The sequence below is a fragment of the Quercus lobata genome, chromosome 9 (assembly GCF_001633185.2).
Source record: "Quercus lobata isolate SW786 chromosome 9, ValleyOak3.0 Primary Assembly, whole genome shotgun sequence".
Lineage (NCBI taxonomy): Eukaryota > Viridiplantae > Streptophyta > Magnoliopsida > Fagales > Fagaceae > Quercus > Quercus lobata.
Window position 1 is genome coordinate 35,113,007 of NC_044912.1, and position 144,179 is coordinate 35,257,185.

The 144,179-nt window shown below is 36.0% G+C and overlaps 5 protein-coding genes and 3 pseudogenes across 9 annotated transcripts in view; 2 read left to right on the plus strand and 6 right to left on the minus strand.

The window, feature by feature from the left end:
- Positions 1-11,471: 11,471 nt before the first annotated feature.
- LOC115961649 lies at positions 11,472-11,972 on the minus strand. Its single transcript, XM_031080591.1, has one exon. It carries the CDS (start codon positions 11,970-11,972, stop codon positions 11,472-11,474), a length of 501 nt encoding a protein of 166 aa, XP_030936451.1.
- Positions 11,973-17,343: 5,371 nt separating this feature from the next.
- Positions 17,344-23,093, minus strand: LOC115961650 (annotated as a pseudogene).
- Positions 23,094-33,275: 10,182 nt separating this feature from the next.
- Positions 33,276-39,884, plus strand: LOC115961651 (annotated as a pseudogene).
- Positions 39,885-45,292: 5,408 nt separating this feature from the next.
- LOC115960465 (rab escort protein 1-like) lies at positions 45,293-50,955 on the minus strand. Of its 4 annotated transcripts, none has more exons than XM_031079391.1 (9): positions 50,150-50,952; positions 49,493-49,615; positions 49,061-49,160; positions 48,071-48,109; positions 47,721-47,973; positions 47,542-47,617; positions 46,671-46,866; positions 46,099-46,179; positions 45,293-45,790 (listed from the first exon to the last, which is right to left on the minus strand). In XM_031079391.1, the coding sequence occupies exons 1-9, from the start codon at positions 50,836-50,838 to the stop codon at positions 45,761-45,763; spliced, it is 1,587 nt and encodes a 528-aa protein (XP_030935251.1). In that variant the 5' UTR covers positions 50,839-50,952; the 3' UTR covers positions 45,293-45,760. The 4 variants fall into 4 exon arrangements, with proteins under 4 accessions (XP_030935251.1, XP_030935249.1, XP_030935250.1 ...); XM_031079389.1 differs by having other exon boundaries at positions 45,293-45,760; positions 50,150-50,949; XM_031079390.1 differs by having other exon boundaries at positions 45,293-45,760; positions 47,721-47,967; positions 50,150-50,948.
- Positions 50,956-56,122: 5,167 nt separating this feature from the next.
- LOC115961652 lies at positions 56,123-57,520 on the minus strand (annotated as a pseudogene).
- Positions 57,521-108,596: 51,076 nt separating this feature from the next.
- On the plus strand, positions 108,597-117,057 carry LOC115959774 (UDP-galactose transporter 1). The gene is made up of 5 exons (XM_031078338.1): positions 108,597-109,022; positions 112,135-112,384; positions 112,491-112,698; positions 115,890-116,121; positions 116,560-117,057. Exons 1-5 carry the CDS (start codon positions 108,909-108,911, stop codon positions 116,794-116,796), a joined length of 1,041 nt encoding a protein of 346 aa, XP_030934198.1. The 5' UTR covers positions 108,597-108,908; the 3' UTR covers positions 116,797-117,057.
- Positions 117,058-117,725: 668 nt separating this feature from the next.
- On the minus strand, positions 117,726-119,503 carry LOC115959775. Its single transcript, XM_031078339.1, has 3 exons — positions 118,934-119,503; positions 118,225-118,346; positions 117,726-118,071 (listed from the first exon to the last, which is right to left on the minus strand). Exons 1-3 carry the CDS (start codon positions 119,315-119,317, stop codon positions 117,921-117,923), a joined length of 657 nt encoding a protein of 218 aa, XP_030934199.1. The 5' UTR covers positions 119,318-119,503; the 3' UTR covers positions 117,726-117,920.
- An 18,891-nt stretch (positions 119,504-138,394) lies between these two features.
- LOC115959785 overlaps positions 138,395-144,179 on the minus strand; it is a 12,534-nt gene continuing 6,749 nt past the window's right edge. For both annotated transcript variants that reach the window (XM_031078364.1, XM_031078363.1), the window contains exons 10-16: positions 142,899-143,224; positions 142,709-142,800; positions 142,488-142,617; positions 140,241-141,418; positions 139,851-140,155; positions 139,132-139,299; positions 138,395-139,039 (exon numbers count right to left, since the gene is read on the minus strand). In XM_031078364.1, the coding sequence (XP_030934224.1) occupies positions 138,910-139,039; positions 139,132-139,299; positions 139,851-140,155; positions 140,241-141,418; positions 142,488-142,617; positions 142,709-142,800; positions 142,899-143,224 (2,329 nt within the window). In that variant the 3' untranslated portion in view covers positions 138,395-138,909. The remainder of the gene's footprint in view (positions 139,040-139,131; positions 139,300-139,850; positions 140,156-140,240; positions 141,419-142,487; positions 142,618-142,708; positions 142,801-142,898; positions 143,225-144,179) is intronic.

A 144,179-nucleotide genomic window follows, 5' to 3' on the forward strand; every position in this document is an offset into this window, starting at 1 on the left:
TTTTTTCTTTTTAAATTTACATATTCAGGTTATGATTTCTTAAATCTAATTATATATATATAGGGAGGGCTAGGTCCAGTCCATGTGTTAGAGTTTTTAGCTATCTCATCAAGATAATCCATTGCATCTTCGGGTTCTTTTTGTAAAAAGTCCCCTCCGCATGAGAGTTAAACAAATTGTCAGTCCCTAGGTGTAAGTCCTTCATAAAAATAGCTAACCAACCTTCAATCTTTATACCCATGAGTTGGACAGAAATTGAAAAGATCTTTGTACCATTCTCAAGCTTGGTATAAGATCTCATTTTATCCTTAAACAAAACTAGCTATCCTTCTTTTTACTTGTTGGAATTTGTGGGTGTGGACGCAAGGGGGAGTCATTTAAAAAGGAGTTGCCACCTAGTTTTTGCAATGGTCTAGGAACCATATATGTAGCGTCCTTTCGAGGAATGACCTTTTAATCTTACTACTAGAGATATGGGTTCGGAGTTAAGGTACGGTCTTGAGAAGGTGTTAGGCACCCAAAGCTACCAAACCATAAAGTTGGCTTCCCATCATTGTGACTTGTGTCTTAATTCTATTAAAGGCATACTCAACATTGTCATCTAACTCACACACACACTAATCATGCATCTAACAACCAACATGGCATCAAACATCCCTAATCATACATCTATCATGCTCACAAACAAAGGCCACCATACATCTAATCATGCATATCACTTCATCAAAGACCCTAACATTCATCTAGCGTGGCATCTCAACCAACCTAGCATTCATCTAATCATGACATCAAAGCATATCAAACATGGCAACAACATATGAATCATTAAAAGTAATGCATGTACACTTTGGAAATACTCAACCAAACAAGCATACTCATCTCTATTACCAAGATAAGATCATATCACAAATGCATGAACAATTCCAATGCATGACTTACCTTTTACTTACCTTGCAACAACTCAACACCTATGGAATCATGCATTAGCATGTGAATGCATGTACATGGCATTGAAACAAGGACAACATTAAATAAACCCTAATCCCAACATTTGATAGCAAACCAAGCAATTAAACATGTAAAACATAGGCATTGAAAGCATAAAAGCTTGGAAAAAGAGGCTAAACAAACAAACATGTGAAAGCATAAGCAAAACAAAAGAAATAAAAAATTTTAGGTTTTCTGGGCAGCGGCTTACGCATGCAGGAACAAGCCTGCGCGTGCATAATCAAGCCTGAGTACGCAGGCAAGATTACGCGTACATAGGTTCTTGCCTAGAAACCCTAAGAACACAAAAACAGGGCAAAACCTCAAAACGAGAATTCTAACAACCTAACATGCATTTAAAACACACGGACTTATAAACCTAAGCTAGATAAACATGTTAAAGCATATTATAACAAGAAAATAAAACAACAGAAGAATTAAAAGGCAGAAAAGAAAAGAAAAGGAAAAAAGAAAAGTTTAGACTAATACCTCAAGTAAAAAGCTCTTCAAGCTTGATTTTTGACCATTCCCCTTAGTCAAATCTATTCACAAACCAATAAGAAAGTGATTAGTAATATTAGACTCAAAGATCAAGACCAGAAAATGCCTTCATAAAAAAAAAAAAAATCAACTTGAGGGTATTTTGTGAAAAACTCTTTTTTGATTCACTATTTCTAGTGAATTTTAGTGTTTTCCCAATGGGATTTTTGTGTTTTTGAAAATATACCATGTAAGGCTTTTTATCGTATGAAAAATGGGGTTTGAAGCGATCCTCAAACAATGTGGGATTCGTTCCAAACCTCAACATAAATGTAGAAACTTGCTATGTATAACTTTCTGGAAGTTGCTATGCGTGCACAAGATCAAGCCTGTGTGCACATGTAGAAAGCTATGTACGCAAGCTGATTCATGCATATGCATAGCGAGGGTTTCCTTTGGCTTTATTTTTCAAAAATTGATTTATTTGCTCATTAAAAGTTATATTTCATTTTAACACTTCTCAAGTCAATTTAACTTCTGATTGGGCTCTAAACCAACCATGGGTCTTAAAATTCAGCATTATTGGAGAACAGGGATCCGAGTCGTAAGGGGTACAAAATGCAGTGTCTACAATAGGGAGGAAAATGTTTCTTAAAAAACTCTTGGGTCATCTCCCCGCAATTACCTATAGACCTAGGTTTCAAGGTGTAAAGCCATCTTCTTGCCTTATCCTTAAGAGAACAAGGAAAGAAACGTAACTTAGCAGTCTCAATAACATTTGTGCATAGAGACTACTTATTACCTCTTCAAAAGCTCTAACATGGATATAAGGATTTTCATTTTCTTGTCCCCTAAAGTTAGGAAGTATTGCTAATAAACCTTGTTTCAGTTCTAATTGTGGTGCATTAGGTGGAAACATGATGCATGAAGGAACATAATTTTGTGTGGGATGCAACAATTTATACATAGTTCTTTTGTTCTCATCCTTATTATTATGTGTTTTGTCAGCCATGATTGATGAAGAAGGTGAAGGCAAAGGTGTGTCAAAAAGATTACCAAAGTAAGTTTCAAAATTTTCTAATCTACCTCTCTTGTTTCTAACCTTAATGCTCATGCAACAATGAATGCACAAGAATATAAAATAAAATAAAAACAAATAGAAAAAAAAAATAAATAAATAAGGGAAAAAAATGGAATGAATTTACCAATAGAAGAATTTCCACCGGTTGTGCTTTGCTCCCAAAAATTGCCTCTAAACACACAGTAGCTCCTCGGCAATGACGCCAAAATTGCTTGCTCACTCCCAAGTGTAATAGATCATAGCAATATAATTCTCGGAGTATCGAGGTCGAACCACAAGGATTGGAATAAGACAATGTAATTAAAAAAAAAAAAAAAAACTTTTGGTGAAAGACGAAGAATAATTTTTGCCTGGTAGTTATAAACAAGAATAACAATGATAACTGATTTAAGTCAATAATGTAAATACTAGGTGTAGGGTTGCAATTTGGGGCCCAAGCCCAAATTGTATGGAGTCTTGGTCCAATGAGCCCAATATAATGAATTTGTAGAGAATGGGTCAAAGAACTAGGTCATAGTGAGTTGGACAACGGCCAGTATTGGACTAAATGACAATCAAGCACAAGTAAGAGATGTTGATGTCAGTGGACTTTCAGTTCGAGGAGGCTACAATTATTGTATATTGATCATAGTTGGATACTAAGACAGTTTAGATTGCTATAGTGTTCTCTCTCTATTTTTCCGATCCCATTTTCATGAAGAGTCTTCCACTTTATATATCTTCTTTTGAGTCATCTTCACCCTCCACTTGTTGATTATTCGAACCCCTACTTGAGTACTTGTCCCATCAGCCACCTTTCCTAGCTTTCTGTGAGTTGCAGTAGCCAAGGTAGCACTATTCACAGGTCTTCTCCACATAAATGCGGCCAGTAAAGTAGCTATTGTGCATTTAATGCAATGATGTCAACCTTCTCTTAGATATTTTTAGGTTCTCTTCCTTCTCACATGTCCATGAAGCACATCCCTATCATTGAACCTTCTCGGTAGGTCACTTTAATTGTTGGGTTATATATTTTGAACCATATTCATTAAGTCCGAGGAGTATGTACTCCTCGGACAGCCATTCATTTGCTCTCCACTTATGAAACTTGGTCTGAGAATATCTTATAATTATTTACTTCTCCTCGGACCTATTTATCCCATCGGATAAATCCCAAGGCCCAATATACGATCTTGGGCCCTTGCCCCTACAATAGCCCCTCAAAACCTTGGGTTTCTTTTTATCTGAGAAGAAGAGTGAGGTTTTGATTTTTTAAGAACTAATACCATTTGATTTTGTTGCTCACACGTGTGGAAATTCAGTTTTCTGTGCGTTATGGTTATCTTTGACGTTTCATTGCCCACGAAGCATCATTAATTGCTCCAGGTCACGTGTTGTCCCCCAGATCCAATGGCGAAGCTCAAATCCAACAGCTGGGACTCTTCCTAGAAATTTGAGCGGGCTAACTCCCTCTCATTTCCATCTCCTATATAAAGCCTTGAGGGTATGCATTCTCTTTTTACTTTACCAATCTTCAAGCTCCCTAGTGATCTCCAGCACTCTAACTCACATAACTCTCTAAACTACAAAGCCTTTGAAACCTTTTCTTCGAGATCTCTTCGTAAGTCTTTTAAAAACAACAGAGATAAACATACTTATTCCCGTAAGTTCTTGTTCTTTTATATTCTCCCTTTTAATCTCGGCCATCCTCCTCGGCTTCTTTTCTTTCGTTTTAGAAACTTCTTTCTGAGGTATTTCTGTTCGTTCAAATGGGTATATTAAAGTATTTGGTAGATTCTCCGGCTAACATGGAGAGCTTTAGGGCCAGGTACCACATCCCCCCAGGAGTAGGTCTATAGTACTATCCCCTAGAAGGTGTACTTTTGGATAGAAAAAGGGGTGAAGTTGTCATTCCGATGATCGCCTTTATAGAGGGAGGAATGACACTTCCTATGGGTAGAATAACTAGGGACTATCTACTCAATCATAGATTATGTCCACATCAATGTGCTCCCAATATGTTTAAGGTCTTAAGCTGTGTAGATGCACTAAACGACCAAATGAACCTTGGTCTCACGTGGCACGATGTTGCCCATCTGTACGAGTGTCACTCCCTTTCAGGAGGATATTACATCAAATCTCGGTCCAATGAGGTGAGACTAATATCCTGCCTCCTAAAGTCCAACAAAGGCATGAAGGACGATTACCTAGTTGTCTCTGGGGGATGGCACGACGGTCTTCATGGCCCAGTTAGGGTAGGAACACTAGGTGGGGTACCCTAGGACCAGGTTTCTTGGCCGAGACCTTAGTTTTCTGAGCTCTCTCTGTTCATTTTTGATAGTCTGCCTCCTCGGATAATGTTCATTGTTGGTTTAACAATGTTTGCCTTCTCAGATGTTTTACAGATAAAGAGCACGTCTCTCCAAAGCTCAGCTTTGTCAACATCCCCGGGCTCAACTTTTTGTTAAGGTCAGAGATATACGTGAGCGAGGACAGACAGCTGCGGGCCGCTTACCTTATCTTAGGTTACGAGCCTTTGTCGCGCATCTACTAGGATGCAGGCCAAGCGCTGAGAGCAGGTAATCCCCGTCTTGCTCAGATAGATGTTTCCAAGCCAGGGTTCGTCGCAAGGAGGGATCTACCTCCCGTGGTATTGCCTGCTCAACTGAACCCTCTGCAATTTGCAATACCACTTCAACAAGTTCCACTTGCAACCGTAATAGCAACGGAAGGGATAGCCTCCTCCTCATACTTGTCACTTGAGGAAGAGATAAACAAATTTCAATTTGCTGAGGAGGAGAGAACTCCCGAGAGGCCTGTGAAGACTTTGGACTCCGAGACAAAGTCTGACAAGCTTTTTATAGCTCATCAGCCAGGGCAGACTACTACTTTCGCTGAAACAAGCTCCAAGGAAGCAGAGGTTATGGACCTTAAGAAGAGGCCGAGCTTAAGGGGTCTGATGTCTAACAGAGGTAAGGGGGCAACTCCACCTGAAGCTCCTAAGACCCAGATCTCTACCAACCTTCCTCCTCCCCCTCCTCTTCCTCCTGTTGACCAAGGTCCGCGCGTCAATCCCGACCCGTAGAAGAAAAGACCTCTTTAGGAGTTGGAAAAGGAGGAGATGCCTTCATAGAAGGGCGTGAAACAAAAAAAAACAAAAGACCCTTGAGACAAGAGGTCGAAGTCTATGGAGAGCCGAGACAATGTTGAGACACATCGTCAGCAGTGCACGTGGGCTCCCATGATAGAGATGGACGGGGCCCCTATTCGCTATGAGTCCATGATAAGGGAATCCAGTAGGGGGCACTCCATGTACCTAGCCCAAGCTTTAGAGCGGCCCCTCCTCCTCCCAAAGGATATGGATGCCCTTAGGCGGATGAGGTAGCCTGACCTGTTTATGTCTCTAAAAAGAGACCTCGCGATGGTGAATATAGTTTCATCTGCATCTCAACTCATTTCCCTTTTCCATTCATATATACTCTTTATGTATAATCCTCTTATTGTTTTATGCATTTTGTGCAGGTCACTCAACAAGTCTTCATGGCCGAAGAATGCGTCAGAAGCGCCCACAATAAATTCAAGGCTGAGTCTAACTTCCAGCGCGAGGTGGAGAAGGCGGTGGGTCTGTCAAGGAGGAGAAGACTCAGCTAGCCGAGAAGCTCAAAACCTCCGAGCATGAACGTCAAAGCGCCTTGGCAAGGCTTAAGACCGCCGAGTCTCAGGCTGAGGACCAGCGCAAGCTTCTTTTCACCATGGAGCTGAATCTAGCTACGGAGAAGGCTACGGTTCTGAGCTTGAAGGCCAAGCTAGAAAAGGCTAAGGTAGAGGCCCAGGCAGTCAAGGACGCTGCTCAGGCCACAGAGATAGCAGCCTATAAGCGGGGGATGCTCGAGACAGAGCAGAGGTTGGCTGAAGAGGTAGCCGAAGTGTGCAGGGACTACTGCACTGTGACCTGGAATGAAGCTCTTAACAATGCAGGGGTCCCGACAGACTCTGAGCTGAGGGGGGCGGAGAGAGTGTATTTTCCAAAGCCCATCAAAGAGATCCCAATCGACCCTTCCTCAGTTGCTTTGCCCACCTTCTCTTGAGCAGGTTCCCAGAGCCCAAAATCTTACCGTTGATGTTGGGACCTCTACTGGAGTAGGTATGGGTAAAGAGGGCCTTCCTCCAGCTAGTGACGCTCCATCCGAGGATACCTTCACCATTAGGGATGTGGTCCTTCAGGCTAAGGTAGCCAAGAAGCCTAAAGATGGGGATGCCCGGTCCAAGACTGCCACTACCAAGGAGGATCCCCATCCGAAGAAAAAGTAGTTGTAGGGTTTTACTTTTCTTGTTTTCTCTTCCCGAGATTTTGTAGCTTTTGATATATTTTGAAGTTAATGAATGAACCTTTCCTTTTATTCTCAGAATCTTTATTTTTGCGCTCTTAGAATTTATCATTATTATCACAGATAAGTAATATACCTCGTATCTCGAGTTCTCTTTAACGTTTATAAGAGTGCTCTCGTGTGTCAAAAGTAGTTAATTTCCCCTAAGCCTATGGTCCGAGGATCCATTTAAGACTTAGGTTCTGTTTAAATACTTGAAAAGATGTCCGAAGTAGTTAATTTCCCCTAAACTTGTGGTCCGAGGAGCCCTTTAGGACTTAGGTTTTGTTTAAATACTTGAAAAGATATCCAAAGTAGTTAATTTCCGCTAAGCCTGTGGTCCGAGGAGCCAACCAGGACTTAGGTTTTGTTTAAATACTTGAAAGGATGATAAAGTAATTAATTTCCGCTAAGCCTGTGGTCTGAGGAGCCATCCAGGACTTAGGTTCTGTTTAAATACTTGAAATGATGATAAAGTAATTAATTTACCCTAAGCCTGTGGTTCGAAGAGCCATCCAGGATTTAGGTTCTATTTAAATACTTGAAAGGATGTCTAAGTAATTAATTCCCCCTAAGCCTGTGGTCCGAGGAGCCATTTAGGACTTAGGTTCTGTTTAAATACTTGAAAAGATGATAAAGTAATTAATTTCTGCTAAGCCTGTGGTTCGAGAAGCCATCTAGGACTTAGGTTATGTTTAAATACTTGAAAGGATGATAAAGTAATTAATTTTCGCTAAGTCTGTGGTCCGAGGAGCCATTCAGGACTTAGGTTCTATTTAAATAGTTGAAAGGATGTCTAAGTAATTAATTTCCCCTAAGCTTGTGGTCCGAGGAGCCATCCAGGACTTAGGTTCTATTTAAATACTTGAAAGGATGATAAAGTAATTAATTTCCGCTAAGCCTATGGTCCGAGGAGCAATCCAGGACTTAGATTCTGTTTAAATACTTGAAAGGATGATAAAGTAATTAATTTCCGCTAAGCCTGTGGTCCGAGGAGCCATCTAGGACTTAGGTTCTGTTTAAATACTTGAAAGGATGTCTAAGTAATTAATTTCCCTTAAGCCTGTGGTCCGAGGAGCCATCTAGGACTTGGGTTCTATTTAAATACTGGTCTAGATTGAGAGACGAGAAACATGAGGCCTTCATACAACAAAAGAACTTATTGAGAAAGGAAATTTTCATTAATAATAGTACCTTTTCAGGTTGTTTACATTCCAAGGGTGTGGTATAACATGCTCATCTAAATCTTCTAGAAAATATGCCCAAATTCCAACCACTGAGGTGATGCGATATGACCCTTCTCAATTGGGTCCCAGCTTCCCCCATGCTGGGTTTTTAGCATGGCCCAGAACTTTCCTCAACACTAAGTACCCAGGCACTAATGGCCTCAGCTTTACTTTGGCATCATAACCTCGCTTAAGTTTGTGTTGGTAGTATGCCAGTTGGACCATTGCTTTTTCCCTTCTTTTTTCAATAAGGTTTAAGCTTTTTTCTAGCAACCCATCATTGCTGCTCGGACAAAATGAGCTGGTTTTTAGTGTTGGAAAACCCGTTTCTAGAGGAATAACAGCCTCGGCTCTGTAAGTCATCAAGAAGGGGGTCTCTCTAGTTGACCTGTAGGGTATGGTTCGATACGTCCACAGGACATGTGGCAATTCTTCCACCCATCTTCCCTTCGCGTCATCTAACCTCTTCTTAAGTCCATTCACTATGACCTTGTTAACAGCCTCGGCTTGCCCATTCCCCTAGGGGTAGGTTTAGGTAGAATATCTATTTGTAATCCCCAATTCGCAACAGTACCTTCTAAAGGCCTTACTATCAAACTGGAGACCATTGTCCGAGATGAGGGAGTGGGGGACCCCGAACCGGGTAACAATGTTTTTCCAGACATACTTTTTAACGTCCACATCTCTGATATTCGCTAGAGGTTCAGCTTCAACCCATTTAGTAAAGTAGTCAATGCCGACAAGCAGATACCTCTTGTTCCCTACAGCCTTGGGAAATAGCCCAACGATATCCAAGCCTCATTGAGCGAACGGCCAAGGGCTGGACAATGGATTGAGGATCCCTCCTGGTTGGTGTATGTTTGGTGCAAACCTCTGACATTGGTCTCACTTCTTCACGTATTTGTGTGCTTCTTTCTGCATATTTGGCCACTAGGCCTTGGGTGATGGCTCTATGGGATAAGGACCTGCCTCCTGTATGGCTTCCACAAATTCCTTTGTGTAATTCCTCCAGGATTAGTTTTGAGGCCTCAAGGTGTACGCAGAGCAAATATGGCCCAGAAAAGGAGCGTTTATAGAGTTTCTGATCCTCGGATAGCCAGAACCGAGAAGCGCTTCTTCATATCTTGTCAGCTTCGTTCTTCTCTTCGGGTAAGATGTCTTCTTTCAGAAACAGTATCAAAGGGTCCATCCAGCTAGGTCCCACTCTAATGTGGTGGATATGGATCACTTTTCTTTTCGTCATCGAGGGTTTGTATAAATCTTCCACAAGGATGACCCGAGATAAACATTAAGCCAAGGAGGTGGCAAGTGTGGCCAAAGAGTCGGCATGTGTGTTTCCATTTCTAAGGATTTGTAGTAAGCTAAAGGAATCGAATCGTGATCATAGGCATTTAGCTTGGTCTAAGTATTCTTGCATTCTTTCATCTCTTACTTCTAACTCCCCATTTACTTGGCCAACAACAATTCTTGAGTCCGAGAACATGTTTATAGTTTTTCCGCCCAGTTTCTAAACCATGGACATTCCTTCCAGCAGGGCTTCATATTCAGTCTCATTATTCGTAGCCGAGAAGCCCAATCTTAGTGATTTTTCGATGTAATCCTTTCAGGGGAAACTAGGACTAGCCCCTACTCCAAAGCCCTTTTAGTTTGCTGCGCCATCAACATATACCTTCTAGCAAGTGGGCCCTTGTAAAGAGATTGCGCCAACTGATTTTTCATCCATGCCTTGCGCCCCTACTTCTTCTTCTAGCGAGGGTTCAGCAAATTCAACCACCAAATTCGTGAGGACTTAGCCCTTCATGAAGGTACGAGGCATGTACTTAATGTTAAAAGCCCCTAGAATCGTGCCCCACTTAGCAACTCTCCCGTATAATCAGCACTCCAAAGTATAGACCTGAGCGGGAGTTGGGTTAGAACAATAACTGTGTGTGCCTGAAAGTAATGGGGAAGCTTTCGTGTAGCTTAAACCATCGCCAGGATGGCCTTTTCTAGTGGTAGGTAGCAAGTCTCAGCCTCATGTAATGATTTGCTCACGTAATAGACCGGTCGTTGTATACCGTTGTCCGTTCGTATTAGCACTAGGCTTACTGCATGAGGGGCCACAGCAATGTAGGCGAACAAGATTTCATCGGCCACAGGACTAGACATGATTGATGGCTGAGACAGATACTCTTTAAGTTATTAGAAGGCCAAAGCACATTCTTCGGTCCATTCAAATCCCTTCCATTTATTCAACAAGAGGAAGAAAGGTCTACACCTATCCGCTGACCGAGAAATAAAACGGTTTAAAGCAGCAATCATGCCAGTAAGCTTTTGGACCTCCTTGGGATTCTGAGGTGGCTGCATGCTGTGGACAGCCCTGATTTGATCGGGACTGACCTCGATCCCTCTGTGGGTCACCATATGGCCCAAGAATTTTCCTGATCCTACCCCAAATGAACATTTGGACGTGTTGAGACGCAGTTTGTGTCTTCTCAGAATTTCAAAGATGTCGTCGAGGTCTCTCAAGTCTTTGGACACCATTTTACTCTTCACCACCATGTCATCTATATAGACTTCAATGTTCTTACCTAGTTGCAGCTCAAACATTCTGGTCATCATTCTCTAGTAGGTGGACCCTGCGTTTTTCAAACCAAAAGACATCACCTTGTAATGGTAGTTTCCAAAGAGATTGACAAAAGCTGTCTTTTCTTGGTCGTCTATGGCCAGGGGTATCTGATGGTATCCTTGAAAGGCATCTAAGAAGCTCATCCGAGGATGCCTAGCAGTCGCGTCTACCAACTGATCTATCCAGGGCATAAGGAATGGATCTTTTGGGCAATCTTTATTCAGATCTGTGAAGTCTACACAAACTCGCCATTTTCCGCTCTTCTTCTTCACCACTATAGTATTGGCCAACCACTCAGGGTAAAAAACTTCTTTGATAGCCTCTGCTTTCTTAAACTTTATCACCTCATCCCTAACAGTGTTAGCATGCTCCTTCAACGGACACCGGGGGGGTTGCTTCTTCGGGGTAACGAATTGATTAATGTTTAGGTGGTGGTAGATGAAGCCCGGATCAACCCTTAGGGCCTCATAAGCATCCTACGCAAACACGTCCACGTTTTCTCTGAGAAAATCAATTAATTCTTCTTTCTCTTGGGGAGGTAGTTCCAAGCCGATCTGAAAGAAATTTTTCGGATCAATGCAGACAAAAACCTTTTCTAGATCCTCGCATTTTGCCTCCTCGGTTGATTCACCTCCGGGCAATGCCAGGGTGGTTGATTGCTATAAGCCACTTTTAGTAGAGGCCGAGGGCTCAACATTGTGTTGGCGTGAGACGGCGGCCGCCATGCGCTGTCTGGCCATGGTCTAGTCCCCCATAATCTCTTTGACCTGGCCCTCCAATGGGTACTTCACCTTTTGGTGTAGGGTAGAAGAGACAGCTCCTAGGGCATGAAGCCAAGGCCTAACTACAATGGCCGTGTAGGGTGAATAAGCTTCAACTACGATGAAATCCACCTCCACCATGTCCGAACCTGTTTGTATGAGCAGTCTGATCTGGCCCTTTGGAGTAACGGTCTTCCCTTCGAAACTTACTAGAGGGGAATCGTATGCCGTTAAGTCCTCAGGTTTTAAATTCAGCCCCTTGTATAGGTTGGGGTACATTACTTCCACAGCACTGCCCTGATCTACTAGCACTCTCCTCACATCATATCCTCCAATCCTGAGCGTGACAACCAGAGCATCATCGTAGGGTTGGATGGTTCTGACCTTATCTTCATCCGAGAAGCCTAGCATGGGTGAGGCTATCTTCTTGGCCTTTTTGGACTCTCGATCGTCATGTTCGGCGGGAAGCCGAGCTACAGACATTACTCTAGAAGGACAAGAGCCGGTCCTTCCCAGGGTGGCAAGAATGATATTTATCGTGCCTATAGGAGGTCTTAATGAGGTGTCCCTCCATGTCTCAATATTCGCCTGTCCTTGTCAACCACTCGAATGATGTAGGAGGTGACTTAATTTTCCCTCTCGGACCAGCTGGTCTAAGTGGTTCTTCAAATTTCTGCAGTCCTCGGTGGTATGCCCTAGTTCTTGGTGGTATTGGCAATACAGGTTTTGGTTGCGCTTCATGGGGTCTCTTGCCATCTTATTTGGCCATTTGAAGAATAGCTTATTCTTGATTTTCTCCATAACCTGATGTATCAAATCTCGGAACACAACATGATTGCTTGCATGTTGGCAGATCCGAATTACTCTGCATAGTCTCTCCTCGGTCGGTTGTTGTTGTTAAATCGGTCCGACCTGAAGTCCCTCCTCTCCTGAGGGATAACCTTCGCTTTACCCTTACCCAACTGCTAGTCCTCTTCAACCCTTTTATACTTTTCGATTCGGTCCATGAGTTGGCGTAGGCTGGTGACAGGCTTCCCTGTTAGGGATTTTCTTAGACCATGCTTAATTGGGAAGGTGCTCAATTGGGAGGCTGCTCTTGAAAGTGCTGATGGCGACGTCATCGTAGTTGCCTTCTATCTCATTGTACATCTCCCAATACCTATCCGAGTAGGCCTTTAGGGTCTCCCTTTCTCGCATGGACAAAGACAGAAGGGAATCCAAGGGTCGAGGAACCCTGCTACTCATGATGAAGCGAGAGCCAAAGGCCTGGGTTAGCTGCTTAAAGGAATCTATGGAGTTTGTCTTGAGGCCATCAAACCATCTCATCGCCATCGGTCCCAGGCTGGATGGGAACACTTTGCACATCAAAGCCTCATCTTTGGAGTGGACGGCCATCCTCTGGTTAAACTGGCTTACGTGTTCTACGGGGTCCGTTCGATCGTTGTACATAGTGAAAGTGGGTTGATGGAATCGCAGATTAAGCTCAGCCCCTTCTATCTTGTGTGTGAAAGGTGACTTGGAGATTCAATTCAGGGCTTTGCTCATGGCGTCGTTCACTAGGCCTTTATGGGACGGACTTTTGTGACTGTGTTTATGATGGTGGTCTTCCTCATAGGAAAAGGTCTCACTTGGTAGAGTTCTTGACCTTTGCCTATAATTGTCGTCCCCTTCATCACCAGTGTCTGAGCTAGAAGGGGGATGCTTCCGTTGCGCATGATATAGTTTCCTTTTCAAGTCGTCGTTCCCCTATTGTAGGGCTTTGTTATCGTCCTGCTTTTGGGATACATGACTTCTCACCTTAGAATGGCTTTTGCTTGTATGGGTAGTACGTACACTACCCTCTCGACGTTTATCCTGATCTCTTTCCCGTTCAAGGTTAAGAAAGTTGTCCTACCGTTGAGAACCTGCAAGCTCTATTCGGTGTGGACCTGATCCCACCATGTTTAACCATTGCTCTCACTGAGGCACAAGTTCTTCCCACAGACAGCACCAATTATAGGGTCACAATTTAGGGCCCAAGCCCAAATTGTATGGAGTCTTAATCCAATGAGCCCAATACAATGAATTTGTAGAGAATGGGTCAAAGAACTAGATCCTAGTGAGTTGGACAACGGCCAGTATTGGACTAAATGACAATCAAGCACAAGTAAGAGATGTTGATGTCAATGGACTTTCAGTCCGAGGAGGCCATAATTATTGTATATTGATCACAGTTAGATACTAAGACAGTTTAGATTGCTACAGTGTTCTCTCTCTATTTTTCCGATCCCATTTTCATGAAGAATCTTCCACCTTATATCTTCTTTTGAGTCATCTTCACCATCCACTTGTTGATTATCCGAACTCCTACTTGAGTACTTGTCCCATTAGCCACCTTCCCTGACTTTTTGTGAGTTGCGGTAGCCAAGGTAGCACTGTTCAGAGGTCTTCTTCATATAAATACAGCTAGTAAAGTAGCTGTTGTGCATTTAATGCAATGGTGTCAGCCTTCTCTTAGATATTTTTAGGTTCTCTTCCTTCTCACATGTCCATGAAGCACATCCCTATCATTGAACCTTCTCGATAGGTCACTTTAATTGCCGGGTTATATATTTTGAACCATATTCATTATGTCTGAGGATTATGTACTCCTCGGACAGCCATTCATTTGCTCTCCACTTATGGAACTTGGTCTGAGAATATCTCATAATTATTTACTTCTCCTCGGACCTATTTATCCCCTCGGATAAATCTCAAGGCCCAATATACGATCTTGGGCCCTTGCCCCTACACTAGGGTATCGGGGTGTTTCCCTATATCGACATGAAATTCTTTATGGTCTAAGAAAATATATATTTCATAATTAATTGTTCTTATACAATTAAATACTTTTGATTTAGTTGAACTAAGACAATTCAAGAATGCATGATAAATTAGATTAATAACGCGATTAGAGTAGTTTTCAGAAAAACCCATTCACTTTAAAACTTGATTTCTATTTGAAACTATTAGAAATTCATCTAAACAATAAGAAAAACATGATTGAACTTATTGAAAGTATGGAAGAACTAATACATCAAAAGAAATCTAATTGAACAATCAAATATGTTGTTGTCTAAAATTTAGAAAGAATCACATTGAATATTCATACCGTATAGAAGAAACATAACCCCTAGTCCTAGCAAAGACTTTAGGCTGCCATTAGAGAAAGGAAAATACTAGATTTTCTCTCCCAAATTCATTCTACACAGCCTCCTCACGAGTGTAGATGCCGCATTTTGTACCCTTTACGACTCGGGCCTCTATTCTCCAATGATGCTCAAACTCTAAGGCCCAAGGTCAGTTTAGAACCCAATCAGATATCAAATTGACTTGAGAAGTGTTAAAATGGAAAATATAACCTTTTAAATGAGTAAAAATTTATTTTTGGAAATAAAATAACCAAAGTGGCCCTTGGCCTACATATGTGGGCAGTAGCCTATGTATGTGAGCCAAAGTATGCGTATGTAGTCACACTCCTGCGTATGCAGTTAGGGTTTTAGAAACATAAAAAAGACAAGTTTTCTGCAATAATGGCTTAAGTTTGGAATGAATACCACATTGCCTGGGAGCCATTCCAAACCCCATTTTTTTCACTATATAAAATTTTACATGGTACATTTTCAAAACACACAGAAATTTCACGGGAAAAATACAAGATTCACTAGAAAATAGTGAATCAAAAGGAAGTTTTTCACAAAACACTCCTCAAGTCAATTTTATTTGATTGTGACCTTTTCTGGCCCTAATCCTTTGAGTTTAAAGTTTCTAATCACTGTTTTATTGAATTGTGATAAATTTGACTGAGGGGAACGGTAAAAAATCAAGCATGAAGAGCTTTTTGTTTAAGGTATCCCTTAAACCCTTTCTTTTTCTCTTTTGCCTTTAATCTTTGTTTTAGCCTATTTTATTGCCTAGTTTATGCTTATGTATGTCTATTTAGGTTAGTCTTACAATTCTTTTTATGTTTTATGTATGTTAGGTTGTTAGAATTCCCGTTTTGAGGTTTTGCTCTGTTTTTGTGTTTTCAGGTTTTTTGGGCAAGAGGCTGCATATGCATAATCTTGCCTGCGCAAGTAGGCTTGATTATGCGCAGGCAGGCTTGTTCTTACGTACGCAAGCTGCTGCCCAGAAATTCTAATTTTTATTTGTTTGTTTTGCTTCTGCTTTCACATGTTTATTTTGTTTAGCTTCTTTTCTATGTTTTTATGCTTCCAAAGTCTTTGTTTCACATGTTTGTTTGTTTATTTGCTATCATATGCTAGATTAGGGTTTTCTTTGCTTTGTTTTAGATGCATGATATGATAGGGTTTCACATGCTAGGGTTTTCTTTTATGTGCATATGAGTTTGGCTCTCTTTTGTTTAAGGGCAGGTATGTTCGTGTTTAGGGATAATGATGCCATGTTGTATGCTAGTGCGTGTGTGAGTATAGATACAAGTGTTGAACATATTTTTTAATGAGGTTAAGACGGAAAACACAATGATACAAGGCCAACGTTAGGGTTGGGCAGTCTTGGGTGCCTAACATCTTCCCAAGTACATACCTAAACTCCGAACTCATATCTCTAGTAGTAAGATCAAAAGGACATTTCCCGAGAGGACGCTATATATATGGTTCCTAGACCATTGCAAAAACTAGGTGGTGACTCCATCCCTTGTGTCCACAACGAGCACTAAAACACTAATAGTAAGGAACAACGAATCTTGGCTTAGCATGTAATGTCGTTTTGTTCTTAGGGCCCTCTAAATGAAATCTAAGCATGTCACAAATTCCTAGTGGTGGGATATTAATACCAGTTTATAAGATAGAGCTTGGAACTACTGAAAAGATTAATTAATCTGTCTTCAGTCCATATGTCAATAAAAAAATTCCAAATCATCAAGGGACAACCTTGGGGGAAGAAGAGTTCGACAATGTTGACCTTTATATAAAGGGTTTGATATAAATCGAAGGCTATTAAGATTGATGAAAACTCGAAACTTTAACAATGGAGCTTGGGAATGGAGAGAGAGAAAACTATATTGTGGAATGTTGTATGTATATTGAATAATGGTAAAGTACTATGTTTGTGTGTTTATATAGTAATTAGTAAGAGCAGAGCTCAGGAAGACAAACTAACTAACTAACCGATTAACAAATAATAAGCAACCAATACAAAAGAGACATGTTAACTAATCTACTATGACAAAAACTGGTTGGTGTCTTGGTTTTATAATAAAGAGTTATCATCAGGAGCGAACGTCGTAGTTTAAAACTCTATAAAAAATACTCTTAACATTTAAGTGAACGACTTATAGTTTATAATTACAATACAATGACTGTAACTTTACTAGAACTTTACTAGACTTGTTCTTCTTCTGCTTTAATCTTCACTCATTCTAACAAAGGCCATCTCTCCACTGCTTGCTCACTGCCATTCAAGAAGCAAGGTCCATACTCTCCAATAAAGGAAAAAGAAGCTTCAAAACTTCTTCATAAATCCTTTTCCACACACAAAAGAAATAGAAGAAGAATAAAAATATTCCTCTGCAACCCTTCACATCATCGAAGGGCCTAATTCTAAAACTTGTTAAAAAGAGTAGGAAAATTTGAAAAGCCTCACGAAGAGGCACTTCACACCAAGGATCATGCCAAAATAAGTGGACACACTAACCATCACCAAACTCAAATTTAATAAAAGAAAGAGAAATGTTACTAACCATTACAAATATGTATCCAAAGGCTAATATTATGCCGCATGTAATTTTTCACAATGAAGACAAAAACATGCATGACTAGAATTTAACTCAAATAGCGCATAGGTGATCGGAGTGTGTAATCGTCCCAAACTTTAATTAGATTTGATCTGAAGTCGTCCATTCTTTGACCACACAAAAAAGTGACCCATATGATGATCCACCAAAGTTCAACCCTTGAGATGCACTATGTTCTAGCTCTTTAGCCCTACCCCTTATTGCCTTCCCTTCTTCACCTTCCATCACCATCCTTACCATCCTCTCTATTTCCTCCCTTTCCACCACACCTTTTCCCTCTCCCACCATCGGCTTAATAGCCACACCGACCTCTTCCACCAGCATCGCCGCATTCATTTTCTGCTCTGCATAAAGCGGCCACGCTATCATTGGCACACCATAAGTGATGCTCTCTAGAGTAGAGTTCCACCCACAGTGAGACAAAAACACACCCGTTGATGGGTGGCGGAGCACTGCTACTTGTTGAGCCCAAGATGGCATCACCAGCCCCACCCCTTTGGTCCTCTCTATAAACCCTTTAGGCAAATATGCCTTTGGATCATTAACATCACCATCCACGTTGAAAAATGAACCTGAGGCACTACCATCGGTTGGCTTACGAGCCACCAATATGAACCTTTGTTGGCTCAGTTCCAAACCCCATGCCAACTCAGTGAGCTGCGCATTTGTTAGAGTCCCTCCACTACCCAATGAAACGAGGAGAATCGAATCCAATGGTTGTTTGTCTAGCCAAGCCACACACTTGGCACCTAATTCAGTCAATGGCTCGTCCTCTTTGATAAGCGGCCCAACTGGATGAACTGGTGGTGTGGCTATTTGCTTATAGAAAGGGAGCTCTCTTATTGCTTTAAGCAAAGCTGTTTCAAAATCCTCCCATGAGTTCAAGAAAATCCCTGTTGCCAATGGGGTTCAATTAAAGTGGAACAAGACCCACTTGTATTCAGGAAGGTCAACGTACTCGCACTCCACCTCACGGTCCAGTGTAGGAAGGTACAAAGTGAAAGTAAGGAAAGCAGTTGAGCATGTGAACAACATGTAGGTAGGAATAGAAAGCTCATTGCAGATTTCAAAAGCTTGTGTCCAAAACAACTCAATGATTAGAGCTTGTGGCTTGCCCAACTCGATGAGGACCGACTTCAGTGGCTTGAGGCTCTCCTGTACGTTGATACAAAGCCGAGTGACAATCCCAGCGTCTTCTGTGACCAGTGCTGAAATATCAACAGGTCGGAGGTCGATAACTTTGAGGTTTGGAGGGAGAGTTGGTGAGTGGAGTAGTTGGTTTTGAGCTGCAGAAGCCTCGGTGGTGATGTTGAAGAGACTAACATGGATGCCATGGCAGACGACAAGTTGTTTAGCTAGCTCGAGTAAAGGGATGATGGGGCCCATGCCTGGACTTGGAAGGACTGCAACATGGACTTTCATGGTTTCAGATTGTGAGATGTAGTTGGAGACTGGTGTGGATAAGTGGGTCTATATATGTATATATGTATAGTATAGGACAGTTGGCTCAGGTTTGCAATTTGCAACAACTAAGAACAATTTTGGTGTCTCTGTGTAGGTAGCAGAACATGGGTTTGTGGTGCTATTGGACGAATCTATATACCTCTGCTGAAAATAAAAAATCTCTCAATTTATAGAGCAAAATGGTAACCTTTTTCTAATATAAGTTTACATTGTACTGTCATTATAAATCTAAACTTAAAATTTTCCTTAATTAATAATATAGAATTGTGTAGCGCATGTATTTTTTCTAAGAGTTTTGATTCTCTCACATTCAATATTTTTCATTTATTTTTTTACATCTACTTTTATGTATTAAAATGTGAATATTTTTAAAATATAGTATTTTCACATCAATTATGAATGTGTAAAAAAATGGATGTGATTGAGTGTGAAAGAATATTTTTCCTTTTTCTTTCTTTGGCACTTTTGCTTTAGCTTAGCTAAGGGAAATTTTATTTATTTATTTTTTTGATCAATAGCGAAAGATTTTATTGAAGAAGAAAAACATTAGGAACTGCCTACACCAGAAACAAGTCAAGTTCCTACAAAAGAGTAACAAAAATCTTGGACCCAAGAACAGAATCAAAAGACGACCATGCAAGCTGCGTTTATAATAGGACAGTAGTAGCTAGCCGCATAAATATATGAAAATGCAGCTATCATATAATTGCACCAAATGCCTCGAAAGCTGTGTTTTTAATATAGGACACTGTGTTAGGGTCTGTTTGGATACCACTTATTTTGCTAAAACTGAAAACTTATTGCTGAAATTACTGTAGATAAAGGTAAAAGTTAATTGAAATAGTACAGCGAGACTCATGAATAGTATCAAAAAATGTAGTAGGACCTATCAATAGTAGTAAAAATAAGCTGAATAGTAAAATAATTTTAATAAGCTGAATAGTGCATATATAGACATGCACCTCCTTTATTTATATTAAAGAAAAGGTTATATTTCCTTATTAGCTCGCTGTGTGATCATATGAGCATTGTCTGATGTGAATACACAAAACTTTAACGTTTTTAATATGATATTGATTCGATTTTGCTTAGGTCTTAGGAAGACTTTTCGTAAAATCTTTTCTAAAAGGTCAAGGTGGGACTGTCAAAAGACTCAAAACTGATATTATTTTTTAAAAACACAAAACTTAGGGCCGTTTAGTAGTAGTGTTTAAGTATTGTTGTTCAGTTTTCAGTATTGTGAAAATACGTATTTAAGTGTTATAAAATTACGTATCAAAAGTGTTATTGTTATTTAAATACTTAAAACTATTGTTTAAACAACAGTGTCAAACAACCCCTTAATTTTTCATCCAGTGTTCAGTATTTTACATTTCGTTGTGTTTTTTCAAAGTGGAAATTTCATTTTTAGGCTTATACCTCCTAATAAATATCAAATTGTATTTTCATACTTACTAGTAGTATGAATATTGTTCGGAGGCCTTTTTTCGGTTTCTCGGCCATGTGTTTTCCGCTGGAGGGGTGACCTTGCTAGGCTCAAGTTGTGTTTGGGGAGTTGCATCCGGAACTCAACATTGAGCCACGTGGTCCAATGGCTACCGGCATACTTTTAAGCCTACAAAACCATTAAAGCCAAAGTCTAAGAATCACGGTAATGGTTGAATAAATGTGTAATATGTGTTTGATATAATAACTTTGATTAATAGTTGTAATAGTAATTGAAATAAAGTAATATGTATTCAAGGGTGAAGTAATCATGTACTCAATGATGTAAATTTAAAGATATGGAAGCAGAGTCACTTATCTTTAATGGTTTATAGCTCCAGCTGTATAGCATTAGTGAGTTGACAGTATTCTCGTAGAATAACGCTAGCGGTAGAGAGGCAGTTTGCCATGATAACTTCAATATTGAAGGGGAAAAATGGGTGCAATTAGAGGGAGAGAAAGTATGTCTAGCTGTGTGTAGAGGCTGGTTAAGCTTGCCCCTCTTATCATGCATTTAAATGAGTTTAAGTTTTGATTAATAGTTGTAATAGTAGTTGGAATAAAGTAATATGTATTTAAATGTGAAGTAATCATGTACTCAATGATGTAAATTTAAAGATATGGAAGCAAAGTCACTTATCTTTGTATGGTTTGTAACTCCAGTTGTGTAGTATTTGCGAGTTGATAGGATTCCAGCAAAATGACTCCAGCGTTGGAGAGGCAGTTTGTCATGATAACTTCAAGATTGAAGATGAAAAATGGGTGCAACTAGAGGGAGAGAGAGCATATTCAACTATGTGTAGAGCTGGTTAAGCTTGTCCCTTTTATCATACACTTAAATGAGTTTCCCCTTGACAATGCTCTTTTAGGTGTTGTGAACTTATGAATAGTATTGGCTTCCATAAGAAGGGCTTTTGTATGAAGTATTTATGCCTTCCTAGATAAGGGCTTTATGTAAGATAAATTTGTACCTTCCATGAGAAGGGCTTTGATATGAAATCTTGGTGCCTTCTAGAAGAAGGGCTTTAATATTAGAAGTTTATGCCTTCCATGAGAAGGACTTTTATAAGAGAGGTGGAGAAGAGTATTGAGATGTGTTTATGGGCAACAAAATCGTAGAACTTCAAAGTGAGAGAGTATGAGAGTGGAGCTTAGAAGAGTTGCGGTGTGTCATATGTAATGGTGTAGTAAGTGTATATAGGATTGTGTGAGAGAAATGGAGAAAGAGATGTTTAAAGATATGGGCAGCAAGATAGATGTATTTTCTGAATATAGAGAGTGAGAGAATGATTATAAGAGAGTAATGGTGTTATAGTGTGTTTAGCAAAGCTGTTAGGATTTTTTGCTGGAGAATGTATGAGGGCTTATAAAGGGCATTTATGAGCTAAGGGCTGATGAGTTTAGTTCCTAATTTGGAAACTAAAAACCCAGAAGCTCAGAACTTCATTAAGAGCTTAAGAAGATAATTAGAGGGAGAAAGAATAAAAAAGTTTATGAGAGAGTTGTTCTTCTCTATTGGTGTGTCTTTGAGGTGTTGATGAAGGATTCTATTTATAGCTAAGTTTAAGGGGGAGTTTTAGCAAATAATCTTAGCCAAAATCTGTCCCAATCAACAATGAATCTTCAAAAAATCCATCTTAAGATTTGGCTCAAAAAGGTATGTTTAGCTTTAAGGTATTCTTGCTATTTTGGGTAACAGCTGCTGGAGGAAAGAGTAGCAGAAAAGGAAAGTATTTTAGCAAGAAAAATATAGTTTCTTTAGTTGGTTTTGGTTTTCAGCCAAATGTGGAAAAACAGTAAAGTTAAGGCTGCTAGATTAGCTGTTACATTTATTCTGAAAAAGCTGTCCTAGCTGTCAGGAAAAGCTGTAACAGCTATCATGAGACAGCTGTCAGAAGACAGCTGTTGCTTGGGGTAGAAGCGGATGAGGTCAGATGTCAGGCTGATGGGATTTGAGCATTAAAAGGCTGATGATGTCACTTCCAGCTAGGTGTCAAGTGCTAAACACATTGCTGGAGTTCTATTGGAAATGTTTCCTTTTTTGGGTGTTTGTAATTTTGGTCCAAGATTCTATTACAACATATTTTTAGTAAATAATAGAATGATTGGTTGATAGTTAATGAAGATTTAGAGACCTAGTTAAGGTCTCATTGTGTTGTGACTTAATCTAGGTGAGCAAGAAGAGCATTTAATGCTCTACTCTAATAGTTGGTAGAGAAAAATTTGGTTTGATTGTGGCAGACAGCAGCTAATATTAAAGATATCATGAATGTTTTATATATATGGAGATTAAAGATAGCCAATCAGATTAGGCCATGTGTTTGAGTTGGATTTTAGTTGAAAGTAATAATAAGATTTATGTACAATAATATAATGAAGTTTCTAAATTTGTATAGGAATAGCTGGAGGTTGAATGAATATTTGTTCAACATTTAGATGGTTGGAGATATTGAGTGTTTGTCATATGATGAATATTAAGTTTTAAGAAAAGATCAATGGGGAGTTTTATCATCTTAAGTGCTATGTGATAAGAAATGCTTAATATATGTTCCCCGCTACACACGGACTCGTCAGAGTTCAGAGAGTTGGAAAAGACACGCCAAGTAACATGTTTCTTTTATCAACTTTAAACTGCTGGAGCTTTATTGAATATACCTCTTGGCCCTCCAAACCACGATTCCTAAAGTTTCCCCAAAAAAACTCATGAGCTTGGATCATAAGCCGAAGATGAGATAACGTACCTTGGGTTTTGTTGTCATTTTGCGTAAATATGGGCTTTTGTTGAAGAAGTCACTTGCCATGAGTGTAAGAGAGGTAATATAGGCCATGAGCTTTGATTCATTGCTTGAGTCCGACCCATATGTTGATGTTGCTGATGTCATGGGGCTATGATCCCAATTGATGAAGAGGAAATGTGGACTATGAATCCGCCTTTTGAAGTAAGAATCTTGTGGGCCATGTGAGCCCAATCCATGAGATATAAGCTTTTTTTGGGTTTTAAAGATATTTACCCAAAAAATCAATAATATGTTGATGTGGCGTGGGTTGCCAATGAAGTAGTGCCATGTGGGGCGAAAAAAGAGTCCTCAACAAATATTAATTAAAAATAGATAAAAAAAAATATTTATTATTATAATTGAAACTAGCATGGATGGAGCCTACAGGACTTGTTAGGAGGGTGGTTTTACTGCTAGTTTTGTGTGACAACTCTAACCTCCGACTTTGTTGTTTAGCTGAGGGTTTTTTATTTTATTATTTTTTTATGTCTTTGATTAGTGTGTTTGTTGGCATTGTTGCTAGGTAATGATAAAATTTTTTTGTTTAAAATTTTTTAAATGGCCAATTTGTTTGTTTTGGGTAAACTTGGTTGGTTGGGCTTTTTTTTTTTTTGCTATTGATAATTTTTGTTGTTGGGCTAAGTTTTTTTGAGTTTGTCTATTTTGTTTTAAATTTTAGATCTATAAATTTTTTATGACTTTTAAAAGGAGGAATGTTAGAGATACAAACATTTTCATAAATTGCTGATGTGGTGAGTAATCATTGGTAAGTAAAAAAGTAATGTAAGTGGTGTGCCTAGATGCGGACCAATAAAAATTTGCTATCTTAACCGTTTGTAAAAATATTATAAAAAAATCAATGATATTGTTAAGGGTGTCAAAGTGTAATTTTATAAAATAAAATTGCTAAAATTAATACCTATATATATATATATTTTTTATATACTAATATTTAAAAAATTGGGGGTAGATTCCCCCCCCCCCCCCGATGCTCCCCAAAGTCAAAGCTTAGAACTCAAATTAGAGTTCCAAATTAGAATTTTCAATTTTATGCCATGATGTGTCTAGATTTATGTGGGAAACCACATTATAATTAATTATCCATTTAAGTTTGTGTCATATGTCTACTAAAGTTTTTAATATTTGTGATAAGTAAGTTAATGAGTGCAAAATACTAAGAAGCTAATATTAGTGAACTATAAATTTTTTAAATAAAAAAAAAGCTAATCACATATACTCAATTAAAATCACTACAGATTCTATCTTATTAAAAATTAGAAAAAAAAAATCATAAGTAGTATCAAATTATAATATGTGATTAATTATTTACTTTAAAAATATATATATATATATAATTTGACTAATTATTTATATTTTTATGATAAAAATTGTGTTTAATTTAAATGTATCCATACATATGCATATGTTATGTACTATTTTAAAAAAATAATTTGACTAATTATTTATATTTTATAATAAAAATTGTGTCTAAATTTATGCAAGAACTACACTATAATTATTCACTTAAGTTTGTGTCATGTGTCCACCTAAGTTTTTAAATCTTTGTATCATGTGATTTAATGAGTATAAAATATTAAAAATTTAATATTAATGAGTTATGAAATAATAAATAAATAAAAAAGAAAAAAAATCACATATACTCAATAAAAATCACCACACAACAAAAATTACCACACGTTCTATCTTAATAGGCCAAGAATGTATTGACCCCTTTAGTAACTTAATCAATTAACTTAACCAAGTAAAATTAATGAGATTCAAATTACATGCAATAAGCGTGATAACATAAACAAATCACCAACTAAGTTAAATGCAACGGAAAATAAATTTGACACAGGTGATTTGTTTACGAATGGGGAAAACTACCAAGGTAAAACCCCACTAGGTAAATTTAAGATCACCACTCTCAAGAATCCACTATTATAAAAAAAAAAAAAAAAAAAAGGTTACAAGTAAAAGGAATCTCAGTACCTAATACCAACCTACAGTTGAACATTTATCCCAATACCTAATTGGACTTGTAATGTAGTGACAATCTCTCCTTTCAATGCATGACTCCAAGTACATGACTATTTAATCGATACACGGATCCAACTACGTGACTAACACACCAACTTGAGGAAGATGTTGGTTGCAAAGTTCTTCAGTTCATCCAAATGATGGAAATCAAGAAACTCCTTCGTTACAAAACCCTTGGCGCAAAAATGTAGCAACTTCTACAAAGAATATGATGAACTAAGACAATTGTCTCCGTTCACAATTTGCATGCACAATCAATTTGCATTGAGTTGCATAACCTTGCATCACCTTTAACGGTCCTTAAAATAATCTTTATATATGTCTAGGGTTGTGAGAAAAGAAACCCTACACAAATACACATGGATATGCGTGAAAACATATCTGGAAATCTGAATTTTGTAATTCTCAAAAGATATTGTTTCTGTCAAGCAGCTGTCAAGCACAAGAATTAAACCTCAATAGATATTATCTATCGAGATATCTATTGAGTTTTAATGAACAACACTTTTTCACTTATTTCTTGGATAGACTTGCATGGCTTCAATACTAGACTTGAACTCTTGTTCCTTGAAGTACTAAACCCATCCTAGATCTTCCCAATTATAAGTAAAGTACGTTTTGTTAAAAGATTAACCAATTTTACATACCATTTGTTCTAACAAGTTCCACATATGTCCTAACATATCTTATTAAAAATTAGAAAAAAAAAATGATCATAAGTATTATTAAATTTAGGTAAGAATTTTAATATGTGACTAATTATGTATGTTTACTTTTTTTTTTTAAATAATTTGACTAATTATCTATATTTTTATGATAAAAATTATGTTTAATCTTAAATGTAACTATATGTATGCATTAATGGATGTGTTACATGCTATTTTTTTAATAATAATTTGACTAATTATTTATATTTTTATAAGAGAAAAAAACAAAAAATACACATTGGTATGTTAAATAATCACATATATTATACATTCGTTGATATAATTACCATACATCACTACATCCATTTGTAAACATCATTTAAAGAGGCCAAAAACCTCAAAACATGACACTTTATTGGGATTTTTTTTTTTTTATTTGGGTCCAACTGACACTCTCTCTATATTAGAGTGAAAAAACTTGGTCTATTGGGATTTCATTTTTCATTTAGGTCCAACTAAGTCTTCTACCAAGTTAAAGAAGGTTACAAGAAACCAATGTCATTTGAAATCGTCAAAATCGTACAATCCTACCGATCCTGAACGATCGTAAAGACCCTCGAAATATCCAGATCGTTTTGGGCAGGTGGGATCGTAAAATCGTAGGATCATAGGATCTAGATCGGGATTTTGACAACCATGCTTGTAATTTAATTGCCATCTTCCTATATACTAACTTTGTCGCACCTTTATAGATTAACATCTTCCTGTATACTAACTTTTCCTATGGTAATAATCTATCCTTATGATGAAAAACTCTTCTTCCCACTTGCTTGTCATAAAAGGACTTTGCAAGTCATGCCAGTTAAGAGGTTGAGGAAGCTGCAACCATAAGACATGGAATGTGTCGTCTAATTATAGATCGCCATGATTCACATGCTCCACTGACAAAAATAATCCTCATACAAAGTTATACATTTAGCAATAAATCATGGAATATGTTGATCTCCATGTTGGATATATTTCAACAATTTACTTTTGTAACTAAACAAAAAGGAACAACATACAGATCTAAATATAAGCAATAACTCAGATAGATTGTGATAGGTAAAAGCAATAAAAAGATACTATATATATACGAAAAAATATGCAAATAATTAAAAACTCATAGACCAAATGCGTGAAGGATGAATGATTCAGATCAAATCTTGTGTTTGACACAATCTCCTTAAAGTAGATTTCACCCCTCACACAATCTACAGTGCTTTGAGATTCACGGACGTCTACTTCCTAAGATAAAATGATCTACAGCACGGAGAAAAAGCACAAGGTCCGTGCTTTGCGAACTACTCTATGTCTCTTTCTCTCTATTTTACTCAAATGAATGCACAAAAAATTCTCTCTAAAAGTTTTTTTTCATGAATGAGGGACTATGAAAACATACGTTACTGAACAAACACACTGTTTCAGAAACTGTTGTATATAGACTTACTGACTTATAAAATAAAAAAATAAAAAATTATTATTAATTGGATAAGTGGGCCCAGTCCACACATGCCTAAAACCCAACCCAATATCCAACCCAAAACTCATATTCTTTATTATTTCTTATGTGGGACTCAAGAATTCTCACCACTTTAATATCATGTTTGAATGGACACATGAGGAGTCAATTTCTTATTTACTCCATAATATTTATCTAACAATCCCCCACATGAATGGAAATTGATAAAACACAATGCAAATGAGAATGCAGACACACAGAGAGTAGAAGAAAAGTTACTGTATTGGGAGAGGTGGCTTTTGGCTTTGAACCTTCCTTTATGAAAGACTATCGGATATACTGGCTAATTAGTGAACAAGATGTTTTTGAATTGTTAGCCTTTTATGTATACCAAGACAATAGAATTCACACAAATCCTTTTCGAACATATTTCATTCTTATAGTTTTGTTCATTTCGGCCCTGAACATATCCTAGTAAATTTATGAAGTGCTTTAGAGAGTTCAGCCTTAAAATTCTCATGGAAGCGGCCTACTTCACACTCATATAGGTGACTCTTATTAAGAATATCCTATTATACCCTACTTGGTTTTCCAAGATATAAAAATTATAAAAAGCAAAACTTACCCTAAACATCACTTACAGGCATCACTATTTCATCATAAGAATGGGTGGGAGATTTTATCTCCATAGTGATAAAAACTAGTCTTCACGATTCGATTGTCCCTTTGAACCTAGATCTTGGGATCTTCAATAAGCTAGGTTGGGTTGCCATCCCGACACTTTTATTTCATATGCTTTAACCACATTCACCTCAATGAGCAGTTTACTTGCTCTCTACTCAAAAAATTGATTACGGATCTATTTTATAATCTGGAACTACTTCCATTTTAGAGCAATTACATCATGGTTTTATGCCTCTGATGAATATGTCAAGACCCTCCATAACTTTATGCCCTACCAATATATACAAATAGGAGGCACAAGTATCCAACATTGCATGTTTGTTTAGATTTATTGACTTCCCAATAAATACATATGCTCTTTGCATAAGGTGTTCTCACTAGAATGTCGTCACATTTCTCATGTGATTGAGGCAAGACAAGTCCATTAGATGTATTAGAAATTTTCATTTCTTGTACCACATCTACAACACTTACATGAGCATATCCCATAACAACATAGCCTCTTATGATATATTTCACATCACACTAGTTGCATTAAATCTAAACTCATTTGACATCATCTCATTGTCAAATTTCCCATGTCATTGGATTGAAACTTCCTTCAGTCTATACAAAGATTTAACAAGTTTAAATACTTTGTTTCCTTGTACAAGAACCATAAACCCCTTTGGTTTATTGTGTATCAAGAAAACTCACATCTTCTTTTTATTTGTAGCCTTCTAAAACAAGTCTTGCATTGTAATAGTAAATAATTCCATCAACTCTCAAATTCCCAAGTGGTAGATCTACCAACTACTATGCATAGATTTCTAAGATGGATTTATTACACTATTGACAATTTCTTTCCAAGAAGGCACCTCAAGATATTACTTCTTTGAAAATTTAAGTTCATCTTCTAACATATGAATTAGAAAATCTGGACAAAACTAATATGGCATTTGTCCTTTTACTACGCTTAGGCTCAACCTCTCTTCCATCAACTCTTGATTATGAGAGATACTAAACGTAGACTCAAACTTTCTTTCAAGAAAATTTAACACTTGAAAAATGTTCTAATTAATTTTCATGCATATAAGAATAATAGATTCATAAATTAGAAAGCACATAGCACTATTATGACCATAACCAATGAAAACATAACCGATGGTTTTTTATCCTCTAGGCATAGGAACCACCACCTTCATCAAACACCCCCACATTTAAATAATTTATAGAAAGGTGATCACTCTTTCCATATTTCACAAGGTGTCTTAGTGGTTTTCTTTTAAAGCGTCTCAATGAAAAAATAAATAGTGGAAATAATAGCTTCCCCCCACAAGTACTATCGTAATCAAGAACTTATTGCATTCATTGAGTTATTTATCAACTTCATTCTTATAATGAATGAACATATCTAATGCATCATCCTTGCTTACTTAATAAGCACTCATATCAAACTCTTGTACATTCCAAAACATTAGACAATTTAAGCATGTCAACTAAGGCGTGTAACATATATTTCATCCAAAGAAATATTGCAAAACATATATTGGGATTAAACAAATTAATATCCAATCAAGTTCACACACGCCCTACACACACACACACGCGCGCGCGCACACACACACACACACACGTTGGAAATTAAATAAGGCTATATGTGCTCAAATACAACAATCACGTATCCTCAATATCAATACAAACAATTGTTTCTTAAACTTTATAAACAAATAACACATCTGACCTAGGGGTGAACTAAACACTCTCTAATTGAGATTGAAACCCCATAACAACAGCCCCATTAATGTGCAATTTGTCTCATTCTTTTTTCAAAATTTAACGCAATCAAATATTCGGCTTATATCCCCACTCTTGAAATTATTAATAATAGCTCTCGTAATGCTATTTAATTATCAATTAGAGGATCACTTGATGAATTAAAGAAGGCTAACCAAAAACTAAAAGATGGCAACCATGCTCAAAATTGAGTGCGTTTAAAAGGATTCAAAAATTTTGTCTCCAAAGAAATTTTCAATTTCCTTTATTCATCAAGCCCATGCACTATTGCACATAAAAGGCCAAGGACATGTTATTAGCATTAAAGACTTGTTTAACAGTCATTTACAATCTTGCACAGCAATCAATGGTCAAACGTTAACTTGGTTACCATGACTATCAAAGTTGATACACCAGCACACAAGAAGATTACACAGAACAGAATCACAAAAGTATATAAGTGAACAAACACTTGACATAGAGAGACTAATAGAGGCATAGAGACAGTGAGAAACTTACCAAACGTCCACAATGAAGATAGATCGAGGCAGCACCACCGCGGCAGAGGCGAAAGTAGCTTGACTGCTTATGGCTAGGGAAGTTTAGATCTTTACTTTACTGGATTGGGAAGTTTGGGTTGTGTTTGTGAAGGTTTTTTTTTTTTTTTTTTTTTTTAACTATGTTTATGGAGTTTAATGTTGTGTTTTGTATCTATTTATTTGGATTATAGTCCTGATTTAATTAGAATTTGGATTCTTAACCTAATTAGGAATAGGAATTTGACTAACAAGTGATTTGGTTTTTTTTTTTTTTTTAAGCAAAATTGTTTATGGGCCAAAAGAATGGGCTGGGTTTTAAGATTGAATTGCTATGTATTTTTTTTATCAAAAATCTGGAAGGGGCCGATTCTTGCTTCTTCTTTTTTTAGTACTATAATTCTAGGAATTCTTCAAAACATAGGGGGGGCCATGGCCCCCTCTATGAGTAGCTACGAGAATATGCTTTACTCTTTCACTCTTCTTCACATACTTCACTTGAACGGCCTGAACAACAAAGTGAACAAATACTTGACATAGAGAGAATAATAGAGGCATAGAGAGAGTGAGAAACTTACCAAACTTCCACAGTGAAGATAGATCGATGCAGCACCGCAGCAGAGGCGAAGGTAGCTTAACTGCTTGTGGCTGGAGAAGTTTAGATCTTTAGGTTACTTGGTTGGGAAGTTTAGGTTGTGTTTGTGATTTTTTTTTTTTTTTTAACTATGTTTGTGAAGTTTAATGTTGTGATTTGTATCTATTTATTTGGATTTTATAATCCCGATTTAATTAGAATTTGGATTCCTAATTTAATTTGGAATAGTAATCTGACTAACTAGTCGCTAACCCGTGCAATGCACGGGAAAACTATTAGAAAATAATAAAGCATGCATATATTAAAAGACAATTTAAGTTCGTGTGTACTTGTAAGGGATACATACCTAAATAGTTCTTGCGGTAGAAATAAAAGCCTTATCTACTGATGTAAATAAACTAACCTTACATAAAACAAATTAAAAAAAAAAAAAAAAACATAAAACTGATGTCACGGGAAATTCAGCCACATAGTAGTAATATATAAATCTCTTAAAACCTAAACCTAAACCTAAACGTAAGGACTAAATATTTATGCGCCTTCTCTTACTTTCGTGATGTATTTGGTTAAAAATATAAAACTGATGTCACGGGAAATTCAGCCACGTAGTAGTAATATATAAATCTCTTAAAACCTAAACCTAAACCTAAACGTAAGGACTAAATATATAAACAAACTAACCTTACAAAAGCTGAACTTTATAAGCAAAAATCTATATCGTGAGTTGTAGATCTTGAATGCTATACCGTGCGTTTAGGGCTTCCTACATCTGGAGAGAGAGAGTTTGCAGAAACCAAAGAAAATCTCTCTATAGCTTAAGAAACACAATATACTAAAATCAAAGAGATAAAATTTTTAGAGGACAAAATATTATAGATAATTTAAAAGAATTTTGGTTTAATTCTTGAACACCGTAACTCCATAAAATTCATACTAATAATAATATTTTATGATAGCGCAGTTAGAATTTTGGTTTAATTCTTGAACATTGAATTGGAAATTGATTATATGAGTATTCAATGGTAAACAAAGTACTATGTATTAATTAATATATAAACAAAACTAACCTTACAAAAGCTGAACTTTATAAGCTAAAATCTATACCGTGCGTTGTAGATCTTGAATGCTTTAGGGCTTCCTACGTCTAGAGAGAGAGAGTTTGCAGAAACCGTGGCTTTATATTTCTTAACTTGAGAGAGGGGTAAGGTTGCTAGGGTTTTGTAGATCTTGAATGCTTTAGGGCTTCCTACGTCTGGAGAAAGAGAGAGTTTGCAGAAACCGTGGTTTTATATTTCTTAACTTAAGAGAGGGGTAAGGTTGCTAGAGTTTTGAGGAGTTATAATTTTTACTTATTTTTTATTTTTTAAATATTGTGCTTTTTTAAATATTATGCTGACGTGGAAAATTGTGGTGCTAGCAAAGGTTTCGGTTTTATATATATATATAGATAAGTGATTTTTTTTTTTTTTAACCAAAAATGATTATGGGCCAAAGAATAGGTTGGGTTTTAAGATTGAATTGTTATGTATTTTTTGTCAAAAATCTGGGGGGGGGGAGGAGGAGGGGGGGGGGGGGGGGGGGGGGCGGTTCTTGCTTTTTTTTTTTTTTTTTTAGTACTATAATTCTAGGAATTCTTCAAAACTTAAGGGGGCCATGGCCCCCCTGGCTTCGCCTGTGATGGTAACTATGACTTATTCACAGTTGGTCACACCAGATTTCATGAATATGGTTTGATTAGTTATTCCAAATCTTAAACTAAATATGAAACATCCACTTATATATACCCCATCAAGATTCCAATATAGGCAGAATGGCAAGTATTTATAAAATAATAAGTAATGTAATGTTGTATTACAAGAAGATTGAATTCGTGTTGTATTATGGAAAACATTTTGCACAACAATGGACCATATGTTTGGTGCATGGAATATTTTTGTCCTCATTTGAATTGATTTAGGAGTAGTCATTGATTATTAAAATATCGCCTAGTCAATTGTGAATATTTGAATCATTTTTGGTCCCATATGTACTGATTACCATTAGATTTTGTTTCCTTATATATATATATACAAGATTTTCATTAGATGGTTTTCACTGTTATTTTCTTTAATTGGTCCCATAATGCTTTTTTATTTGATATGACATAAAATCTTTTTGCATCATGATGATAGATCCTAGACCCATTGATGGTAGCGTTTTGACGGAACAAGCAAATCATCAATCTGAGTTACTTTAGAACCCTAGAGGCCAGGTAAAAATTTTCGCATCATGCTTCTAGTTAATAAGTAATGGCAAAGATGTGACATTTTGAGGACTAATATGTACACAAGCAATATTTTTATAACTTTAAAGCATTAATCAAAACTTATAGATTATACTACTTCTTTTGGATGTTGAGTTGTTCTTTAATGGCATATTACGTACTTGACCGTAGTATAAGATATTTATCTATTGTTAAAACATTTGCAAGATCCTCTTGGCACACTGAATTGTTGAAGTTTCCATGAAAAGTTGATACGTCGAGATCCAATGGTAGATGATCGTGTCATTGCCATTATGAGGTTACTTGGTCTAGAGGGTCTGCACATGGTCTCTTCCATAAAGCTTGATAATGCATTAATCATTGCATTTGTAGAACGATGGCACCCAGAGAACCATACATTTCACCTACCACATGATAAGATGATGATCACATTGCAAGATGTGGAAGTTATCATGGAGATGCCCATCGAGGGTGAGGCAATGGTTGGATCCACTAAAAGAACTTGGACAACTGTGTGTGTTGAAATGCTTGGAATTCAAATTCCAAATGATCCTCAAACTGTGCTAGATAGTTAGAGGATTCAAATAAAAGGCTCATCGACTGTATTGGACAACCGCTGCCTCTAGATGCCAATGAGTTGCAAGTTCATCAATATGCTCACTGTTATGTACTAGCCCTACTAGGGGATATGATCAATTCTGCAGATAGGGTCCATCTCATGTGGTTGGAATTCATGCAAAACCTTTGTAATCTACCCAAGAAGGCAAAGCAAATTGGTGGAACATTGATTTTGATTCAATTGTGGATATATCCTAGGTTCCCACATATGTCCCCACAGAAGGTGCCCCCATCAAAGGGTGTTTGTGGTCCACCACCACCACCAATTCCTCTTGCCATGAAGTAATTATATATTGCATAATTAGTGTGCTATCATTAGATGTATTATGCCACAATCATTTTATCATTCGAGTTTTACATAATGGCCATGCTATCTTACATGCTTGTAGGTGGGCAGGGGCTAAACCCAATTGGTTCCTAAAGTTTTAAAGCGCATTTGGTTCTTAAAGTTTCAAGTGGGCATTATTGGAAAAAAAAATCTCTCTCTCTCTCTCAAGTTGAAAACTCTAGCCACCCCTAGGCTCAATAGGTGTTTCTAACTCATATTAATGTCAAAGAGAAGACTACCTAAGGATTTCAATGAGAACATGCTTGAAAATTCTAAAGATTTTTTTCAATATGCATTGAAAGATGTGTCACTAGCCTTTCTCATTACTTATGTGGGCAAGTAGTGGATATGACTCCTAAACTTTATATGAATCATCAAGAAAGCTCTATAAATTCACATGACATGATAATTTCAACTTATGTGCATGGCAAGAGAGCAAAAAGAACCCCAACACATTGACATGAAAAATTCAGCTTTCTTTTTTTTCTTTTTCATTTTTTGGTAAAAGAGGGTTGCATTAAGAAAACTAAGGAACAAACGTAGTCTTAGGACACTTCCCATTTAAATACAGACCATTAAACTCAACTAAGAAAACATCAACAACATCCACAGGCAGACAACTAAAAAGATTAAACTGATTTTCTTGGGCAACTTCTATCCTGGCCAGCTTGTCAACAATCCTGTTCACTTCTCAAAAGCAATGTGTTAAACTGAATCTAGTGAATTTGGGTAGCTAGTAACCTGCAATCATCCACCATAGGAGAAGCCAAACTATTAGAGCAATTTGAAGTAGACAAAACATCAATAATCGATTTAGCATCTAACTCAACTTCAATAGCATTAAAATTTCTATTTATGCAGAGTAAAAGCCCATTACGTAGAGCCCATAATTCAGCTATATACCTAGAAGTAATGCCTATATTCCTCACAAACCCCATGATCCAAGCACCTTCGATATCAGGAATAACTCCTCCTCCTCCCGCTGGCCCCGGGTGATTATCCGTTTGTATTCAACTTAACCCACCCACGGGCCAGTTTTTCCCATCGAATTTGCTTCACAGCTAGGTGGGTAGGGGTTTTTGGGGAGTAAGCATAGAAGAAAAATTTCATTGCTCTCTGCACTGCCTCTTTAGCTAGCATGGGGTTGGTTCTTTTACACTTTAATACCATATAAGAGTTTTAATGAGTGAATAAAATGCATTAATTTCATTGTACAAAACTAATCCATATATATACAAGGAAAAGAGCTACTAACTAAGCCTAACTAACTTCCCAATCTATCCAGATCTTCCCTCCAAAATTGGTTATGCAAATACACCAATCACCAAACAACACATGTCTATAATTAATAAAAACTAACTACACCACATCCTAAACTACAAGTAGCATAACAAACAGAAAGACTAAACTACAGTCATTTATGCAGAAGCTAACAGCTTGTCCTTCCAATACTTTGCTTCCATCAACCTGAACCTACTGATATACCACCCGATTCCTATTGTTCCAGATGGTCCAAAGTCCAAACAGTAAACGAAAACATTATTTTCCAAGGAATAGTGCACCGAGACCTTGCCTTAATAGTAACACAATTGGTTGACAACTATTCGTTAAAGTCTTGAGTGACGAAGGAACAACTAATTGTGGAGATTCCCAGCTGGATCCATATGTGTTTTTTGATTAGGCAATCTCAAAGGGCATGAGAAATTGATTAAACATTAGCTTGGCAAAGAGGACAGGTAACATCAATATACATGCCTTTTGATGCTAGACATTCTCTAACCCCAACGCTGTTATGACAACACTTCCAAAGGAAAGTTTGAATTCTTGGAAGGATTTTTAGGTCCCAACCCCATTTTCCGTGGAAAAGATCAAGAGAACCCAACCCTGTTGCAATCCTATTCGAACTTGTTAGATCAAAGTCCCCATGTTTTACCCCCATCCAAGTCAACCTGTCTTGGTTCCTTGAAGCTATAGCAAACGGGGTTGCTATAGTTAATTGCTATAGCAATTGGTTGAAAATTTTAGCTTTCACAAAACCAAATTTGTTGCCAAAGTTAATTTCAACTCTTTGTCCTAAATTTTTAATGGAACAGTTCCAAATTTACATCAATTGCATTTAGTATCTTAAAATAAACAAACAAATAAATAAGTAATAAAAAATTGAAAGATGTTATATTCAAAATCTGTGATAATAATGAAAAAGTGTAATTAAATAAGTTGATGAAAGTGATGAGTCAAATTAAGTGTTCAACCAATTCGTTGCAATGCTTACTTGGTAGCATGATGTCAAGATTTCCAATATATAAGTTTGATAATTTTAATTTTTGATTAAATGTTGAAATCACAGTATAAAGTATAGAGTAATATTGAATGTGGCCCTCCAATTCTTTAATGATTATAAAAGACAATGTGTAACAATAGATTACAATATAATATTGCCAAGAGTCTTGTAACTCAACTGGAATCTCTTGCCATTTCTAACAGAAAGATTTAGAGTTCAAATCCCCTTTCCTCCATTGTGTATTGAATTATCCACAAAAAAAAGAAAAAAAGAAAAAAGAAAAAAAAGGCAATGCAATACCAAAAAACAAAGTGATTTTCCTATCAAAAAAAACAAAGTGATCTTATCTAAGGTGTCTCTAGCATGTCACACAAGAAGACAATATGATCTTATCTAATGTGAACTTTTAGGATAGATAATAGGAATAATTACAGTAAACCCACCTGTGGTATGGCCCGTTTTCACTTTGCCTACCCGTGGTTTAAAACTTTACATTTTGCCCACCTGAACTTCAATCTGTTACCCATCCGTTACCCACCTCTGTTAAAATCAAGGGTAAAAATGTATTTTATCTTCAATTTTATGTCTCTCTCCGCTAAAAACAAAAAATAACAGAAAAAACTCAAACAAACAAGATCAAAAATGGGGGTCTTGTAGCTTGGGTTCAAGAACACACTTTGTCTTGGTATGAATAGACTTGAGCTAATCAATCCAAATAAAATTTTCATATCCGCACAAATCCTAAAAAACGTTTACAAAAATCCTACACTTGAAAGTGCTCTACTTTAATTTCACAAAAATCCTTTCAGACACTTTCAGTCATTCACAAAAATCATACACGGCTTCACCTTAGGTCTCTCTCAAATCTCAAACCAAAACCAAAGCAAATCCCTCTTCAAAACCCAGACCCACCACACCTAGCAACACAAACACAGACCCATAAGAACTGACACTCAAAACCAAAACCAAAACCAACGGTGTCCTAATCCGAATCCCAACTCCAACTCTAACCCCTACCCCAATAGCAAGAGCAAGAAGAAGAAAGGTGGACTCATTTCCATGGATCACGTGCTTCTGGCATTGCAAGAGACCAAGGATGAGAGGGATCTCAGAATCCAAGCTCTGTTCGATTTCTTCAATGCTGCCAACCTAGGATACTTGGACAGATTGAGACATATTGCTCGCTACTACTAATAAATTTGTTTTTATTCTCTCCTCCTTTTCCTCTCCCCGCTGAATCACTCTGTATTCTCACTTGACTCTGTCTCTCTCTCTCTCTCTCTCTCTCTCCCATATGCACTAATCAACATCAATAGGTGGTGGTGGTACTAAGTTTTGGTCGCGATCTGGTGGTAGTGGATGTTTGAATTGGTAGTGGCAAATCTGGGTGCCTGAAGGTTGATTTTTGTGGGTTTGTGTTGATATTTGTTTGCTTTGTTGGTGGGTGATGGGTTTAGTTTGATTTGTGAGATGGTTACTGGGTTTGTGATTATTTTTGGGTTGATTTTTGCAGTGGGTGTGGTGGTTGCTGGTGCACGATGGGTGGAAGTGCTTCGACATGTTCGCAAATCGGAATTTATGGGTCGATTCTTTGTTCGATTTTTGTGGTCATTCTCGCATATCCAAATTTGTGGGTTGATTACTTGGTTTGGGTTAATTATTTGGTTGATTTTTATGGGTTGATATGTTTGGTTTGGATTGATTTTTGTGTAGTTGGGGTTGGGGAATGTTTAAGGGAATTTCAATTAATCTGGGTTTAAATTTATTTTTTTTCTTTGGGACTGAATCTGGGTTTGTTGTTTGTTCCTCCAATTTGTTCTCATTAAATTTCATGAGAAATGAAAAACCCTAACTTTTTTATTCTTGTTATATTTGTTTTTGCCTAAAAATGTGTTTTTCTAATAGTAAACGGAGAGGTGGGTTACGGAAGGCTAATAGAAGTAACCTCAGGTGGGCAAATTGTAAAGTTTTAAACCAAGGGTAGGCCAAGTAAAAACGGGTCAAACCCCAAGTGGGTTTGCTATAATTATCCCTAGATAATATGACCATCTTCAACAACAATGTTTCAAATTTTTTTAAGGAATCAAAACATCCAATGTTTCAAAAAAAAAAAATTTCTTTGTAATCATTTGTATAATATTTTCTTATAGAATTTTATAAATCATGTGAAGAAACCAAAGTTTTCTCTTCCACCCATTGTTCACACTGGTTGATCCGGTTCTCCAACACATGTACAAAAGGATTGAGCAACTACTAATAATAATAACCGTTACATTCAGTTCCAGATTATGATAACGGCAATTCTCTTCTTCCTCTTCCTCTAATAAGGCCACTAAACTATCTATTTCATTTCACAAACTTACCATTCACTCCCTAAAACATGCACACTATGGCACATTATGCAACTTCTCTCCAACCCTTACTACTACTACCATTTCTAATACTAATTCTCCCATTGCTAACTTTCTCATCAAGGCTAGCTTTTGATGATAACCCATTAAAAACCGGCTTCCGGGTTAGCCTAACACACATTGATGCTGGCCTAAAAAACCTCACAAAACTGCAACTCATCCAACGAGCCATAATCAACCGGGTGAAACCCCGGCTTGAGAAGCTTAGTGCAATCACAAAAAATGGTTGAATTGATGATATTATAGCACCAGTTTATGCTGGGGACGGAGAGTTCCTCATGAACTTATCGATTGGGACTCCCATGGTACCTTTGGTTACGATCATGGACACAGGTAGTGACTTGATATGGACACAATGCAAGCCATGTACATACTGTTTCGAACAAGCAACCCCAATTTTCAACTCGAAACTATCTTCTTCTTTTTCGGATGTTACATGCTTTAGTAAGTTGTGTAAGGCTTTGAGAAATTCAAGGTGTGGTAATGGGTGTTGCGAATATTTGAATGTTTATGGGGACGGGTCGTCATCACAAGGGTTTTTATTAAGGGAAACTCTCACTTTTGAAGAACAGGTTTCTCTGCCAAGGATAGGTTTTAGGTGTGGGGTGAACAACGAAGTCATAGGAATGAACAATGTTGCGGGGATAGTGGGACTTGGGCGTGGAACTTTGTCCTTAGTTTCACAACTTGGTTCAAGGAAATTCTCATAATGTTTCACTTCAATTGGTGACAACAAAATTAATAGCCTTTTGTTTGGTTCTCTAGCGGATTTGAATGCCTTAAATGGGGCAGTCAAAAGCACCCCATTGATAAGAAATCCAATTCTACCATCTTTTTATTACTTATCTCTTGAAGGTATCACAGTTGGGCAAACTCTCTTGCCTATACCAAAATCGTTGTTCCAAATTGGCAGCGATGGAGGTGGGGGCTTGATGATAGATTCTGAAACCACAGTCACTAGTTTACAAGAGGATGCTTTCGACATGCTAAAGCAGGCGTTCGTGGCACAAACAAAGCTTCAGGTGTCATATTCATACACAGCAGAGCTCGATCTTTGCTTTGACTTGCCCTTCAAAAATGTAAGGAAATTAAGTTCCCCAGATTGGTTTTTCATTTCAAGGGATTAGATTTGGAGTTGCCAGCAAAGAACTATATGATACTAGATACCAAGTTAGGACTGGTGTGCTTGGCAATGAGGCCAACGGGTAGGTTGTCAGTTTTCGAGAACTTTCAGTAGTGGAACATGTTGGTGGTAAAATATAAGTAGACATACATTTAAGTTTATGTATGGTGGTAAAATGTAAGGTCACATGTTGCAATTCAAGAAACTTAATGCACTTCCTACCATTCTTCTAAGTAGACATACCCTGAACCCAAGACTTCACCCTAAACCTAGCACTTGCAAAAAGGGTGCCAGTTGAGATAGAGTTCATTGGCAACAGTTCAAATTATGAAATGTTCATTCAAAACTACAAAGCTAGATATTTTCATTGGCAACACTTTTCAAAAATATATAACATTATGAAATTTTCACCTTGATTGGCTATTCATATTAGTACTCCTGGTGGCACGAGAGTGGGAACCGCGAGATAGATATTTTGCCATCTCTTCTTTTGTCCTAAATTCTGCCTTGGTGACTCCAGCAAGTGTTCTTACTCCATCCATTTCTCTAATTTGTAAGGAATCCCTTGGATGCAAATTTGGAACTAGCAAATCATACACTTCATCCTTGAGTACCTGTCATCACATCATACCACATCAAGCAAATAAACTCAAGTAGTGAGGTGAAGGAAAACAAAACGAAACAAGCTAACTAGAAGTATTTCTTTTACCTCAATAAATGAGACTTTAATAAAAAATTCTCTTGAATCTTTCCTCACTTCAACTCTCTGGAATATGTCTTCCATTACTTTAGGTATGACTCCTACATTACTTCCCTCCCCTGAACAGTTAATCCCCATAGTGTACGTCTTCCCCAACCCCGCCTTAAAAATTACAAACAGAGTAAACTCAACAATGTATCAAAACATATTTTCGAGTGTTCTAACTCTATAAGATAAAATAAAAAGTTATACCTAGCCATATGCAAGAACAGTGGCATTATAACCACGGAATAGTGCATCCACAAGAGGAGAAACACAATCATTGTATAATGCAGAAGCAGGCGAGCCAATACTACCACCATAAACATAATCGAAGGTGAAGGACTCCAAACAATTTGCACCTGATTTTGAACACCAAATTTCTAGCCTGATACTCACCGCGACTCGGACACGTTGTGAACTCCTCGCTTCTGAATTCTTCATCTCCAAAACCAGAGAGATTGCGAGAGATCGATGGGCTTTTGGTTTTTTTTTTTTTTTTTTTTCCAAAATGAAACACACACACAGAGAGAAATACAAACGATGTCAATGTTACTGTTGCTATTAGTTTGAGAGTGAGTTTGAGGGAGTTCGAGAGTTTGAGAGAGTCTGAGTTTGAGAGACTTAAGAGCTAATCTGAGGAGATAGCGAGAGAAGGAGAAGGAGGGCAACGGGCAGAAAGAGAAGAAAAAGAATACAAAAATAGAAAGAAGTATTATTTTAATTTTAAACTTTTAGCGAAACTGAAGCCAAAAGGAGCTTCGTACGAAAGCGCTAAAATTTTTTGGCTTTACATAGATTAATGTTGAGATTTTTTGTGTTTTGGTGGAGTTAAAGTACATCGTGTACGTTTGGATACCGCTTATTTTGCTAAAAATTGAAAATTTATTACTGAAAATATTGTAGCAAAATATTTTTATTACTACAAATTACTGTTCACCCATTTTTAGCACTTGAATAAATTTTTTTTTTTTTTTGAGAAATAAAAACAAATAAATAATAACAAGTATTACATTATGTCATTTTTTATTTTTTATAATACTTATTCATATTCTTATATAATTACCGTTACAGTATATCAAACGTGTCTTTATAGGTGAAAATTTGTAATTATAAGACAAATATTATTAATCTATCACTTTTTTTTTTTTTTGAGAATTTATTAATCTATTACCTTGGTAAAATGAGACAAAGGAAAAAAGAAAAAAAAAATCGTACCAAACACCTCTCATATAAATTTTCTTTTTTTCTTTTACCTTAATATAAATTTCGAGAAGTATTATGTCTACAACATTTTTACAATACTTTCACAACAAATTATAAGTGATAAGTTGTTATTGGTTCTAATTTAAATTCACAACTTTAAATTATTTTTTTACTCACCTGTAACAACAAACAATAACCTGTTATTTAAAATTTGTTATGAAAATGTTGTAAAATGTACATTTCTCATAAATTTCAATCACCTAAGGTTATGCCGAAATTAAATGGGTAACAAATGTTAATATAATGATGATTATCACCGTTTCAGTCAATATAACCTTTAATGAGTCTTTCCTTAAGATTAATAAACCTCCACTATGCATAAATAAACCATAACCGCGGAAATACAACCAATCAGAATCAACAAAGAGAAACATTGTAGTGTCCCCCACACGATGATGGATGAATTACAAAAAAAATTTTAAAAAATTGAGAAATTTTCCCATATTCTTTGGAGAGGAGCCATAAAAAATGTTGAAAATTAAAGTCAAATCTCAACCTTCCTCAATCTTCCACTACCAACCCCTTTCCTTTTCCCACTCGGGATGTTTCCGACAACTTAGGAGGTGTTTGGTAAGGTATTTTAAACAACGGTTTTCAATATTTAAACAATATTACACGTATTTCTACTGACTTTTTCACGCACACATATTTTTAAAAAATACAAACAACGTTACTAGAGCAACATCACCAAACACCCCCTTATTTTCACTTATTAAGGCTTTATTGGAAGATGATGGAGAGTAACCTAAGATAATTCGATAAGAATCACAATTGCCTCACGTTTGAGGTAACAAAATTAATATTAATATAAATAATTAAAAAAAATGACATATCAATTAAATAAATAACGGTATAATATCTAGACCTTTAAAAAAAATTCTTGTATAAAAGAGTGGTTTGCCACGACACAGCCTAACTAGGTACAATACTTATTTTTATACAACTTTTATAACAATTTATGACCTTGAAATTACACCCATCATAATCATAATCATAAAAAAGTATTTCATTGCCACTATTGTACTACTTGTTATGCAAATTATGGGAAAATTGTTTAACATGGTTGCTTTTATTAGTGGCTACTGTAGGTTAAGTGGGAGCCATATGTGTATGAATTGAGCTTCCTTCCTCCTAGTTTTCACATCGATGGAAGTAATATGTGGAGGTCGAAAATTCCACTTATATGTTTTTGGCTTGTAGAATTCCACCTACCTGTTCGTGTCCTCCAAAAATTTGGGCTAAAGTAGGAACAACCCGAACAAGTTAATACCAATCGCAAATTGTATAAAATAGATGCGAGGGGCAAGTTAGAAAAAAAAATTGGAGGGTGGAACATGCAGTCCATATTCAAAAATGGAATGATCGTTCCTAGTACGTCTGTCACGCAAACAGGATAGAGGAGTTAATGTCACATCATCATCCATATATGGTGTGGTATCATGGAAGTCATCTCTCCCAATCATCTCTTCATACTCATCTTTACCATGATCAACATCGGCTTTGTCTTCCCCCCCCCCCCCCCCTCCCCCAAGAGATTGAATACAATCCTGTTGATAATTAGATCTGCAAACCTCCATTGGAGTTGGTGTCTCATGACATGATAGTGTATAATCCCCAATTGTGGTGCATGGATTAAGAGTTGGATGACCATCAGCATGAAATGATTGTAATTCTTCCCATCCACCACCCTCCAAAGTTGTTTGTTGTACATCTTCACCTCCGACTTCTGTACAAGGCTTCACACGTATATACAACTCAGCAACTTTTAATTGGGGCATAGAGTTTATCCTGTCAAACATAATCTTAACATGCTTCTCACCTTTTAAGCATGAAGACAATACGATCACTAAAAATTGCATGCGGAGTGTGATATATAATTGTTATGTCATGGAACCGACAGTCCAAATCCAGTTCTTTCATAATTTTCTTTTTCAACTTCTTCAAATTGATCTCTTGCCATTTTTTTAGCTAAATAATCTCTAACCTTTTACCAAACCCTTCATACGTCACTCCATGAATCACATCACTATGGGGCTCCCCACCATAATATAGATATAAATCAATTGAACTCATTACAAGCCTATTCAAAGTCAAATGAGTTTACTAAAAAAGTTAGTGACAAGTATAACACTTTTATCCGATATGAACTATAAAATATCGTCTCCAAGCAAATATAAACATTAAAGATAACATTGTATGGTCCACCAAGCACTTATAAACAATTTAATTTTTATTATCTCCAAGAAAATATAAAATATAAAATATAACATTTATTATCTCCAAGCAAAATATTTTATTAACCAAGCAAATATAAAATATTGTCTCCAAGCAAATATAAACATTTGAATTTTTATATGGTCACTAACTTTTAAAAATTAAAATTGGTTACACCTTACAAATAACAACCCTATAAATAACAACACACTACAAAAAATAACTACATATTACCCATACACATTACAAATAACAAACCATCACAAAGAAAAACCCATTATACATTGCAAAGAACAAATAACAACCCATTATAAATACAAAAACCAAAACATTACAAATAACAAATAACACATTACCCATAAACACTATAAAAGTGGAATGTGTATATATATCTACCAAATGAAAGCATATATTAATGAGGTTTAACCAAAAAAAAAAAAAATTAAGGTTTAGATATTTAACTACAAATTGAAGAAGGAAGCTTTTAATTTTGTAAAATGATCAATGCAGGTTGCGGGATGTGAAGACAGAGAGTTTGGGCGATGTCCGTGAGTTATATATAACATTGAGTGAGTTATATGGTTGAGAGTGTTGGTGGGGCAGGTGTTGTAATTAATTGGAACTCAAGTTCCATTTAAAAAGAATTTACCCAATTGGAACTCGAGTGTCGTTTGGGTAAATTTTTTAACAGCCTAGAACTCAAGTTTAGCAAACTTGAGTTCTATGTGTTTTTTTTTTTTTTTTTTTTTTTTAATCCATGTCAAACGACTAAACCAATTGGAACTCGAGTTTAGCAAACTCAAGTTTCGGAAACAGTTTACTTAACTAATTAACTTCAGTCACATGCTATTCATCTAAAAATTCTCTAAAAATGTACTATTCAGCAAATTTTTGCCTCAAATAGGCCCTTAACTTGCTAAATTATGGATGTCAACTGTCAACCCTCTCTACTTTGCATGTCAACATCAGCTCTATTTTCGCAATAAAATGGCAAAGCTTTTGGGTATTCGATCAAAGCTTAAGAAAATGGCTAACCCTCTCCACTTTCAAGTTAACTTGCCAACCCTCCAGCATCACCATAACATTGGGGTCCTATTCAGTTTGGTTTGCATAAGCTCTACTATTAAAATATAAAAGTGACTTGCATATATGAAATCCAATCAAATCACACTAGCAGATCCATCATGGGTCCTCAGTATTTATAAAATAAAATAAAAATCACAACTTAATGAGATTGCAAGATTTCCCCGCGCGCGCGCGGGGTGGGGGGGGGGGTTTGTGGCCCTTGTGGGGGGAAGAGAGAGATTGCAAGATAGATGAAATATTTTTACCAAACGTGTAAGAACCATGACATCCTACTAGAATTTGTATGTGCAACAGTGCCACTGACATCCTACTAGAATTTGTATGTACAACAGTGCCATGGCGGCCACTGTTGCACGGTTAAGGTAGAGTTGAATAATGGTACAACAACTTCTGAAAATGAAAGGGCAGTATCTGCCTTTTTTAATATAATGCTACAAAAATTTGTGAAAACATACGAGGCAGTAGATTGCTTAAACGTGAAGTTCTCTTTCTCAAGGCAATACACAGCACTTCAAGCCATCCACAATTCATAACTTTCCGAGCAGAGCACTGCTAAGATGGATAACACCATCTAGTCCAGTAAAGCACGTTAACTCTCTAAACTAAACTCATTATCATCCTCAGGATTCTCAGGTGAGACTGTTTCTGGAAAGAATTCTTCATCAGGATACATCTTCTGAAATAGCTACCGAAGTACCAGAACCACCACCAAATTCTAGTCAGTAACTCAACACGTGAAAATAAGCATAACCAATGCCTCAATAGATTAGACCTATGACTTGACAACTGACAGAGAAAAATAGAGATCAATCATTAAAAAATAATCTATGAAAGAAATAGTGATCTGGTTATTCAATCATTCTGTTTCATATTTCCTCCCGAACAATTGTTGCATGGGAGATGACCCAAAACAGAGTAGTTTATGCCATGAAGTAAGATGTAGTGATGTGGAGAAGTACCACAATTCATACACAGTGAAACAAAACATTGAACTTTATGAAGGTCCAACAAAAGATGAAATACCTTCAAAGCTGCATCCAAAATATTATTGTAATTGAACTTTCCATCTGGCATCGCAGTGGAGTTGATAGATTCAAATTGATCCTGGAATCAACATAAAATTCTTATCAGATACCAACGCGTGTCACCATAATGCTACACATAAACAAATCACATCCACTTGCTGGGTATCACGAAGAATCTCCACATATAAGAACTCTGAAGGGTACTCAGACCAACAAGGGTTATGTCTTATCCAATAGGTTACCTATCCACATGTTTAATTTTATGCTATATTGGGAAAATTACACAAGCACTGATTCTTACACCCTCAATCTCACACTCCATCTCATACTTGTGAGGGGAATAAGTGCCATACAAGCTAGGGCTCATTGGCTATCCTATTCCTATCCACATGTTTATGCCATGTCCTCCCAAAGGGTAATCAAAAAGAGAGTTTCAAACTAATTTAGGGTTTGGGATTTTTTTTGGGTTGTGGAGGGTGGCAAAAGAAGAGCACTTTCAGTGTACAACTATAACATCATAATAGTACAAAATAGAGTCTAAAAATGGAAAAGTTCTGATGAGAAGATCACCATGGTAAGCTCCTGAATATACAATGCTTTCCAGAGTACAGTGGGCTTTACTTCTGCTGAATTTTCACTGTGAACAGTTGTACTACTTTCAGAATGTGAGGACTTGGGTAGTGTGAGAAGAGAATCCATGGCAGCATTCAGTGACTTTATCCCTTGGTTGGCATCATGACACAAAGTACAAAAGTATAATACAAACCTGAAAGAGAGAAGGGAATAATGCCAAACGCATTTCAGGAAGGTAATGGGGACTAAGGGAATCCACATAAAATGCTAGTCACATGACATGGTAAAAAAGAGTCAATAACCACCATCAATAATATAGCCACTTTATAGCACACAGGTCTCTACAATTAGCACCAGGTATCTAACATCACACCAAATACCAACCTTTTTAAAATTAAAACAATGTAAAAATTGACATTCTTTCTAACTACATATCAATTTCACACAACCATCAACATCTTGAGAAAGAAGAACATGTTGTTCTTTTCTTTTCTTTTGCCTTTTTTTCTGTGGTGGTGGGGGGGGAGGGGGCAGGAAGCAGGATGTTGGCTGTGTAGATATTTCTGACTTTATTCAGCCCTTCATAGAATCAATTCATGTGTAGATATTTCTCCCATTGTAATTTTTTAGGCTGCTTCGTGCTTATTTTCATAAAGTAGTCTCATTTCAATATTATTATTTTTACCTATCAAAAAATAAAATAAACCTTCATTCAATGCTCACTTGCAAAATCAGGATCCCATCAACAATTAATTTAACTAGCAAACTAATTGTCTATCTTAAATATGTGCAACAGAATCAAATTCTTTTAAGCAACAAATGACAACATTAAGAACTAGTAGTTATCTTCGAATACTCATAAACTTACATGCCTGATGGACAAACAGCTAAATCGCTACCTATTTGGAGAGCTCGGATTGATGTAACCTGTTCAGGGTACAAAGCTAGAGGGAGGGGGGAAAAAGTCAGTCTCTCTTTCCCTCTTGATTTCTTATCCCCTCATTCATTCAACAAAAAACAGTAATAGCACTAGAAACTTGATCTTACATCTTGGAGGATATACCACCAGAAAATTTGATGTATCTGGCCTTAAGGAACTCCTTGTAATGCATATTCCCCGAGCAACTTTCCTTTTTTCATCTCCCAGACCTAAAATTTGACGATTTTCTCTTGGAGAATCTGTTGGAGATGAAATTAATGGCAACGGAACTACAGAGGATGGATCCAGGATTAACTGGTGGCTGAATAAATCTTGACCCGAAGATAATCTAACTCCTTTATAATGCCCAGTACACTTAAAATTTCCAGGGAAAAGATGAATTTAAAAAAGATAGACATACTAAGGTCAAATAATTTTTTTATAATGGACACAAAAAGGAAAAAAAAAAATTATGCACCTTGTCCATAAGTAGGGCAATCATTGGCATTCGCAGAACCTGCATATTAGAAGTTCATATGCAGATAAGTATCACAGCATGATAAAGTAAAAACAGAAATGCACGCGCGCGTGTGTGTGTGTGGGAAACATAAGCAACCCTCTAGATGTTGGACTAAAGTCCAATATTAACAAGAACAAAAAGGTGCAAGTCCAATAATCAGAAAGTAATCCAAAATGCTTGGAGCCAATAGCTTTTGTATTGTGGAAGAAGTAGGTTTTTCAAATTTGATTAACAGGATAACTTACAATTTGTATTTTACTCCTCAAAGTATTCCAAAATGCTAGGCACCAATTTTGGTATAGAGCATATTTTTTGTGCCTGTAATTCCAGATATAGTATTCCAATTTTTTGATAAATTTATTTAAAGGTAATTTTGGAAACTTATACCTTTCTAACCAAAAGACAAGACAATAAATGGTGTTCCCTTGAGAAGTTGGGTTTTTGAAACAAGACCAATAATTTGGGACTGAGGGAGTATTACTTATCCGAAAAATTATATATCAAATAAAAATATTTTTCAAAGTTTAACAAATACAAAACCAAAGTTTGCCTTTCTAACTATCCTCAGGTTTCATCCCTTCCCATGATATCTACTTCCAGGTTTTTCAACTACTTGCCTCACAACTTCAATTCAGAGCAAAGCAAATAGTTGACAACTCGTTTCCAAAGGCAGCAAGCAAATAGATCAAGTTCTTTCTTATAAAACGCATAATACAAACACTTCAAACCAAATAAATAAATAAAAACATTAAAATAAAAAGTACACTTGAAATAAGGTTAGACAAATATGAACATGCATGTGCCTATTTACAAGACAATGTTCTCATAATCAAAGTTCACAAGGCATTAACAAGTGTTCAGCACTCAGCAGGATGTAAAAATGGTAAGGAAGTAACAAATGATGTTGCTCCAAGAAGCTAAACCATGTATTTCTTGACTAGAACTTACATGAATGCAACCTTTGACAGCAGCACGGCGGCAAAAAGCTTGCGGTAGTTCCCCATGACCATAAATTGGATAAAGAAAAGCCCCAAATGCATTTGGAAACCTGAGGGACAAGAACTGTAAAAGCACATACTTGTGGCACCTTGCTTCTCAAAATAAAAACCAACTGAACATTCTTGGTTCAAGGATGCAAGAAAGAAAACACAATGTTCTAGTAATACATGCAAGATGAAAAGAATCCCCAAAACCATCCATTATCCAGACAAACATTACATTCTCCCTATGAACCTAGCCATAATCCAGACAAGAAACAGAGTTACCGGTCGTGGTATCAATATTACACCCATAGCAGCAAGCACCAAGAAAAATGCACTACATAAATAAAACAAACACTTAAAAACAGATTAAGTACGAAACAGAGAATATAAAAATTACCTGCCAACTGATGAGTTGTAGAGAGCCAAACGATCTATACCATCTTTTGTCTTAAGTACATCTTCACATAGCTCCACATTGTCCTGATCATAATCGGCCATGGCTATAGCATACAGAATAATCCTGAAAGGAAAGCAAAGATAGACATTCTCAGTACTTAACCACAAACTATTACCATTACTCACAGCAACAGAAATATATAAATAAATAAATAAGGTGGGGGGTTTTAAGAAAACAACTATAAATGTGACCAATCACCCTAAAAGACATCAAGTCCAAACACCACATTGCACCATTTTAGACAATCACACAGATCGGAAACAAACTACCATATCAGATAAAAACACATTTTGAGTTTCATGATGTATAATTTTTTTTACCAGCAACAATAGGTTATTTTTCTCATACTTATTTCTACACCACCAGGTTCATTTTAAACTCTTGTTCAGTAAGTTGTTGTATCATCTCAATCAAATTATCAAATGCATCAATAGAATTAGCAAAAATAATACGGCATTTCGACCATATGCATAATTTTTTAACTGAAAAGCCGAAGAGCCTTAGAGCTCAACTGGCACCTTGTGCTGTTTCCGTTCAAATCTCCTAATAAGTTAACCGAATATTAAATTTCATCCAACTTTTCAAATGATAGTGTACGATTTAATCTTTGGAGGCAACCGCATTTTCTTCAGGAACTCGACGAACGGGCTCTCCAAATCCTGCCCCGAAATCCTCTCATTCTCATTCTCACCACCACCCAAGTGTTGCTGAACAAGCTTGAACAACCTCATCAACTGGTTCTTCTCCGTCAACCCCAAGCTCTTATCCTTGAATATCGCGGCCCGAGAGTCCGGCACGTTCGTCAATCTCCCACTCGCATCGCACACGAAGCTCGATTCGATGCTCTTGAAGTCAATGTACTGGTTCGCCCCAGATTTCAGGATCAGATCGATGGACTTATCGGCGCAGAACAAAACCCTAGGTCCACACAAGTCGATGTTGAATTTTCTGGAATGTTCGTCGTCGAGGATCTCAGGGACAAAAGAGGAAATTTCGACGTGGGAGTAGAGGGGGCGAGGGGCGAGAGGTACGGGGGTGAAATCGTGGCCGTTGGATGAGGTGGAGGGAGGAGGGGCAGGATGGGAATTGAGGAAATTTGAGAGGTCGTGGAGAGAGAGAGACGCGTAGTGCGACCCGTAGGAGGAGTTCGGGTCAAGGTGGAGGACGGTTTTGCCGTTTGCGGAGGCTGCGGCGGCGATTACGGATTCCGGTAGACCTGTGCCGACGACGATCAGGTCGAATTTGGTTGGTTCGATCGGAGGGTAAGATGAAGCGTCTTCGCTCATGGTGGCGCGTGTACTTGACTCGCTCACTCGGTTGGGTTGGAAAATGCGGAGAAGATGGAGGGAAGACTTCAAATTATGGAGTAAACAACTTTTGAGTTTTCACTCAAAAAGTCAATGGACCCACAATTACAAAAAATAGCCCATTGGGTTAGAGATTGGGCTGACCCATTTAGATCCCTGGCCGGGAACGAAAGAGAAGGAAAGGATAAAAAACTTTAGTGTTGATGTAGTTCTGTACAATGCGATAAAGAAGGCCTTGTACCAACCAAATATTGGGCTTACTGACCCTTTTGTTAGGCCTAACTTTCTGGGCCAAGAGAGAACAAGCAAAAAACCCAAAATAGGTTAAGTCTTGTGGTTCTATGATACTATCATCATGGTTTAATTTGGTTTACAATTTCCTCCCTCACTAATTTTAAGAAACCTCCTACTTAAAAAACTCTCCTAAAGTCATCTCATATCACGTTGTTTCACATGATAAAAGTTTACACTCATGTAATTTGATTGAGATCAGCCTCCTAATCTTGAACACATCATATTTTCTTTTATATAGTACCCGTTTGGATTGCACTGAATTCAGCATTTACGTTTCCAGTCCTTTTTTTTTTTTTTTATCTGTGCGTGAACTATAAAATCATGTGATTTTACTGTGCAGGGGACAAAAAACACTGTTCACGCACTATTCATGCACTGTTTATGGTCCCACGACATTATTCACACATTTAAAATTATTTTGCTATAGTGTTTTTAGTTTTCAGTTTCAGCAAAAATAAATTCAATCCAAACAGACCCATAATATACTAGATTTAGTTCCATAAACAAACACAATCATTATAGATGTTTATTAATAATTATCAAATTCCATATTTAGATTTTTTTTTTTTTAAAATAGAGAAAATCATATTTTGTTACTTAAAAAAAAAAAAAAAAAAAAAAAAAAAAGAGAAGAAGAAGAAGGATGTTTTGTTACTTTTGTATACATTGTTGTGCGAGCCCGGCCCAAATGACTTTAGGAGAGTTGGACTCCCAATTAATTTGTTTTGAGTGGGCAATGAATTTCCTACTATAGTTAAATCTCTTTGAGGCCAACCCAATGTGGACACAACGAGGGAGTCACCACCTAGATTTTGCAATGGTCTAGGAACCATATATATATAGCGTCCTCTCGAGAAATGACATTTTTTTATCTTCCTACTAGAGATATGGGTTCGGAGTTTAGGTACGGCTTTAAAAAGGTGCAAGGCACTTAAAACCGCCCAACCTAGGGTTGGATTCCTCTCATTGTGTTGTATGTCTTAACCATATTAAAGGCACACTCAATATTGCATTCTGACTCACACACACACTAGCATACATCTAAGCATACAACATGGCATTAATCATCCCAAAAAGACATAATCATTCATCTATCTATCATGGTATAACATAAACCCTAGCATGTTACTATCATACATGTCATCCACCTAACATTCATCTAATACCATGTTATCATATCATATCCAAGGCATAAACAGTAAATCAAGAAAAAAACATAAACATGGGAAGATCTAAATAACATGTGATTAAGAATAATTCATCCAAACAAACATGTTTAAGTTTAAAATTAAACAAGATCATACATGTTTATGTGAATGCATAACTTATCTCACTTACCTTGCAACAACTCAACACCTATGGCATCAATGGATGAACATATGAATGCATGTTCGTGGCATTAAAGCGAGAAAATGAAAAACAAATCCTAATTTAAACATGTGAAAGGCAAATAAACAACAAACATGTGAAACAGTGAGTCAAAATCACAAATATATAAAAATAAATAAATAAATAAAGGATCTAAAACAAAAGCATCTTTATGCAAGAAAACAAGAGACAAAATCAAATAAACTAGGGTTAGGGTTTCTGGGCAGGATCATGCGCATGCATGAACAAGCCTGCATGTGCAGGTAGGATTATGCGCACGTGGAATCCTCCCCAAAAACCCTAGCAACACAGCAAATAAAGCGAGGCTTCAAAACAATAAATCTAACGTTCTAACATGCTTTTAAAACATAAAACTACATAAACCTAAATTGCATAGATATATTAAAACATATAATAACAAAAAATTAAAGCAAACAGAAAGATTAAAGCATAAAAAAAAAGAGAAAGGAAAAAGAAAGTTTAGACTAATACCTCAAACACAAAGCTTTCCAAGCTTAATTTTTTACCGTTCCCTCCAGTCAAATCTATCCACAATCAATAAGAAATGTGATTAGTAATCTTAAACTCAAATATCAAAACCAGAAAAGACCCTAATCAAAAGAAAATTGACTTAAAGATGTTTTGAGAAAAATTCCCTCTTTGATTCACTATTTGTAGTGAATCTTAGTGTTTTCTCTTAGGATTTCTGTGTGTTTTGAAAATGTACCATGTATGACTATTTATATTGTGAAAATGGGGGTTTGGAACGGCTCCTAAAAGATATGGGATTTGTTTCAAACCTCAACATTAATGCAGAAAACTTGTCTTTTTTATGTTTCTAGAACCCTACATGCACATGCAAGATCGAGTCTACGTGCGCATGCATTATGGCTGCGCGCGTAGGCTGATTCCTACGTGCATATGCCGAGGGTTTCCTTGGCTTTACTTTTCCAAAAATAGATTTATTTGCTCATTAAAAATTATATTTTTCATTTTAATATTTCTCAAGTCAATTTAACATCTAATTGGGCCCTAAACCAATCTTGGGTCTTAGAATTTCAGCATCATTAAGGAACAGGAACCTGAGTCATAAAGGGTACAAAATGTGGTATCTACAAATGCCCCTCTTTTAATTTGTGAGCTTCACTAATGGAATCAAAAGAATAAGAGACAAAACATTTTGTTTCAACATACAACTCGAGCCTAACCCACGCACACAACACACATCACGCATACATGGGGCGAGGTGCAACTCTGAAGAATTGTGTGGGATTCATATGTCTGAATTCCCACCTTTGTTACTCGGGAAATGAGCAATGACAGGTTCACTATTCCAGAATCTGTTTTGCCAAACCCACGCACACGACACACCTCATGCATACATAGGGCAGGGTGCAACTCTGAAGAGTTGCGTGGGATTAGTATTTCCCAATTCTCGCCATTGTTGCTCAAGAAATAAGCAATGACAAGTTCACTATTCCAGAACCTGTTTTGCCAATTGCAAGCAAAAGGCGAGTGACTCATTATCCTAAAGTCACTAAAAAGAAAAACAAACAAGGTCAACAACCGCAACCATCAACCAAACATACAAATGTGCTCTTACAAGCTTAAAAGGATATATATCTATGGTGTCCATCTAGGGCTCTTGCCTCAAACTTCTTTGGGTGGCTTACGCCTCTAGGTAGTACTTGTCTTCTCCATCTCTATCTCTACATGTTCTGGTGAGACTCTTGCCTCGAAGTGACCTTGGTCTCGATCTCTATCTCTACCTCTTCCATTGTGCCTACATATTCAATTCCCTTGGGATATGTGCACAATTTCTGTATTCTAATTTTGCTTGATTGGTGCGTGGCCTATGCCTGTATATTCAATTCCCGCAGGATATGTGCACAAGTTCTGTATTGTATAGGATTTGTGCCTGTATATTCAATTCCTATGGGATATGTGCAAAATTTATGTATTGTATAGGATCTATGCTTGTATATTCAATTCTCGTAGGATATGTGCATGAATTTTGTGTTCTTCCTTTCTAACTTGCTTGAGGTTTCTTGCCTGTATGTTCTATTCTCGTAGGATATGTGCACGAATTCTGTCTTGCTTGACTATTTTTTGGATGAAAGATTCATTGAGAATATTAGAGGACTCACTACTGAGAAGTGTTTTGGTGATGATTCCAACCTACCATGAAGTCTTGATGGTGTACGGTCCACTGGGGAGGGGGTAACTTTTTTCGAGATTTTTTGGTGGTGTGTTGCTCATTGGGGAAAACTTTCCTCCACTGGGGAAAAACTGAATTCTTCTTTCTTATGGCTCCTAGGGATTGATGTTGACTCCACCCTCAAGGGGGTTTTATCAACTCCATTGGGGAAATCTCATTTTGCAACTCTCGAGGGGGCTGTTTCTGTGTCTCAGACCCACAAAGGAGTCCTACTGAATTTTACTTGGGATTTGTTTGATAATATTGACTCACAAAGAAGTTTTCATAATGATTTTTGATCCACTGAGGGATGTTTTTTATGCTTTCAACCCACTGGGGATGCTTTTGACACTCTCAATCCATTGGGAATGCATTTGGTGCTTTCAATCCATTGGGGATGCTTTTTTAGGGTCTTTGTGTTCTTTGCCTATTGAGGGCATTTCCGTCATTTTTGGGGGTTTTTTTTTATTTTTTATTTTCCTTTGCACTTTTAGTCTCCTAGGAAATTCATAAGGATATTTGAATTTTTTTTTTTTTTTTTGGCTAAACTATGCGTAGTTTAGCGGGGAGGCATAAACTACATGTAGTTTAGCCATCAAGTATGTTCCCGCCTCTTCATCTTTTTTTCTCCAACGATTACCAACCGTTTCTTTTTTCATTCTGTTCATCTCCCTCACCTCTTCATATTCTCTCTAACTCCCTCTACAAAAACCTTCTGCCTCTCTTTCATTCCCTCACAATCTAACTCTCATCTTTTTCTTCAATATCACCTTCTCTCTCAAACTCTCTCATCTCACCCACTGGAATGGGGCGGTAAGGTTGGCTAAGGCTCCTCCCTTAACCTACAGATCACAGCAACATCTTTTTGAGGGCGCGAGGGCTGGATCGGTGAGTTTTTTTTCATTTTTTTTCCATTTTCAAGCTTTTCCTTTGATTTTTCGTTTTGATCTATTTTTAGGCTTGTCAATGCTTGGGTTTTGCTATGGGATGGGTTTAAATGAAAACCTGACACTTTATGAGGGGCAGGAACATGATTAGATTGAGTTTTGATTGAGGAAATCTTGAAAAAGTTGAACACCCTTCTGTGTTCGTTCTTACGTGTGCAGTGTTAAGGACATATTTTATGTAATTGACTAATTTTTTAACAAAATGCACTTTACTTATAATTTGGTAAATCTAGGATGGGTTTAAGATTTCAAGTAAAGTGCATTTGTCAAGGCCTCTCCTATTCGGTTGGCTTTACATAATCCATCTATTAACCCCTTCATATGATTCCTCTCGAAGTCAAGGAGGTCATGTCTGTCACATGGTTAAAACATCTATCTTCATTAGTACTATTAGGATCCTCAGTTAAAAAATGTCTCCTTCTTATGGCTACTTAAATTCAAGTAAGATTTTCCACATCAAGTTTTCTTTAGAATTATATCCTGTGGTTCACCTCTTGATTGCAAAGCCGCATCCTCAATAGAGAATTGCTCTCTCACATATCACGTAATTTGTCAAGAATCCTCCAGGTTACAGCTTCTGGGGCCAGCCCATTCCTTCTCATCTCTCCCACAACTTGATAAGCTTCTTTCATTAATCCCAACTTGCATGCACTGTCAATCAAAATATTATAATCAAAAATGTTTGGAGAGACCCCAATATCAAACAATTCATATAAGAAATGACAAGCTTCCTTAAATTTGCACGATCAGCAAAGCCCTTTGAGAAGGGCTGCATAAACATAATTATCATGATACTTTGATGGCCATATGACATCATCCCAAAACTTCAAGGCCTCTTCTATTCAGTTGGCTTTACATAATCCATCAATTATTATAGTACAAGTGATACTATCCGCCAAGATACCATCACTTGCCAATCTAATAAGAAACCCCATTGCTTCATTTGTTTGCTGAAGTTTAAACAAGCCATGAAGAACTGCATTATATGTCACAACTCCAGGCCTAACACCTCGTTCTGGCATTACGTGATACAAAAATTCAAAAGCTTCCTGGATTATTCCATCTTTTAATAAACCCGGTATGATAGTAGTGAAGGTCACAACATTTAGGGTACAAAATTTGCCTATTATCATATCATTTAATACCTTCAAAGCTTCTCCAATCCTCCCTATCTTGCAAAACCCATTTATAACTGTGTTCAAGGTAATGACTTTAGGCTGACACTGGTTTTGAAGCATAAAAACAAGTGTATTCAAAAGCTCAGTTAGGCTATTGATAAGACAAGGAGTTCTTAAATATATATTGAACATTCTAGTTTTGTCCACACCCTTCTTATTCAGCATATATTGGAGAAGATTCCTTGCCTTTTAGAGGTCCGATTCTTTGCAAAGACCTTCTACTAGAACCTTATATGTATACTCAGATGGTAGGTACCCAAACTCACTTCCTTCCTCCAACAACTGTTATGCCCTCATATGTATTGTACGACGCTAAACTAGGAAGAAACACCCTTTTCCTCATTATGTAAACAACCCTTGAGGCCCCATGATGAATGAGATGATGAATAAAATGTAATGTGCTATATGGGGTTTGAGAAACTAGTTAACCTGGCAATAAGAACATTGCAGGCACTCTCGCTGGGGATGCAATGAGAAGATATAAAGAGTAGAAGTGGTTAGATGGCAGCCTGCGTGAATGATGGTGTTAATGTTGAGGCAGTCTACAAGGCGAAGCGCCTTGTCAACATTGCGGTCTTTGGCACAAAGTCTATGAATCTTTTTGGTGCAGTATGACCTGTTGATGATGCTAATGTTGATGTTGATGCTGATGTTATCTTCTGGTTCTCGTGGTTCATGTTCTGGTGGTTGGTCGATATTATGAGTGAAGAGGAAAGCAAGAGGTAAGTTTATGGTCTAGGGGATCATTGGTGATGGGGCGATGAAGCGGAACATTTCTCATATGCAAACATTCCTGAACTCTAACACCACCTCAAACCCATAAACACTTTGATTCAAGGACATTGATGATCAAACACGATTAGATCAAACTACTTCACAAGGACAACCCAAATATGCTCAAAAACAAAAACCATCCATATCGAAATTGTTTCTTTTTCGGCATGGAGTTAGTTTCCAGGACGAACTCGTTGTAGTTGCCCTTGCTATTCAATTGAATGCGAAGCCAGGGGAAGCTCTTGCGGTGGCTGTGGAGGTTGGTTGAGAGTGGATGGTAGTGGTGAGTCTTTGAAGGGTGTCACTGTGAACGAGGGTTTGCTTAGACGAAGAAAGAAGAGATGGGGCGAGCAAGAGAGAGGAGAGAAGAGAGGAGAGAGAAGAAAATATTTAAAAAGTGACAGCTGCTATAGTGAACTATTGTTACTAGTTTATTTTTAAAACAAGCTTTGTCAAATGTAAAATGTTCTACCAAGCTACGTGCCAAGACCTTTTGGAGGAGAAGTTGCTGATGAAGGTGGACGGCCTATGGATTGGGGAAGACATTGTCAAAAATGTTCTAATTAAACTCATAAAATGCATTCAATTAAAAATAATAATAAAAAAAGATGCCAGAAAAGGTAGACCAAAGATCTCAGGAATAACACGACAGGACAAGACATGACTATCCACTTCAATAGCATCAAATAAAAACAAGAAACATTCCTCAAAAAAAAAAAAACACAAGGAACATTGAAAGAGGACACGGGGGTGGGATATCAGTATAGTTCACATGCCTAGTACAACGGAATTATATTTTTCATCTAGGTGAATTCTAGATAAAATCCATTAAAATCAAAAGCACAATCATACCATTACTATTACAATAGGCTGATCACTTGGCTCACAAATTATGATAGGTTGACAAAAACCTAACCTCGTGAGTTGCAAGCTGTTGAGTTTGCAAAGGAAAGCTGAAGGACCACAAGCTAAGTTGAAGCATTTGGGAATAAATACAGCAACAAGTGAGAAACACAATATATAATACAGATTTTGGCATGTAGAGACATAATATTCAAAGTGAAAAGAAGCAGAATTGGGATATATGGGTCACACGATTGAAGATTATATGTATCATTGCTGTAGTATGGAGTCCTTAACCCAGAATTATGGGTCATGTATATACCCTATTAATGGTCCCAAGTTGTGGTCAAGGGTGATAAAGAAACCATACTCCCTCCTAAAAAAATAAGACAAGGGGGTAGACATAAAAAGAAGAGAAAGAAGGAACTTGGTGAGCTAAACAATCCATATAAGATGAAGAGGAGAATTGGTCACGTTAAATGTAGCCAATGTGGGACAGGGAAAAGAATCGACAACAATCCAACTTAACAAATTATCATGCAAATACAGAAACATAAATTGAATTCCATGTAATTCCCAAAAAGTCCCAACTATTGCTAAGAGAAGAGAAAGCAGAACCCGTATTGTTTTACCCATACAACCAAATTCAAGTCACATATGGCTATATTACTGCTCCACACCAATAAGAGGCATCACCGAATTAAACTAAGCATTCATTACTGAGGTTGCCAACACAAAATGACCAAAAATTAAATGAGACAGCAAGTAAAAGAATAAAAATTACAATAGAAGTTTCAAAGCCTCACTCAAGAGATTGGAACTTGTAACTCTCCTAGGAAAAGGATTCACATACCCTATTAGAAAGGAATTAAAACAAGAAAAAATTATCCTTCAAATTCCTATGATTGTAGTAGAGGAAAATAAAGAAACATAAAAAGGGAGAAAAAGATAGCCTATTGCCAAATCAGACCCCACAGCTAAAGCTGCGTACCACAAAAATAATAATTAAAAAAAAAAAAAAAATCCTGCATTCCGTAGAAAGATAATAAGTGGCAAACCAAATTGGATATGAAACTCCCAAGTCCCAACACAAGATAACCAAATGGATGTAGAAAGCTCAAACCTTTAGTGGCATTGGCATTGACTTCGAGCATGAGCAAGCTGAAAAATGTAGAATACCAACTACACAGTTCAAGACAACTTTACATTACAAGATTTTTGTTTTCAAAATAAGAGCAAGTCTACTAAAAAGCATGTTTCATTGAGAAGCAACAAAACCAAATCAACCTTGGGTAAAGCACCACAAGCAAATGCACCACCCCATGGAATTAAATAAACCCTGATAATGCAGCCTAGGAAGCACAAAATCCTAACTCGAAAAATAAAAATCTAAATTTAAAAATAAGTGGCATTATTTAAGAAAAAAAAAATTATTACAAAGAAAGGAAAAAAATATATATAAGAGAAAATCGACAACCCCCAAAAGGTCTAGCAAGAAGGGAGAAAAAAGATCAAAAGTTAGATATAAACACAGAGGCAAAAAGGTAATATAAATAACTAAACTCAATATAAATATTACTTTTTTTTTTTTCAAAAAAACATAAATTTTTTAAGTCATAATAGTGGGAAACCTCACTCAAAATCAGGGATGGAGCTATTCTTGGACCTGGGGGGCAAGCCCCCCCCCCCCCCCCAAGATTTTCAAAAAAAAAAATTAGTGTATATATAATATATTAGTTTTAGCAATTTGTTTCAATAAAATTGCGCTTTGCCCCCCTTAACAATATTATTGATATTTTTAAATGCTATAAAAAAATATTAGCCCAACAACAAAAATTAAGCCCAAACAACACCAAAAAAAAAAAAATCAAAGTCGGTTCTAATTAGATATCTACCCAGCCTAGGAGTAGGAAACACCCAACTTACCTCACACATATAATAAAAGGGAAAAAAGAAGGGGATTTCTAAGCCATTCAAAATAAATAAAGAAATAAATAAAAGAAGGAAAACCTAACTTACAATTGAACACAGAGGAGAGGGATTCGGCAGCTAGCGGTAGAATTAAAGGTATCCCTCCCAAGTCTCATCTCATATTGAATCCTTGTTTGGGATGACTTACTTTTAATAATGTGTTGACACTTGACACTGTGACTTGTAAAGAAAACATAAAAGAGAGCACAGAGCAACTAAGCAACTAGCGCAGGGAGTCAACCAATCAGGGACACTGGGGCCTGGGAGCCTAGGACGGAGAGACCTGAGACTCAAAGATAGAATATACTAGAGAGAAAGAGATAAAAGAGAGGTAAAAATTTGATCCAACACCCATCTTTGTCTTTAGCATTCTTTTATAAATGAAAAAGTTGCATCTGACAAACACAACACCACACGCAACAGTCAACACTTATTGCATGTTTTGTAATTTTTTTTTTTAGTTTTGTCTTTAGCAATAGTGAATAGCCTGTGATGTTTTGTGATTTTTTTTTTTTTTGTAGTTTTGTCTTTAGTGTTTTTGTCTGTTAGTTAGTTTCTTTTAAAACATTAAAGTTAGATAAATAATTAAAGAGATTATTTGTAACTTTAAAATTTATTGGTTAGTTGTTGAATATTTGTGTCCATAGTATTTGTCTATTGTGTGTAATGATTGTAGATTATTGATCATATAATAACATAATAATTTCAAATTATATTTTATTTGTAGATTATGAAAAAGTGAATACCATATTTGATTTTTTCAAAAGAAAAGTTTCAAATGATTTAGAAGTTAATACTAGTGGTGCAACATTGCCAAGCACTAATGTTGAGGAAAATTCTGATGTCCCAATTGAGGAAAATCCTGATGAACCTATTGAGGAAAATCTTAATGTCCCTATTGAGGAAAATTCTCAAACAAAATTTCAAAAGGTTGATATGAGTTCGTTGCAATTAGAACTTGATCTGGATTGTGTAAACAAATATATACTTATCATGTTGATTAATGAGATGAGATCCAGCGACGTTACATCAAGTTGGATCCATACCAGCCTCGTTTTAAAAAATTTTAAAAATCTGAGAATGGTCGAAGCTTTCAAGGTTCTTGGTATGAAGATGTTCGCTTTAAGTCATGGCTTGAATATTCTCCTAAAAAAGATGTCGTTTTTTGTCTACCATGCTTTCTCTTTCATAAGCTAACTGGGCATGATGGACAAAATGTATTCACAGTTAACGGATTTAAAAGTTGGAAGAAAGTTAGGAATGGTGAAAGTTGTTATTTTAGTCTTCATATGGGGAAAGATCTTAACTCCACTCATAGAATTGCCCATAAAGCGTGTCTAGATTTGATGAACCAGTCTTAACACATAGACAGGGTAGTGAGCAATTTCACTTCAGAACAAATTGCAAATAATCGAGTGCGATTGAAGGCTTCAATTGATGTTGTGTAACATCTTGCCTTGCAAGCTATTGTTTTTAGAGGTCGAGATGAAAGCTTTACTTCAACCAATCGGGGAAACTTTCTTACGACATTGGATTTGATGATGGGCTATAATAATAATATTGTTGAAATAATGGCAAAAGCTCCAAAAAAAGCCACCTACACATCACCTCAGATTCAAAAAGAAATTCTACATGTTATTTCAACCAAAGTGAAGAAGGCAATTAGGGAAAAAATTGGTGATGCAAAGTTTTGCATATTAGTTGATGAAGCACATGATGAGTCCATGAAAGAGCAAATGGCTGTGATTTTAAGATATGTTGATATAAATGGCTTTGTGCGAGAACGATTTTATGAGATTGTTCATGTTGTTGACACTGCAACAGTAACCCTTAAAAAGGAGATATATTATTTGTTCTCTAATTATTGCTTAGATATCCAAAACATTCAAAGGCAAGGATATGATGGTGCAAGCAAGATGCGGGGTGAGTGAAATGAATTACAAGTTTTGATTTTGAATGATTGTCCATATGCTTACTACATTCATTGTTTTGCACATCGCTTACAATTGGCATTAGTAGGAGCATTAAAAGCAGTTGTCCCTCTTAATAGATTTTTCACTAAATTGATTTTGGTTATCAATAATATTCGTGCTTCATGCAAACGTATTGAGCAATGAAAAATTGCTAGAGCTTTTGACATTGCATATTTGATTGATACTGAAGAGCTTGAGGTTGGTAAAGGACTTAATCAGATGGTAATTTTACAGCGACCTGGAGATACTCGTTGGGGTTCACATTATAAATCGGTTTCTAACTTGATAAAGTTGTTTAGTCCAACATGTGAAGTTCTACTGAAAATTATGGATGAAGGAAATTCTTCACAAAAAGTAGAAGTAAAGTCCGCTTATGAGGTATTAATTTCATTTGAATTTGTCTTCATCTTGCATTTTGTTAATAAAACTATGGGGATCATGGATAAACTTTGTCAAGCTTTACAAAACCAATCGCAAGACATTGAAATGCTACGCATTTAGTTTCATCCACTAAAAAACTTATTCAACAATTTAGAGATGAGAAATGGGATGACTTACTAGCTACCGTGATATCATCTTGTAAGGAACATGGTTTAGATGTCCTTGATATGAATGCTCGTTATGTTGCAAGATTTGGTCAATCTCATCATTAACAAGAGGACTTTAGAAATGAGCATTATTATAAAGTAGATATTTTTAATGTAGGAATAGATTCTCAATTACAGGAACTAAATCATTGATTTAGTGAGCATGCCATGGAGTTACTTATGCTTAGCTCAGCTCTAGACCCTCAAGAGGCATATGAATCTTTTCAAGTCAGTGATATTTGTTCATTGGTAGATAATTTTTATCCAATAGACTTCACGGATGATGAAAAGAATGATTTGAAAAAGGAACTTGATCTTTATAAGTATGATGTACTTCAGCATTCAAGGTTCAAGAATTTGAAAAATATTTTTGAATTGTGCCAATGGATGGTGAGAACTAGAATACTATATATCCGCTTATTTATAGAGTGGTCAAGCTTGTGCTTACTCTTCCCATTTCTACTGCAACTACAAAGCGAGCATTTTTATCTATGAATGTCATCAAAATTGACCTTCGCAACAAAATGGAAGATGAGTTTTTGTCAGACGCTATGATGTTATTCATTGAAAGGGACATTACTGCGACAATTAGTACGGATTCAATTATAGATGATTTCAAAGATTTAAAAAGACGGCGAGTTCCATTTTCATAAATAACTGCATTGTAATATCTTAAAAAACAATAATTTTGTGTATTTTTCTTCTTGATGGTTTATTAAATGAATGTTTATTTGGAGTTTCAATTTTTTTTTTTTGTTTGTTTATACTTCTGCCTCCCCCTTAACTCCAAGTCCTGGCTCCGTCCCTACTCAAAATATCTTAATCCTATACTTAAACCTTGAAATATTAGGAAAAGAATACTGAAGTCAAGAGATAAAGAGAGCCAAATGCCTTAAAATTGAACAAGTAGTATCACGTTTGGGTGAACAGTGTGTTAAAAGACTCCTAAGGAAAAAGAGAAATCAAGAGAAGGGAAGAGTTTGCCTATTGTTGCAGTTAACATAGCTCATACTCTTGCCTAAGTACAAGAAAGTCCAAATCACAATTTCCCCCCTACAGACATATCATTATTAAAAATATCAAACATCGTCCTCATAAAATAAAAAAATAAAAAAATGGAAGCATATAATCTTGCCTTCATGCTATTCTTGATTGCACATGTGCTCTTCTCACAAAGGTCTGGAGTAGTCATTGTGAAGTACTTGTCTCGATTAAGAGTGGTGGATCTCTTTGGAGACTTCAATTAGGGTGGAGCAGCTTATGCAGCAACTCTATCTTTCACAGTTCAAAACTAACTAAGCAACAAAATAATTGAGAGAACCAACGAGAAGATGCATGATCAAAATCCCAAGTCACCCAGAGAATAGGAATTCAAAAAATACCTTAATCTAATACTTAAACCTCCACCACTCAAATGAAGAAGAAAATTTAAATCTATTTGCTCCTTCCAGAAACCAACACCAAGAAATGCATTGCAAGTTGGAAAAAAAAAAAATCCTTCAATTTTAAGGATTCGAATAATGAATCAAAGGAGAATAGAGGTTGCAATCCAGAATGACTAGATTGATGATTTCAAGTCCTAATAGATGCAATAAGTGCAAGCAAAAGACAGACAATGAGGGAAAGAAAAGTTTGCATATTTGGGCTTAAGAGAATGATGCAAAATTCAAAGACATAAGTTAAAAGCATTTAATTCACAGAAAGCCCAACTAATGCCAGCTATAGGACAAACCAATAACCTAAATAGTTCTCCCTTGGCAACAACAGTATCGGCATCAATCTACCTGCCCCACACAAATAAGAGAAATAATCGCATTTAAACAAGAGAGGAGCTTGCAAACACTAAACAAAGAGTTGTGGGAACCAGGAATGTACTTGTCACAAAACCACAAAACAAACATCACCAACTTATGAAGAAGTCTAGTTTGGACATGGATGGCATCTACTCAATCACATTCTACAACTAGTAAATAAATCAATAGCATGCTAATCTTACGATTATGATGCAAATCCAAAGACAAGTTAAAATCATTTAATTTCTAAAAAGCCCAACAGGGCAAAACATAACTGATATCTTTCTACCCAGCAACCATAGTTGGGTCACAATTGCCATCAGTCTACCTGTCCCATACCAATAAGAGGCATTATTGCATTTGAACAAGACAGAATAACCAAAAATTACACAAAATTGCACTACAAAGGGAAAAGAATTCAATGAAAGTTCAAACCATCTCTGAATGAGACTAGGATTGTAGGAGAGAATGATAAAAGTGGGAAGAAAAGAAATCTTATTGCGAAATCAAACTCCACCACTTACTCAACCAAGCACACAAAAAATCAGCTTCATGTGCACATGTTAGTGTTGAAATTTTAACATACACTCCAAATTGCAAAAGTTGCCAAAAAAACAAATAGAAGAACTCCTCTCTACAAGATAAATACTTACCTAACATTTATAGCAATAATGTATAAAAAATGCAACTCATAACATACGAGACTACACAATGATGAACTCCAAAAAGCATAGTGCAAAAAGACCAAATTGATGATCTTAAGGTCTAAGGATATGATAAATGCAAGTACATGGCAATCAAAAAAAGAACCAAAAACAGTCTACCAGTCCACTGACTTTCTATGACTAGGAAACCAAATCTACAACAGTCTTAAGGGGCACTGCTCCAAGCACCCTGGGTAAGAACTTGCAAAACCTGCTCCAAGCACACTGCTTGAAACACCTACAAAAGTATCTGATGCAAATCCAAAGAACAAATCCAAGCAAATGAGATATAATACTTAATAATATTTTAAGCCCAAAAGAGCAACAACAAGTCAAATAATGTATACAAGGTAGAGTAAGGTGGTTAATATTTCAAGGTGTTCTCTCAATTATCTATATTGCCTTTGTTCATCAACTACAATAGAATTATTTCATAATTTTAATACTTTCAAAGCAAAGAAAGTAAAAGATTTGTCAAGGTGTTTTCTTATATTTGTTCAACGACTACAATAGAATATTGTCAGGGTGTTCTCTCGTACTTGTAGATGACATTCAAGATCAATCTTCATCGAGTTAAAATCAATTTCATTAATTTCAAGTTGCATAGATTTTGTATTAGGAATTTTTTTTTTTTAATTGAGATATCAATTTTAGAGGCTAGAAGACTACATTATCAGCATTGGCTTCTTAATTATTTGCATTTCTTTTCTCTGTAGTTGGATTTCTCATAATATACCAATTAAAATAATATGGCCACATTAAAAAATTTTAATTAAAAAAAAAAGACAAAAAACTCAAACACATTAACCTCTATGGAGGTTGTTCTCCTTGATAGCACCACTTGAGGACATCCAAAATTGGTGATTGGTGGTCGTTGTCCACAAAGGATGAGTTGGCAGTGAATGCACTGAAAGGCAACAAGTAGTAGCTAGACCGCTTCTTTTTTCTTTTTTCCGTTTGTTTTTTTTTTTTTTATTTTTTTTTATTTTTAAGATAGTTACAATATACTACAAATCCCGCCATTCAAACCATTTTCCCCATAAATTTTTAAGCACTTTATGTATGAGGACATTTCAATTCAGCTATAAGACCCATAGCGCTACACCACTTATGAATTAAAAGTGGTTGTTCATTTTGATATTAAACTTGTAATTTAAAAAAAAAAAAAATTGAACAAACTTTTAAGGATTTGTTAATATACCTGTTTTTTGGGAGGGCGCCACAACTATGGATCAACCATCCATTTTATTTTATGGGTCACTCAAACTTTTAAGGATTTGTTAAAGGTAAATGGCTTTTAAAAGTAACTAGTCTCATCATATGCGCTTTTCACATGCAATAAGGTTTTTTTTTTTTTTTTTTTTTTTTTTTTTTTTTTTTTTTTTTTTTTTTAATGTCATAATGTTAAAAGGTAAGATAGAGATGCTGTCCTAATTCTTAGAATCTTTCTCTATGCGAGGTTTTTACTTATTTATTCCAGTGCATTACACAATTTTATGTTAAAACTTGTAGAATATATATAATTATTATAACCAAATAAGTAATTATTATAATGAAAGGAATAAATTGCATTGGTATAACAACTATCAAACATAAAATGATAGCACCTTAATACAAAATTATCTTCTAATATATCAATTGTGCTATAATATCATTTGTAGTTCCATGTATCAAACTATTCGCATATGAATTTTATATCTAATGAATCTACAATATAAGTGATTTGCATTATTGTTAACAATAATATTAATGACTAAAATCTTTAGACAAAGTATCATAAAATTGGCCACTTTTTAAATATAGAACTATTCGATGAATAAAACCTTTGTTCTAATTAAAAATAAATAAAAAATTGCAAAGTTCTACATCTAGATTACAAACCTTTCTTAGGATACTTGAAATCTTTTTTGACAAACCTAAAAAAAAATAATAATAATAAATAAATAAATAAAGAAGAAAATTAAACAGAGTTAAAAAAAAACAAAGTACCATATAGATTGCAAAATTGTATGTAAATTTAATAGTCTATGATTGGAATTTGCTACGACAACTTACATATCTATTGGACAACAAAATAATTAAATTGGATCAAACCAATAACATATGAATCAAATCAAACATAAGGAAATTACCCCCTCAAAAAAAGAAAAAATAAGGAAATTAGCTTAAACAAAAGGCAACAAATACATAAAACGTATTTAATTGATTATAATAAAAAATTAGAGTAAAAAATACATACCTACATGATTGTAGGTAGAAAAATGGAAGCCTAAATAAAAAAAAATAAAAAATAAAAAATTGTACAATAAGTTGGAGAATGAAAAACTACACCAACTACAATACATGATTTTTTTTTTTTTTTCGTTAAAGTTAATACCCAAAAAAAAAAAAAAAAAAAAAAAAACCTTACGGGAAGTAGTATTTTTTTTTTTGAGATACACTTATTTTATGATAACAATGAATTAGAGTCCTGATTTTTTGAATTTGAGATATGAATAAATTAGAGTCCTGATTAATCTAATATTAATCTGCAGTTTTTTATTTCATTTTTTTTTAGAGATACATTTACTTTATGATAACAATAAATTAGAGATAATAATGAATTAGAGTCTTTTAATCTAATATTAATTTACCTACAGTCTTACATGAAGCAATTTTTATTTTATGCTTACTATATAATTTTTTTTTTTTTGATTAATCTAAAGTTTTTATTTTACGCTTACTACATAATATTTTTTTGATTAATCTAATATTAATTTATACCTACAATCTTACATGAAGCAGACATGAAGCAGTTTTTTTTATATCTTTATTTTTTTTTAAAGAGATAAACTACTTAATGATAAAAATGAATTAGAGTCCTAGTAGTATACTATTCCTTTTTAGTTCTTTAAAAATCTAAAAATAAAATATTTATTTCATTTTTTTTAGAAATACACTTACTTTATGATAACAATGAATTAGAGTCCGGATTAATCTAATATTAATTTATCTAAAATCTTACATGAAGCAGTTTTTATTTTACGCTTACTATATAATATTTTTTTATTAATCTATACCTACAATCTTACATGAAGCAGACGTGAAGCAGATTTTATTTATTTTTTTTTTTTTAAATAGATAAACTACTTAATGATAAAAATGAATTAGAGTCCTAGTAATATACTATTCCTTTTTAGTTCTTTAAAAATCTAAAAATTTAATAAAATTTCTGCAATTTGGTAAAACCACGTGGCGTAACCATAGTGCCTAAGCCCAACTTTTATTATATATATAATATGATTTGTACATGAGTTAGTGGCATGTGAATGGAAGAAACTACTTGAAACTAAAACTCTTGATTTTTTGTTTCTAGCTCTCATGTAGAGGCATTGGAATTCAATGGGAGAAGTAATCTTTCTAAAATATATATATATATAACCGTGTGCATTTTTTGTTTTAAGAAAAATGTAAGGTAACATGAAATAATATTTAAAAATGAGATAGAGATAACATCATAATTTTTAGGATCTTTCTCCACTTGAGAGTTGATAAAAGTTTAAAATTTTGAATTTAAAATAAAAAGTGGTAATTCAGAATTGAGAAGAAAAAGGAAAAAGTCTAAAACTTAGAAACCTTTTAAAAAATATAGTAAATTGCTCTTTTAAACAATTTGTGTTTTTTAATTTAAAGTAATTTAACATGTGCCAAATAATTACCTCGTGTTTATATTTCAATAGATTTGGTGCACAACCTTTGCCCATTTTTATGATACACAATCAAGCAATTGAGACACCGGTAGGGCTGAGCAATAATTCCCAAGGAGCCATTATGTCATGCCTAGGTAAGAGCTTCCATATTTTAAAGTCACCCCATCAGTTAAAAATCCCAATACTCCAATATATCTCCAGCAACTTTATGCTCCAAGGTTTCGTAGCCTTATGGTAATGCTAGGATTTTATTATTATTATTATTTATTATTTCTTTCATTTAAGTTGGTGAATAATACCTTTATGGCAGAAACGTAATATACAATTTTTCATTTTAAAATTAGAACTCACCTACAAGTTGCATGGAGATGAGATCAGCCTAGCTTTCAAACCGATATAGTTTTAAATCAAACAAAAGATTAAAGATCCTAAGAACAATTTGTTTTCATATACAATTTTCAGGCGATAAATTCAAGATGCCATTCCACGAGATTGTGATGTTTGATCATCTTCCACTTTGATGAATGATGATCAACACTCTCCTTATATATATATATATATATATATTATTCAAGGAAACTTCAAACTTACGTATGAATATCTATGATTTCATATGCTACTATCAAACCATGTGAAAGAGATATGTGATGTGGCCTAAGCCCTAAGCTTACTGTCCAAGATATCCGCTCAGGCTATATTAATTATTAATAAAGTGCTGGGGTTAACTTCTATCATCAAAAAAGGTGAGCCACAACCTGCTCCTCAAGTTTTATGACAATGAGACTTTAATACTCCATATTATAGATTAGTCCATACTCCAGAATATACGTTTGGCATTTCAGAAGCTGAGGTTTAAAGTTAAACTATAGAGTTATAATAGTAGAGTTTCTGCGATATAAACTTTTATTCGAATTTCTTTTTCTTTTTCTTTTTTTTTTTTTAAGTTTTTGAGCATTTGGAAAATTAAAGTTAATAGTGTTTTTAAAGCTTCAAATTTGTAAAGTATAAATAACGAATTATAGAACTTTTTCAGAAAAACGTACAACCCATTGTGATAATAAGAATGTAAATAATGCAATGCCACTTCAACTGATAATGCCGAAAATATCACCAATAGGTCACACAGCACTCGCGACTCAAAGTGAACCTGCACAACAAAATAACAGAAGACCTTAGAGAGCACCGGTGTGGTGCCGGCCAAATACCCTCCGAAAGTCAAGTTAGAATTATTCTCACAACTCTAGAGTGTTAGAGAGGGTAAATTATGCGTACCTTCTTTTGCGAGGGTATTGGGGATTTTATAGTAGTAGATGATCGGCTATTCCTCCTTGGTGTGGAAGTCTTTTCCTTATAGAACTCTACTTGAATATTTCCGAGCGTGGTGAGCAAGGTTTTTCCTTGTAGAGGAGATCTACTTTCAGTGTGCGTATCTTCTAGAATCCCCCTTGTGCTAGGATTTCCATTTTGGGATTCTAGGGCGTTTTAGGCAATGAGCGATAGAGACCTTAGATCAAGGGCCCTTACTGTGTCCTTCAGCGATGGGCTTTCAATGAGCGTTGGATCATCTCTATATCGGCCCAACAATTCCAATCAGTCAAGCCCATTACCACAGGCCCGTCAGGCTTGTATTTTATCCTCTTCAGTTGCCCCCTTCACCCCAAGGATCCGTCAGTTTAGAACAAATGAACCATGGGGTGACGACCTTAAGGTAAGGGCGTGACGGATAATTTTTTATGACGGAATGAGACCAATGAGACTTAAAGCAGAGGTTTTAAGGTTATAGTTACAATGGGTTGACGAATTCATGCAAGTTAGGATGACGGTGCAAGCGAGGAAACCGTCGACCATACCGACTACTGACAGGCTGTAAGAAAGTCATTAATGATGATGACACGCGTCGTAATTTGATTGGGTTTTATCTCGGATCGAAGCGTCGCTTCGGCTTCCGTGCATCTTCCTTATAAATAAGGGAGTCTTCCTTCTCATTTCTCCAATTTCAGCAAAAATTAACCTGTCAGAGCTCACCCGTCACACCTGTCAGAACTTATCCGTCATATTTTGTCAGAGGCTGAACCGTCTAGTTGCTTCGATCGTCAGGGTTGTACTTCCTCCTTTTACTCATAAAATTGGTAAGTGTTCTTAAGACCAATTTTGTTTTAATTTACCTCACTATCCACACCCGTTATGAATATATAGACCCGTCAGAGTCTTAGGTTTCTGTCATTTCGTGTAGGAAATGTCTAGTGCGTCCAGTAATCAGTCGGTTGTTCATGACAGGCTGGATTACAAGGAAGTATATCCGTCCGGTCACAAAGAACAAGATAGTCCCGGTGATGATAGGAGTCCGTCTTCCTCCTCCTCGTCCTCAACATATGAGGACATGGAGGTGGTTGAACAAGAAGAGGGCTTTGATGACGGTAAGGAATAAATTGTTAGATCCGTCGTCTGTGCTGATGGGCTCAGGGAGTTCGTCATGCTACCAGAGTGGACGGTGAATTACTTCACGTTTGTTATCAAAGAAAAGCACTTCAAAACATTTAGGGATAACTATCAAATTCCAGACAATATTTCCATCTGTCTACCCCATAAATCAGAGAGATGCTATTATGAAGGGGTAGAGGGTGTCGGGGTATATGAGCAAATGTTGAAGGCTGGACTCAGGTTCCCATTGAGTTCGCTTCACCGTGAGCTCCTTCGATATTTGGGACTATCCGTGAACCAGATTTCCCCTAATGCCTGGAGGGTCTTCATAGCGATGGAGATTCTGTACGGCGCAATGTCCGACGGTGCCAAAAGGCTGATGGTTAGGGAGTTCCTTCATTGCTACCGTCCTGACGAAATTGATAGGTCCAGGGGAATATATAGCTTCGTCCCCAGGAGTCCGCTATTGAAGGTCATCTATGACACGCCGGACTCAAATAGGGATTGGAAGAGCCGTTACTTCTTTCTAGAGGGTGACGGTTGGATGTGTCGTCCAGGGGACACGGATTGCATGCCCGTTGACACCACTTGGGGCATATTACACCCGTCTAGTATGGACCGTCCTAAAAATTTTATTTTATTTCATTATGTATGTTTTAAAACAATTTAACCGTCCTTCCTCCTTTGCAGTTAGACAACGCCCCCAAGTGGACATTAAGGAGTTCGCCTTCCTTGAAAAAATCTTCTCAAAGACCCAGCCGAAGGAAAGGACTTGGGCAAAGTTGGTGTCACTTAAGACCATCCATTGGTATTGTGACGGACCAGAATCAACACCAGCTGCCGTCAAGTACGAGGAACAGATTAGAAGGCGGAAGTCCGTCATCCTATTCTTGATAAGTTACGTATCTTATTTTGATAACTAATATTCCCGTCCACTTTTCAGAAATGGACGACGCCAAGAGGAGAGCTTTGATCAGATCCATGCAAAGAAGACCGGCAATGTTGCTCCCCCTGTGACGGGCCCAAGCAATCCATCCGTTAAGAGGAAAACGCAGCCCAAAGGGGATCGTCAGGCCAAGAAGGCCAAAGTGTCCTTGGAACCCGTCGTGGGACTTATGGTGGAGCCTCCGAAGACGACCACTCCAATCAAGCACGGGGTCGGCAAGGGCCTCATGAAGGGGTCGTCAAAGGATCAAGAGAAGCCGCCCGTCCTTCTTCAGGAGGATTCTAAGCATGCCTTAGAATAGATTTCCTCCATTTTGTCAGCAGAGGATTATGAAGACCTAGGCAAACATTCGACGGAGGCCATGGGTGAGACGGGCCTTTTTGCTATTACACAGGTAAGACAGCCCATCTACTTTACCAATGCTAATTACTTTTCTTTTTTGTCCACACTTCGTTTCATAACTACCATTATTATTATTTTTTAGGCAATGGTCATGATGAAGGGGTTGATGGGACGGTGCCTCAGCTATGAGACGGCCCTGGATCGTGTATGGGCAAAAGCGGAGCAGACCGAGGACGAGCTTAATCAGTTGCGAAATTGGAAACCCAAGATGGAGAGGAAGCTTGAACTTTTAGAGAAGGCAAGAAAAAATCTTGAACAGGTGACGGAAGAGGCAAAGAAGACTCTTGAGAGCAAGGACAAGGAGATAGAAGAACTGAAAAATGAAGTCCGTCAGGCTAAGGACGTCGCGGTTCGTGAGTACCGTGACTCCGACGCCCTGATTTCTGAACTAGGTGACTCCTTCCTTCAAGGTTTCGAGGATGCCATCCGTCAGGTCAAGTAAGCTTATCCGGACTTGGACGTTTCAAAGTTCAAGGTCGAAGACCCAGCTCAGACATCCGTCATGCCTGCTGCTTCAGAGAATACAGACGACCTCTTTGCTGATGATGTTGCCCTTGGTGACGGGGAGTCAGCACCAGCAAAAGTTGCACAAGCTCAGCCTGATACGAGTACGGTCCCTCAGTCCGTCGTTAATGAGGACAAAGTTTAGTAGCTAGATTTCCCTTTTTTTTTTTTTTATGTACTTGGAGACCAATTTTCATCCGTTGCTGATGATATGTAAACATTGCCTTTTAAGGGCTTATTTTTTGTCAAATACATCCGTTCACTCCGTTTTATATGCTGAATGTTTTAATTTTTTGAACTTTTTAATTTTGCACTTGAATTCTGTTATTGTGGGACCTACTTACACCCGTCCACTTATTTGTTACTATTGGGTCCGGGATGGTTTCTGTCAGAAGAATTCATTTTTCGGAGACCCGTCTACCCTGTGGGATAGTTTCAAGTCCGTCCATTTTGGCCATGAAATTTCCATCCTCTTGGGACGATCTGTCCACCTTTGGGACATGTTCTACATCCGTCCAAGTTGAACATTAAATTTTCATCCTCTGAGATAATCCGTCCACTTTGTAGACATGTCTTGTATCCGTCCACGTTGGACTTTAAATTTTCATCCGTCCATTTTTTGGACTTGCTTTTATATCCGTCCTCTTTGGACTAAATTTTTATCCTCTTGGGATGATTCGTCCACTTTGTGGACTTGCTTTATATCCGTCCACTTTGGACTAAATTTTTATCCTCTTAGGATGATCCATCCACTTTGTGGACGTGTTTTGTCTACGTCCATTTTGGACTTTAAGTCGTTATCCTCTTAGGATGATCTGTCCACTTTGTGGACTTATTTTGTATCTGTCCATTTTGGACTTCAAATCGTCATCCTCGTAGGATGATCCATCCACTTTGTGGACTTGTTTTGTATCCATCCATTTTGGACTTCAAATCGTCATCCTCGTAGGATAATCCATCCACTTTGTGGACTTGTTTTGTATCCGTCCATTTTGGACTTCAAATCGCCATCCTCGTAGGATGATCCGTCCACTTTGTGGACTTGTTTTGTCTACGTCGATTTTGGATTAAGTCGTTATCCTCTTAGGATGATCCGTCCACTTTGTGGACTTATTTTGGATCCATCCATTTTGGACTTCAAAACGTCATCCTCGTAGGATGATCCATCCACTTTGTGGACTTGTTTTGTATCCGTCCATTTTGGACTTCAAATCGTCATCCTCGTAGGATGATCCGTCCACTTTGTGGACTTATTTTGTATCCGTCCATTTTGGACTTTAAGTCGTCATCCTCTTAGGATGATCCGTCCACTTTGTGGACACATAATAATAAAAAATCCATGTAGAAAATCAAAACTATATCTAATTATTCTTCTTGATAGAAATGCGTAAGGAAAAGTACCTGCCCCTTTGGGCTTAAAAAGGCACAAAAAGATTGTAGCAAAAATAGTTGAAGAAAAACTAATAATTAAAAAGCTTAAAATAAACTGGTCAATTGGGGGATCGTTGCTGTTCGCCGTGTTACTACTACTGGTAGTACTTTCTCAAGTGCTCGGCATTCCATGGATGTGGCAGCTTCTTTCCGTCTATCGTCTCCAGGTGGTAGGTGTCTTTCCTTTGCCATGACGTAACTCGGTAAGGTCCTTCCCAATTGGGGCCGAGCTTTCCCTATGTAGGGTCTCTAGTGGCACCCATGACCTTCCTGAGTACGAGGTCTCCTACTTGGAAGTCTCTGTGTCAGACCCGAGAGTTGTAGTGTCTGGCCATGCGATCCTGGTATCTAGCGAGCCTTTGTTCCGCCGCCGACCTAATCTCGTCTATTAGGTCCAACTGTAGCCGCATTGCTTCGTCATTCCTGCTCTCGTCATGGTTGTGAACCCTGTAACTTGTGAGCCCAACTTCGGCCGAGATGACCGCCTCGCTCCCATACGTAAGTCGGAATGGTGTCTCTCCTGTTGGGGTCCTCGCCGTTGTCTTGTATGCCCATAGTATGCTCGGCAATTCTTCAAGCCATATGCCCTTTGCCCCATCGAGTCGAGTCTTGATAATTTTAAGCAAGGATCGGTTCGTGACTTCAACCTGGCCATTAGCCTGAGGATGGGCGGAGGATGAGTAGTGGTTCTTTATCCCTAGCTGTGAGCAAAAATCCCGGAAGTAGTCGTTGTCGAACTGCCTCCCGAGACAAGGACTCTAGGAATACCAAACCTGCATATGATGCACCTCCAGAAAAAACTTCTAATGTTCTTCTCCGTAATGGTGGCCAAAGCTTCCGCTTCTACCCATTTTGTAAAGTAGTCAATACCCACTACCAGGAACTTCAGCTGTCGTACCGCTGTTGGGAAATGTCCCATAATGTCTAGTCCCCACTAAACGAATGGCCATGAAGCCGTTATCAGGGTCAGTTCTTTGATTGGCTGCCTGATAATATTGCTGAATCTTTGGCATTTGTCACAGCTTTTAACATAAGCCTCGGCATCCTTCTGCATGGTTGGCCAGTAATACCCAGCTCGTACCAACTTGTGCACCAACGACCTTGATCCAGAATGGTTCTCGCAGATTCCTTCGTGTACCTCCCTCATTACGTAGTCTGCCTCTTCGGCACCCAGGCATCTTAGATATGGACGGGAGAAACTTCTTTTATACAGGATGTCTTTTATCAAGATGAACCTTGCCACTTAGACCTTCAGTTTTCTTGCTGCCTCCTTTCCGTCTGGCAATACCCCGTTCTTCAAGTATGAAACTATCGGTGTGGTCTAGGTGCTTTCGAAGCATATCTCCTGCATGTTGCCGGGACCTATTAGTGGAGAAAGTTGAACAAAAGAAAGTACATTACCTGGGGTTATCATATGCTCTGCTAAAGCGGTTTTGGCTAGGCGGTCGGCGAGCTCATTTTCTCCCCTGGGGATTTGGATGATCTTGGCTTCTAGGTCGTCAATTCTTGCCCTTACTTGATCAGGGTATCTCTTCATCCTTTCACCCTTGCATTCATAATCTCCGTTCACTTGATTGGTCACGACCTAAGAGTCGCAGTAAACTACTACGCTCGTGGCTCCTGCGGCTTTGGCTAGGTCGAGGCCTGCTACAACTGCTTCGTATTCCGCTTCATTGTTGGTGGTGGGGAAGTCAAGACATACCATACATTCAATCCTGTCTCCTTTAGGTGACAGCAGTACGATGCCGGCTCCCCCGGCTCGTCTATTGGATGATCCATCAGTATATATGCTCCACTAAGGGGACTCTTCTGCCCCCTTATCTTCGTCACGAGTAAATTCTGCTATGAAGTCGGCTACGATCTGTCCTTTAATGGCTGTACGTGGGTGGTACTTGATATCAAATTCGCTCAACTCTATTGCCCACAATGTCAGTCGACCTGCAGCTTCAGGATTGCTCATCGCCCTTCGCAAGGGCTTGTCGGTCATTACGTTCACCGTATGGGCTTGAAAATAGGGCTTGAGCTTACGAGCCACCGTGACTAATGCAAAGGCGAGTTTCTCCATAGGTGGGTATCTTTCTTCGGCACCGCGAAGCGCCTGGTTGGCGTAGTATACGGGCTTCTGCACCCCGTCCTCTTCTCTGATTAAGGCCGCGCTGACTGCAACAGGGGAGACAGCCAGGTAGAGGAAGAGTTCTTCACCTGGTTACGAAGGGCTCAGCAGAGGTGGTGAAGATAGATAGGCTTTTAACTCCTCGAATGCTCGCTGACACTCGTCCGTCCACTCGAAAGACTTCTTTAACGTGCGAAAGAAGGGCAAATACTTGTCCGTGGCTCTCGACACGAATCTATTTAATGCCGCTACCTTACCGTTAAGGCTTTGTACTTCCTTCACATTTCTCGGGGGAGCCATCTCTATTGTGGCTTGAATCTTGTCCAGGTTAGCCTCAATCCCCCTTTGAGATACCATGAATCCTAGGAATTTTCCTGTTGTCACACCTAAGGCGCACTTTCCCGAATTAAGCTTCATGTTATAGGATCAAAGCGTGCTGAATGTTTCTCTAAGATCTTCCAGGTGATCTTCCTGCCTCTCTCTTTTCTTGGGCCTCTCTTCTCGGGCCAACAGCGCGTCTTCAGCGTTCATATATTTGGTGGCCCTGTAAAGCACCTCTGACATGGTCTTTGGGTTGTTTTTGTATAGGGAGAACAAAAACTTACCCCCCTTCAGCCCATTCGTGAATGCCACTACAAGTATCTTGTCGTCGGCTTCGTTGATCGAGAGCGCCTCTTTATTGAAGCGGGATATGTAGGCCCTTAACGTTTCCTCCTCTCGCTACTTGATATCCATTAAGCAAGCTGTGGACTTCTTATACCGATGTCCTCCGATGAAGTGCGTAGTAAATTGAGCGCTTAGCTCCTTGAAGGTGCTGATGGAGTTGGGTGCTAGCCGGCTGAACCAAACCCTTGCCGCGCCCTTTAGGGTTGTAGGAAAGGCCCTGCACATAATTACGTCTGCCACTCCCTGAAGTTGCATCAGGGTCTTGAAGGTCTCTAGGTGATCTAGAGGGTCCTTGACCCCGTCATAACTATCCATATATGGCATGCGGAACTTACTTGACAGGGGGAAAGAGTTGACGGTGGTCGTAAATGGCGAGTCAGTCCAGTTGACAAGGTCGTCAAGGTCACTGGACACTCGTCCCTTGAGAGCGTTCATCATCACTTCCATCTGTTCCTTTATCGCCTGCATCTCCGCGATGATGGGTGGCGAAGCCGTATCTGCAAGAGAGGGAAGGCTCGTGTCTCATCGCTCTGGTCTGTTTGGGGCATTGCTAGCCTATGGTCCTTCTTGATTCCTCTTTTCAGCGCTGGTCCCTTCTTGATTTGCTCCTTGGTTATTGGGTGCCGCATTTTTCTGGTTCAGCTGCTCTTCCAGGTCGTGGTTTTGTTTGGTGAGGCGCTCCACGGCTGTGGCGAGCGTCTTGACCTGTCTCTCAAGAGCAGTCGTGGGGGCTTCTTCTTCTTGAACGTCGTTAGTGGTCGCCATTGAGCGAGTGAGTACCATGTAACTCTTTTGTCTAGGAAGCAATAATGTGCAACGTTCCCCACAGACGGCGCCAACTGATGATGTCGAAAATATCACCAATAGGTCACACAGCACTCACGACTCAAAGTGAACCTGCACAACAAAATAACAGAAGACCTTAGAGAGCACCGGTGTGGAAGGTCGAGTTAGAATTATTCTCACAACTCTAGAGTGTTAGAGAGAGTAAATTATGCGTACCTTCTTTTGCAAGGGTATTGGGGATTTTATAGTAGTAGATGATCGGCTATTCCTCCTTGGTGTGGAAGTCTTTTCCTTATAGAACTCTACTTAAATATTTCCGAGCGTGGTGAGCAAGGTTTTTCCTTGTAGAGGAGATCTACTTTCAGTGTGCGTATCTTCTAGAATCCCCCTTGTGCTAGGATTTCCATTTTGGGATTCTAGGGCGTTTTAGGCAATGAGCGATAGAGACCTTAGATCAAGGGCCCTTACTGTGTCCTTCAGCGATGGGCTTTCAATGAGCGTTGGATCATCTCTATATCGGCCCAACAATTCCAATCCGTCAGGCCCATTACCACAGGCCCGTCAGGCTTATATTTTATCCTCTTCATCAACAAAATAATAAATTGTATTTGAGTTCTACTTTTGTGATTAATGACACATAGGTGCAGTTTGGATAGCACGTCTACGTTCACGTTTTCAACTTTGCGTGTTTTCAGATTTTTTTTTTTTTTCAAAGCTGGTTTTGTTGACTTTTCAACTGTGAACAGTGCACTGTTCACGGACCGCAAACTCCACTTTTTATCAACTTTTTCATTAAAAATGGGTCTCACAGCACTATTCACACATTTAAAAATTATTTTGCTACAGTGTTTTCAGTTTTCAATTTTCAGTTTCAGCAAAATAAGTTCTATCCAAACAGACCCATAAGTTTATAGTGCTTATTTAGTCAAATTGTAATATCTCTTATATCACTCATTTAAATGTATACATTTACAACTTTTTTTTTCTTTACAACAAGTGGATGGAAGAGGGAGATTCGAATTCAACTTTGTTCTCTTCATAAGAAGAAATAGACAATACCATTTACGCATAAAACTTCTAGTTTTACAATTTCATATGTGGTACAATACAAAGCAGGGTCAACTCTAAGTCTAGGTCTAAGGCCCTCATTACAAAAATACCCAAAATTTGATGATAATAATTAGTTTGAATATTAAAAAAAAAAAACCAATAAAGGGGTTGTGTACTATCTTTCTTACCTCAATAAGGCTTTCAAATGTTAGATCAATGGATACCCACTCTAATTGAAACTCTAAATTATTTGGCAAAAAAAAAAAAAAAATTATAAATGTGTTGAATCATCAATTATTTTCATAGCAGTTAATTTGGTTCCCATCGTTAACTCACTAACAAAAAATGCTTATATGGCTAATGGTGTGCTTTGTTTGCATACACATGGCAAAATATATATATATATATATAATCAAATATTTAACATTTAATAGGCCATATAAGCATTTTAATAACAACAGAAAAAGACATGACAGACCAAAAACTAATATGGAAAAATTAATTTAAAAAAAATAAAGAAAATGATTTTTTTTTTTATTTAAATCATCAATTTCTTTAATTTTCTTGTGTATTCTTGCACTTTCTTAGCTACCAAACACAACCAATAATACACCAATCTGAAAATCCCAACCAAAATAAAATCCCTTAAAAACATTATAGATTAGCGAACCATACAATAAATTATTTACAAAATCCCAACCAACCCCTTACAAAACCAAACACACAAAAAGAACTTGTCAAACCCCCAATCAAGAACAATTTCTCACAAATCAAACACACATATCACAAATTCACAACCCATACAATAAATTCCTTTATTCACAAATAACTTGTCGCCTAGTTACACGAACTAGAAACCTTGACAACCTCCATTCCACATATCTCAAGCCACACAGCATAGATGTTCCTCTAGACACGAGAGAGAGAGAGAGAGAGAGAGAGAGAGAGAGAGAGAGAGAGAGAGAGAGAGAGAGAGAAGAATGTTTAGGTGAAACATAAAGAGTTAAGGCTAGAGTGAGGAAGGGCAAAGGAATGAAATCACCATCGGAGATGGTGGTGGTGCGAGCTTCCTAGATCGGCCATAGAGGTTCGATTAGAGGTCTGGGTTGTGTGGTAGGGATTTTCAGATTTGTGTATAGTTGGTTGTGTTTGGCTAAGAAAGTGCAAGAACACACAAGAAAATTAAAGAAATTGAGGATTTAAAAAAAAAAAATTGTTTTCTTTATCTTTTTTTAAATTAATTTTTCTAGATTAGTTTTTTGGTTTGACATGACTTCTTCTTTTTCTTTTTTTGTTATTGAAATGCTTATGTGACCTTTTAAGTGTTAATTATTTGATTTTTTTTTTTTTTTTTGCCACATGCATGCCAACAAAGCACACTTTCGCCATGTAGGTATTTTCCATTAGTAAATTAACAATAGGAACCAAATTGACTCTAAGTTGAAAATAACATGGATCAAATTAATTGTTACAAAAATATAGAGACCAAATTGACTGTGACCCCAAAATATAGGGACCAAAATGGTGGTTTCGCCATGATTAATTTTCCCCAACACCTTAAGGTTTTTATTTTTGTAATCTTAATGAAGATTGAAATTAAGATTACAACGTTACTTGACAATGGATGCCTTATTCAACATAAAGTAAACCTCCCTTTTAAAAAAATCATTTCTTTTTATTAAATTATATACTTGAACTATATATTTGATTCCCTACATAAAATTACACTTAGTTTGGTCACTATTAATTCATTAAGATTTGTATTTAATTCATCAAAATAACACTAGTTTGATTAATATTAAATAAAATTATTTAATTAATATTTAAATATAAAAAGTATTGCTTAAATTGATTGCCTTAGATCCTAAACTATATTGAACCGGTACAATCATAAAAAAAGATTTCAATCATACTTTAAAAAATATATACATATTTATCTACAACCCTTTCATAACAAATTTTGAATGTTAAGTAGTTATTAATTATTACGAGTGGACAAAAAAATAAGTTTTCAGTTATAGATTCAAATTCGAACTAATAATAATTTATTAGTTACCATTTATAATTTGTTGTGAAACTTCGTGTACGTAACACTTTTCTTTAACAAAAAAAGAAGGGTGAGTAACCGTCTTCTTGCTAGAGTTTCATTTGACGTTCATGTTTGGTATCGTTTCGTGGGTCTTCTTCTCCTGTGGTAAGGATTTGACTTGTAAGACGTAACATGAAACAGGTGGATGGGCATAGTGATAGCGCGGATTGCGGGGGTGCTGTAGTGGATACATCATTGATAATACGTATGTTAGTTGAGAGCTATTTCTCTCTTAAATGGGAACCTAATTTGTTTGAACTTTATCAACCTGTGAACTTTCAAACGTTGATTTATCAACCAAAGTCTGACCAAACAAGCTAATCAGATTATCATCATTTTAGGAAGTACGGGTTTTGAAGTTTTTTTATTTTTATTACTAGAATTTTCATAAACTCTCTCTCTCTCTCTCCCTCTCGTTGAAGTACTCACTTTTGTAATTAACAAAGAATGACCAATGTTTATTAATGAAATTCGTTTATGCCACTCACTTTTCAGCTTGCATTTGCCAATATTAAATTTAAATCATAAAATATTGAGGCATATATGCAGTAACTAAAAAACTTGGCCAGCTTGGAACCAAATTAGTAACAAATTAATTTTGGTTCAGAGAATTAGAGTGTACACGAGATGCAACCTTAAAATATTTATGCTCATTTTCTCGTAAAAAATTATATACATTTATGCTTATAATTTTTTTTTTTATAAAATGTCATTAGGGGAGGGAGGGATTGCCTGGTCATTAATTTAATGATATGGTTAATTAATAATAATAATTAGCACTGCTGCTTGGCCAAACTCTATACTGATTTAGTGGGCCAGAACAAACATGATTTTAAAATTACCAGCTCCCTCCCCAGATGGGAATGGTACCAGGTAGTGAGTTTATTAGTTTAATGCTATGAATTTTTTTTAAAGAAATAAAATAGTTTAATGCTATGATTAGCAGTACAGCTTGGTCAACGTATATTGTACTGATTCAATTCGTGAGAGCCAGAGGAACGTAACAGCTATTGTTTTAAAATTTTGTTTGATGACATAAGTAGGGTTTGTACAAAGTCGGCAGTTCATTGTTGACAGGCACAAAATTCACATAGTGTTAATTCCAGATTTGCCAATGGTTTCTTGGTGTTGTTCTTCAGTGGTTTAAATTTTTTTAATTGAATTTTTGGCGGAATTGAAGTCAGATTAGGGAGAGAGCATGGTTTCATGAGAAGAAGCTAGAGTATACAAAATAAAGAGTTTTCAATATGAGTTTATATTATTTATTATAAGAGTTTGGTTAACGGGTGTTTTTAAGGCATTTGTTAAATGATTATTTTAGAAAAGTCTTGATACCATTCTTATAAAAAAAAAAAAAAAAAAGTGTGTCAAAAAAATTGATTATCTTTTAGTTCCTAAAAACGTATTTGTTAACTTTTCTCTTATTATAATAATGCGGCGGGCAAAAAACCATTATAGGCTTCATACTTTGGACTTTTCAGGTTTCAATATTTCAATTGACTGGTTTGGTTGACTCTATGAGACAATGGTATGGGTGTGACTCTATGAGACAGGTTGCTTTCACCACCAGCTTCAAGATTTTGACGTCAATTTTGCAATCCAATCCCATATATGTTTGGCTTCTGTTGTTAAGAATATTGTATAGATTGCCGTTATGGAAGGAAGCACATAGGCTGTGTTTTAAGATTGCCCCACATAAAAATGTTAAAGATAGTAATGCTTAACTCAAAGTTGCATCATCCTTTTCTAATCTCTGTTTCTTACTCATTTTTCTCAACGGATGAAGTGTGGGTTTAGTGCAACTAAACATTGGATCCGTTAAGATAACATGTGTCTATTTTTGAACATATGTTACCATCTTAACCGGTCCAGTACACTACATTGAATCTAAGCCTCACCCTTTCTCAACAACAATATATTCACTTTTTAGTTAACCATGAAATTGGAATATTAAGATATCAACAACAAATGCCTTTCAAAAAACTAGCAGTGAGTTTGTGTGATGGACTCAAGCACTAGCCACTAGTGCGAAAATTTGATTGATGGGATATGTAGGTTAAAAGGTCGCTGTAATGGAACTATAGCCTTGAAGAATATATGATGGTGTATAATAACAAGAGGATGATAACAAGTGTCCTTAAAGAAAATAGTTAATAAGAATAAAATAAAAAGTAAAACCACCTAATAAAAACTTGAACTTTGTACTGAAAGTAGCTCGATTGCTTACAAAAAAAAAAAATGATTTGACTACATTGGGAATTCTACCTTAACAATTGTCCTTAGGACATTCAATTACAAAACTCATACAAAATAACTTTCTAGCTAGTTACCATTATTTTTTTTAATAGAAAAATAGCAGGAGTGGATGAGGCGGGATTCCGAACTGTAGCCACTAGGCATGCACCCTCAAATTATCTCATCCAAAAAACCAGTCACTAAACTACTGTTCAATACAGCTTCCATGCCTCAGTTAATTAGGGTCTCACTTTTCAAAGGTGAATGAGAACTAGGAAGAAAGCCACGGCTCTTCTCAAGTTTTTGCCACTATTGGACTCCCCTCAATCTCGCCAGAAAAAATTGCTTTGATATCTTTGTAACCTAACAGAGATTTTTTTTAATTCCCCTTACAACAAAGTGAAATGGAATTTGAATTTAAGTTTTCATCTGTCAGAATATCAGGAAATGTTACTGAACAATGACTTTTGCCAAGAATTAGGCCGTAATCGGACCATATACATTGACCATATATGAATTATGAAGGCAAGGCTAATCACGAAAGTGAGTGTCCTTTTTACTTTTTTTTTTTTTTTTTTTTTTTCGCAAAATGGAAAAAGGAAAATAAAAGTAAAAGAGTAAAACAATTCTATAATACTTAGAGCATGCCACTTCCATCGAGTTAAGATTTGAGAGTATATATATAGTAGAAGAGTCTTATTTGCTTTGATACATTCTTCACATGTATCTGGACTAATTATCTTATGAGCTCACTTTATAAATTGAGTAATTAACAAACTATAATCCCTGCAACCTGAATTTTTTTATAAAAAAAATAATTAGATAATTGGGAAATAAAAAATTTGAACCTTGAATATTTTCATTGAAAATATTATAAGATTCTAGTTGAGTTACAAAACTTGGTGTCCCATCACCTGAATTATTAATTCCCAAAGATGTATGCATATGTTTTTGGGCGTGGTGGCACTAAGATCTATGCATATGTTTTCGTAAAATGCAGCGTTACAGTTTATAAGATGTACGCATATGTATCTCAAAAGATTAGTAGATTTTACCTGTTGTATTTATGTTGAGGTAATTCAATGCATACAAGTGTTGTATAATATGTTTCTATCACGTAGCTCATTGTTCCGACTTTAAAAAAAAAAAAAAAGTTTTAGTGTACTACCCCAATTTTTAATAAAAATAATGGACTGAAAAAAAAAATCCATGTGTATTTTTCAAGTAATTGAATTAATTGGATTCAAGTATAGAAATATAAGACACTTTATTATATCCCCTTATCTCATTTTTCACGTCTAAAAACTCTATATTAATTAAATTATCAAACAGGTCTAGCAACTTTCAAGCACTTTACTTTGTAATTTGCCCAGTGTTTAAAATAAACACTCTTTATTGTAAAAGTTTAATAGCTTAAAGTTTTACGAATGGAGGTGGTAGATTCGAACTTAAAGTTCTCCCTGTTGGAAGAACCATACAGTATTATTGCTTAACTTAACTTCTAACTCTTCACACTTCGTACAAATACAAAGAGTACTTTAGATATCACATGAGAGAGAGAGAGAAAGAGAGTTTGGTGAGTGATCATCTTTGTGCTTCTTCCTTGAAACTTCAGAGATTTTCATTTGACATGTCATGACTTGTTCATGTTGGTAACGTGGATATTCGGTGGTAATAATTGGACTTGTGACATGAAACGGAAATGTTTGACCGAGGATTGCGGGGGGTGCTGGAATGGATTACATACATCATAGATGTTAGTTAACAACTCTTGAAGGCTTCAAGCTATTTCACTTTTGTTGGGAGCCAAAATTTGTTCCTCCTTCATAAACTAGTGAAAAATATAAGTTTCATGTCCGTTTTGGAACACCTTATTACTGAAAACTTTTTATTAACAGACTACTAAAGTACACTTATATTAAAAAAAATGTAAGGTTTTAAAAAACTATACATAAATGATAATCTAGCTTATAAATTAGTTTCAAACACACACAAACCTTTTAGCCAAAGAGAGAGCCTTATATCTGGCTTTCATCAGAAATTTATTTACATAAATCGCTATAGCATCTTACAACAAGAATAAAACCATTTTTTTGTTATGGAAGAACAAAACCAATTGTATCAAACTATCAATAGAAATCTGCAATTGGGTAACATAATCCTGATACAAGTATGACAGTGAAGAAAATATGTGTATTTACTATTTAGTTCACTTATTTTTCCTTACCGAAAAAAATAGTTCACTTATTTTTCTAGTTGCTTTGAAGTTTTGTCTGAGTTACTTGAATGCCAAAAGTTATGAAAATAAAGTTGACTTATATTGAATTGGTTCTTATTTTTAAATCTCATAGGTGAAAGACTAATAAGAAAAAAGAAGAAGAAGAAGAGTAATCCGTCCTCTTATTTGTCAAGTTGTTCCCTCCATTTTCTAGATTGTCTTTGTTCATCAACTACAATAGAATTATTTCATAATTTTAATGCTTTCAAAGCAAAGAAAGTAAAAGGTTTGTCAGGGTGTTCTCTTATATTTGTTCAACGACTACAATAGAATATTGTCAGGGTGTTCTCTCGTACTTGTAGATGAAATTCAAGATCAATCTTCATCGAGTTAAAATCAATTTCATTAATTTCAATTTGCATATATTTTGTATAAGGATTTTTTTAAATTGAGATATCAATTTTAGAGGCCAAGAGACTACATTATCAGCATTTGCTTCTTAATTATTTGCATTTCTTTTATCTGTAGTTGGATTTCTCATAATATACCAATTAAAATAGTATGGCCACATTAAAAAATTTTAATTAAAAAAAAAAAAAAGACAAAAAACTCAAACACATTAGCCTTTGTGGTGGTTGTTCTCCTTGATAGCACCACTTAAGGACATCAAAATTGGTGATTGGTGGTCGTTGTCCACAAAGGATGAGTTGGCAACGTATGCATTGAATGGCAACAAGTAGAAGCTACACCGCTTTTTTTTTTTTTTTTTTTTTAAGATAGTTACTGTAAGTACTCAGAAATTGACGGTCCAAGCCCACTAAGAACAGTGATGCCTTGTCCTTCAAACAAATCCCAAATAATAGAATTTCTATAGAGAGTGAGAAAACAGTTCAATTGCAATTCAAAATTAAGTTTTAGTCTATGGCCAAAGAACTCAAAGTATTATAGAGGTTTAATTCAGGTAATTGTTACAAATAGTTCTCTCCTCAGGTTTGTCCAAGGATTGGTTACTTATACACAAATATTCTAGGTTTTGCACTATATCTCACACTATCTCCTTTTCTCTCTCTACTTCAAGAAGAAATGTTCAACCCTTTAATTGGGAGGTTCTCCTTGCATCCTAGCCCTCCATTTGTATGCTTTAGGGCTTTTCTTAAGATACTTATCCCATCAAAGCTCTACTAAAGATGGTAGAAGGGATTGCTAGCTGTGAAGTCACTATACAGGTATCATTTCCTCATTAATGTAGCTGATAAGGTTGTTGTAGGGTATTCAATGCGGAGGAGGAAGGTATGCCTTCCTAGGAAGCTTCCTCCCACTGTCTTTGCCCCCCTTATGGTCCTTCTTCTTCTCCACTAGTTCTCACGAAACACTATTTTGTATCCCCTCACACCTTTGGGTCGATGAAGTGTTCGGGGCAGATACCCTTCTATGGGTGGGATTGTACAAGATGTTTTCATGTTCTAATTCTCTTTAGTCCTCGAACCTCCCATAGTTACAATATACTACAAATCCCGCAGTTCAAACCATTTTCCCCATAAATTTTTAAGCACTTTGTGTATGGGGAAATGTCAATTCAGCTATAAGACCCTTAGCAAGCAACTACACCACTTATGAATTAAAAGTGGTTGTTCATTTTGATATTAAACTTGTAAGATTTATAATAATAAAAAAATTAAAAAAAAAAATTTGAGCAAACTTTTAAGGATTTGTTAATATACCTTTTTTTTGGGAGGGAGTCATAACCATGGATCAACAGTCCATTTTATTTTATGGGTCACTCAAACTTTTAAGGATTGGTTAAAAGTAAATGGCTCTTAAAAGTAACTAGTCTCATCACAAGCGTTTTTTGCATGCAATAAGGTTTTTTTTTTTTTTTTAAATGTCATAATATTTAAAAGTGAGATAGAGATGTCCTAATTTTTAGGATCTTTCTTTTATGGGTCACTCAAACTTTTAAGGATTGGTTAAAAGTAAATGGCTCTTAAAAGTAACTAGTCTCATCACAAGCGTTTTTTGCATGCAATAAGGTTTTTTTTTTTTTTTTTAAATGTCATAATATTTAAAAGTGAGATAGAGATGTCCTAATTTTTAGGATCTTTCTCTATGCGAGGTTATCACTTATTTATTTATTTGTACATAAGTTAGTGGCATGTGAATGGAAGAAACTATTTGAAACTGAAATTCTTGATTTTTTGTTTCCAGCTCTCATGTAGAGGCATTGGAATTCAATGGGAGAAAGTAATCTTTCTAATATATATATATATATATATATATAACCATGTCTATTTTTTGTTTTAAGAAAAATCTAAGGTAACGTGAAATAATATTTAAAAATGAAATAGAGATAACATCCTAATTTTTAGGATCTTTCTCCACCTAAGAGTTGATGAAAGTTTAAAATTTTGAATTTAAAATAAAAAGTGGTAATTCATAATTGAGAAGAGAAAGGAAAAAGTATAAAAATTAAAAATATTTTAAAAAATAGTAAATTATTCTTTTAATCAGATTGTATTTTTTAATTTAAAATAATTTAGCATGTGCCAAATAATTACCACGTGTCTATATTTCAATAGATCTAGTGCACAACCTTTGCCCATTTTTATGATACACAATCAAGCAATTGAGACACCGGTACGTAGGGCTGAGCAATAATTCCCAAGGGGCCATTATGTCATGCCTAGGTAAGAAGGTATTACATGTTTCCGGTGCATGTTACATCTCTCACAAGGGAGTGGACCCCACTCCCTTGTGAGAGAGAGGGGGTCCACTCCCTTGTGAGAGAGAGGTAACATGCACCAGAAACATTTAAGAGTTTCTCCTAGGTAAGAGCTAAGAGCTTCCATATTTTAAAGTCACCCCATCTCTTAAAAATCCCAATACGCCAATATATCTCCAGCAACTTTATGCTCCAAGGTTTCATAGCCTTATAGTAATGCTAGGAATTTTTTTTTTTTTATTATTATTTATTATTTCTTTCATAGCCTTTATGGCAGAAACGTAATATACAATTTTTCATTTTAAAATTAGAACTCACCTACAAGTTGCATGGAGATGAGATCAGCCTAGCTTTCAAGTTGATATAGTTTTGAATAAAACAAGAGATTAAGGGATCGTTTGGTAATATTATTCTAGTAATGTTGTTTGTATTTTTTTAAAATACTTATGGGTGAAGAAGTGTATGAAAATGTGTGTAATGTTGTTTAAAAACTGAAACATATGTTTATACACATGTACCAAATGACCCTTAAAGATCCTAAGAACAAGTTGCTTTCATATACAATTTTCAGGCGATAAATTCAAGATGCCATTCCATTAGATTGTGATGTTTGATCAATCTTCCACTTTGATGAACGATGATCAACACTCTCCTTATATATATATTATTCAAGGAAACTTCAAACTAACGTATGAATATCTATGATTTCATATGCTACTATCAAACCACGTGAAAGAGATATGTAATGTGGCCTAAGCCCTAAGCTTACTGTCCAAGATATCTGCTCAGGCTATATTAATTATTAATAAAGTGCTGGGGTTAACTTCTATCATCAAAAAAAGTGAGCCACAACCTGCTCCTCAAGTTTTATGTCAACGAGACTTTTAGTACTCTATATTATAGATTCGTCCATACTCCAGAATATACGTTGGCATTTCAGAAGCTGAGGTTTAAAGTTTAAACTAAAGAGTTAATAATCGAGTTTCTGCGATATAAACTTTTTATTCGAATTTCTTTCTTCTTCTTTTTCTTCTTCTTCTTCTTTTTTATTTTATTTATTTATTTATTTATTTTAAAGTTTTTGAGCATTTGGAAAATTAAAGTTAATAGTGTCTTTAAAGCTTCAAATTTGTAAAGTATAAACAACGAATTATAGAACTTTTTCAGAAAAACGTACAACCCATTGTGATAATAAGAATGTAAATAATGCAATGCCACTTCAACAACATAATAAATTGTATTTGAATTTTATTTTTGTGATTAATGACACATAAGTTTATAGTCGAAAATTATTGAATACTCCAAAAGTACCATAAATGCGTACTCTCCTCTCTCACATGAATTGTGGGTCCTACCATAAATTTAATTAGTGAGACCCACAATTTTTGAAAGAGGGAAAATACACATTTATAGTATTCTGCGAGTACTCAGTAATTACCTGTTTATAGTGCTTATTTAGTCAAATTTATAGTAATATCTCTTATATTACTTTTTTTTTTTTTTTTTTTTGAGAAACCTGCTTCATTAATAAATACCGAAATCAGCCAAAGTCGGCTAAAAGTACATCAACTACTTGTGGTGGAACATTTACAACTTTTTTTTCTTTACAACAAGTGGATAGAAAAGGGAGATTCGAATTCAACTTTGTTCTCATAAGAAGAAATAGACAATACCATTTACGCATAAAACTTCTAGTTTTACAATTTCATATGTGGTACAATACAAAGCAGGGTCAACTCTATGTCTAGGTCTAAGGCCCTCATTACAAAAATACCCAAAATTTTGATGATAGTAATTCGTTTGAATATTAAAAAAAAAAAAAAAAAAATCAATAAAGGGGTTGTGCACTATCTTTCCTACCTCCAATAAGGCTTTCAAATATTAGATCAATGGATACCCAATCTAATTGAAACTCAAAATTATTTGGTAAAAAAAAAAATTATAAACGTGCTGAATCATCAATTATTTTTGTAGCAATCAATTTGGTCTCTGTTATTTTTAACTTAGAATCAATTTGGTCTCCACCATTAACTCATTAACGGAAAATGCCTACATGGGTAACGGCACACTTTGTTTGCATACACGTGGCAAAAAATATATATAATCAAATATTTAACATTTAAAAGGCCATATAAGCATTTCAATAACAACAGAAAAAGCCATGTTAGACCAAAAACTAATATGGAAAAATTAATTTTAAAAATATAAAGAAAACGATTTTTTAAAAAAAATCCTCAATTTCTTTAATTTTCTTGTGTATTCTTGCACTTTCTTAACTACCAAACACAGCCAATAATACGCCTATCTAAAAATCCCAACCAAAATAAAATCCCTTAAAAACATTATAGATTAGTAAACCATATAATAAATTATTTACAAAATCCCAACCAACCCCTTACAAAACTAAACACACAAAAAGAACTTATCAAACCCCCAATCAAGAACAAGTTCTCACAAATCAAACACACACATCATAGATTCACAACCCATACAATAAATTCCTTTATTCATGATAAGGGTAATTTTGGAAGAAGGATAAACTCGTCCATGTATGAGGTAGCCAATGGTCCCAATGAACCCGTCAGCTTTTGTTGTGCATTCAGAGAAACGAGAACAACTATATCACAAGCTGACGACTCCATCTCAATACCTGATGACATCTGTGTGAGACAACAAGGAAGCTGACAGGAAGAAAGAGGCCTTTGACGAGTCCAGCGTGGCCTTGCTTTCCCTCCACGAATGTGTATATAAGGAAACATCTTGCACTTCACTGTTAACCCTAATCAAGAGGATTCATATAAGAAAAGGATCCTGTAAAATACGCATATTAATAAGGATCTTCCCTACAAGGAAAGACCCTCTTCGCCAAGGAACGGATGTCAACTCTACGCTATTATAAAAACCCCAAAGCACTCATAAATCAAGGTACGCATAATTTACCCCAGTTCTGGCACTCTAGAGTTGTGAAAGTTTTCTGACTTAACCTTCGAAGGGTATTTGGCCGATACCACACCAGTACTCTCTGTAGGATCTTCTTCTTTGTTGTAAAGTTCTTGTCTAGAGCACGTGAGGACCGTGTAGCTTACTGATGATTTTCGGCATCATCAATTCACAAATAACTTGTCGCCTAGTTACACAAACTAGAAACCTTGACAACCTCCATTTCACATATCTCGAGCCATAAAGCATAGATGTTCCTCTAGACACTAGTTTGAGAGAGAGAGAGAGAGAGAGAGAGTAAAGGCTAGAGTGAGAGAGGGCAAAGGAACGAAATCACCATCGTAGATGGTGGTGGTGCGAGCTTGCTAAATTGACCATAGAGGTCTGATTAGAGGTTTGGGTTGTGTGAGTGAAAGCATAAGAGAAAGTAAGAGAGAGGAAGCTTCAAAATGAGAGGCAAAGAGAGGTTTGCTGAGAAAGCTTCATAGTGAGAAATGAAGGAAAGGACCATGGAGAGGTCAAGGTTCAGTCAATGAGAGAGAGAAAGGAGATTTCTAGAAGATGGGGATTTTATTTTGGTAGGGATTTTCAGATTTGCGTATATTTGGTTGTGTTTGGTAGCTAAGAAAGTGCAAGAATACACAAGAAATTAAAGAAATTGAGGATTTAAAAAAATAGTTTTCTTTATTTTTTTAATTAATTTTTCTAGATTAGTTTTTTGGTCTGACATGGCTTTTTTTGTTGTTATTGAAATGCTTATGTGGCTTTTCGAATGTTAATTATTTGATTTTTTTTTTTTTGCCACATATATGCCAACAAAGCACACAATTAGCCACGTAGGCATTTTCGTAGTAAATTAACGGTAAGAACCAAATTGACTTTAAGATGAAAATAATAGAGACCAAATTAATTGCTATGAAAATGTAAAGACCAAATTGACTATGACCCCAAAATGTAGGGACCAAAATGTTGGTTTCGCCATGATTAATTTTCCCCAACACCTTGAGGTTTTTATTTTTGTAAACTAATATTCTATATGGTAAATTGTTAACATTAATTAACCATCTAATCTCTCACATGACCACACACCAAACAATTTCAATCTCACCCTTAATATTAAAATCAAAATTGAAATTAAGATTACAAAGTTACTTGACAATGGATGCCTTATTCAACATAAAGCAAACCTCCCTTCAAAAAAAATCATTTCTTTTTATTAAATTATATACTTGAACTATATATTTGATTCTCTACATAAAATTACACTTGATCACTATTAATTCATTGAGATTTGTATTTAATTCATCAAAATAACATTGGTTTGATTAATATTAAATAAAATTATTTAATTCATAATACTCATCACACTCCCTAGGAATTTTTGCAGATGAATTAATCTATTTCTGAAGATAATGCAATGGGATTTCCCTTGAATTAGAATTCAGAAATAACTTCTTTTTTAAGAATGCGTACTACTTTTTGGATCACCAAACAGTTTAAAGTTCAAACCCACTACACTTTGCTCCAATTTCGGTTAACTTCACCACTCATTCACAATTTGCGTCCAATTGCCTGAATGAAACGCTTCTCAAGCTTTACGGATTGCGTACATAAACAGATCGCATGTTTTCGATGGTATTGCATCTCAAGAATTTACTTTTAATTTTGTCATGTCGATGCCTTTTGATTCACATCTGGTGGTCATTTGGCTGCAAAATTACAAGAATCCCACGTGATCTTTTGCTTGGTAAAATATGAAAGTATGAAAGTCCTTTTCTCTGCTACCTTTCATGAGCTTGAAACCCTAAAAGAACTAATGGCCAAAAATAATTTCCTCCATTTGCTTATGAAAAAAAGAATAGAGTTGGATAGGCAATAAGCAAAAAGTACTTGGTATTTTTTAAATATATATAAAAAAATAAAATAAACCATAAAGTGGGTTTTATTTTTCAAAAATAACAAAATTTAACTACAAAATTGGTTGTAACCTAAGCCTAAGGCTACAACCTCACTCAATATCTTTTTATTGAAAGTGAATTTTGACAAATCTATCATTAGATTACATCTTTTTCTTATATTCTCCATATTTTGCAAAATTTCTAGAAAATTAAAGATCAATAGCTATGTCATCAATAAATTGTTTAAATTGCAAGTTTTTGTAGTTTAAAATTATGCATAAAATATAAACTTCTAGATAATGATAAACCCGATCATACCATCATCGTCCATAATCATGGGCAAGGACGAAGAGGATTCCCAGATTCGTCCAACCAGTAATGGTCGCCAAACAAGGACGAACTAATCCATCCTCGCTCATTAATGAACCGTTATAAAGTAATGATTAGCATCTATACCGTTGGGAGGATAACCCACCATTAACACCCTGCAGAGGCGTTACCAGGAGAGAATAAAGGCACCATTAAGGCTCCACCAACGGCTAGAAGGAGGCACCTGTGTACATGTATATATAGCCATGAAATCCAAAAGAGAGGTACATATACAAAGTAATACTCTAGCTCTTTCATACTGATTTCTTAACATTTCTTTGGCCGATTTTTCTGACTTTGGCATCGGAGGCTTTGTGGCAGGCACCACACCGGTGACCCACATTTCTTCTTTTCACTACTCATTTTTCAGGGTCAGGTTGGCTGAGGACGACTCCAATCTAGACAATCACACTTGATTGATGATTCGGACATCATCAATTTGGCGCCGTCTGTGGGGACGATTACTCTTCAACACGTGATTTAAGAGTACTGTTCCATTTAACTCACAAGTCCAAATGGAATCCAATACTAACCCAGATCTTGCTGCGTTGACCCTACAAATTCAGTCACTCGCAGCCACTATGGAGGAACTTACCAGGCAAAACCAGGAGATGAGGCAGCAGCTGCAACAGGAAGACAACCGTACAGACGTCAACAGGGATGACGATGAAGACAGTAACAAGAGATGAACCAGCACTCCAGAAGAGGTGAACTCAGATCTCCTCAGAGAGATGAGAAAGGAGATGGACGAATTGAGAAATGCCATCAAAGGAAAGACGGACCAGAGTTTGAAAAGGATAGTCAAGAAGATAGATTCACCTTTCACCGTGGTCGTCCAAGAGTGCCCGGTGCCCTCCAAGTTCCATCTACCTCAGCTAGTGCCCTTCAATGGGTTGAAAGACCCGCTGGATCACCTGAATACATTCAAGACAACTCTGGGTCTTCAACAACCCCCTGACGAGATTTTGTGCCGCTCCTTTCCCACTACCCTCAAAGGGGCAGCCAGGGAGTGGTTCAACAAGTTGCCAACATCATCCATTGATAACTTCAAGTAGCTAAGCAGCTCCTTTGTCAGTCATTTTGTAGGAGGGTAACGTCCAAAAAGGACTGCTGACCATTTGCTCACCATCAAACAAGGAGAAAAGGAACCATTGAAGTCTTATGTAACACGCTTCACCCAAGGAATGCTGGAGGTAGACGAAGCAAACGATAAGGTGCAGCTCATGACCTTCAAGGCAGGGTTGAAGTCCAGAGATTTTGTGGCTTCCTTGGCTAAAAATGCCCTAAGATGATGGCAGAGGCGTTATTGAAAGCACAAAAGTATATGAACGCTGAAAAAGCTCTGGCAGCCATAAATGGAGCAAAAAAAACCAAGGAAAAGGAGGACGATCGAAGAGGAAAAAAAAGAGATCGAGCTGATCAACGAAATGACGAAGGAAATAGATGGAGAGAGGACAAGAACCCTCGTCCATTGAAGTTCACACCGTTAGTGATGTCTGTTGACCAGATTTTAACGGAAATAAGAGACAAACCATCTCTTAAATGGCCAAGGCCACTCCATTCATCGCCTAGTATGCGTGACAAGAGGAAATACTGCCGTTTTCACAAAGACCACAGGCATTATACAGAGGATTGCAGAGATCTAAAGGAGCAGATAGAAGAACTTATACAGAAAAGGAAACTACAGCAATATGTGAAAAGGGGAGATTCCAACAAATACGGTCAGAAAGATCAACACGGGGGTTCCTGAAGAGATGAAGACCGCCCACCACCTCGTCCACAGAATGCACTAGGGGAAATAAAAACTATTACAGGGGGACCAACCACAAGGGGATCGTTTAGATCCCTCAGAAAGTCACACCAAAGGCAGGTAAACAGTGTTCATAGCCTACCTCTTCTGAAGCAAAGACGGACAAACCAAGACATGTACTTCTCAGAAGAAGATACCAGGGGAGTAAAGCAACCTCATGATGACCCACTAGTCATTATGGTCATGATCGAGGGGTTCAATGCAAGGAGAGTTCTGGTAGACAATGGGAGCTCAGCTGACATTATCTACCTTTTCGCCTTCCAACAATTAAAACTAGACCCTAAAAGGCTTCGTCCTTTCGAGTCCCCCCTAATCAGTTTCAGTAGAGACAAGGTATACCCCAGGGGGATAGTGACGTTGACAGCCACTGCCAGTTCATACCCCATCCAGGTAACCAACAAGCACAATTTTCTGGTGGTAGACTCACCCTCGTCCTACAATGTGATCATAGGATGACCTACCCTCAAGCGTTGGAAAGCTGCTACTTCCATGTACTGTTTGAAGGTAAAATTTCCAACAAAACGATGGGTCGAAGAGATAAAAGGAGACCAAGTGTTGGCAAGGGAGTGCTACCAGGCCGTCTTGACCTCAAAAGAGAACCATACGTGGATAATCAAGAAAAAAACACCAGAGATCTTCGAGAAGCTAGAAACAATAGAGTTGGTTGATGGAAGTCCAGCGAAGACGACCCAAATAAGGACGAATCTAAGCCCAAGGACGAAGGAAGGGATCATCAACTTCCTGAAAGATAATCTCGATGTATTTGCTTGGAGCCACGAGGATATGCCAGGGATCCCAACAAGCATCATCCAGCATCGCCTGAATGTAGACCCAGAGAAGAAGCCCGTCCAGCAGAGAAGAAGAGTCTTTGCCCCCAAACGAAACAAAGCAGTAATAGACGAAGTAAATAAGTTGCTTGCTGCAAATTTTATTCAAGAAGTCCACTATCCTGAGTGGTTGGCCAACGTAGTCATGGTCAAAAAAGCAAACGGGAAGTGGAGAATGTATGTCGATTTCACAGATCTAAATCAAGCTTGCTCGAAGAACAGTTTTCCCTTGCCCAGAATTGATCAGCTGGTAAATTCTACCGCCAGACATAAACTTTTCACTTTCATGGACGCATTTTCTAGATATAACCAGATACAAATGGTCGAAGAAGATCAAGAAAAAATCGCTTTTATCACCAGTCAAGGACTCTACTGCTACAGGGTCATGCCTTTTGGATTAAAGAACGCAGGGGCCACCTATCAAAGATTGGTGAACCAGATGTTCAAAAAAAAGATTGGGAGAAATGTGGAGGTATACATTAATGATATGCTCGTTAAGAGCAAAGAGGAAGAGGATCACCTGGACGACCTCAAGGAGACGTTCAACACACTCAGACAGTACAGCATGAAGTTAAAACCGTCTAAATGTGCTTTCGAGGTTTCCTCAAGGAAATTCCTCGGGTTATGGTGTTACAAAGAGGAATTAAAGCAAATCCCAAAAAAGTGAGGGCTATCCTTGAGATGTCCTCACCAAAGACGATCAAAGAAGTACAATCCCTCACAGGAAGAATGGCAGCCCTCAACAGGTTCGTCTCTAAGGCAACAGACAAATGCCTTCTTTTCTTCAAGACTTTGAAGAAAGCGTTTGCTTGGATGGAAGAATGCGAAACAGCATTTCAAGAGTTGAAGCACTACTTAAGCAACCCCCCACTCTTAAGTCCGTCCAAAGAAGGCAAAGACTTGTACTTGGCGGTATCTGCCACGGCAGTCAGTGCAGCTTTGATCAAATAAGAAACAAGGTGCAACTCCTTATGTACTACGACAGCCAGGCTTTCTAGGGTGCTGAGGTGCAATATCTACGCATAGAGAAGATCACCTTCGCCCTAATAATGGCTTCAAGAAAACTTAATCCGTACTTCCAAGCTAATCCTATCATAGTAATGACAGACCAGCCCATCAAAAAAGCGATGAACAAACCCGAGGTCACAGGACGAATGGCACAATGGGCCATCGAGCTCAGCCAGTTTGATATAGAATACCGTCCACGAACGGCCATAAAAGCTCAGGCATTGGCTGATTTCATAGTAGAATTCACCACCCCCAAGAAGGCAGGAGACCAAGAAGACCTTTAGACGATAAACATTGATGGATCGTCCACTCAGAAAGGAGGCGGAGCGGGCGTTGTTATCACCTCCCCTGAAAAAGATGTTCTCAATTATGGAGTCCAGCTCAAATTCCCTATAACTAATAATGAAGCGGAGTACGAGGCCTTGCTGACAAGACTAAGAATAGCTCGGGCACTTGGAGCTAAAAATATCGTGCTTAAAAGCAACTCACAGCTCGTCATAGGGCAAGTCAGAGGAGATTTCGAAGTGAAAGAGACAAGAATACATAAATACCTCAAATTAACGAACCAGCCGGTGAGTACCTTTCATCGTGCAGAGTTTGTTCAGATCCCACGGGATCAGAAGGCAAAAGCTGACGAGGTAGCAAGAAATGCCTCAGTAGATGACCGGGATAAGATGAATGATTGGAGGCTGGAAGAACAAAACTCCCCTAGCATCAAGGAGCTTCAAACTTTCCCTGTGCACACCCGCTCAGGATGGACGAGTCCAATTTTGTCGTTCCTCTGAGATGGACGATTACCACCAAATCCTGAAGAAGCCAAGAAGATCTAGAAGCGTGTTGCCCAGTTTATAGTACTAAATGACGAGCTTTACAAAAGAGGCTACTTCCAACCTTACTTGAGATGTATAGAAGAGGAAGAGGCCAGATATGTCCTGGAGGAAGTACACGGGGGGGTTTGCGGAGATCACATGGGGGTGAAATCCCTTGTTAGGAAGATCATGAGGGCAGGCTACTTCTGGCCCACGATGTAGCAAGATGCAGCAGATTTCATGAAGAAGTGTGACAGTTGCTAAAGGTATGGAAATGTTCAACGAGTCCCAAGAGAAAAAATGACGACCATTTCCTCACCCTGGCCGTTCGCACAGTGGGGGATCGACATTATGGGCCCCCTACCATAGGGAAAGAGACAAATGAAGTTCCAACTCGTCGCAATTGACTACTTCACGAAATGGGTCGAAGTGGAAGCTCTTGCAACGATCACAGAAGCAAAGGTACAAAATTTTTGTATGGAAAAATATTGTTTGCAGATTCGGGATACCAAGGACGATCATTTCAGACAATGGTCGTCAGTTCGACAGTCATAGGTTCAGATCATTTTGCTCGAGCCTAGGCATCAAAAACAAGTACTCATCACCAGGACATCCTTAGGCCAATGGACAGACAAAAGTAACCAACCAAACCTTGCTAAAGATTATCAAGTCCCGATTAGTGGGGGCAAAGGGAGCATGGCCTGAAGAATTACCAAGTGTCCTGTGGGCTTACAGAATGACGGCATGAACACCAACAGGAGAAACACCATTCAACCTGACGTATGGTACAGAAGCAGTCATCCTAGTCGAAGTAAGGCTCACTAGCCCCAGGAGGGAGTTCTTTGACGAGCAAAGCAATAACGATCAATTGAAGCAAAACCTATCTTGTCTGGACGAAGTCAGAGACCAAGCCTCCCAAAGAATGGCCAAGTACCAGCAAAAGATAGCCGAATACTACAATTGGAGAGTGAAGTTGAAAAGATTCAGCATCGGAGATCTCGTCCTTCGGAAGGTGACTCCTGCAACAAAAGATCCAATGCAAGGCAAACTAGGTCCAACTTGAGAAGGGCCCTGTAGAGTCGTCTACTATTCACACCAGGGAAGTTACCATCTAGAAGACTCAGAAGGAAAAAGGCTACCTCGTCCAAGGAATGTTGAACATCTAAAGATTGTAAGCAGTTAACATAATTTGATTTCGTGCTTTTTTATGTAATAAGTGGTTATTCAGAATTTCCTAAGTTGTTATTCAACATTTCGCAAGTATTATCCAGCAATTCATGCGCTCTAATTATTTCCTCCTCAAAAGACCAAAACGGTCATCCAAACAAGAAAGACGATAAAATTCCTTAAATGGGTGAACATCATCCAAATCGAAAAGATGATAAGATTCCTTAAATTGATGTACATCATCCTAATCAAAAAGATGATAAGATTCCTTAAAAGGATGTACATCGTCCCGATCAAAAAAACAATAAAATTCCTTAAATGGATGTACATCGTTCAGATCGAAAAGACAATATGGTTCCTCAAAAGGAAATACATCGTCCAGATGAAAAGACGGTAAAATTCCTTGAACAGAGGCACATTGTCCTGATGAAAACAGTCAAATTTCTTAGCTGCATAAACATTGCCCAAACGAAAGATTTTTTACAAAGCATCAAACCTTACGTTCAAGTAAAAAATTGGGTAAAATCTTGTAAGTCCATAAAAGGACGAGGATAAACATATATGCCAACAAAATTTTTATAAGTCCTCGAAGGGAAAAGAAGAACATCCAAAAGTAAATCCTAGCAAAACACAAGCAAGAGATATCAACCAACCAGGAAGGTAAAGGTAAATGCATAGACATATTATATAAAATTAAACTGTTCAAAAAGCCCCAAAAACAGGTAGGGCATCCGAATATCAAGTGTCCAGTAGCCTCAAAACATATAGGCCACAAAAAAAAAAAAAAAAAAAACTTTTTGTGAGGGGCAACAGATTCAAGCTTGGGGGGCATCATCATCATCTTTGTTTGCCTGGGAAGGTTCCGCACCAGTTGATGTTGCGGTCTAGGCTGATGCTTGGGCTGCCTCATCCTCCTCAATCTCTTTATCAACAGCTTCAAAATCCAACTCCTTGAGATCCATGCCAGGGTCATGCTTAATCAGGTATCTCCTTAGAAGTTCGAAGCCTTTGAAATACCACTGAAATAGTATAGTGTTATATTCGTCTGTGGTCTGGAAGGCAGTGACGACCTTAGCTACGGCAACCTTCATCCTTTAAGCAACTGTTGCAAGGAGTTCGTCCTTTTGCTTCACTGATTGCCTCTCAGACTCCAGCTGCTCAGTTAAAACTTTGATCTGTTCCTTGGAAATGTTGAGAGCATCCATAGCAGCAATCAGGTCTTTCCGTAACCGCAAAGCCTTAGCCTCCAGGGCCTCCATCTTCGAGTTGGCCATGACGGCCTTCTCCTCATTTGCCAAATACTAGGTTGTGATATGCTTGTTTCTCCCAACACCTTACAACGAAAAGTTTCATCAAAGTCAGTAAACACAGTTAAACGCTTAAGGACGAAGCAAAAAAGGATAAGGGTAAGAAGGATTACCTGCACGAGCTTATGGACATGACGACTCACCATCTCGTGGGAGGGTATGCTTGAAATCTCTTTCATCTCCTCGGGAGTAAGGAGCTCATTGCACGCTCCATGGCTGTCTCGGCATCGGACCAAACACTGGAACCAATCTTCTCTTTTCCTTTATTCACTATCTTCTGCATCTTCAAAGGACGGACAACCTCCTCAATAGAAACGCCAGGAGAAGCTGCCTGACCCTCTTCTAAGTCTAAGGCAGGGGTGGACGAACCTCTCTCCACCGTTTCTTTCTCTTTCTCTTTTTCCTTGTCTGTGATCCTTAACCTTCTTTGGCCAATGTTGGAAAAGGGCTCGTTCTTCTTCTCCTTAATCTTCTTGTACATCTTCTTGTTAAACTTAGTCGTCATCTCTACACCAAAGAAAACAAAAAGTTAAGACGAAGAAAAAGTGGATAAGACGATCCTATATACAAAGGCAACTTACGTTTTCTCTCTTCCCGGTCAAGCGTGCTGAGGATGTAAAGAGAAGGCTCCGGCCCTAAGCAATGACGAGCTAACGTGCATGGATCAATTAACTCGTCAAAATCATCAATAGTCCTTGCGTACTTGATTGCTGCTTGAACCCGCTCCTCAAACTTACTCTCAAGCTCAAGATGCTTCTTTACTGCAAAATACAAAACCAAGAAAAGATTAAAAGTAATGACCAATATAAACAAGAAGTTAGAAAAGAAAAGGCATCTCATGAGGAGCAAACGCACCAAGCAAAGGGGTCTCCCACCGGCGCAGCAACCTAAGGACATCCCCCTAAAAATCATCAGAAAGAGTCTCCCAACTGTCGCCCGACACAAAGAAATATCTAGATTTCCAATAACGGAAGATCAACGATAAGACACGACTTTCTATCCCAAGGTAAAAACTTATAATACCTAAACTCCTTGGATTCTTTCAAACGATAGAGATGGACGAACTCATTCAGCGTGATCATATCTCTGTCGGCAATGGTGGTCCAAATCACCATACAGCCTATGACGATTCGCCATAAATTAGGCATAAGCTGCCCTGGTGCAAGGTTTAGGTAGTGAAGAAGCTCCATGATAAATGGATGGACGGGGAATCTGAGGCCGCACGAAAACGCAGCCTCGTAAAAACAAACTTCCCTGTGAGCGAAGGCTCAAGCCTTCTCACCTTTTATGGGAAGACGAGCTCTAGTCTCCTCGGGAAACTGGAACCTATCTCTAAACTTGCTAAAGACCTCTATTTTCAAAGAACATTTTTCCTTAAGGACATGGAAAGGACAGGGAACGGCCGGAGTAGGAGGATGAGAAGACAAAGGCACATGAGAAGGCGCAGAGGTGGCTGTGTCTACCTCGGCCCCTTCCCCGCCGACATTAGAAGACAAGCCTCTCTCTAAGTCACCTAACCTCACCTCAGACCCCATATTTTCCCTCCTTAAGACCCCTCGAACAGATTTAAACCAAACCTGAGATTTATGAAATAAAGGGTATAAATCACCCAACACTAAACCTAAGCCACTACCACTAAAAACAAAACCCTCAATCTATGGGTATGAATCACTGGATGAAAACGCACCCAATGGGTCGCTAGAAGATACTACTAACGCCCCTAAGCGGGCAAAAAGAAATGCGACGAAGGGAGAGGTGCGCTTAACTTCAGAGTAACCCACCATTAAAGGAAACAACACCACTCGAAAAGGGGAAAGGGAAGCACAGAAAGAAAAAAGGAACTCAAAAGATAGGAATACAAGTTTTTCAGAAAGGAAAAGAGCGTAAATAAAGGGCGTACCTGGAAATTAGGGAGGAAACTGAAAAGACCAAGAGCAAAATGCACAACTAAGGAAGTCAAAAAAACCAATCGCAGAGAGAAGATGAAGAAGTGAGAAAAGGAAGGCAAAAATCAAAAGGTTTTGCCTTGAAAAATGCGGGAAACCTGAAAAGGTTTTCACTGGAAACAAGACCCCTCAGCCAATCAAAATCAAACATGTGGCCACGATGTGTGCCACGCCGCCACAAAGCAATCAATGCAGGAGTAGAACCCTAAGCGCCACAACCGCGAAAAAAAAAATAAACCTTTCGTATTCCTGTGACTGTCCAAAATGTGGACGACCTCGGAATAGGGGGGCAGCTGATAGACTCGATCATACCATCGTCGTCCATAATCATGGGCAAGGACGAAAAGGATTCCCAAATTCGTCCAGCCAGTAATGGTCACCAAACAAGGACGAACTATCCTCGCTCATTAATGAACCATTATAAAGTAATGATTAGCCTCTATACCGTTGGGAGAATAACCCACCATTAACACCCTACAGAGGCGTTACCAGGAGAGAATAAAGTCACAATTAAGGCTCCACCAACGACTAGAATGAGGTACCTGTGTACATATATATATAGCCATGAAATCCAAAAGAGAGGTACATATACAAAGTAATACTCTAGCTCTTTCATACTGATTTCTTAACATTTCTTTGGTCGATTTTTCTGACTTTGGCATCAGAGGTTTTGTGACAGGCACCACACCAGTGACCCACATTTCTTCTTTTCACTACTCATTTTTCAGGATTGGGTTGGCTGAGGACGACTCCAATCTGGACGATCACACTTGACTGACGATTCGGACATCATCAGATAATATAGTAAATAATATCTAATTGATACAAAATTTTATGTGTACTAAGAGTGTAAAGAATATGCAATTCAACTGTTAGATTTTCAAAATATGTAATAATGTTTATTTTAATGAGTAAAATTATACCCTTAGGCTACAACTAATTTTGTAACTAAATTTTCTCCATCTAAAAAACTATCTCATTTTCTTATGTTTGGTGGTTTCGCATTAGTTATAGTTGTTTTCCTTATTTAACTTAATATGAGATAGAGTTGTTTTCTAAAAAAATTTAGTGAAAAATAACTCTATCTCATTCCAAGCTAAATAAGGAAGTTAAGAAATAATTTTTCTTTGACCAATTTTTTTTAATACTATCAAATACAAGAAAATGTGGAAAACTTTCTTCACACAAGATTTCAGATTGAAACAAACAAAACATAACTAATTATATTGACTTTTGACCAAAAATATAATAATGGAACTGGTAAAAATTAAGCTACCAAAGCTAAAATTTTTTTGGTTTTTTTTTAAGCTCCTTTATTACAAGACTCATGTGGGACCCGCAAACAATGACAACAACCAAAAAAAAAAAAAAATTACTTAGGTTGTGTTTGGCAACATGTAAATTATTTTCTGAGTGTAAAATATTTTCTGGTGAAAACATTTTTGGGAAAGGAAAATTTTTTCAAGTGTTTGGTTGCATTTTGAAAATAGTATTGGAAAATGTTTTTAGGAGTTTGGTTGCATTCTGAAAAAGCTAATTTTCTACTAGTTCCTCACATTTTCTCAACTTCTAAACAAATTTTATAGTAGAAAATTTCAATATAAAACCTTAAAGAAACAAAAATCAAAATAAAACCATTCATACTCTCAAACTTAGTCAAACTAAGAGAGGGAGGAAGAAAGAGTGAGAGACTGAGGGGAAGAGAGAGGTAGATCGAGAAAGATATAGAGATCAAGTCAAGGGGTGGGTCGATCTAGAGGGCGGCAAAGACGAGATCAAGAGGTGGAGGGGACGAGCTACAAGGCGGTGGCAATGAGAACGAGATGACAAGGAAATTGCCCCTCAAGTCATTACACTTTGTTTTAAAAAAAAAAAATTAAATAACTCTTTTTCCATATGTTTGGTTGTGAACCTAACACAAGCCCCAAAAAAAAAAAAAACATTTTATGTAATTTGGTTCACACGAATCATTAATTGTTTTATACTTCTAAATAATTATATAAATAAAGAAATTTCAATTTAAAAAAAAAAACGCTAAATATAAAAATATTTTGCATTTTTTAGGCCATCTGATAATATCAAGGGGAAAACACATGCTCTAAATTTGAAATATACATATAAAAAAAATATTAAGTGAAAAAGCGAATGTTTTAAACAAAAATGATCATTTGGAAAAGAGTCCATGATGTCATCAGCTAGTCAATAAGGATTAATGGTCAATTTGGAGAGAGAGAGAGAGAGAGAGAGAGAGAGAGAGAGAGAGAGAGAGAGAGAGAGAGAGAGAGAGTACCCTTAACCATTGTGAGGGTATTTTTGTGATGTGAAGTGTATTTGTGGTAGACAATTAAGCACATAGTGTATGTTTGGCTCCAACTTAAAAAATCAGTTTATTTTACTATTTAACTTTTTTTTTATATTATTTATGGGTCCCATTGCATTTTTTTTGTACTATTCATGAGTCTCACTGTACTATTTCAGCTAATTTTTATCTTTATCTATAGTATTTTCAGCAAAAAATTTTCAGTTTTAATAAAATAAACGGATCCCAAATAAACCCGTAATGTTCCTAAAAATGTTTGTTGTTCTATTGAGTTTGTTTTCCATTTATAACATAAAATGTTTTTCAGTTTACCAACAAAAGGGGTTATTTATGAATGGATTTGAATTTTAACAAATTTACTGTTGAATTACATTTGCTTCTAATCTCCCAATTCTAGCAAAATTTCAAAATGATCGCAGATTAACAACTATATCATCTATAAAATACTTAAATTTCAAATTTTTATATTTTAAAATTATATACAAAAAGGTTAGTTTATAGATTAAATAATAAATAACATTTAATTTATATAAATTTTGGTATGCATGTAGTATGTATATTAAGAACATGTAATTCAACTATAAATATTAATTTAATAAAAAAATATAAAGTGAAGTAACATTATTTAAAATTACACAACTTATAAATTTTTACTTAAAAAGGTAGATACACATGATATGTAAATGAGAGCGTATTTGGGAAGGGAAGAAATAAAGACGTGGTGGCTGGAGGGAAGGACGGAAGATGGACCTAATGCAAAAGGATCTTTTCGGCATATTATTTTGTGCTATCCTTGGTTTGGACGGTAGATTGGGGCTGGACGATCCAAATATGACCGTTTAACTTTTGAACGAATGCTTACATCCAAAACAAAATTACATGTCAATGTCTTCCTAAAACATTTCATTTCGGATGGCTGATGGTTTTCGAAACATGAACAACATTTTTTTTTTTTTTCGGGGGGGCAATTGGACTATTATATATGTCAATTGTTCTATCCTTTCCTCGAGTTACCTTTGCTATTAGAGACTAAACACGTAGCCCCCAAATACACGAAGAAAGTAATAAATCAAAAGGTGTCGCACAGGGCCCAATGGCCCATGCGCTACACTGCCTACACAACTATAATAAGTTTTCTTTTTTTTTTGAATGGAACTATAATAAGTTTTCATGCTCAGAACACATAAATTATAAAATTGATATGTACACAATGAAATTATTATTCAATATAACTGGTGTGTTATCTCAGGTAAAGATAGACTCCATACATAGAACTCAAAATTTTTTTTTTTTTTTTTGGGTAACAATGGGGTGTAATTTACAATATATATGAAATCATTAAAATTTATTAATCATTAAAATTCATTGCAATGAATTCCCCTATTTCAATAGAAAATAATATAATATAATAATAATAAGATGATTGATAATCCTTTTTTTTATTTGAGATAGAAATTTTATTCTAACATAATCTAAGTATATAAGTGAGTGAAACTCTATCTTGGAGACTTTATACTCCAACCATTGGCCCCTCTTCTTACCTCCACAAGAACTTATATTTGTAGAATGACCATCATGTCAAGAATGCACAATAATTAGTACACCTAATATTAGAAGGTGACTATATGTTTTTTTATCAGCTACGCTGAGGGAGAGTTGATGTTTATAACTTATTATTATTTTTTATAATTGATATCTAGCTTATTTAACTTCCAGCTAATGAATTTTGTCTTAACTACTACTAGTAGTTGGAGGGGAAAAAAAAGAAAGAAAGAAAGAAACATTAATGATAATAAGGTGATGGGGGGTTTACAATTCAATGTGTTAGGGCAGTTTGGTAAACTGTAATAGACATTGTAATATAATAGTTATTCCTATGATTTAGCTATTCAATAGTTTAGTTATATTTATATTACAAAGAATAATCATTCCTTATAAATAGTCATTATTTAAAATGAGGAACAACATTTTTTTTTAGGAACAAAAATGAGAAATAACTATTCATTTTTAAGAAATAGCTATTCCTTAATAGGTTTATTAATTTCTAAAATTAATATATTTCTAAATAAACAAACTTTCTGTATGCACATAACAATTATGAAAATAAAAAAATCATAAAAAATGACTAATATCTCTTTCAAATTTAAAAAATATTATTTTTTAGGAAATATAATTATATGAGTAAGATATTCCTAAAATATATCTTAAGTTTGATTTAAAGTGCTTTCATTCCATTGTTTTCAGAGTTATATTATTGTGTAGTCACCAAACAAATGAATAAAAATAAGTATTACATTATATCACATCATTTTTTATTCCCTGTAATACATATTCCTATTCTTATGTAATTATCGTTACAGTCTATCAAACACGCCCTTATAGGTGAAAATTTGTAATTATAAGACAAATATTATTAATCTATCACTTTGTTTTTTGAGAATTTATTAATCTATCACTTTGGTAAAATGAGAAAAAGAAAAAAAAGAAAAGAAAATTGTACCAAACACCTCTCATATTAATTTCCCTTTTTTCTTTTACCTTAATATAAATTTCGAGAAATGTTATGTTTACAACATTTTTACAACAAATCATAAGTAGTAAGTTATTATTGATTCTAATTTGAATCCATAACTTTAAGGGTGTGTTTGGATACCGCTTATTTTACTAAAATTAAAAACTTATTACTGAAAGTATTGTAAATAAAGGTAAAATCTAGTTAAAATAGTACAGTGAGACTCATAAATAATAGCAAAAATAAGTAAAAATTTTAATCAGTTTCCAAACGCACACTAAATTATATTTTTTACTCACTCGTAATAATCAATTATAACCTTAAACTTAAAATTTATTGTAAAAGTGTTGTAAAAAGTGCATTTCTCATAAATTTCAATCACCTAACGTTGCGCCGAAATTAAATGGGTAACAAAAGTTAATATAACGGGGTGATTATCACCGTTTCAGTCAGTATAACTTCTCCTTAACGAGACTTTCCTTAAGATTAATAAACCTCCACTGCACATAAATATTATAAATAAACCATAACCGCGGAAATACAAACCAGTCAGAATCCATAGAGAGAAACGCTATAGTAGTAGTTGTAGTAGTGTCCCACACACGATGATTGATGAATCACAAAAATTTTATAAAAAAAAATTGAGAAATTTTCCCATATTCTCTGGAGTCAAAAACGTTGTAAATTAAAGTCAAATCTGAACCTTCTCTTTAGTATATCCATTGAATGGCTGCGATTTTCTGACTCTCACACCCTAGGTTAGGCTAGGCTACCCCTAAAAACCTTGGATAGTGGGTCCCACATCCCCCAACTAAGAAATACTCCTACTCGTACTAGAGAAAAATAATAATAATAATAATAAATAAATAAAAATGGGACTGTTTTTTTAGCTACAAAAAGCACAATGTACACAACAGATTCGGACATAATTCCAAATCCCATGGCGTGAGTGAGAGAGGAGAGAACAAAAAAGAGAAAGAAACGTTTAGAATAGAATTTTCAACAAAACGAAGAAAGAAACCAAATCTCACTTCAATTACAAATAGAATAGGTACCTCCTCCACCGTTACGACCCTCCCTCACATTTTTCCCAATTCTCTCTCTCTCTCTGTTTTTTTAGGTTTAGCAGCAGCAGCACTTCACAGCTCTCTCTCTCTCTGTGTGCTCTCTCTGTGCTGGGTCTGAGTGCTTGTGATTTTGAGAATTTATCTCTGGTGATCTGCGTGTCTCCAGAGAGAATGATGGAGGAAACTAAGTTGTTACAGTGGAGCGTGATTAGATCTCTTCTCGCTATTCTTCAATGGTGGGCTTTCAACGTCACCGTTATCATCATGAACAAGTGGATCTTCCAGGTCCTTCTTCATTTCTCTTCCTGCCAATTACTGTTTCTTAGATTCCGCTTTTTCTTTCAATTTCTATTGCCATTTTTAATTTTTTTTTATATGTTTGTTTGATTTTTACTCTTAGTTTGTGTTTTAATTTTTCAATTTGGACAGTCTCTGTGTTATGGATTTAGTGTTTCAAAGACAGACGCTTCACTTGCCAATACACTGTTTCTTAAATTTGCTGGATTGATTGGAGAATTTAATTTGAAAAATGACAATTTACTATTGAGAAATTTTGGACATTTCTCCTTTGATTTTGGTGAACAAGACGAGCTATAAGCTATGGCGAGGCTATGAATTTCTGTGTAAATCGGATCTATGAATAAGAAAAGATATATGAACAGATCAGATCTATGGATGTAAAATTTAGTGGAATTAATTATTGATTATGTTGTACCTAGGTCCTAGAGAGATTATTTGCTTTGCTTGGTTAAGGAATCAGTCTACAACTTTTGATTTCTCTCTCTTAATTGAATATTTTGAAATTTCTAACACTGTTGACAAGTCTTGACTTTGACTCCCATTACTCACATGTCATGTGAAGATGGGTTGGTATTATGGGCCCTTCAAACTTCAAAATTTTGTTGAATAAGTCTCATAGTCTGCCTATTCTTTTATGCTGGTCCCAGGGAAGAGGGGGTAATGTATTCTTTGCCCATTCACTCTTTGGCTTTTTTCTTTTAAGGATGAGATGAAATGGTGAGATTAGAAAGATCCTATTGTCGCAGAAATAGAATTGTTGTTTGTTAAATGACCCACCCGGTTCATACTAGGAGCTTTAATTTGTAGGATTGGGGTAGGATCTAGATCCAAATTGTGAAATTGGTAGGATCGTGGTCCTACCGCGTTCTCGCCGGATCCTAAATTTTGACATATTTATAGCCATTGTTTGGACACTTGAGATCAACTAGAAATAGGGGAAAAAAATTTTAAGACCTTTTGTAACAAATCCATCACTTCTCCAAGATAAACCCTTTGCTCTTATTGATAACTTATACATAAGAATTTTCTATTAACTCTAATTGTCATTGTCTATTGAATCAATCACCAAGATGAAAAACTCTCCTCTCTATCGATTTGGCATATCAAAAGCACGTAAGAGAAATAAAGGCAATACAATATAATGATTATCAACTTTCATTCAGCTGAACTCATGCTTTTAATATTGAAACCCTTGTCGATGCTATTGTTATAATGTTTGTAGTTAAAAAAACTTATTTCTATTTGTGATATATACTTTTATCTCTTTAAAATTCATTTGATTTATTGTAGATTATCATTCTTATTTTCTATAAAAAAAAAAAAAAAAATTATCACCTATGTGATGTTGATGCTTCTTGAACACATTATTAATACCAGTGATTTTTCACTTTTTTATTCTAAAGGAAAGTGAAATCTTATGATTCTTGATCCGATCCTATGATTTAATCCAGAAGACTCTCCTTCTGATTCTACAATTTTGATTTTAAAAAACCATGATACTAAAGAGATGTTTGGAGCTAAGACCAGTAGTTGGTTCATGCCATTGTAGTAGAACATGATAATGATCTGCCAATGAGCTCTAGCTCAAATGACACTTTCTCTTCTTGTAAGAGTGAGGTGGAGGATGAGACCGTGGTTTCAAAACTCATCAGCACCATGGGTAACTTACCAATAGGGAGAAGGGAAAGAAAAAAAAAAAAAAAAACTCTATAATAATCTTAATCTAAGATTGTTGGACCTGGTGGGTTACAATGTTTTATGGCTTCAAATTTGATTCCATTGTTGGGCTCCTCTGAGACCTTGTCTAATTTTATCTTTCCAGTATATCTCTATAAATTGTGCAGAGGTGCTGAATTACTTGTTGATGGGGAGAACCTTGTATGAGTTATAATAACCCAATTTGAGCTCCTCAAGCTCAGGTGAATATTCTCAATGACAGGCAGTGCCTGATTTTCCTTTCTCCGTCTGTCAAAACCATGGTTAAATATTTTTAATTAACCCAGGATCACAAACTTCAGGGGATGAGGTTTGTTAATGGGCTTTGTTTACTGCTGCCTAATAAGATATTCAGATCCAAGTTTGACTTGGATATCCGTTGGATTTAGTCATTTTAAGTGTTTATAGATTTTGGATGCTTATTTTCTCCCTAACCATATGACCCGTTAGGGTGCATCCTAGTAGTTGGAAGCTTTAGATGAGCTATAGACCTAGACATCTTGGGTTTGATCCCTATTAGGAGTTCTCCTGGATTACTTGATATGCGGTTCTAGAGGGTGGGGTCATGTATCCGTGGTTTATCCCCAGGAGTGGGTTTAAAGGGCTTTGGCTTGGTGCGGTTCCACGTCATAAAAAATCTCTCTAACCATATGTTGTTTTATTTTGTGGCTCTAAACCTGATAATGAAATGTCCTTTTTCAAATGTACATGAAAGATTGATTTTGTATTGGCCATAATGTTCTAATGATCTTACTACATACCATTGCATGTATTAAGGCCAACATCTGATCAATGGAAGAGATTTACTGTGTATTACCCATAAATTCTCTATTTCAAATTGCTTCATTCTGGATCTAGACTACTTTCCTTTTCTTTAATATTTTATATAAAATCCGAAATGATGTCAAACCATGAGAGCTTTATTTGAATAAAAATCAATAAATGAGACATGCACCACAACAACAAGCAATACAAATAAACTTTTGTTTTGACTAAACATTTATGTATGACTTGACAGTTAATTCAGTTTTGACTGACTAATCCATATACTTCCTGCATGCATATGAGTTTGTCTATATTTCTATTTTACAAATATGATATATTCTAGCACATATCTAGTAATATCAATTGATGGAACTTATAATGCTTTCTCTGGTGTTACCATTATATTTATTGTTGTTTGTAGTTTCTTACAACTGCATGCCAATTTATCAATTACAACTTATTCCCTCCTCATTTATATTTTGATTAGTTAATTTTTTTTCCCAATCATTACTACCAACAATAGTTGGAGAAAAAGGTTGGCTTGATCCTCGCTATATTTGTGAGTTTGTGGTGATCACCACAGCTGATGTAAATCTAAACTAATTTCTTCTTTCAGAAACTGGATTTTAAGTTTCCTCTATCAGTATCATGTATTCATTTCATTTGCTCGGCCATTGGAGCATACCTCATGATCAAAGTGTTTAAGGTTAAACCACTTATAACGGTTGACCCTGAAGATCGCTGGAGAAGAATATTTCCCATGTCATTTGTGTTTTGTATCAACATCGTGTTGGGGAATGTGAGCTTACGTTACATCCCAGTTTCGTTTATGCAAACAATAAAGTCATTCACTCCTGCTACCACAGGTCAGTTTCAAGCATGGGTAACATCTATCATTATTTTCATCCTTGCTTTTTATAATGATTCTTAAATTGTATCCTAACTGCATCTGATAAAGAGGATTTTGAACAGTTGTTTTGCAGTGGCTTGTTTGGAGAAAATACTTTGACTGGCGAATTTGGGCTTCTTTGGTACCCATTGTTGGAGGAATTCTTCTCACATCGGTTACAGAGCTTAGTTTTAATATGTTAGGATTCTGTGCTGCCTTATTTGGTTGTCTTGCTACTTCCACAAAAACTATCCTTGCAGAATCTCTGTTGCATGGATACAAGTTTGACAGGTAGTGTCTGTATTCTTGTTTCCCCCCCCTTTTTTTTCATTATTCTCATGTCATCATTTTGTTTCTTTCCTTCTTGCCTTTTGTCTTTGTTCCTAGGCAAGGCACGTCAACTTTTTGATAAGTTTTCATCAATGTTTCTGTAGTTTTTTTTTAATGTAATATGCATGAGATGTGATGTATGATTCGTCATGTCATTGCACTATGAAGTTGTATGCTTCAGAATGATACCATTGATGTCAGTGCTTCCATATGGATCCACAGCCAAGTATGTGGAGTCTTTTCAGTGTCTCTTTTCAGTGTCTTTGTGTTCAAAACACAGAACATTGGCCGCATGTGGTAGTGGTACACAACTTTTGACAGCCTCCTAGTTGGGCAATAATAGCCTAAAGAAGATTCTTGTAGGTGTTAGAGAAGTTCGGGCAGTTCTGGCAATAAAATTGAATATTACCGTAGAAAATAATATGTAGAGTTTGCTTTGTTGAAATATTACCGTAGAAAATAATATGTAGAGTTTGCTTTGTTGATACTTTTTCAGTATATCAATATGAATATGTGATATTTTAAATAGAAGTATGATTAGTGGCCTAGACTCTCCCTTGCCAGTGGTGTCCTAACTGCCTAGGCAGTCTGTTTAATACCTTATATGCACTGGGACTGATGATGAAGATGGGCATGTCTATCTGAACATGAAGCCTTTTGGATTCCCCATTGCATGAATTTTGTTTCATGTTGCTTATGAATTATGATGGCCTGGCCTTTTGTTTCTTTCTAGCATAGGAACTTGTGCATCTCAATACTATCCAACAATTTTTTTTTTTTTAAGGAGTTGGAGAGAAGAGGGGGGGTGGGGGAGGTACACCATAGCAGCATTTCTGTCATTTGATCAATCTTCGCTCTTCTGTGATGGAAATGTTGTGCATTCAAGTGCTATAACACAATCCATGTGCATCATTCATTGTGTTAATTGTAATTAGAACCATGTCCTTGGGATGCATTGATTAACATGTAAATCAAAGAAAATAGTTCAATAATATAATTGACACTGAAGAATGACTATACAATTAAAATAAAAGAACAGAAGTTAATTATTGTGCATACACAGCATCTAAGACCCAACTTTTATTATTAAAACAGAAAATTATGGTAGATGATAAGTATCTGTTTGGCAAAAGCTAAATAGCTTTTAGCTTTTAGTCTCAGTTTTTTTTTTTTTTTTTTGAAATTTTACAAAACTAGTTTTTAGCTTTTTGTCACACATTTATCATAAATAAATAGTGAAACACTGATAATACTTGTAAATATTTTTGGAACTTTTAGTAATAGAATATTAATCAGAGTAATATTGTTAAACTACTTGAAACTTTATTAATAGAATTTACACAAAACAAATTATTTTAATAATTTTAGTATACTTGTAGTTTGCCACATGGCAAAAGCATGTTGTACAAGATGGAAACACTTATGCTGAACCACTAGCCATTTTATCAATCTTCGCTCTTCTGTGATGGAAATGTTGTGCATTCAAATGCTATAACACAACAATCCATGTGCATCATTCATTTTGTTAATTGTAATTAGAACCATGTCCTTGCGATGCATTGATTAACATGTAAACCAAAGAAAATAGTTCAATAATATAATTGAAACTGAAGAATGACTATACAATTAAAATAAAAGAACAGAAGTTAATTATTGTGCATACACATCATCTAAGACCCAACTTTTATTATTAAACAGAAAATTATGGTAGATGATAAGTGTCTGTTTGGCAAAAGCTAAATAGCTTTTAGCATTTTGTCTCAGTTTTTTTTTTTTTTAACAAAACTAGTTTTTAGCTTTTTGTCACACATTTATCATAAATAAATAGTGAAACACTGATAATACTTGTAAATATTTTTGAAACTTTTAGTAATAGAATATTAATTAGAGTAATATTCTTTAAACTACTTGAAACTTTAGTAATAGAATTTACAAAAAACAAATTATTTTAATAATTTTAGTATGCTTGTAGCTTGCCACATGGCAAAAGCACGTTGTACAAGATGGAAACACTTATGCTGAACCACTAGCCACAACCACATGTACAAGTGAGATGCAACTTATTATATAGCATATGATAAATGTTACAAAATACTAGTAATTTGAATGCTTAGAACCAACACAATGATATCTTGCTCTCACTTGGAGCAGCAAAAAAAAAAAATTGAAAAATTGGATCTATGTCCAACAGATCCCACCTAACAAGAAAAAGTATTTTGTTTTGGCTCGACCCAAAATCATATATGAGATAGCTTATTATGAATTTATAAAGGATGTTAATGTTGTTCTATATATTATAATTTGTTTACATAAATATGCAATTTTTTAAAATATAAAATAATAAATGAACAAATTTTATGCAAGCCGCCAACCTACCTCAAACCCCTTTTTGCCATGCTTGGGACCGGCTGTGAACAAAATATATGACATTAACATTGACACAGGCAGAAAAGATGCAATCTTTATTTATCTATATAATTTTCAATGCGATGCAATTTAAGAATGTCCTCATAAAATCTGCCCAAGTAGTGAACAATAAATTTCCAATAATGAGTGGTGAATATAGTGGATTTTGAGATGCTTGAGGTATTTATATATGGGCTGGGTTGCTCTTTGTAATCAGTACTGTTTTCTCATATTCTGGACTGATGCAACCCTAGCTTCACTTAGCGGTACAATGCTTAAGGTAGAGAGGGTTTGTCACTCCACTGTAAACCTGTGACAACATTCCAAAATTTGAACTCTTCCTCTGTTATTTTCTGCAACTAGGTGGATCCTAAAGATCATTATTATTTATATACTCTTGTTATGAGTTTCTCTTTCCTCACTCCTGTTCTCCTATCCAGGCACTTTGTGATTTTAGTTGTGTTCTCTTCTTTCTTGCTTGCTTACGTGAGTCAATGGATATCAATATGAGTGCGTGAAACTTGAGTTTTAATGTAGTGTGTTTGTGTGTCTCTCTGTGTGTGAGAGAGAGAGAGAGTTTTGCGTTTGATTTATGAGACTCTGTGAGAGAACACATACACATGCATGAGTTTCTTGTTTGTTTTCTAAGTGCATGATACTCTATCTTTTACTTCAAACAATAAAGGTGCACAATTTATGCTGGATTATTTAATTATTAATTCAACTTTATTTTTGGTCGGACTCAGCATAAACACAGTGTACTACATGGCACCTTTTGCAACCATGATTTTGGCAGTACCTGCAATGCTACTCGAAGGAAATGGCGTTTTGGAATGGCTTCACACCCATGAGTCTCTTTGCTCATCCCTCATCATTATTTTCAGCTCCGGAGTGTTGGCTTTCTGTCTTAACTTCTCCATCTTTTATGTGATTCACTCCACAACTGCTGTCACATTCAATGTTGCTGGAAACCTTAAGGTGAAAACAATTTAGCAAAATCAGATAGACTGTTTAATGCATTTCCTCATTATTGATGATATTATTGTTTTCAGATTGCCTTGCCACTGATTGTTCTTTATTTCTCAAGTGATTTTATTTAATAGACGTACATTGTTGAATTTTGAATACTTGAATCCGTGTATGCAACAAATTGCTTATTTATTTTGAATCCTTGAATCTTGTGAATGGTTCCAAGTTCCAACTAAGAACTTCTTACATCTTCTCACCCTTGTGCGCTGTCTTCACACTTGAATGAGTTCTTAAAATTTTGTATTACTTTGTTGTTGCATGTACCCTACCGATTGATGGACTGGATTATTCTTGCCATTCATATAAAGAAACCTCTATGTTTTTATTCATTGCATATCTTCCTTATCGGATGTTGTTGATTTACATTGCTGTGTTTGTTATGTACAGGTTGCAGTTGCTGTCCTTATTTCATGGCTGATATTCCGAAACCCAATTTCGGGTTTGAATGCCGTTGGATGTGCCGTGACACTTGTTGGATGTACATTCTACGGATATGTGAGGCACTTGCTCTCACAACAGCCACCAGGAACCCCTACCCCTCGAACACCCCGTACACCCCGGACACCGTTAAATCGGATGGAGCTGCTCCCCCTTGTAAATGATAAATTAGATGATAAAGTCTGATTCTGAGATGATGTTGAATGTGAGGATCCTGGAAGAGGTTAATAGGGGGAAAAAAAGGTACAAAAGAAAAAACAGACACTTCTCTTTGTTCTGTAAACTTGCATCAGTTCACTAGAAAATTTTAATATATGCATTTTACCTCTCAGAACTAGAAACTTATTCAGGTTCTTATATATATTGCCATTTTTGGCCTGAATGTATTGAGAATTATAATCTGTTGCCATTGATTCATATGCTTCTAGCCTATAGAAATACTTACAACATATGGACTCTTGGTCATCACAATATATCTCTCACAACATGTGGACTCTTGAATGTGGAGTCCATATCTTGCGAAAAAAAAATAATAATATATGACAGTTACATAATGAAATTATTGCAAAAGTGGAGCTAAGTCCAATTCCAAAAAAATAAAAATAGATGCCAGTTACATAATGAAATTATTGCAAAAGTAGAGTTGAGTCCAATTCCTGTCTAAAATTGAATTGATATTTGATACCAAAAAGAAGTAAACGAGAGAGGGGCAAGTGGTTGGGTCTTTGTTAATCGTAACGGACATAGACATTAATAAGAAGTAAACAAGCGGGACAACCGGAAAAGTAGTTGGAGACTTTGAAAGAATTTTTGGGCCGAGAAAAAGTGGGCGCGCTTGTGGAAACTTAAACGGATGGTGTCTCTTCCTCAGGCTCTTTTGTTAACGTACAACAAATTTATATGTTCCAACTTCTAATTACTACTATTATTCAGCCGAAAAATATCCATCAAGTTACGAGGCCAGCACAGCCCTCTCTAACTCTAACATAGGCCCCCAGCAAAGAAGTACTCAGCTTTCCTAATTGTCAATCTCTTTATCTTTTTTAACTGCTATCTTCAGCAATTATGGAAACTGGGGATTTGAAGATTTTAGCCACATTGTTGCAACATATATATAGCTTGAGAGAGCAAGAGAGGAGGATTATCATTGTCAATTAATAAGAAGAGACTAGAGAGATTAGTAGTTACAGATCTAGAACCATTTTAATTTCTCCCCCGCACCCCTAAACAAGTTAAGCTTAGAAAAGCTAATATTAGAAACTATCTTCTTCCCGTATATAATTAGCTCATTACATAATTAATAACAAGGACTAAGCCAAGAGCCAGAAATTCCTCTGCCATCTAGTGCTGATTAAGTACCCACCCATGCCTCTGCTCTGCTTTCTCACTCCAATGGTCCAGCAATCAGCATTGTTAATGCACCGCTCCACAAACTCCTCCGAGCTGTCTGACCCACACAAGCTGCACAAAGCCCCACTTTATCATTAATTTGATTTTAAATGATAGAGAAGTCAAGATCTAGAGTTCTGTGAACATAGATAAAAAAGCAAGGGGAGTGAATTGGGAAAAGGAAAGATGAGATTTAGATGGGTTTAAGAGTGGACCCACACCCACCAGCTGAAAAGTGTAGATGGCCTCTTCTGTCCAAGCACTAGCACAGACACTTCCAGCTTCTTCACTTGGCTCATCACTGTTGCCAGTTTTGGCCCTTGGATAACCAGTGCTTCTACTTCCACCTAAAAATTTACCCCACTCATGCAAGTTAACACAGCAGTAGATGAAACAGAATTTCTATTCAATACCAGAAATTAAATAAATAAATAAAGAAAAGAAAACAAGTAACAGGAAAGCCAAAGTGTCTGAAAATCTGCATCTTCCCATTCTGGAAAGAAAAAGAAAAAGAAAAAGATGAAAGGAAAACTGAAGCTGAAGAATCATCATTCCCCTTCTGCACTAAAGAAGAGAAAGGAGCTTTCTTTCATTCTTTTAACCTGAAAAGGCTATTGATAAAAGAAATAGTAATAAAAGAAAAGAAAACCGCAAAAAAACTGAAAATGTTTCCCTCTTTAAACAGGATTGAAACTTTGAAAGGTAGAAGAGGAAGACCAAGAAGGATCTGTCAAACACAATAAGAATACTACCCCCCCTTTCTCAACATATGGGATCTATCAAAAACAGGATGAAAAGGCATATAAAATGCAGAAGAGAAAGCAAGTTGATTATTTTTAATCTGATACTCCTAAGACTTAAACAGAGAAGGAAAAAATATAATAAACTCACTTGAACTTGACCCTTAAAAGAGAACAGAGTCACAAACACATACCTCTGGTTTACAAGCCTTGCAAAGAGATCCAAGAGAGTTGGCCAGGTCAGGAGAACAAGTTGAAGATGAGGAGTCAGATGCCCTCTCAGAGGAGCCAGGGATGATGTGAAGGAGAGTAAACAAATCACCCTTGTTAGCTACATGTGTGAGTGCCCACATCATTGCATGCTTGGAATGTGAGGTATTATCCACCACCACCATCACTCTCTTCCTCATTCCCAACCCACCATTCTCACTTCCATACATGTTAAGCCCTTCCATTTGCTTCAAACTTCCCTCACACCTACCACCAATGTAACTATTATTACCACCCCACCTCTTGGATGTTGATTTCCATGCTTCTCTTCCGCTTACTTGACTTAAAAAGGATCCTGAACCTGCCATTTTTCTCCTAGCCCCTATACCCTATAACTTGTGTTTATAGTAAAACTGTACCAACTCTGGAGAGAGAGAGATGCAGATGCAATAGAAGGGTAATAATGAGAAAACCGAGTGAGTGAGAGAGAGAGAGTGAGAGACTGATGGGTGGTGAGTTAAAAGGACAGAGAGTGGTGGGGGGGGACTGCTGATGCAAAGCCATAATTTTTATTTTATCTTTATGCAGGTTAAAGTGTCACGGGAATCCTTGTCCAGTTGTGGCTTAAGTCTGCGTAAACAATCACTACGCTCTGTTTATGATGATGAAACGGAGAATCATCTGTACTATATCTATATTTCTTACATCTCTCCTGGATTCCTCTATAATATTTTTTTCCTCTAAAAGAAAACAATAATTCTATTGACGGAGCGCTTTTTTTTTTTTTTCCTACGTTTCTGTTAAGTCATTGATACAAGAAGCGGACACATAAAATAATTGTTACGTAATAAAAATGATGTAAAGATTATGAGTTTTAGTTAGCAAAGGATTTGATTGGTAGAAGGATTTTTGTTTTTGTTTTCAAAACAGTATAAAAATATTTTTTTTTAAATTAAACTTGAAACTAATTTTCAAATAATAATTTTTATATTATTATAAAAACAATTATTTGAGAGACTATTTCTATTTTTGAAATTTAAAAAATATATATATTTATAAAAAGTAACATGTAGAATCTGTAAATTACTTTTTTTTTTAGATAATGATAAAGGAATAGAGGTTATTATGTACTCTCTCTTTTTTAATGATAACTTTCAAATTTGAAGTGTGTGAATTTATTTGTGATAAAGATAAACTCCCTAATTTAAGAAATAAAAGAGTTTGGACAAATATGTGAAGTCTACTATTTTCAATCTATTTGCAACTATATCATTAAAAACATTTTTTGTATCCGAAAAATACCCCTTTAGTTGTTTTCAAAATTCTATTTTAAACCAGGAAAATAGGATAAAGTTCTTTGAAAATTGAAAATTATATTTAGAAAATATTGACCAAATAATAAATTCAAGTGTGAGATCCACCATTTTATAGATTATAAAACAAAAAACTACGAGATATTTAAATACTCTTATTAAGGCAGTAAGGTCCTTAACTAGAAAATTTTATCTTTTTTGAAGAAATTTGAGATTATATGAACCAAAAATCAATTAATTGTCTTGACTTCATTAAATAATGGTCAAGTTGAAATTTTATTTTATTTATTAAAAATTAATATAAAAATAGGAAAATGTTGAGACCACCGAAAATGGCACAACCTTGTGTCACAACTCGTCACGTGACGAGTTATAATTAATAAAAGTGTGTCCTCACATGGCCCACAACACTTCTTCACTAGCACAAAATTGTTCCATTTTTAGTGATCTTAACACAACACATACAAATATTATTAGGCCACTCATAAGTCATAGGTCATAACTTACGCCTTTTTGATTCTCAAAAAAAAAATAAAATAAATAAGAGTAACTTATTCCTTAAATAGTGAATAAATTGCGTTGGGAACGTTACTTATAGAAAAATGCAACTTGTTTTTTGTCAGATTCGAATCCTATAAATCTATTCTGACAAATGGGAAATACAAATACTTTCATTTTAATTGAATACTTTACTTTTATATATATATATATATATATATATTACTACAATAGTTAGAACTTAGAATAGACGGAAAATTTGAACTTAAATCTCTTGGAAAAAAAAAAAGCCAATCAATTAGGCTACAAGTTCTTAGTAATTGAATAACAAATTATACATATCTTATTAGAGCATTCGAATGGTACAAAATTTTTTGTTTATTTTAGTATAAAATTTTACTTTTTTATTTTATATATTCAATTTTCAAAATATTTAATATTAAATTATCTATTTTATACTACATTTTATTAAAATATCAAAATTTCTTCTTTTCCTCTACATACAGTAACTAATATTTACTCTTTTCTTTTATTACTGGGCAACATAAAAAAAGATAAAATAAATAAATAAATACAAAATAATTAGTATTAAAATAAATTTACATACTCATCGGATAACTTTTAAGAAAAAGAAAAAAAGAAAGGATTTTATGCACTTTTCTATTATACGTTATTTCATGCCACAGGCATAAATAAGTGCACATGATCTACAGTGCTTTATACAGAGTCCAGACCCTTCAAATTGCATTACTAATTAGGTGGACCAACGTTCTTCTTTTTAAATTTTTTTTTTTTTAATTTTCCAGGTGAATCTCATGGGCTTTGAAGCTCCCCAACCTTTCACTTTCAGTCAAGTCATATCAATGGCTCTGTATCAAAGATTCCAATCATCGGTGTCAACTAGCTTTGGGAGACGCAATTTGCAGGGCAAGTTAACAGTTCCACAACAAATGGGGACCAAACCAAGCAATGATAGAATTGATGGAGTTCACATATAAGGAATAGTGCACCTCCAACCTTGCCTATGGGCTATGGCACTGTGCTATTGTCACGTTCTAATCGAGCCCTGCTTGCATCTGAGATTCAGAGGCTTCCAACTATCCCAAAAATGGCTTTGGTGGTTGATTATGCTTGGTACAGTTCACATGCAACAATCAATCAATTACAACTAAAAGCACGGTGTTCAATTTATTATGCATGCTCTTCTAGATTCACTAGAATCAAGATGGACTGTTTACAAGGGGGAGATCTGGACCGAGTGCCTTATTCTCACGAGCAAATTTGATTAACTTCCTTAAACAAATATGAAGTGTGCAAAGGGATGATTTAACAGAGGAATATATACACATACTATCTACTTCAAGGAAGAGTCAGTTTACTTTAATAAATGATTCTCTCTCTCTCTCTCTCTCTCTCTCTCTCATAATTACCTCCTATATGAAGTGTGCAAAGATGAATTAACTAATGCTTTTAAGTTATTAGTTTAAAAATATTTTATTCAAAGAATGATAAAATAAATAATAAATGTCGTTGAAAGTGGTGTCAATATTTTCTTATTATGATTTATTAACAATTGTTTTGCTCAACTGGTAAAATCCCTGATAGTTGAATAAGGAATTTAGAGTTCAATCTCCGCCTACATCAAAAATTGATTAGTGTCTTAGTCTGATGATAAAGATTTATTATCAAGAACAGACGTCATAAATTAAAACCCTCTTAAAAATAATAATTGCCTTAAAGATACCTGATAACATGACCCATTATTATTATTTTTTATAATTCTATAGTCATATAAAAAGATAGAGATATTTAAGTCTTTAATGTTAAATTATATTTTAAATTATTTGTATGCACGGAAAGTAATCTTTATCAAAGAATTATGTTAAGCTTAAGTGTTAAAAATAAAATAATAATTATGCTAGTGTGTATTAAGATTTGAAAGTATTGAAAATTAAATATGATGATGCAAAGAATCTTAGTGAATTATTCGTACAAGTAAACCTTAGAACTTAGAAGACCTACTAAAGATAGACAACCAAAACCTGTCCAATGCTTAAGTTAGCACACTTTTGATAACATATTACTAAAGTATAAAAGTATCTCAATGAATTATTCATCCAAAAGAACCTTAGAAGACCTGTTAAAGAAGAACATACTAAGCTCGGAGTGACACCAGCATGGTGCCGTCCAAAACTTATCTAATGTTTAAGTTAGCACTCTTGATAACATATTGAAATGTAAGCCATTCCCTATTCTTTTTTTGCATGCATAAGCAACCTTGTAGTGTACTAGCAACATCAAAAAGTTCCAAGACAACAAGTAGTTGGTCTCAAAGGGCAAAAACCATATTGTGCCAACAAATCTATGGGTAATTACTTTTTTTTTTTGAGAAATAATCTTCATTGAAACTGAAATTAAAGTACAACAAAGCAAGTTAGGATTTACACAGCTTTAGGAGCAGTCAAGTTGGATAAGGTGCTGAACCATCGGGGGTCCACACCCTTTTCAAATTTGATTAGTTCCATTACATTTGGCATACTGAGCAAGGGTATGAGCTACTTTGATGTATTTCCTTTCAAGTGACAAATCTTCCAGCTTCTAAGAGCATTCCCATTAAGCCTTGTATATGCTAAAAGACGCTTTTTTTTTTAGTATTTTTGACCCAAAAGCTTGCTCCATCAAGGATTTTAAATGCTATAATTTTTTGCATTGATGAACAGTGCAATCTCATATTTGAGACTGCACTATTCACCAATTGTAAAATTTATATTTTTTTTTATTCAAGTGGGGCCCACTTTCTTTTTTTCATTGTCTTTCTCATTTCTGTTTCTTCTCTGTCTCACCATTTCTCTGCTCTCTCTCTCCCTCTGCTCGACCTCTCTGCCTCCCTCTCCGACGAAACCCAAGCTAGAGCATCAAGTCAAGCCAATTTCTTTTTTTATTTTATTCACTCAACGCTCTCTCTCTGCTCTATCTTTCTCTTTCCACTCTCACTTCTTTCTTCTCTCTTCTCTCTTTGTGCTTCGCCATTGAGTGGGCTCCGCCGATGATTGTGCTCCGACGATTGTGGGATGCCGATGGCTGTGGTCCTGGATCGTGGATCCGATGGTTGTGGTCTAGTGGCGGCAATGGAGGTTTCTTCTTTTCTTTTCTTTTCTTTTTTTTTTTTTTTTTTTTTTTTTTTTTTTTTTTTTTGTTTTGCATGGTTCTTCTTCGGGCCAATTGTGCGAAGCCAACACAAAACAACATGCTATCAAATCTTTGATTTGATTTTGGGTCTTGATTTGGTTTTGGGATTTTGGGTCTTGATTTGGTTGGGGTGGGTCTTGATTTGATTTACAGGTGTGAAGGAGGACGTCAAGCCGCGCCATGGAAGAAGATGACGACAGGGAGGGAAGTGGTGTCCGAGTCCTGTGGGTTTTGGTTCGGCGTGATGGGTTTGCTAGGGGGTTTACTGGTGGCGGCAATGGTGGAGGTTTCTTTTTTCTTTTCTTTTTTTTCTTTTTTTTTTTTTCTCCTGCTGTGGCTGGTGGTGGTGAGTGGATGTGGATGTGGAGGTTTCTTTCTGCTGTGATTTTTTTTTCCATTTTTTGTTAGTGGTTGTTGTGGTATGGGTGGTGGGTTTTTGGTGGGTGGTTGGTAGTATGGTGCCAGCGGTACTGTGAGAAAGAGAGAGAAAAAAGAGAAAGAGGAAAAATAAAAAATTATTGAAAAATAATAAAGAAACATTATTTAAATGAAATGGTAAAAAAAATATAAGTTTTGATATAGGTTGTATTGTAGAGTGGTGTGTTATATGTTATAAAATTGGATTTTGAGATGCTAAATGCTATATTTTTTGACATGTTTGATGAGAATGTTCTAAAAGACTTAAGGAGGGTACAAATGCCTTGATATAAATGGCCTAAACATCTGACAAATCTTTCACTGTGAGAACATCTGATTCAAAGATAACCTAAGCGAGTTCCATTTCCTTGGCTAGAAGAATTCCATTTTCAGGAGCAATGATTTACAACCCATTTGGTAGGGCATTTCAAGCATACTTTTGAGCATTTTAAACACACTTTTTCACACACTTTTTCACCCACATATATATCAAAAACACCCAAACAACATTACTCAAACCCCTCTACCAAATATATTTCCAGACTTGAAAATTGCCTTGGAAGGAGCTTACAAAGTGCTGCTATAGGCTCTCCCTTGCTGTTTCTTATCACCAGTCCTACTCCAGAGGATCAACCATCTCCTGATGTAGCTCCATCCACATTAACTTTATGCATACCCGTGGGTGGAGCTTCCCATTTGCAAGCTTCAGAAATCTGGGATTGATTACATAATGCAGTAGCTTCTCTATAATCTGATATGGTTGTGTTAACCAAAAACCAGACCTGGTCAGGGGAGTGGCAGGCATCCTCAAAAACCCTTTGGTTCCGATTATACCATATAGCCCAAGATGTTACAAAGAAAGTTTCAAGACCATGAGCAACTCCATTATTCAATAATTGCAGGGCAAAAATCAATGAAATCAAGATGACTGGCTGTCAAGTTTATAGGATATCCTTCCCATTGTTCTAGATTTGTTTAGCTTGGTTACAATGAAGGAAAATATGGGAGACAGATTCTGTTTCTTGGTCAAAGATAAGGCACTTGGGGTTAATGTTCACCCCTCTTTTGCTAAGATTCAGTCTAGTTGAGAGTCCATTAACGCAAGCTCACCACGCAAAGATTTTGATTTTTGCTGGAATCTTTAGATGCCACATTTTCCTCCTATGGGTAATTACTTAGTAAGTAACCGCCTTTGACAGTTAATTCCGATATGCTTATTTAAACTGTTGGGGATGTTAACAACGTCTAAGATAGAAAAATGAGAGTGTATTGTGTATAATCAATATTGTAATCTCTATAAATCTGTGAATTGTAACCCTTGGTGGTTGATTTAGGCTAAGGCAGGTCTTATGCATGGACGGAGCTAGGATCCCGAGTTAGGGGAGGCAGTAGTATAAAAAGAAAATTATTATGAAATTTCAAGAAAAAAAAAATGAGAAAGTTATGAAATTTCAATTAGTATTACAAACTGTCAAAAAAGACAAAAACACAACTATTAACTATACCATTTATCAATTTTGTTTCATTTGTGGCTAAAACAAATTCAATTTATATAAACATATAATAATAATAATAATAATAATAATAATAATCACCCACTAACTTAATTGGGTCCCGCCTCATGTATTTATCGCTATACTTAAATAGTTGCAAGAACATAGGTGAAATTTTTTATCCAAACCATAATTTTGGACTCATTTGATCCACTAGTTTTTTTTATTTTTATTGTAGAGAAAATATCTTTCAATGTACTGACTCACTGCACAACACGAGTCATTATTAAAACAAATAAAGAGAGAAAGATAGAGGCATTAAGCTCTCTGCCCCTCTCTTCACTATTTCAGATAGTATAAGGGAATTGGGAAAGTGAAAAGATAAAGATCTCTTGCTCAAATGAGAGAGAGATAGAAATACCAGATTTAGAGGCTGAAGCGCAGCTTTGTCATATGTGTTATGCTAGGAATGTGCTTAATCTGTTGCCAAGTTGTGCTATAGTTCAGCGTCTCTCTCATTTAGGTTTTTTTTTTTTTTGGGAATTTGATGGAAGGATCAAAAATTTAAATTTACAGAATAGTTTTGTTTCAAAAATTTTTAAGGGCTGGGCTTTTTTTATTTTGGTACACTTTCCAACAAATTCTTTATCCCATTCTCTATCTCATTTAAATATTATTTCTTCATTCATTCTTTATTCTTTTTTTAACAAGTACTCATCTTCCAACATTTTTTTATTCAATACCTGATTATTATAATTTAAAAAAAAAAAAAAAAACCATTTGAAGGATGAGTAAAAGCTACAGTATTCTCTACTTATAGAAAAACACTATAGCAACTCTACTCTAAAAATTAGAGATAAAGAAACTGTTAAAGTGAATTTTTAAGATGTTGATACTCTAAAATTAACTTTATTTTATTTTTTGCTGAATCTCTAAAATTAACTTTAAAGAAGACATTGAAGATGCTCGAGTATTATTATTATTATTATTAAAAAACCTTTGAAATTGTAGCTTTTGTTCCACCATTCCCCAATTTCCCAAAATCCTAAGAAATCACACTGAAGCACCTAGTGAGATCTCGTAGCTCTTTCATTACTAAATAAAAAGGCGAAGGGAAGGATCGTACAGACTGCAGCAAACAACTTCTCTTATTAAATTAGTATTGACTAAATTTCTCCAACAATAATATCAATAAAATAATTAGAAACTTTTCAGGTGTCTAAGTTAATGGAGAATATTTAGTCAATGTCAGAAAATTGTTAAAAGTATGGCTCTCCTGTAGCCAACTCTGTTTTTCTTCTTCCCCTATTTTTCTTAATGAATTTTATAATTATATGATAATAGTATTTTAATAGGATTCTATTTGTATGTGGTATTTTCTGTTGTTTATTTGAAATTTTTTAACATAACAATATATGTTCTTAGGATATAAATAGAGAGTTTTTTACCGCTATGTATAAAATTTAATTTCTTAAAAAAAAAAAAAACACTGTTTTTTGACTAGGAATTGTAAAAATGGTCTTGATAACACTAAAAAAATAAAAAATAAAATCACTTGAAATTTTAGCTTCTATCTCTTTAAAAAAAAAAAACATTTTGGCCTCTATTATATTTATTTATAGTTAAGGCATATATGTTCTTTAATTCGTTTAGTGATTCTAAAGTAACTTTTATGTCAGAATTTTTAAAATTTTATCTATTCATGGTAAAAGAGTACAATTAAAACCAATGCTTCAGAGTAATGTGCCTTCTTGTCACAATAATAGTAGATTTCATTACATTAATTTAAATTATTTACAAAAATGGTAAAATACAGTTGTAGGGTTAATGGCCCAAATTGTATATTGAGTCTTGGGTGTTGGCCAAGAGCATAGTAATCCGAGAACAAATGAATGGTGTTGGATGGGTCAAGCTTAGAATCTAATGAGTGAGATACGAATGGGAGGGTGGTCCGAGGAGGAATAGCTCCTCGGATATGCTAGTTACAGCTCAAATGTATGTCCCGATAGTCAAAGAGACCTTCAAGGAAGCTCTAATGATAGGAATGTGTATTATGAACATACAAGAAGGATGGGAACTCAAAAATATATAGTGAAAGCTACTACCACCGCATTGAATACCCTGCAGCTAACCTTCTAGCCACATTTATGTGGAGAAGACCCCTGAATAGTGCTATTTTGACTACTACAACTCACAGAAAGCCAGAAAGGGTATCTGATGGGACAAGCACTCAAGTAGTGGCTCAAATGATCGACAAGTGTAGGATCGAGATCGTCCAAAGGAAATTATATAACGTAAGAGGTCCTTTATAGATAGGGATCCGGAAATTGATAGAGAAAACACTGTAGCAATCAAAGTTGTATTTGTAACATGTTTAATTGATTTATATGAAAACTTACCTCCTCGGACAGTGAATTCATTCAACTTTATGTTCCTTGTTCTTGCTTGATCATCCTCTAAATTCATACTAGCCGTTGTCAAATTTATTAGAACTTAGTTCTTTGACCCACTCTCTACAAATTTATTGTACTGAGCTCACTGGGCCAATATCTCTTACACTTTGGGCTTAGGCTATAAAACGTGTCCTTACAATAGTTTACACGTCTGTAATTTGGGTTAATGCTAACTTGGTCTAAAAAAATTTTAAACTGATCAACTTGGTCCCTAATCATCGTAAGAGAGAGGAGAAAAATGAATAATGGTTCATGATCCAAGTTGGGTTTAAGGACCAAGTTGATCAATTTTAAAAAGTCTTAGACTTGGCTAGAATTAACTCAAATCTCAAGGATGCTAACTATATTTTACCCTTTAAGAGTATTCGCATCAGCTCGAGCAAAATTTTCTATTTATTTTAGCATAAAAACCTACTTTTTACACTATATTTCATTGAAATATAAATTTTTCTTAATTTTTTTAAATTCTCTCTTTCTTTACACACAATAACCATCATCTACTTCATTCTTTCATCCTTAAGATCCCTAAAGAAAAAATAAAAAATTAAATGCAAAATGAATAATATTAGTGTAAATTTATACAATTACTGAAGCAACTGTATATTTTTACACAATTTTAAATGACATGATGAGATTTGGGCTTAGTAACGTGGTACTTTTTATTGCTCGAAGAAAATCTCAAATGTGGACTAGAGCTTTTGAGAGTTGAGATTAACAACACAAAATAATGAGAAAATCTAGTACCACATCTTATGGTATAATTTTTTTGCTACAATGATTATGTAGTAATGTCAATAATAGAGAAAAATTAGTGATTTTATATAAGTGATAAATAATCACCCACAATTTCTCATATCAAAATTATAATAAGAAATTATAGAAAAGTATGCAGTCCTAAAAGTATTCATAATGATATTTCCTTCTCAATCATTGCTATTATTTTCTTCTATAATTCAGAAAGCAACAACTCTCATTTTTCTCTTTACTTAAATTATTTTCTTCAAATGGATCTGAGGGTATTAAAGGGATAGCGTCTTTGCTTCTTGTTTCGCTCGCCGTCACTAGTCAGGTGGCAACAAATAATTTTTGTTAGTCTGACCTGACAGCCTATAATCCAATAACATTTTTAACATTTTAGCTTTCTTAAAAAAAAAAAGAATCACTTAATTAATTGGGTTTCCTTTTTTGGGGGTAAAATATTAATTGCGTTACACATGCAATTCAAGAAAAAATGTCAGAGTTGGATGGACCGCCTCGTGAATTGGGCTTTCTTGTTCTTTGATCGAGCCAGAAGGCTCAGAAACTCAGAGGGTCGAATCGTACGCCAAAATTATTGATCCCGCTTAGCACGCTGGGCATTCGTGCGTGGTCCTTGAATTTACTTTCAGTCCCCTAATCGACGCGAAAGGGAAACCATTCATTCACAGTTCACACTTTTGTCTAACGCTTTGTTTGGTTATGACTGAGGGAAGAGAAAAGAAAAAAGAAAGGAAAATAAATCATTTCTCTTGTATATGTTTGGGAAATAAGAAGAGGAGAAAAAAAAATTATTGTGTTGCTTTCCTTTGTTTGGTTTGTATAGGAAAAGAAAATGGAAAGAAAGATATGTCTTTTTACTTTTATACCCACCTAAATTTGGGAGAGATGAATGTAAAATCTTGGACAAAAACGTAAATTTCATCTCATAAAAAGTTCAAGTGTTAATTTTTAATTGCTCAAATTGTCAAGTTTTCTCTTCAATTTGGCCTAAAATAGTTATATATATATATATATATAATTATTTTGACATGAAATGAACTCTTATTATCTATTTATAATAATCTCACTTACATTGCTGAACTTAGTAACAAAAGCTTATTAAGTAAGGCACTAAAGTGGTTGAATTTATATATGAATTTTGAAGATAACATGACTTTCCAAAACTCTAATCCATGGGTTTAAAATGAATCAATCTCGCCCTAATGGGTAGTAATCACAAACAAACAATTGATTATTGAATATAATCTCACCCCCGTTTATTTATTAAAATGCAACTGTCAAGTGTGTAGCTAGTTGAACGATGAATGATGAGGATTCACAAGCCAATTCAAACACTTACAAGTTTACAGAGTTACCATTTCATCACGGTAGTACCTACCTTTATTAGAACTTAGTGCATGGGAATTTGGAGTATGCTGAAGAAGGCAATTAGGGCCCAAAACTAAAAACAGACAGACTCTGAGAGAGAGATAAGAATAAAGACGAATTATTAGCATTCAGAAGCAGATTCCTTGCATCTCGTGAAGGTCGGTGACAAGCAATAGCAATAAATAACTACTAACAAAGTAATAAGACATAAAGATAATCTACATGGCCGGTGGTTTATGTTCCCGTGGACCCCGCTTTTTAAAATATTAAGGTCTCATTTGATACGAGAACTCAAATACATGTTTTCAATTTTTAAACAATATTTCACATTTTTTCACACATTTTTTCACCCACAAGTATTTTTACATATTTTCAAACAACAAAATACATATTTTTAAGTGTATGTAACAAACACCCCCTAATCATTTCAAGTTCCAATCAAAATCGTGAGAGAAAATTAAGGGTTAGTTTAGTTGAAGGGGTGGAAAGGTGTGATGATAGAAAATGAGGAAAAAATAGAAAAGTGGGAGTATAGAAAATATTTTAAGTTTTCTAGTTGGAATGATGAAAAAGTAAAAATATAGAAAACTCATTTGTTTAGTTGAAAAGAAAAATGAGATGATGGAAAATAAAATTGGTATAAATTGACTAATATGCCCTTATTAAAAAAAAAAAAAACTATGCTCAATTAAAAAATAAACAAACAATCAACCAAAAAAAATCATAATCCCACCAAGTTTATTAAAACAAAAATAATGCCCAATTAAAAAAAAAAAACAAAGAAACAAAAAATAAAAATAAAAATAAAAACCCAATAATGCCCAGTAAAAAAAAAGTCATGATAGGACATTAGCATACACTTAGAGCATTAGCATTTGATATCTTCAAACTATTTTATTTTACCATCTCAAAAACTACTTTATCTATTATACCATACCATTTTACAACACACCCAACATCTCAACTTTTATATTCTCATACAACACATTAAAATAATACTAACAACATCACACACACTTTGTGCGTGCAGTGAGGTTTTTTTTTAGTTTAGTGAAAAAGTTGTGCTTATTGGTCCTATTTTATTGCTGTAAGGACACGATTCGTAACGAAATTAACAGTGTTGGGTTCGTACGTGAAAAGGTCCAAACAATGTCATTTGTAGAGCGTGGGTTTGAAAGGCTAGGCCTTGGTCACCAGGTGGTGGGTTTTTCATGGTGTTCATACAAGGTTCAGTTATCTTCACCCCTGGAGTCTTTCTCCTGGAGGTGGGCTGGGAGGCTCTGGTTTTTGGCTATTTTTCCCAGCCCCCTCTCTAGATCATTCACTTTTCCTTTTATACTAGTTTACCTTTACTGTCCTTCGTCCACCTGTTGGGTTAACCCTTCCAAGACTGATACTTGTCCTATCAGCCAATACCCAAAGTCGTTGGGAGTGGTTGTAAAAGCCAAAGAATGCGGCTCTGTCAGGTGCAGTGTATTGAATGGCAGTAAGGGCAGCTTTCCCCGGATATTTTAGATTTTTTCTTTCAAATTTAGTCCTATACCGTTTTTGCCCCTCTCTTTGGTGGGACGTTGGGTTTGCCGAGGACAGAACTGTCCTCGGCGGAATCGCAAGGTTATCACACTGAGCTTGGGCTATAGCCTTTTCTCGGCTTGGGCCTCTGGCCCCTTTCACGGGTAAACGGGCCCGGCCCATAAATTATTTGGGCCCCACAATTGCAAAAACAAAAATTATCTTTATTTTTTATATTTAATTTTTATTTTGAGAATTTAATTTATAAGTGGATAAATCAATTGAAGAGTAACCAATTTTTTAGGCAATGTTTTAGTGAGAGTTAGAGTTGTATTTTTACCGAATTGTCTTTTAATTGTTTCTCTACATAAACATAGGAGTGTAGGAGTATTTTTGAACCAAAAAAATGAGGAATTCAAACAAGGGAGCCCCTTAAATAGTAGTATAGATATCTACACAATAAAATATATAACCCAAAACAATATCTCTCCTCTCTCAAATTTTTGTCTCTCTTCCTCCCCCCCCCCCCCCCCCCCCCCTCTCTTTCTCAACATCTCTCTCACCACCACGAACAAACCCAAAACCCAACACAACCACCATTCAAATTCCACCACCCCACCACCAGAAAATCATCAACAGCACAACCTATCATTACCGGAATCAACCACTGTTGCACCCACGGAAAAAACCATAGCAACCACCACGGCAAATTCACACAACCTGCAAAATCACAACAAATCCATAGCAACCCCCACGGAAAAAACCCACAGCAAAACCACCACACCAAGGATCTCACAATCACCAGAGATATCTCAATGCAAACCTACGTTGGAGAACTCACAGCAAACCCACTACAAAATCACCAGAGAGATCTCACAATCCCGCTAATCTAAGCTCCATGCCAATTTAATAGTGAGGACCGTTTGGTTCTCCATAAAGGAAGGGGAAAAAAAGCTCCATAACCGATCTGAGAGCAAGGAAGGATAGAGAGACTGAGACAAAGCGGGTGGGAAGAGAGTGAAGGAGGGAGGCTGAGATGAGATGAGATGAGAGAGAAGTGAGTCAGGGTAAGGGAGAGAGAAAAGAGTCAAATACTTTTGAGTGAATAAAAAACAATATTTATTTTTACAAGTGGGCTACAGTATCATCATATATTTAGATGGTAGTGTAGCACAATTGCAAATTTTTTTACAAATGTAAGACCGGGTAAGAACATTCACATCTGGGAATTCTATCACGTCTTATTTTACCATCCTAAAAAGTCACTTTATCAATTATACAATACAATTTTACAATACACCCAACATCCCAACTTTTATTTTACAATACAACACATTAAAATAATATTTCTACATAATAAAATAATATATTCCAAAACCTAAATAAAAACAAAAACCCAAATCACCTCTACAACCACCTGCTACCACCACCACCACGAAGAACATATCCAAATCGAAATCCATGGCCACACCACCACCCTACAGCAAAAATCCAAACAAATGAAACCCACATCTACCACCATGAAGCCCACCCTTGCCACCACAACCAGAGACACCACCACGGCAACAACACACCCACCACCACCACCACCATGCAAAGAAACTCACAAAAAATCAAAGAAAAATCCATTCAAAACCCCCCATCAAAACCCATTGGAAGCTAATCTTCACGTCTCCACGGACGTTGTCTCCATTACCATGGCCCCACACAAGATCAATACCTAGCCACGACCACGACCCCACGCCGCCACTGCACCACCACGACCCAAAACCCACTCCCACAAATCAAAACCCCACACCCACACCACCGGACCCCATTATAAATCACCCCACAACCCAAACCAAGCAAAACCACACAAACCCAAATTAACCCACCATCACAGACCACCCCCAAAACCACCGACCTAGACCCACGCCGCCATTGACCACCGACCTAGACCCACACCATTGCCATTGAACACCAACCTAAATCCACACTACCGCCACCGATCCCACCCCCAAATCAAACACTCGATCTTCTCGTACCCCCCGAACTCAAACCCAATCTCCTCGAACCCAAGGTACGATCTCACCACGCCGTGACTTTGCAGAAAAAAAAACACCACCACCATGACCTTGCCACGCCAAGATCCACCACAAACAGGCCACCGCTGCACACCGAGAGAAACAAGGAGTGGGAGACAGAGAGACAGAGTGGGAGTGAGGGAGAAAGGACTGAAGGAGGAGAGAGGATTAGAAAACAAAAAATAAAGAGAGAGAAAAAGACAGAAGGAATAAAAAACCAATATTTTGTTTTAGAATTGTGCTACAGTGCAATTCTAAAGGTAGAATTGCACTGTAGCATTATTGCAAAAAAATTTACAATAGTTGAATTTTAGAAGCCCGGATACAGCTTGCTTTTTGTGTGAAAATGGTAAAGTTTCCTTACATATGCCATTTAGCATACCCAGTGCGAATGCTCTAATGGGGTGTTTTTGTGCTTTGATGCTAAAATATAACATAATTTCCCATACAATACCGGATACTGATGCTCTAATACCCGACCATTTAGCAAATAAGAGAGAGAGAGAGAGAGAAGAAGAAGAAGAAGAAGCGCATGTTACTTTACTACTGCATAGGGATAGAAGCTAAAGCCAGACAAACGAAGAAAAGATACAAACGGGTGAGAACAAAAAGAAGCTTGTAACAAGGGGTAGTTTTGTAAAATAAATTGGACCAGTTTTCCACCCTTGTTTTCTCTCCATTTTGGAGAGATCAATTTTTGGTGGATCCAACGAGAAAATACGTGGGTCCTACCAAAAAATTTCTATCATTTCTCTCCTTCTACCAAACAACATCAAATTCTATTTTCTCTCTCTCTCTCTCTCTTTTTCTTTTTTTTCTTTTTTTCTATCCTTCCTGTTTCCTAAACACACCCTAATTTTGGATAAATTACATTTAAAACACTAAAATTTAATGATTAACTTTATAATTTCAAAATTAAAAATTATATGATATTTCAAAAAGTAAAAAAAATTAATTAATTTAATGATGTAATAAGGTTGAGGGTTTAATTTATTACTTTTTTGAAATCTTAAAGTTTTTGTTAACTCTAAAACTATAATGCTTAATTTACTACACTTCTAAATAATAGGGTTTAAAATGAGATTTTTCTAATTAGTATTTAAAAGTAGATTGCTTTTAAAAATATTTAAAAAAAAAAAAAAAACTTACATTTATACCATGTTTCAAATTAACTTTTAGGTTTTTAATTTGGTCAATTAAAGTCTCAAACTTACACATAATCATTTTAGTTTGAAGCTTAAAATCTCAAACTTATGAAACCATTTCACTTTGAAACACGTGTCCATCTTTATTATTCTTTTTCAATATCTAAACTAGTATGTAACCCGTACTTACGCACGGAAATGATGAATTGTAGTAGTACTATTGATATTAACTTAGGTTATAAAACATATAGGATATTAGTTTAACCAAGACATTTGGAGGTACTAAAGTATTTTTTTCTTACAATTTTCATCATATTAGTTACGCCAAGCTTCTCATTAGACTGCTATTATGTATATAATTTTGAAAATCACTTTTAGATACCACATATAAAATACCAATTCACAATCACTGTCCATGAAATTCTACTAAATACAACACAAAATAAAAGAATAAATTGGTCCAATAGTATCTCCTAAATTGAATGGGGATAGGTGCATGAGATCGTTTAACTCCATTACAATATATTAAGTTCAAGATCCTGATATACAAAATATCTGGATAGAAATATTATAAAAAATTATGCTCATTAGTTCAGAGAAAAAATAATAGCAAAATATCTAAATAATTTAATTTGTATAGAAAGCTAACAAAAGCAAAATCTATAAATATATATGTAAGGACACGATTCGTAATGACCCGTAACAGTGTTGGATTCGTACGTAAAAGGCTCAAACAATATCATTTATAGAGCGTGGGTTTGAAAGGCTAGACCTTGGTCACCAAACGGTGAGTTTTTAGTGGTGTTCATACATGATTAAGGCGTTTTCGCCCTAGGAGTCTTTCTCCTGGAGACGAGCTGGGAGGCTTTGGTTTTTGGCCATTTTTCCCAGCCCCTTCTCTGGAATCCTCCCTTTTCCTTTTATACTCACATGTGTTCCTTATCCTTCGTCCACGTGTAGAATCGACTTTTCCCAGACTGATATTTGTCCCATCATCCCATACCCAGAGTGGTTGGGGGTGGTTGTAAAAGCTGAAGAGTATGGCTCTGTCAGGTGCAGAGTATTGAATAGCAGTAAGGGCAGCTTTCCCTGGTCGTTATACTTTCCAGCGTATCTTTCTCTATTGACCTAGATATTTTAGATTTTCTTCCAAGCTGGTCTTATACCGTTTTTGCCCTTCCTTCCGGTGAGATCTCGAACATGCCGAGGACTGAATCGTCCTCGGCTGTATCCCAAGGCTATTTTATACTTGTATTACAGAGCCTGGGCCATAACTTTCCTCGGCTTGGGCCTTTGGGCCCCAACGAATAAATGGGTCTGGCCCGCAAATTATTGGGCCCCACAACATATATTACCTAGTTAGTGATGGATTGTATATAGTCATAGTATATATATATATATATATTTATATATATATATAATTAGGTTTTTTTTTTATGGTTTATTTATATTGAACTCCTTGTTTTCTACGTTGAATTAACTCACTTTGTACAAAAATTTAAAAACTTACATTAGATGAGATACGTGGCGCAAAATTAAATTCTAATTTTTACACTGAATTAACTAACTTAACACAAAAATTCTAAAATTTAAATTAAACGAGACACGTGACGCAAAATTAGACTCTAATTAAATTCCAATTTGAAATTTAATTGAATTTTCTCTCGGTTTTGTCTATTAATATATATATATATATATAGACAATAGCAGAGTAAAAAATAAATCGGTGATGGAACCTTGTGTTTCACCCAAGTAACAAAATTTGATTTTTTGACAATCACTTTCTTAGTCTAACCAAAACTCTCTTTCTACCATGTTCATTTAAAATTGATCCATTTCATGGTTCAAATTATTTGTTATAAATCTAAAAGTACATACATTATTAGATACAAGAAATAAAATTTTAATCATAAAATGAACTCTATTCTACTGAAATGGAGGGAGATCTTGTTCTCTTGTTCAGTGGCTACCAAACCAAATTGATTTATGAACTGTAAGAGAAGTAACAAAAGCTTCAAATTGAAATGATTTCATAAACTTTTAATTAACAAAATTAAAAGTTCGATACCCAGTCTGAATTCTGATAATAAAAAAATATTGTACATTTTTAAATAAACGGGCTTGGACTTGCAGCATAGAGGCAAGCTGGGCTAAAAAATTCTTATTTAGCAATCTTGTCAAATTTAGGTCCCTTGTCAGTTGTTTTGGACCTTTGGTTTCCGCTAACTTATGCTGTTATGCAGTTTTTCTTTTCTGCTTTAACAAAATGTAATACACTCTTGCTCATCAAAAAAAAAAAAAAAAAATGTAATACATTCTTCCATTAACAGAAAAAGTTACTAAAGCACACTTTTCTCCCTTTAAATTTTTAGGTTTTTTGCATTTTTATTTTATTTTTTTTTATCTTTTGCATTTTAAAATTTTTCATTTTTACCCTTCGTGTTTGATTTCATTTTGATATTAGCTTTATCGCCAATTTTTATTTAAAATCTTGTAACACCTAATATTATGAGTGACGTGTGTTAATAGCCTGTACTTATCTAATACAACGATTAGAGAACTAATAAAAATGGATTGATGAATTGTCTTAATAGGCAACACTTATCTAGCACTAATATGGGTAACTTGTCTTATTGAACAACATTTATATGACCAACAAAGAGTAAAGCTTAATTGTATCAAAAAAAAATAATAATAATAATAATTGTCCTACATTGTTTAAGAGAGTATGTTGTATGTAGTATAACTTGTCCCACCTTCTCTTAAAAGTTACCATAATTTTTGAGTGGAATTGTAGTGTACCTTTGTGTTAGAACATTTTCCCTCTCCCTTGTGTGTGTGTTTGTTTCTAAAAAAAAAAAGAATAGGTAATTGTTCCATATTGCTTAAGAGAGTGTTATATATAAATATAATTTGTCTCACCCTTCCTTAAAAGTTATCATGACTTTTGAGTGAAGTTGTAATATGTCTTTGCGTTAAAACCCCTTTCTCTTTCCCTAGTGTGTGTGTGTGTGTTTGTTTCTAAAAAAAAGAATGGGTAATTGTCTCACATTACTTAAGAGAGTGTATTGTATGTAGAATAACTTGTCCCACCATCCCTTAAAAGTTACTATGACTTTTGAGTGAAGTTGTGGATGTGTCTTTGTGTTAGAACCTCTTTTCCTCTCCCTTGTGTGTGTGTGTTTGTTTCTCCAAAAAAAAAAAAAAAAAAAAAAAACACCAGAGTAGAGCTTGCTGCCAAAACAACGTATTTCCAATAACATCATTTTAATCATACAAGCAGTACTTGAGAAGAATAAGCTGTATGAACAGCGGTATATTACATTTGAGTGCTCTGTGTCTCTGACAACCAGTTCCGAATATTTGGCGTCAAATACTTTGTTATGTAAATGACTTTGCACTAGATAGTATAATAATTAACAAAAGAGAACCACTAAAACTCTACAATAAAAAAATGGAATGAATTATTGGCTCAAGCCAGCTACTCCAGGATACCCCATTCACCGGGCATCGTTCGTATTATCTACTGTTGGGCTATGGCCGTCGACACAGACCAACATAAATACTATATCATGAAGCTGCTGGTCACTCTAAAGATTTCCTTTAGAGTGAACGGAACCATATGCCAGTCAACCTCGATCTTAATGTCACATTCTTCAATAGGTTCTCCTATAGGGCCCGAGTAGCATATCATGGTATCAATGAAAGGGTTATTGCATCTATTTTGTTAGTTTTCCAAGTAGCAAAGTTCTATCTCGAACTAGCATCAACTAACTGGGATGAAAAACTCCCGTACAAGTTATATCGATCCAGCAACAATATGTCTTCAGGAGACAACATCAATGAACCAGTACTCAAGTAGTGTCGAGCAGCCCGACCCCTGCATTGAAACATATTGAGCAACTATTGCAAGAGACGTGCCACAAATTGTTATGCTACAAGAACGCCAAATTCAACATTTTAAGCACATACCTCCGTCTTTTGGTCTTGTGAGTGCCTCCTGATAAACGGGAAGTCTCTGATCTTGAAATGTGGCACAATGAAGAAATATACTCATATAATGCCACGTGTCTCACCATCAGGTATGATCTTGCAGGAATCATGGACTGGATTATATCAAAAAGACTTGAATTGATTTCTCTGCATTACAGCCACCAAAGAAAATGGTTATATCAACAAAAAAATGCATACCAAGACCCAGGGTAATGAGTTAAAAGCAGATTGCTAAAACTGTCACTTTTACAGAAAATTCATAATTAATTGTCTTAATTCTCCTTCCTTTTACAGAAATGAAACCAAAAATTGACTATGTGACTACCACCTTGCAAGAAATTAGCAATGCAAATCAGGTTATAACAGAGTAAAGACTGGAAAGTCCCACCTCATCCATTTCTCAAGTAGAAGATACAATTTTTTTTTAAGGAAAGAAAAAAGAACAATAAATGTGAAGTGAATCTGCGCCCCTGCTACAACAGAAGTTTCAAAGTAGACATAGGATAGTGTGAGGATTCCCACCCAAAAAATAAATATTTCAGTGCTAACATCCGTCTAGTGTTAGGATGTCAACTAATATTGAAAACTTGCAAAAGCTTCAGGATACGATATTATTAACATATCTTTGTATACCAATATACATGGATGTCATTTAACTGATGTGTACATCACCATAACAAGGGATTTGAGGTCAATACCTTCTCGACGAATCACTTTTAGGTGGACTCATTTCTGAACTCCTTGCCCCAAACAATGTACTACTTGTTCTCATTTCCTGTCCAATTAATTTACCCAATGCCATTGTATGAGTTGTGGAACCCAACATCTCTGAGGCTATATCAACACTGCTCTCACAGCCCATCTTTGATCCTACAGCAGCTATATCTTTTGCATAAAAGCAAAAACCATGTTGTGCAATTGCAGATGTCATCTGTATTTGCTCATCACACCAGCTGAATGCATCTGATCCCTCAGAAGGGTCCAAAGATGGTTCCAATGAATCCTACAAAAACACTTGACTATCATAATAAAATACACATGAATAACAAAAGAATAGGGATTTTATATTTTTTTTTAAGGATACTTACACTTGCTACCATTTGGCAGTTAGATAGCAACAGGTCAGCTTCCGAGATTAGATTGCTCATATCATGAGCAAGTTTAATACTTTGAATTGCATCTTGTCGTTCCAAGATGATGTATTGCCTTAGATCAGTGCGACAGCCACGAAGCTTTATCCATGATTCTTGTACTAAATCAGTCACCATCAACGGCCTAGGCTTCTCTACAAATTTGGACCTTCTATCAAAATCCATGCGACTGCACTCATCCATTACTTGATAACCTCTTGTAGCCTCAACACTTTCATTTTGGGAATCTTCCACCTCCTCTCCATGAGGGATTTCAGGATTTACATCACATTTATTTCTTAGCATATCTGAATGTTTCTGTAATCTAAGTAAAGGTTTATCACAATTCTCTGCTTCATCTGGGAACAGGTTCTGGATCCACTCATTGCTCACAGAAACTTCTAAGGAATCAGCAACATGACCACTTCTAGATAACAGCTCTGTTACATCACCTATCATAGTTTCAGGAACAAATGATGATTCTGGCACACATGATACATCAAAAGATTTGCAAGTCTCATCAAGTTGCATATCAGGTCTTTCTGAATGTTGATAACAAGTTTCTTCCAAATTCTCTGCTCCGGAGAGTAGCTTGTTGGTTAATGGGCTTAAACAATTTTCAGTTAATGGACAAGAAAAGGGAAAGCTATTGTTGACTCCCTGGGATGGTTCATTGTTAGCATCTTTATCAAAAACTATAGGATATCCATTACTTAAAATCTCATCTTCAGAATCAGAAGACAGAGCTGCATCCAGTTTCCTTCGAACATTTCGCCGAGAGAAAGTGACAGGGGGGCCTGAAGAATTGGATAGTTCATCAAATTGAGCTGTGAATTCAATGCAGTCTTCAACAGAACCATTCCTGTTCAACATTGCTACCTTCTTGGCCTCTATACTTTCTGTTTCATTATCATGTGTATCCAAACCTTTCTGCGTTTCCTTTTTGTCAAGTTCTTCCTCAACAACCTCCATTGAAGTAGAATTTTCTTCCATCATGGATAATGAATTGGTGATCTCCTTCTCAATTAGCTCAGATAACTGAGAAGGAAATTCCCAGGGAATAATCTTAGGTAGTAACTGATGGCCAGCGTCAATATCAAATATCAATGAACCATATGTTCTCTTCTCTTTTCTATCTGGACAGTCAAAAGGATTATGTTAAAATTATCTCTTCAACCTGGAACAAAAGGATTGAAAATGCTAGAATTATGGTTACATGATTAAATTCACATTTTCCTAATAGCTTAAACTTTTGGTTTTGGGACAATCAATAATTTATCATAAAATGCAGCACATGCAAATAAAAATTTCAAGTAAAGGCTCCAATCCATGTGCTGAGCATGAACCTCAACATGTGAGAAAATATTCATTCCTATCAGTAATTTCCCAAATGATCTTAAGGCATATATACATTCTCCAAATGAAATCTGTTAAATTATCGATTGTCTCAAAAACCTAAACTATTATGAAATTGTGAATTTAATCATTTAACCATAATTCTAACATTCTCCCTCACTTGTGGGCCTAAACTTCCCCTTAATAAGTGGGGGCCCAACAAGTGAGAATTTAACATTTTAAATGGAAGATAGAGTAAAGTCATGGATCGAACTCAGGATCTTCTGCTCTTACCATGCTAAATTACCGATAGTCCTAAAAGCTTAAGCTATTAGGAAATTGTGAATTTAATCACTTAACCATAATTCTAACAAAATCAATACAAAATATATATAGAGTTGTCATAATTGTACTCAGCCGGAGTGAACAGAGATGCTTAATTCTTAATTAATTAAGCAGTTTCTGTTAGCTTTAGCAACATCTGTAAAAACATATTCCCTCATCATTATTTGTTGCACATTATATAGGTGACCACCACATGTAAGCTTCGTATTTACTAAAATTATTTTATAAATGCAGTCAATGATGACATGTGAGACCCCCAAAATGCAGATGGTGTGCTGCAATTCACTCAAATACTAGCTGCAACCTGCAAGGCTGCATATTGTATTCCCTAAGAATCTAAAAGAGTTGTATTTGACTGATCAGGGAACCAATTCCCAAATCAAAAATGTGTAGACTTAATAGCAATAATGGCAATATAATAAAAGGAGTTGTGAGTAACAATAACAGCAACAAAAATGACACTGTAAACAATTATAACATGCATATAGATGCTATGCAAGCATGCAAATGTGTTGTGCAAAACACCTTTTCCAAATCTTCTACCCTGGCACCAGAACTGAAGATTCATAATTATTTTCCGAATATCTCCATCACAAGACCCAACTAATCGCTCCAGTAAATGAGGTTGGACATTGGCTCCTTCTGCAGCACAAACCTACAGTTGGAAAACAAAATAAACTGCAAGGAACACAAAAATCCACAATGGGAAAGCTGAGAGAAGAGGGAAAGGCACAGGAAGCACATACCATACATATATGGCAAAGCAGCTCTTTTAATGATGGCAATGTGAAACACACCTGTAGCCTGTCCAAACTGTCTGGCAGGACAGGGTTGTTACCTGCATTTTACCAGAATAAGAATAAAAACAAAGAAATTAAGTTAAAACCAACAATATTAGAATCAATTATGAGACTCTCAATCAGCAAGTCCTCTTACTATTGCTGGTCAATATCATGGGTCCCTTTGCTGTTTCAGCAATTTGTTGTATAGCCGCAAGAAAGCCACGATCTTCAAGAAAAGTGATATCCACATCCTCAAAGAGAATCACAGGCTTAACTTCATTTTGATTATGTGCAGTTCCATTCTCCTTGCAGACAAATTTTGCTGAGGCTCCAATGCCATCATGAGGAGCTTCTTCATCTGATAAGGGTATCACTTCTACCACCTCATTTTCAAACTCTTGTGATGCTCTACCATTGGGCAGAGACTGGGGAGACTTCACAATATGATTGTTCTGTGACTCTACAGGATGTCCCAATGACCTGAAAAAATATATACCATATCATAATAGGATAGATAATCACAGTATTACTCAAGGAATAATGTTTAATTTATGATCATTTTGCTATAATTCATTAAAAACAATGGGCTACAGCTGAAATATGTGCATGATATTACAAGATTCCTACTAGCAAGCAAGATTTTGCTTACATCATGGTCTTTTAAAGAGGATGCACTCATAAGCTGAAACATAAGACAGTAAAATCTGAAAAAAAAAAACGTAGTGTTCTAGAAACAAATTTGATACATTCTAAAGTATCATAGCACTACAAATGACTAATTCTCTCAATTCATCAAGTCAGGCATTTTGTAACAAGTACACTTTTATGTAGAATGTTCCCCTTCTAAGTTTATGCTCATGACAGAACAAATCCTTCATGCTCTTCAATGATAACAAGTAATAATTTTAAAGCAGATTCCCATATTTAGTCATTTGAAGTGACAGAAAAATGGTCTATCGTCTAGTCATAGAAGAAAAAGAAAATTAAAAAGATGTAAATTACACTGACGCCTATGAGGAGGTATAGTGAAATTAGACCACTATACCCAAATTTCAAGAAATGACACTCCACCCCAAAGTAATTCAAAAGGGGGTAGACTGTCAATTATTTTGATCATTTAGGGGAATGAGTCTAATTTCACTATGCCTCAAGGGTGTCAGTGCAATTTACCTAAAAAATGTGCAATTATCTTTAGCACTCCAAGATTAAATTATTAAAAAAAATGTAATTTGTATTTTTAGTCCCTCAAATATGGGGTCAGTTTGATTTTGGTCCCTCAATTCTAGAACATTCAATTTTTTCCTTCAAATTTTTAAAAGTAACAATTTAGTCCATACATTTATTTTTCTGTTTAAGGGACCAAAATCGAACTGAGCCTATATCTAAAAAACCAACCTCAGGAACTAAAATCAAACCAACCCCATATTTTAAGGGA

What these genes read in the sequence shown, in the direction of transcription:
- LOC115960465 (XM_031079389.1), bottom strand. Translation starts at nt 50,838, where the DNA reads ATGAGCGAAGACGCTTCATCTTACCCTCCGATCGAACCAACCAAATTC. An exon ending in CTGTCAAAGGTTGCATTCAT is followed by an intron (nt 48,110 to 49,060) that starts GTAAGTTCTAGT and finishes TCTAATATGCAG; the next exon opens with GTTCTGCGAATGCCAATGAT. An exon ending in GCTGTTTGTCCATCAGGCAT is followed by an intron (nt 46,867 to 47,541) that starts GTAAGTTTATGA and finishes TCTCTCTTTCAG; the next exon opens with GTTTGTATTATACTTTTGTA.
- LOC115961649 (XM_031080591.1), bottom strand. Translation starts at nt 11,972, where the DNA reads ATGTCTGTAGCTCGGCTTCCCGCCGAACATGACGATCGAGAGTCCAAA.
- LOC115959774 (XM_031078338.1), top strand. Translation starts at nt 108,909, where the DNA reads ATGATGGAGGAAACTAAGTTGTTACAGTGGAGCGTGATTAGATCTCTT. An exon ending in CATGGATACAAGTTTGACAG is followed by an intron (nt 112,699 to 115,889) that starts GTAGTGTCTGTA and finishes GGTCGGACTCAG; the next exon opens with CATAAACACAGTGTACTACA. An exon ending in ATGTTGCTGGAAACCTTAAG is followed by an intron (nt 116,122 to 116,559) that starts GTGAAAACAATT and finishes TGTTATGTACAG; the next exon opens with GTTGCAGTTGCTGTCCTTAT.
- LOC115959775 (XM_031078339.1), bottom strand. Translation starts at nt 119,317, where the DNA reads ATGGCAGGTTCAGGATCCTTTTTAAGTCAAGTAAGCGGAAGAGAAGCA. An exon ending in GCAAGGCTTGTAAACCAGAG is followed by an intron (nt 118,347 to 118,933) that starts GTATGTGTTTGT and finishes GTAAATTTTTAG; the next exon opens with GTGGAAGTAGAAGCACTGGT. An exon ending in CCATCTACACTTTTCAGCTG is followed by an intron (nt 118,072 to 118,224) that starts GTGGGTGTGGGT and finishes GGCTTTGTGCAG; the next exon opens with CTTGTGTGGGTCAGACAGCT.